At 40.4% G+C, this 144179-nt stretch overlaps 1 protein-coding gene and 1 long non-coding RNA gene across 11 annotated transcripts; one reads left to right on the plus strand and one right to left on the minus strand.

The window, feature by feature from the left end:
* The first annotated feature begins 21401 nt into the window (after positions 1-21401).
* Positions 21402-114298, plus strand: LOC108385847 (uncharacterized). Of its 9 annotated transcripts, XM_073240930.1 has the most exons (10): positions 21424-21700; positions 22378-22518; positions 23159-23244; positions 26050-26099; positions 57246-57346; positions 70512-70557; positions 75514-75673; positions 98353-98470; positions 101857-102008; positions 103493-114298. In XM_073240930.1, exons 3-7 carry the CDS (start codon positions 23221-23223, stop codon positions 75539-75541), a joined length of 249 nt encoding a protein of 82 aa, XP_073097031.1. In that variant the 5' UTR covers positions 21424-21700; positions 22378-22518; positions 23159-23220; the 3' UTR covers positions 75542-75673; positions 98353-98470; positions 101857-102008; positions 103493-114298. The 9 variants fall into 9 exon arrangements, 8 of the variants coding, with proteins under 8 accessions (XP_073097030.1, XP_073097031.1, XP_073097024.1 ...); XM_073240929.1 differs by lacking the exon at positions 23159-23244 and having other exon boundaries at positions 21402-21700; positions 70458-70557; XM_073240923.1 differs by lacking the exons at positions 21424-21700; positions 23159-23244 and having other exon boundaries at positions 21956-22518; positions 70458-70557.
* Positions 92133-100936, minus strand: LOC140850402 (uncharacterized). Of its 2 annotated transcripts, XR_012133198.1 has the most exons (4): positions 99503-100936; positions 99020-99128; positions 98491-98765; positions 92133-96804 (listed from the first exon to the last, which is right to left on the minus strand). It is a non-coding gene; the product is annotated as an uncharacterized lncRNA (long non-coding RNA). The 2 variants fall into 2 exon arrangements; XR_012133197.1 differs by lacking the exon at positions 99020-99128 and having other exon boundaries at positions 92160-96804; positions 99503-100932.
* Positions 114299-144179: the final 29881 nt, after the last annotated feature.

Below are 144179 nucleotides of genomic sequence, written 5' to 3' on the forward strand. Positions count from 1 at the left end.
TTTTGATGTATTTTTGAATTCAGTTTCCTAATATTTTGTTGAGTATTTTTGCATCTATGTTCATCAGGGATATTGGTCTGTAGTTTTCTTTTTTGGTGGGGTCTTTGCCTGGTTTTGGTATTAGGGTGATGTTGACTTCATAGAATGAGTTTGGGAGTATTCCCTCCTCTTCTATTTTTTGGAAAACTTTAAGGAGAATTGGTATTATGCCTTCTCTGTGTGTCTGAATAAAATTCCGAGGTAAATCCGTCCTGCCCGGGTGCTTTGTTCTTGGGTAGTTTTTTGATTACCGTTTCAATTTCTTTCTCGTAATTGGTTTGTTTAACTTTTGTGTTTCTTCCTTGGTCAGCCTTGGAAGGTTGTATTTTTCTATGAAGTTGTCCATTTCTTCTAGGTTTTCCAACTTGTTTGCATATAGGTTTTCATAGTAGTCTTTAATAATTCTTTGTATTTCTGTGGAGTCTGTCATGATTTTTCCATTCTCATTTCTGCTTCTGTTGATTTGTGTTGATTCTCTTTTTCTCTTAATATGTTTGGCTAGAGGCTTATCTATTTTGTTTATTTTCTCAAAGAACCAGCTCTTGGTTTCATTGATTTTTGCTGTTGTTTTATTCTTCTCAATTTTGTTTAATTCTTCTCTGATCTTTATTATATCCCTCCTTCTGCTGACTTTAGGCCTCATTTGTTCTTCTTTTTCCAATTTTGATAATTGTGATGTTAGACTATTCATTTGGGATTGTTCTTCCTTCTTCAAGTGTGCCTGGATCACTATATTCTTTCCTCTTAGGACTGCTTTCACTGCGTCCCACAGAAATTGGGGCTTTGTGTTGTTGTTGTCATTTGTTTCTATATATTCCTTGATCTCTATTTTAATTTGTTCATTGACCCATTGATTATTTAGTAGCATGTTGTTAAGCCTCCATGTGTTTGTGAGTCTTTTTGTTTTCTTTGTAGAATTTATTTCTACTTTCATACCTTTGTGGTCTGAAAAATTTGTTGGTAGAATTTCAATATTTTGGAATTTACTGAGGCTCTTTTTGTGGGCTAGTATGTGGTCTATTCTGGAGAATGTTCCATGTGCACTTGAAAAGAATGTTTATCCTGTTGCTTTTGGATGTAGAGTTCTATAGATGTCTATTAGGTCCATCTGCTCTACTGTGTTGTTCAGTGCTTCTGTGTCTTTACTTATTTTCTGCCCAGTGGATCTATCCTTTGAGGTGAGTGGTGTGTTGAAGTCTCCTGAAATGAATGCATTGCAGTCTATTTCCCTCTTTAGTTCTGTTAGTATTTGTTTCACATATGCTGGTGCTCCTGTGTTGGGTGCATATATATTTAGAATGGTTATATCCTGTTGTTGGTCTGAGCCCTTATCATTATATAGTGTCCTTCTTTATCTCTTGTTACTTTCTTTGTTTTGAAGTCTATTTTGTCTGATATTAGTACTGCAACCCCTGCTTTCTTCTCGCTGTTGTTTGCCTGAAATGTGTTTTTCCATCCCTTGACTTTTAGTCTGTGCATGTCTTTGGGTTTGAGGTGAGTTTCTTGTAAGCAGCATATAGATGGGTCTTGCTTTTTTATCCATTCTATTACTCTGTGTCTTTTGATTGGTGCATTCAGTCCATTTACATTTAGGGTGCCTATTGAAAGATATGTACTTATTGCCATTGCAGGCTTTAAATTCGTGGTTACCAAAGGTTCAAGGTTGGCCTCTTTAGTATCTTACTGCCTAACTTAGCTCACTTATTGAGCTGTTATATACACTGTCTGGAGATTCTTTTCTTCTCTCCCTTCTTATTCCTCCTCCTCCGTTCTTCATATGTTCTATGTTTTGTTCTGTGCTCTTTTTAGGGGTGCTCCCATCTAGAGCAGTCCCTGTAAGATGCCCTGTAGAGGTGGTTTGTGGGAAGCAAATTCCCTCAGCTTTTGCTTGTCTGGGAATTGTTTAATCCCGCCATCATATTTAAATGATAGTCGTGCTGGATACAGTATCCTTGGTTCAAGGCCCTTCTGTTTCATTGCATTAAGTATATCATGCCATTGTCTTCTGGCCTGTAGGGTTTCTGTCGAGAAGTCTGATGTTAGCCTGATGGTTTTTCCTTTATAGGTGATCTTTTTCTCTGTAGCTGCCTTTAAAACTCTTTCCTTGTCCTTGATCTTTATCATTTTAATTATTATGTGTCTTGGTGTTGTCCTCCTTGGATCCTTTCTGTTGGAGGTTCTGTGTATTTCCATGGTCTGTTCGATTATTTCCTTCCCCAGTTTGGGGAAGTTTTCAGCAATTATTTCTTCCAGGATACTTTCCATCCCTTTTCCTCTCTCTTCTTCTTCTGGTACCCCTATAATATGGATATTGTTCCTTTTGGATTGGTCACACAGTTCTCTTAATATTGTTTCATTCCTGGAGATCCCTTTATCTCTCTCTATGTCAGCTTGTATGCATTCCTATTCTCTGGTTTCTATTCCATCAATAGCCTCTTGCATCTTATCCATTCTGCTTATAAATCCTTCCAGAGTTTGTTTCATTTCTGTGTTCTCCTTTCTGACATCTGTGATCTCCCCCAGACTTCATCCCATTTCTCTTGCATATTTCTCTGCATCTCTGTCAGCATGTTTATGATTTTTATTTTGAATTCTTTGTCAGGAAGACTGGTTAGGTCTGTCTCCTTCTCTGGTGTCTCTGTGATCTTGTTTTGCCTGTAATTTTGTCTTTTCATGGTGATAGGAATAGTTTGCAGAGCTGGGACTAGTGACGGCTGGAAGAACTTCCCTTCTTGTTGGTTTGTGGCCTTCCTCTCCTGGGAGAATAGCGACCTCTAGTGGCTTGTGCTGGGTAGCTGCACGCAGTCAGGGCTTCTGCTTCCTGCCCAGCTGCTATGGAGTTTATCTCTGCTGTTGCTGTGGGCATAGCCTGGCTCGGGCTGCTGCTTCTAAGTGGTGGAGTTGCGTTGGAGGGGGAGTGACCAGGAGGCTATTTAGCTCCATAAGGGGCCTCTGTGCTCCCTGCAGCCCAGGGGATTAGAGTGCCCATAGATCCCAGGATTCCCTACCTCTGGACTATGTGTCCCACCCTACCCCTTTAAAACTTCCAAAAAGCACCCGCCAAAACAAAACAGTGACCACACACACAAAAAAAAAATGGCCACTCGATTTTCTTTATTCTCTGGCGCCAGCCTCGGGCACCCGCTCTCCGGACTTGCTGCCCTGTTTCCCTAGTATTGGGGTCCCTATCCCTTTAAGACTCCCAAAAAGCACTCGCCAAAACAAAACAACAACAACAAAAACAAAGAGAAAAAAAGAGAAAAGGTGGCCGCTAGCGTTTCTTTTGTTCTCTGGCGCCGGTCTCTGAAACCTGCTCGTCGGTCTTGCTGCCCTGTTTCCCTAGTATTTGGGTCCCTGTCCCTTTAAGACTTCCAAAAAGCACTCACTGCAACAAAACAACAACAAGAAAAAGAAAAAAATAAGATGGCCGTTCACTTTTCTTTTGTCCTCCGGCGCTGGCCTCTGGTACCTGCTTACCATTCTTGCTGCCCTGTTTCCCTAGTATCCAGGGCCCCGCTCATGCACTGTGTCTGTGCTCTGGTCCAGATGGCTGGGGCTGCGTGTTCAGCAGTCCTGGGCTTCTTCTCCCTCCCGCTCAGACCTCTCTCCTACCGCCGGGAGCTGGGGGGAGGGGTGCTCGGGACCCGCTGGACCGGGGCTTGTATCTTCCCCCCTTTGCGAGGCGCTGGGTTCTCACAGGTGTGGATGTGGTCTGGATGTTGTCCTGTGTCCTCTGGTCTCTATTTTAGGAAGAGTTGTCTTTGTTATATTTTCATAGTTATATGTGGTTTTGGGAGGAGATTTCTGCTGCTCTACTCCCGCAGCCATCCTGGCTCCACCTCGGGACACCTTTTTTTTTTTTTTTTTTGGTATAAATGCTTGTAGTTTTATTCTTAGAAAAAGTACAGCTCGGGTAAGGGCGTTTAATTGTCTATTGGGCCACAGTGGCCAAAGGTAGAAATGCTGCATTAACGATGTGAAAAAGAGTCAAAATATCATACCCAGCATAATAATATTTACTATTTTCATCCTTTAAATAAGAACCTTCAGAAAGCCATGAAAAATCTGCATTGGTTGGAATAATGCTTGATAAATTGCAAATGAGGAGACAAAAAGTGATCCACCAGTGTTACGCAGTCATGGGGTTTCATCTGGATCCAAATGTAGTCCTGTTCTGAAATCAGATGCCCTAAGGATCAAACCTGAATTTAAGCAAATAACAATTTTTCTCTGAAGATTTTATCTTTAAAAAAAATTTTTTTTTAATTTTTTAATTTTTTATTTTTTTAATTTTTAATTTTTAATTTTTAATTTTTATTTTTTGAGAGGGCATCTCTCATATTTATTGATCAAATGGTTGTTAACAACAATAAAATTCTGTACAGGGGAGTCAATGCTCAATGCACCATCATTAATCCATCTCAAGCCTAATTCTCGTCAGTCTCCAATCTTCTGAAGCATAACGAACAAGTTCTTACATGGTGGACGAATTCTTTCATAGTGAATAAGTTCTTACATGGTGAACAGTACAAGGGCATTCATCACAGAAACTTTCGGTTTTGATCATGCATTATGAACTATAAACAATCAGGTCAAATATGAATATTCGTTTGATTTTTATACTTGATTTATATGTGGATCCCACATTTCTCCCTTTATTATTATTATTTTTTTTATTTTTTAATAAAATGCTGAAGTGGTAGGTAGATGCAAGATAAAGGTAGAAAACATAGTTTAGTGTTGTAAGAGAGCAATTATAGATGATCATGTGTGTGCCTGTAGACTATGTGCTAATCCAAGCTAGACAAGGGCCATTAAACATCCACGGATGCAGAAGCTTTCTCTCAACACAGGGGGGGTGAGGTTCTAAGCTTCACCACTGTTGTTCCCCAATTTCTCACCTGATGGCCCCCCTGCGACTGTGCCTGTCTTAGGTTGTTCCTCCCTTGAGGAATCTTACCTGTCTCTAGCTAACCAGTCATCTTCCGGGGCCATACAGGGAAATGTAAAGTTGGTACGTGAGAGAGAAGCCATATTGTTTGAAAAGGTTAGCTTTTTACTTCTTTGCAGATTTATGCCCTGTGGCTTCTATGCCCAGCACTTGTCTCGAGCTTTACCACCTGGAGGAATTATGATACTCGGTAAATTCGATATGAGGCACGAATTCTATTTAAGGGTTGTAATTAGGAAGGATGAAGAAAAGCTGTAGAGGTAGCATATGGAAGAAAACATGGGAGGATTGATTATTTCTTTGACATATCTTCTTGTAGAGTACCTTAAGCATGTATAGGTTTTAAACTACTAACTTGCGCACACATATTAACATAATAGGAATATGGTAACATAAACAAAGCAAATCTATAATTACCAGCCATCTCCAGTGAAGCCAAGAAAACCATTTAGGCACCCTAGGCATTTGTGAAAATTTGTCTATGATATGATGGATATTGTCCAACTGTACTTGAACAGTCTGAGAGAAATCAGACAAATTAAAGCATCCCTTTTCTGGGATCTGTTCACATCCCATATGTTCTTTTAACCGTAGATAGTCTATAGTCGTAAGATTTTGGAGTGCTACAACTTGCACCCCTCCCAACTCCTGGTTGAGTTCCAACAGTACAGATCTGGTCAAATTCATTGTCTCACTGTAATCACATGCCAGCCTAGACATCTCCCTCCTCATTCCTATGGCAAGTCCAGGAAACGGTGGGGTGGACGCAGCCACAACCGCAGCATTGCCCGGATCCCTGTGGAGGCTTTTTGATGATCATCCCCCAGCACGAGTCCTCCAGAGAGTGCTGATGTCGGAAGCTCCTCCTCATATCGTATCTTAGTTCATTTTCTGGGTAGCCAAGCTAAGCCTTGATCTTCTGCATAGAAACAAACAGACCCTTTGCCCACACATTGACATGCCCTTTATACCACTGTGCAGAACTCATTGGAGGTCAGCACACAGGAACTGCTTTTTTTTTATTATTATTATTAAGAGAAAGGCATATTATCAGAAAAGAGTACCTCCATAGCTGATTATCTGACACCTTGGGACTCCTTTTTAAGAGAAAGGTTGACCATGGAACAGCGCTGGTTAATGCTAACACTGCATGTCCAAACTGCTTTATGTTTCCATGGGAACATAGCCAGTAGTATGTGTAGGCACCTTTACCTGTCAGTGCCAGGTACCCAAAGAGAGTTTAAAATCCTATTTCCTGGTCTCCAGCTGGTTTTCTCCCCTAGTGGCAGGAAAAAGGACCCTTCTTTGAAAGAGCAGCAGGAGAGATCAGTAAGAGCCTTTCAATCCAGTCAAGAAAGTAGGGAGTAGAGCAGCTTCATTCTGCAAACCGTAAGTCCCCTCAAGTGGCGTGACTAAAGGGGAAGCCTCCTTAAACAGGGAACTAGAGAACAAATCCACTTCACTCTCTCAGGGCCTTGTTGTTGAGTTCCACTGATTGCTAACATCAATTATGCCATCACTACTTAATGGCACCTTTGAAAATAGGGATCGCTGGCTTTGGAAAAACCTGGTCGGTTTCTTTATCTACTATTGATGGAAAAGATCAATACCAAAATGAAGATTGAAAGACACAGAGTGCTTTCATGATTATATAACTGCTTCCAGGCATGGGAGGTAGATGCTGTGCACAGTTTAGGTAAACTGTGAAATAAGAATGTTGTAGCTGGAGAGATCTTTGAGATTCTGACCCTCTATCCGTATCAACACTAAGGTCTATGTCGTGGAGTGACCCAAACTAATTCACTTATATACAAACTTGGGCTTTTTTTTGCAAACACTATAATTTTTAATGATTTGAAACTGGTGAGGGTTATATGCTCCTGTTTACAACTTCCTACTAGATTATGATGGAAGCAAGTTTCAGGCCAAATCCTGCCACATACTCATATATAACAGCAAGCAGTCCCCAAAATATGATCTTTGAGATCCTCTGACTATAGTTAAAGAAAAAATTATCCATGACACTTATCAAAGCAGTAAGGCAGCTTTATTCAGGACTATTGAGATAGGTATATGGGCTAATGCAATGAGGTTTTGCTATAGGAGAAAGAAATTGGGCTCAACTCCTAAATGTAGCAAGGAAAAGTGGAAATTTATAGCAAGGAGCAGCATGTCTGTGTGTACGGTGCTGGGGAGAAGGATATGTATCAGTGGATGGAAAATTATTAAGAGGAAACATCAAGGGTAAGGGAGGGATTCTGGTTAAATTGACCTGACAGGATTCTTGCTGAAAGCAGGCCAGGATGATTAGACATCACCTGGGGGATGGTGGACGCTGAAGAACCCAATCAGATGTAGAGAGTGAGCCAATGGGGATGATGGGGGTTCTGGCTAAACTGACTTAGCGGGATTCTTGCTAAAATTGGGCTCTTGACATGCCCAAGGATGGTGCTTAGTTGAAAAGGGCTCAGAAGAGACTGACTAGAGTTTGGTCAAGCAAAGTATCTTTGTCACCATTCCTGGTATGAAAGATGCATGAGAGGAAAATGCAACAATAGTCTAGAAGCTAGATTCTGCTAACCTCATATAGTTGGATACTGACATCAGGAAGCCCTTGAATCAGTAGCTCTTCTCTCTGGCATTAAGCCTGGGGAACATTTCAGAGTATAGACTGCTGCACGTGCTAGGTTTGTTTACCCATCTTGTGCAAAAGCAGGAAGAGCCTTTGTAAATCTTTTAGCCAGACCACATGTCTTGAAGAATGTTCACACTAGTGAAAAACCATAGCTCATCACCACTACTTGGTGTTTGGTGTTGATAAAGATAGTTGAGACGGTTGTAGGAGCCACCTCTGAAGTATGGTCTTTTAAACACTAGCTACCCCTTGTGGGGTGGTGTTCCTCTTACAACAATGGACCACTCTAGGAGTGTAGACTGGGACTAGCAGGCAGTCAGTGTGAAAATATTTAATGTAAATTACAGACTACAGGATTGTGCTACTCAGGATTTTTTTTTAAATCTGTGATCTGAACAAAACAGGTATTCTTGGGCTTCTTAATTATGTAGAGCATGGGTTGTATATAGGGATGATCTTAAGGAAGCCCATATCAACGACAAAGGCATAATTTTAAAAAATTTACTCAGCCTAATGATGTGACAAAGAACATTCTTAATGTATAGCAGAACTTAAAATATTTGTCCCAATCATTGCCTCTCTCAAAATATTCCTCATGGACAGAGCTGCTTCCAGAAGTTCTCATTTTCTCTCAACTCTTCTTCCAAACCCATTTTCTCTCCTCTCCTCAGACTCTTAATTACTTTTCCCTTTTCATGTGGATATCTAGGCTTGCTTTCTGATTCCTCACCATTCTCTTCAAAAAAGCCCAGAAGTGAGAGGTGGGTGGGGATTTCGGGGAGGAATGCAGGGCCCACAGCGGAATTGTGGAAGGAGGGAAGAGTGTGAATATTTCTTCTTTTCTCCCTGTGACATAATTTACTCCAGTACTCCAAACCCCAGTTTCATGGATGAGTGTATCTCTAGCAAGAAATTGTTCGTTTCAGATCTCTTCTCTTAATTATTCCCTTCCCATCACTACACATACTACTACTATTAAAAAATATTTTTATGTTTTAGATTTACTCTAGCAATAACGTATGTTCAATGAAATTATTACAAATTTGAACCACTAATGGAATTACTGTTTTTCTTCTGCTTAGAAATGATAGCAATAAAAATTTATTCTCAGCTCTACTACTGTAATGTTTAAACACACCGAAAATGATAAACAGAGCAGCAGGGTGTCTGTAGCTATCTGTATATATATATATAGATGTGTCCTCCTCAGAGAGAGCTGGCTGTGGTCCCTCTCTGGCAGTGGGAGTCTGGTTATTTGACCTGGTACTCAGTGGGACACAATCTTTGAGAATCCTTGGTCTCATTCTACTTTTTCACTACTCTGAGAAAAGAATATCCAGAGAAGGGTGAAGGTTTTCCTAAGGTTAAACCAGCTGGTTAGCAGCAGAATCAGGACCACAACGTGGTGCTCTTTCCTCCCTTTCATGCTGTCTCTCTGCCAGATCTGGGCTGGCAGAAAATGGCTTGTTTTGAATGGGATGTAAGAAAGTAGAAATGGAAATTTATTTCTCTGCCTGCACAGAATTGAGCTTTGGGTAACTGGGAAATTTTGGGTGGATAGAAATAAAGGAAGAACGCATCCTCATGTGACATAATGCACTTTGGCCTCTGTTCTCCAGTTTGTCTGCTCATGAAAAAGAAACTCAAGCACATCTCTTAGGCTGTTGCTGTTAGTTAGGTTGCAAAGTAGCAGCTGGGAAACTTGTTATGACTGAGACTTTTCATGGCCTGCTATGAACAGGTGGGGGAATGCCCAGAGCCTCCAGAGAAGAAAGCCTACTTAAAAGAGAAGGCATTGTCAAAGAAAAACTGCCCTGGATGGAGTTAAACAGGCAAGGAAGACCTTATTCAGAACTATTGCAATAGCGATCCAGACTATGCAGTAGAGGAGTGAGAGAACTCAACTCCCATGAAACAGAAGCCCAGAGGACTTTAAAGATTGAAGTCAGCTAGTGGAAAAGAACCAGAGATGTTAGGAAGGAGGGAGGTCAATGTGATTAGACCATCTGTGTTTGTTAATTGGTGGACCCTACTTATCCACGCAGAGTGTGGGAGACAGGGGACTTACCTTTCTTGATGATTGCATCTCAAAAGGGCTGGCTTCTAGGTCCTAGGTTGTAGAAGACTTACAATCTCAAAAACACAGAGAAAGAATTTACAACTGCAAATTTTCTGAAGTTAGTGCTGTAAGAAGATGATGGTTATTGGGGGATCTATAATCAGAAAGCAGCAGGTCTAAAGCCTAGTTAGGCTGAGGGGCAGGTTAAGACCCTCTTTGTCAGAGGGTTAAGGCCTGCAAGCAGGTAACTTCAGGTGTGTCAGCTGAGGTACCCTGGGTTATACTGGGAAGAGACCCTGTTCAAAAATTTCCCATCACTAATGCTAGAAGCCATACCAAAAGTGGTTTATTCTTCTGATATAGCTTTACTCTCCCAGCTTAGTCCAGTTTTTAAATGAAGCAGTGACTGCACCCAAGGGAAAGTAGAGAAAGAGCCCAAGAGTGGCCATCTCAGCAGAGCTGGAAGTGAAAATGTCTGAGGCAGTCAGAGAAGATGGGTTGTTTTTTTTTTTTTGAGAGGGCATCTCTCATATTTATTGATCAAATGGTTGCTAACAACAATAAAATTCAGTATAGGGGGGTCAATGCTCAATATACAATCATTAATCCATCTCAAGCCTAATTCTCATCAGTCTGCAATCTTCTGAAGCATAACAAACAAGTTCTTACATGGTGAATGAATTCTTACATAGTGAATAAATTCTTACATGGTGAACAGTACAAGGGCATTCATCACAGAAACTTTCGGTTTTGATCACGCATTATGACCTATAAACAATCAGGTCAAATATGAATATTCGTTTGATTTTTGTACTTGATTTACATGTTGATCCCACATTTCTCCCTTTATTATTATTATTATTTTTTTTTTATTTTTATTTTATTATTTTTTTTTTTTGAGAGGGCATCTCTCATTTATTGATCAAATGGTTGTTAACAACAATAAAATTCAGTATAGGGGGAACAACGCTCATTGTACAATCATTAATCCATCTCAAGCCTAATTTTCATCAGTATCCAATCTTCTGAAGCATAACGAACAAGTTCTTACATGGTGAACGAATTTTTACATAGTGAATAAATTCTTACATGGTGAACAGTACAAGGGCATTCATCACAGAAACTTTCGGTTTTGATCATGCATTATGACCTATAAACAATCAGGTCAAATATGAATATTCGTTTGATTTTTGTACTTGATTTATATGTTGATCCCACATTTCTCCTATTATTATTATTATTTTTATTTTTAATAAAATGCTGAAGTGGTAGGTAGATGCAAGATAAAGGTAGAAAACATAGTTTAGTGCTGTAAGAAGGCAAATGTAGATGATCAGATGATCAGGTGTGTGCCTATGGACTAAGTATTAATCCAGGCTAGACAAGGGCAGCAAGACATCCACGGATGCAGAAGGTTTCTCTCAAAGCAGGGGGGGTGAGGTTCTGAGCCTCACCTCTGTTGATCACCAATTCTCACCTGATGGCCCCCCTGCGACTGTGCCTGTCTTAGGTTGTTCCTCCCTTGAGGAATCTTACCCATCTCTGGCTAACCAGTCATCTTCCGGGGCCATACAGGGAAATGTAAAGTTGGTAAGTGAGAGAGAAGCCATATTGTTTGAAAAGGTTAGCTTTTTACTTCTTTGCAGATTTATGCCCTGTGGCTTCTATGCCCAGCACTTGTCTCGAGGTATCTTTACCACCTGGAGGAATTATGATACTCAGTAAATTCGATATGAGGCACAAATTATATTTAAGGGTTGTAATTAGGAAGGAAGAAGAAAAGCTATAGATGTAGCATATGGAAGGAAACATGGGAGGATTGATTATTTCTTTGACATATCTTCTTGTAGAGTACCTTAAGTATGTATAGGTTTTAAACTACTAACTAATTTGCACACACATATTAACATAATAGGAATACGGTGACATAAACAAAGCAAATCTATAATTACCATCCATCTCCAGTGAAGCCAAGAAAACCATTTAGGCACCCTAGGCATTTGTGAAAATTTGTCTATGATATGATGGATATTGTCCAACTGTACTTGAACAGTCTGAGAGAAATCAGACAAATTAAAGCAGCCCATTTCTGGGATCTGTTCACATCCCATATGTTCTTTTAACCGTAGATAGTCTATAGTCATAAGATTTTGGAGTGCTACAACTTGCACCCCTCCCAACTCCTGGTTGAGTTCCAACAGTACAGATTCAGTCAAATTCGTTGTCTCACTGTATGCACATGCCAGCCTAGACATCTCCCTCCTCATTCCTATGGCAAGTCCAGGAGACGGTGGGCTGGATGCAGCCACAACCGCAGCATCATCCGGATCCCTGTGGAGGCTTTTTGATGATCATCCCCCGGCACAAGTCCTCCAGAGAGTGCTGATGCCGGAAGCTCCTCCTCATATCGTATCTTAGTTCATTTTCTGGGTATCCAAGCTAGGTCTTGATCTTCTGCATAGAAACAAACAGACCCTTTGCCCACACTTTGACATGCCCTCTATACCACTGTGCAGAACTCATTGGAGGTCAGCACACAGGAACTGCTTTTTTTTTTTTTTTTTATTAAGAGAAAGGAATATTATCAGAAAAGAGTACCTCCATAGCTGATCATCTGATACCCTTTAAGTGATCAACATTAAGGATATTTAAAGCACGCGTTGATCTTTGATTTACCAATAGTTTTATCCTATCAAGGAGTAATCCCCCTTTTCTTTCTTTCTTTCTTTCTTTCTTTTTTTATTTTTTTTTATTTTTAATCTACACTTACATGAAGAATACTATGCTTACTATGCTCTCCCCTATATCAGGTCCCCCCTAACAACCACATTACGGTTACTGTCCATCAGCTTAGCAAAATGTTGTAGAGTCACTACTTGTCCTCTCTGTGTTGTGCAGCCCACCCTCCCCTTTCTCCCTCCCCCCCATGCATGCTAATCTTAATACCCCCCTTTGAGAAGATGGTTTTTAAGTGTTTTTGAAGTATGATCTTACTGAAAATTTACCCTCAACGTAGTGAAATCCAGAACATTCCAGTTTTGCATACCTGCATGCATATACAGTGTACCTCATCCCAGTCCAGATGTAGCTCCCTGTATTCCACAGGCATAGTGCTCAACACCTGGCAGTGCAGTCAGTGGCCACTGTACTGCTCACCCCAGGGTCCATTACTTGTACTGACATAAGGGGGTGCCATGGACATAGAGTACAACATGAATAGTGCCCCTTGCTGTTGTTCTGGATGAAAGGCTGTAGCTCTTTAACTCTCTTTTCAAAGACTACCTGCTTCGACCTCCTCCTTTTCTTTGGCCATTGGGTGTGTTTGCTGCATGGTCAAGAGGGTGTGGAAGGCAGGCCTGTGCTCTCCCAACTCTCTAGATCTCTGAGGTGGGTGGTCTTTCTGAATCCCAGGGTGACTGTCAAAAGCTGTTTTAGAGGCTAGATTGGGAAGGATTCAAAAGGGTACCCTCTGCTCAAGAAATTTCTAGTGCATCTTGTTCTCCTTCACCTTGCAAACTCTTAGTCATCCTTCATGACCTACCTCAGGTATTATATCCTCTGTGACATTTTCACTTCTTCCCAGGCAGGGTTACAAGGCTGTCAAGGGTGGGTCCCCTTCCTCTGGGCTTCCATAGTGCATGGGGTATGTTCTCTAACAGGAATGACCACATATATTGAACATATCCTTTGTGTTAGGTGTCTTCCTGGGTGTTTTAAACACATTATCTCATTTCATCACCTCTAGAATGCTCTGGAGAATGCTCTGAGGTGATGTTATTTTTCATGTAAGGACTGACCTCAGGAAGGTAAGTTTTGCCTGGGGTCTCCCAGCCAGCAATGAATGGAGCTCAGATTCAAACCCAGGCTAATTTGACTCCAGAGTATGGATATCCTTTTTCTACTAGGCTTCATGGGTCCACTGTGGCTTCTGCGTCACTCTGCACTGCAACTGGCTATTTGCAGTCAGCGCATGACCAGGTAGGTCTGTGGAGTCAGAGACCTGTGCTTTTACGTCCGAACCTTTGAATCTCAGCATGTTGCCTGACCCACACTAGAGACCCTCAGTAAATACCGACATTGTCACTAATTGGTAATTCAGTTGCATTAATAAGCAAATAGCCTGGAGGAGAGGGGAGTCTCAGGGGGCTTGTTAATCTTCATTTAGTGTGGAATGACTGACAAGTTGGTAAATCCAATTGTCAATGCTTGGTCATCATCTTTTTGACCCCTCACATTTGAATCAGGCAAGGGCTTCCTCCTCTGCATGCTTGATGCTATCCTCTTCTAGACTGCCTCCCTCACCGGTCACTTCTTGGTTGGTTTTCTGGCTCCTCTTCTCCCCTGTCCTATTCCTGGAGTGTCCTGGGCTCCCCCCATGGTCCTCAGTCCTCTTCTGTCTTGTTCACTTACTTGGGGATCTCAGTCCACCTCTTGCTTTTAAATGTGGAAAAGTCTTACTTCTCAATTTATATTTCCAACCCTAATCTCTCTGCTGAATCCTGACACATATACCATATACCCATCTGCCTGGCACACATCTCTGCTCAGGAGTCTAGTAGATGCCTCAGACACAAATGTCGAGAGCTGACTTACCCCACTGCGGCCGAGCCTCCATTACCTCTTTCCTGGACTAGGAGGCAGTAGCCTCCTAAGTGCCATCGGTGCTTATCTTCTTAGCCTACCACCCACCTTGCAAAGTTGTCTGAACATAGCAAGAGTGATCTTCCCTCACAGATTTATTAAGATGTAATTGACATATAACATTGTGTAAGTTTAAGGCCTACAAGGTGATGAATTGATACTCATATGTATTATGAAATGATTACTACAATAAGGTAGTTAACCCCTCCTTCACCTCACATAATTACCTTTTTTTTTCTTTGGTAGTAAGAATATTTAAGATATATTTTCTTAGCAACTTTCAAGTATATAATACACTACTGTTAATATAGTCACCATGGTGTACATTAGATTGCTTGGAATTTATTCATCTTATAACTGGAAGTTTGTATCCATTGGCAAGCATCTCTGCATTTCCCTCATGTCTCTGCCCCTGCCAACAACCGTTCTACTCTCTATTTCTATGAATTTGGCTTCTTTAGATTCCACATACATGTGAAGACATATAGTATTTGTTTTTCTCTGTCTGACTTATTTCACTTAGCATAATGCCCTCAAGATCCATCCATGGTGTTGCAAACAGCAGAATGTCATTTTCATGGCTGAATAATATTCCATTATGTATATTCCACATTTTTATTCATCTCATACATGAGTGGAGACTTAGATGCATCCATGTTTTGGCTATTGTGAATAATGCTGAATGAATGTGAGGGTGCAGATATCTCTGTGAGAGAGTGATTTCATTTCCTTTGGATATATGCCCAGAAATGGGATTGCTAGATAATACAGTGGTTTTATTTTTAATTTTGGGGGGGAACCTCCATACTGTCTCCCACAGTGGCTGTACCAATTTACATTCCAATCAACAGTGCACAAAGATTCCTTTTTCTCCCTTTCTTCAACAACATTGTCTCATGTCTTTTTCATAATAGGCATTCTAACAGGTGTGAGATGTTATCTCTTTGGTTTTAATTTGCATTTCCCAGAGGATTAGTGATGTTGAGCATTTTTTCATTACCTGTTGGCTATTTGCATGTCTTCTTTGGAAAAGTATCTACTTAAGTCTTTTGCCCATTTTTAAATCAGACTATTTGTATCCTTTTGCTGTTAAGTTGTACGAGTTCTTTTGCATTTTGGATATTAACCCCTTATTGGGTACATGGTTTGCAAATATTTTCTTCCATACCATAGACTGCCTTTCGATTTGGTTCATTTTGCTGTTTAGAAGCCTTTTAGTTTGGTATAGTACCACTTCTTTAATTTTGCATTTCTTGCTTGTACTTTTGGTGTCGTATCCAGAAAATCATTGCTATGACCAATGTCAAGGGGTTTCTTCCTTGTGTTTTCTTCTAAGAGTTTTGTGGTATCAGGTCTTATATTGACCTGGACTGTTGATGTTTGTCAGAGGGCAAAAAGATATCTGAACCAAAGCCTCTCAGCAACAAAGCATTAGAAATATTTCCTTTGGTTCTATTTCGTTTAGTGGATTACCATGGCATTCAGTTCTACTCGCAAATTATTTTTGTGTGTGTGAAAACTTCACACAGAATTGGATTTGAACTACGACTGCCTGATTCCTTTAGTGTGGGAAACTCAGTGTTCAATGTTTCTTAAAATTCTGGTGCCCAGATATTTTCTAAAATTTTCAGTTCCCTCAGTGCCTTGGTAGGGGCCATGGTTCCAGCTACTAGAATCATAGGTCCTGGTTACAAAGAAATTTTATAGTAATAATCAATGCTGTTTATTATTGACTATAAAAATGATCAATTGTAAAAAAGTGCAGAGAAAATAGCAAGAGTGAAATAATATGTATTAATATTTCCTTGCCAACAGGTAGTTATTATCACCCTCATTTTACACATGATGAAATCAAGGCTTAAGGTTGAAAACCCAGGTCTGTCAGGTTGCAAAACCTACATGCAGAACCCCTCTGCTGGACTGTTTCCGATTCTTAATGTTGTCATGTGAATTCTCACGGGCATTTCCTTCAACACTCTGACTGCTATAAAAGAGGCTACCCCAAGCCTGGTGTGGGAAGGAATATTTTTTACAAGACATAATTTGCAACCTCCTTTCTGGGAAGAAATTCACATTCCCACTAAAGTGCTTAAGTGACATTCTGGTAAAAGTTAATGTAACAAAAAAAAGTTAATGTAACAAAGCCTTGTTCTGGGAAACCAGTCACCTTATCCACCCTGCTGACTGACATTCAACAGTCTAGCGACTTTTAACAAGCATTCTTTTCTTTTTGTATCTCACCATACATTTTCCTATAAAGAATATATTTTTGGTCACCTTACCAGAGACATTTGCCTTTGCAGCAAGATTGTAATAAACCTTGACAGTGTTCATAATTAAACAATCTGAAGAGTTTTCATGAACACCCTTGATTCACATCTCTGCTGTGGAATCTAGCTTTTTTATTATAAATCCAAAGGATGAAGATCTGCTCAACTGCCTGCTGCATACTAACCTCCTCCCTGCTTTTCCATTGTCTCTGCCACCCCGCCAGGGTTTCTGTTCGTAATTGGGCTGCACTGGAGACACTAAATTGGCCTAGTTCCTACCTCTGTTGGAGCCTTGTCTTGGAGCACCTTTTCTCTTGAATGATTATGAACCATACACCAAACACCAAGTGTAGATTTTCAGGAAAGATGTCATGGGAGGGATGCGTCATGAGGATAAGCTTAGCTGTCCAACTTCCAGCCTGGAAAGAGGAGAGGTCCACTGGGAGGTAAACTCGCAGCCAACCTATAAGGTCAGCAGTCTAATCTAGATACTAATAAAGACTCTTCCACCAAATCCTGAACACAAAAGAGAGCATGCTCTAGTGAGGCAAGCTTATGATAGATAAAAGGAAATACTATTTCTTTTGGTGGATAGAAAGCCAACAGAAATACTATGAAATAAAAGATGTTTTCATACATTTATGGATAAAGAGAGGCATGATTAAAGGACCCTGAAATGAACTGCTTGGGAAAGGATGTTCCTGTTAAGATTGTCATCAGGGTACAATACATCCCAAATGTATTGCTGGAGATGTGGGACAACTGATCCAATCCAGAAAAGTCATCATTTATTGTTTTTGTTTTGATTGGAAGGTTTCATTTTTATCATTTTTATAAAAACTATGGAGAAAGGGGAATACTTATTTAAGATTCTGCTAAATTTCTCTGTGATAAAGGGAAGTGAAGCAGGCTGGCCACAAGGGGGTTCAAATAACATTAAACACCATTTCTTTAGGTTTTCATCATCAAGAAGGTTGAATAGTGAGTGGCTCAGAGTTCAGCCTTGGGATTCTGGATCCTACCCATGTCCCAATCACGAGTTTTTCAGTAAGTCACTTAACCTTGCTCAGCCTGTTTCCTCTTACGGAAAATGGAAGCTGTAACAGTACCTTCTCCATAGCGTTTCTGAAGTTACTTGCTCCTGGTTTGGTTTTTCTTTGCATCACTTTCTCCTTCTGGTAATAATTTCCCTTTAGGAATAACATCTTAACTTTGGTCCAAAGAGTTCAAGTAAGACTGATCTCACATACCACCTGAAATGGTTGGAAGATTACTGAGGCCAGATAGAGATAATCCTCACCACAGTGATTGGTTCAGTGGTGGACATGTGACCTGAACAAGGCCAATCAGAATCAATTCTGGGGCTTTTCTGGCAATTTTGGGGATATTAGGGAAGCGCCTCTAAGGGTTGTGTATTGGTCAGCTGGGCTGCCATGACAAAATATCACAAACTAGGGGCTTAAACAACAGAAGTTTATTTCTTACAGTTTTGGAGGCTGAGAAGTCTAAGTTCGAGGTGTCAGTATAGTCAGTTTCTGGTGAGGCCTTCTCCTGGCTTGTAGGTGGCTGCCTTATCGTTGTTTGCTTATATGACAGAGAGCACTCTCTGGTGTCTGTTATTAGAAGGACACCAATCTCATTGGGCTAGGTCTCCACCCTTATGACTGCATTTAATCTTAAATACCTCCAAAGGGCCCTATCTCTAAACGCAGTTGCATGGGGGTTAAAGCTTCAACATATGAATTTAAGAGGGACACAAGTCAGTCTATAACAGTTTGTTATGTTGATAGGATGAATGCATGGTGCTAATTCATGTTGTAATAAAATACAGAGAGCTTGAAAATAAAAATATTTAGAGAGGAGAGCTGAGAGAAAAACTATGTCCTGATGACATTGTTGAAGACTATGGATCCATCCATGTCTTTGGCCAGCTGTATTCCAAGACTTCCAGGTACATGAACTTATTCCTCCTTTATTTTTACTTAAAACTTTTTGAGCTGGATTTTTGCCACTCCCAACTGAAATATCTTGACTCTTAGTGGGTTATGGGGAAGATACAACAACATTACACATATAAAATGCTTACCACTGCACCTAGAGGAGAGTAAGTGCTCAATGAATAGAAGTGGTTATGTTATTATCAGTGATTTCATCAATGACAGAGTCAAATGATTCTAGATTTTCTGAGACATCTAGCAGAAACATGGAACAACTTATCTGAAAATTATTGTGAGGGTTATTTAGAGAACTTCAACTTTTGTGGCAAATCATTTTTGAAGGGCACAGCGTTATTGGACAGATTGCTCTCAGCAAAAAAAGAAACATACACAGTTGCACACACTTTATGACTTTTAGACAGTGTGGTTTGTCTTTCTGTGGGAGAGTTGAAGGAAAGGCCAGTGGAGATATTTTAAAACAGAGCTGAAGTTATAGAAGGTGATTACTTTTCGTCTTTGAATCAATTCAACAAAGTATTATAAGTAGAAGAGGAAGAAAAATAGGAAAATATTTAATAGGATACCAACCATTTAGCTCTTTGAACAAATATAGAACAAACTTAATGATCTGATAATCAGATATTATACTGATTTAAAAAAAACCCTCATGACATCAGTTTTGTCAAATGATTGACTTTTATTAACATAGTGGATTTGTTTTAGTGGCAGAAAATAAAAATTCTTTTGCTTATGGAAATATCTTCTACCCAGGTCTTTTCTAAAGACTCTATATTACATTTAAAATTTCTATTTTGAACATTACATTTTAAGTTTAAACTAATTCCTCTCTCTCTCCATCCCCCACCCTCTTTCTCTTTTTCTCCCTCTCTCTTGGTACAGGTGAAAAAATTTTAAATCTAGAGTTTAGATAACTCTGAAATGCTTAGAGATATTAATAAGACTGCAGTCTTCACAAAGTGAAACAGAATGTGTGTGTGTGTGTGTGTGTGTGTGTGTGTATTTGTGAAGGTGGAAGTAACTATTTTCAAAGCAATGAAAATGTGTAATGGCATGTATAGGAATTTAATTTTTAGAAGTGACTGGGCCCCAACACTGTGTCCAGATATAGGAGGCCCTGGACTTTAGTAGAGTCTCTAGTTTTCAAACCCACAAAAATAAGAAAAAGTTTCAAACTTCTTCCATTTCAAGGGATATGGAAATATAAAACAAAAATGAAATATTTGGACAGTATAGAGATGGTTATTTTGTATCCAGCACACCACACACTGTGCCCGCGCTCTGGTACGGATGGCTAGGGCTGGCTATTTAGCAGTCCTGGGCTCCCTCTCCCTCCCTGCTCCAACTCCTCTCCTCCCTCGGGGAGCTGGGGTGAGGGGCACTCAGGTCCCGCCAGGCCAGGGCTTGTATCTTACCCCCTTCCAGAGGTGCTGGGTTCTTGTGGGTGTGGATGTAGTCTGGCTGTTGTCCTGTGTCTTCTGGTCTCTCTTTTAGGAATAGTTGTATTTGTTGTATTTTCAAAAATATATATGGTTTTGGGAGGAGATTTCCGCTGCTGTATTCATGCTGCCATCTTGGCTCACAGAACATTCCACTGCATGGCTGTGGTATAATTTAAACAGTCCCTAAGTTGTTTCTGGTTTTTTTCTTGTTATGAAAAATGTACAGTGCATTTTCTGACATATATGTCACTACCACATGATTGAATGGAACTGTGGGATAAATTCCTTTAAGTAAAATTGCTGGGTTCAAGGCATATGCATTTAAAATTTTGATTTGTCTATTTCCTTTCATGGAGGTTTTAGCCATTTTTACTCCCACCAGCCATTGATATCAGTGTCTGTTTTCTTATACTCTTGCCAATCCAATGTGTTAACTTTCTTTCTTTTTTTTTATGACATTCGTTTTTTTTATTAAGGTATCATTCTTAACTTTCTAATAATTGCCAAGCCTATTGATTAAAAAATAGTACTTGCATTTGCTTTCAATTTGTTTTTTTCTTATTATGAGTAAGATTGAACACTTCACACATTTAAAAATCAGTTTTATTTCCTTGTCTAAATGTCTTCATTTTGCTATTGGATTTTTAATCTTTTTCTTAATGATCTGAAACAATTGGTTATATAGTAGAGTATCTGTTATGTTTTGCAAATGTTTTCCCCAGTTTGTTTATTCTTTTATTTTTTCCTCACAATAAATTCCTTTCTGGGGACATTACGATTAGCATGTATAATGTGGGGGGGGGGCATGGGGAGGGCTGTGCAACACAGAGAAGACAAGTAGTGATTCTACAGCATCTTACTATGCTGATGGACAGTACTGTGATGGGGTTTGTTGGGGGGGGATTTGGTGAAGGGGGGACCCTAGTAAACATAATATTCTTCATGTAATTGTAGATTAATGACAACAAAATAAATTAATTAATTAGTTTAAAAAAATTTTCAAAAAAAAAATTGATCTGAAGAGTGGGTGTGCACAACTTAGGTAGGGTAGGGGTGGAGGTAGGGGGCGCAAAAAAAAAATTCCTTTCTGTAGATCAGATTTGTTTATTAATAGCTTCTTGTTATTATGCAGGTTAATGTAAGTACCTTGCTGGTATTTTCAAACTTATTTTCCTTTGCAGATACAATTTTACAAAAATACGTTCACACCATGCATACTATTTAGGCAACTGCTTTTATTCCTACTTAATGATGGAAATCTTTCTATGTCATTCAATATATTTTTAAAATAGTTTTCAATGGTTACAATATGATTTTGTCTTTTGGAGGTATAGTAATGTACTAAAACAAGCCCTTTAGTGTTGGGGTTAAGTTATTTCCAATTTAAAAAATCAACATAAGCTACACATCCATGGTAATTTCATTTGGATGATATTCTCGAAAGAAACCTTGTAGGTCATAGCACAGAAGTCTCTTCCAGCGCTTCAGTGCCCCCTCAGCTCCATCAAACTCCGTTGCCGCCGCCCGGGGCTGAGGCTGGAGGTGGCGCCGCGAGGACGTCCGGAGGCGAAGCGGGAGCCACCGCCCCACCCGGGGCCCCGTGCACGCCCACCGCGGCCGTTAGGGATCCTGATACGTTACCAGCCACCATCCAGAAAGCCAGTCACCAGGTATCCTTCCATCAGAAGCCACTCCACTTATTGCAAGTGTAAGATTGGTTCTTATTTTGAGCACCTGCCTTCCAAATTATATACTACTTTTCTCTTTTTCTTTTTTTCCAGTGGCCTATTCTCCTAGTAGTGAATATAAAATGTGTAACTAGTTTCTCTCTCTGGCTGTGAAAAGGGAAGCGTAATTTAGGAAGAAAAGGAATGGACATACTGCAGATAAAGTAGCACTTCACGTTCTCTTGGGGAGAGGGTTTAGGGTGTTCTGGGTTGTCCCAGGAAATAGCTGTATCATGTTAGGTGGAAGCAAGATTTTGCTGTTAGAAGTTAAATATGGTTAAAAGAGGTGCATATGAGTGCAGTTTGACCAGGGGTGGAGTAGTGCTGGTTTTGTATGGCGCCAGCTGGCCTGAGTTGGAACTGCTTTTCCCTCATGGTGTATGTTAGCATTGGCCCCGAGAGATGGCTGCGCAAGATCTGGAAGGGGCAACGGAAGCAGCGGCCCTTGTTCCCTGAACGTAGTGGTCAGGTGCGCTGAGAGGAAGACGCAGAAGCGCTGGCGGGTTCTAGCTCGTCCTTGCTCTCCTCTCCTTTACCACCAGCCAGCTCTTTTTCTTCTCTCAATCTGCCTTGTTGATAAAGAGCCGCCTCAAGCCCACCGTCAGACGCAGGGGCCTTCCACGGCTCCCTCGCTGGTTCCCATCTGCATCCCTTACAGCTGGATGTGCTGTCCCCCGATTTTCCTGCAACTGCTGAGTTTCCCGTCACATGAGTACTTCAGGACGGCTGACCAGTGGCTTTTCTCTGCACCTTCCCTTCTCAGTGCGGACTTTGCTGTGCTGACTCCTCTCAGCTTTGGGTAAGGTTTAATTCTGTAAAGTGAGACAACATGGGAACATAAGTGTAGTGTCTGTTTTGTTCACAGCTATGGCTCCAATGCCTGGCACCTAGAAGACAGTAAGTATTTGCTGAATTAGTGAAGGACTTAAAACATGAGCTTGGCCCCAATAAGCACATAATAAATGATAGTCCTAATTATTATTTATCCAATACCAGATTCTCAAGTAAGAGGGTGTCACCCGAGAAAACATGCGTGCTTGCTTTCAGTCTCTGGCTTAAAAAGCTTATTAGGGAAAACTTTTTTTAAATATTTCGGGCAGCATCTGGGGGTCTTCTTGGCCTCTAAACTCATGCCAGTTCCTGGGAAGTCCCAGACTGTCCGGAGTGGTCGGGAGAGCCATCTGAAGAACACCGGCTAGTACCTCACCGCGCACAGGCACTCTCGTCACGCTCTTCTCTGTTTTTCTGGATTTGCGTTTTCTACAATATGCTATGATCAGCGCAGTTTTCTCTCCCAACTTCCATAAAGTGACATGGACTTCTTTAAACACTCTATTTTACACACATACGAGTTTTTGATTCATGTCTGAGAGAACTATTTTCTTTGATTTTGTTTTGGTAAGAGTATCTTTTCCATTTTCTTTTTAAAAATCACACAGTCCGACCATCCCTGGATGGATATGCAGCTCTGTGGCATGGACATGCTGCTGTTGGACATGTTATGGATCTAAAAGAAATCATAAAGGTACATTGTGAGTTTTTCAAGGGGATAATTTTCTAGGAATAGATTTTCAAATACCTTTTAAGGCTTTTTACATACTAATATCCTAACTAACATATGCCATTTCAGCAGACCATAATGGTCATTAATAAAATATTATGGTATTTATTCTATGGATTAGCTCTTCCCCCAGTGTCTTGTCATGGAGAGCTCATATTTATAACCTATTTTATATTCTTCCATGATGATTATAATGTGTTGACTATTCCTGGCACTTCTGTTTGATTAGATTTAACACTTCACATTCCTCATTTTCAACTATTCTTCTCTTTTTGAAATATTCTGTCCATCTCCATCATGTTAGAATTTCACTTTGGCCCCAGAGTCTACTCAGTCTCATTAATGTCCCATGAGCATATCTTTCATAGTTTCTAAATGTTCTAACTTCCAGCTGAGTCATTTTTGCACTTCTCAAACTTTTACAAACTTAATACATACTTAGGAAAACAGAAAATTCTTCAAGTAAGTCTACTAACACTCAGCGATGCTTAGAGTTTAATTTTAAATTTCATTAACGTAACATATGTTCTCCTTCATAAAGTCCAAAAATCATATAAAAAGGCAAGTCAGCACCTTGTTCCAAAATTCCTCTTCATGGTTCCTCCCAAAGGCAACATCTTTCATCTTTTTAATTTACCTTCACGTTTCTATAACAGTTCTCTAATACCATTTCCTAATTTTTCAATTGTTTTTCTAGTTCCTTTTTACTACAAAAGATGAGAAGTTGGCTGCCTTATAACCAGGCACATATCCCCTTCTCCCATTTCCCTAATGGGAGACTTTTGTTGTTTTCCCTTTACTATGTATTGTCTTAATTTTTCTTTGCTTAATTTTGCCTATGTACTTACCACTAGTCCATTCTGCCAAATTCTGACTGAAGTCTAAATCACCTTTCCATATGTTCAAATAAAGCTATCAAAAAAAATTTTTTTTCTGGAGGTTAGGACTACATTATGACTTTTGTAGGAAGTTTTGCCTTTGTAAGCCCCTTCCTCCATAAAAAATAATAAAAATTGTATTTTACAGCTGCATTGGCATAACAATGAATATAATACAGGCTGGATTATTATATATTCACTGTTATTAAAATTTTCTTATTTTCAGGGAAATTAAAAAGAAAGCATTTTTGTTAGTCCCTGAAAGTATCAAGGGCCCTAGGCACTGCACCTGTTCAGCCTGACGGATAAATCAGCCTAGCTGGAGGCGTCCATTGCTCGGGGAGCCCTCCTTTCTTTTGTTCCACTCTGGACTTATTCTCTGAGCCCTGACATCTTCTTTTACTGAAGATTCAGCCTGAAAATCCACTCATTTCTTTCATATATTGTATCCTCTACTTTATAGATAGATCCTTTATTTTATTTTAAAATAGATCCTCTTTTATTTTTTAGTGTGGCTGGATTTAGAATTATAAGATGGAAATAATTCACCTAAATTTTGAATTTAGGTGAATTATTTCCTAATGTACATTGTACATGCTCATTGTAAAGAATTCAAAACATATAAACAGAAGAGAGTAAAGGTAGCCTGAAAGCTGCACCCTGAATCAACCACTGTATTCGGGGAGCTTGGACAAGAGGGCCAGAAGGTCTGTTTGGGGTGTAGCTTCTCACTCCCCCTGTGTTTCAGCACAGCCTTGCTGGCTACAGGGGTGCCTGAGGTCCCCAAATCCAGAGCTTCTCTGAATCAGTATCTCCCGAGAGGAACCCTTCAGTCCTCTGCCAGTGGGGAATGGATATAGGCTTCTAACTATTCTGTATTCAGACTTGCCGTGACACCCAATTTTTCACCCACCCATACCACTCATACCACCATAGGGTCCCCGATGCCTGCAGTGCAGAGCTCTGTTGAGGAACCTGTAGAAGGAATGAATTTGCTTACACTTCTGCACGCTGGCTTAGGTTTTGACTTTCTCATTCTTCCAAAGTTTTATTTTTGTTGTCTTCTTGCCAGTTCTACTTATCCTTATGGTTTGATCTTTTAATCTAATCCTTTACTAAATTATTTTAGTGGAGTTATAGGAATGTAGATGAATGTCCTTATTCATCTTTTAAAGATTAGTGGGGAGTGTCCACTCATAAAATTCCTACACACATTTTATACATTATTCAAGTTTGCTCTAGTGTTCTAGAACTCTTACAGCAGAACAACTGTTTTGCTCTGTGTGTGTGTGTGTGTGTGTGTGTGTGTGTGTGTGTACTGAAGATAAAAGGGAATCAATCAGTGCTAGACTCAACTGCTTAGTTGAACCTTAATTTTATGCTATTACTATATTTAAATCACAAATGTAATCTTCCTTACTCACTTTTTCCCCACAAATGTTACAAATAGCTTAAGTTTTAAAATCTGTTCTTTCACATACCGACATTAAATATATGTCAAAACAAGTTCCTCTCCAGGAATGAATAGAACATGTCTTTCTTGAACTTAAAAATGATTTTTCAAAATACAGCAGGACCTCTTTCTTCTTTTCCTTAACTATGCTTGTGTTCCACCTACACACATTATGAAAAATGAAACTTTTAAAACAATGGAAAAATTTTATGTATAAAATTTATCATAGCCCTAGATATGAGGGATATAAAAATAAATCTATAATTTTTCAGTTTTTATCATCCACTTACTTATATTCATTTTTTCATGTAAATCAATTTGTGCTGTAAGTTCATTTATGTCATCTCTCATATAAGTCCATTTATTGTAGTTCAAGCTAATAGAATCACCAGATGTTAAGTGCCAATAATATTTAAATACATTTATTTTTTATTCTAGAATCTCTTGGGTACAAGTGACAGAAACTCATCTCAAATTGAAACCCAAAGGTAATATATTTTTTTGAATACCTGAATATTCCAAGAGTTTTACTCTAGTTAAACCTGGATCAAAGTGGGTTTAAGGGATACTGTCAGGATTCTAGTATTCTCTCTCTCTCCATGTATGTATATTTATTTATATAGAGAGATATTTATATATCTGTATGTGTATATAGATATGTCTATGTCATGCAAACATTTAAAAAAAATTTTATGTCGCTAATATTCAAATCATTAGTCAAATGCTAATTACTTCTTTTCAGGAAGCTAAATTACTAAAACAATAATAATTGTTTTAGATTTATAATTTATAATTCTTTTAGATTTTCCTTCTGGTACTGTTGATTACAGGCACAAAAAGATATCAGCCTGGTAATTTTATAATCATAGGACATTAACTGGTCTTGATCTGATACATATTTTCTTATGGACACTTGTGATTTTTTTGGGGGGTCTGCTTAGCATCTGCAGTCCCTGTATGTTTGGTATTTCCCCAACCTTATTAGCCATAGTGGGATGCAGAGGTTGTCTCACCTAATGAGAGATGAAAACACCGCAAACTCTTGCTTTCCTAGATTCCCCTGCAGTGCGGCCTGGTCAGGTGACTCACACTGACTGGGAATGTCAGAGGCTCAGAGACGTAGGGACTGGAAGACCCCACTAGACTGAGCCCTAGGGCAGTAGAGGCAGCAGGGCTGGGGTGAGGTACAGGGTGCCGTGTTAGAGGGGGTGGTGGTGCAAGCTGGTGGTGGTGGGAATGCCCACTCTGATGAGTTGTGCCCTGTAGTAGTAGGCATTGATGTGTGTTTCATAACCTGGCTCTCCATCCACACTGTGGATTTGTGATCTTCCCAATATCATAAATTTCTTTCTGGTCAAAATCAACCTGGATTTATTTCTGCTGCTTGCAACTAAGACCCTTGAACTGGCAGCCTTCTCTTCCTCTGTGCCGTGTCTCCTTTAACTCAGTACTTACTAACTTGCATCTTATATTACTCACTTTGGCCCTGCTGCTTGAATCTTCTGATATTAGCTCACAGAAGGGGTCTGGTAGGAGAGGATGAAAGGCTGTCCTGCTCCTGGGAGGCAGAGAGAGCCATGCTGGGGTCCGTCAGAACGCAGGCCAGCTGATTGCTGCCAGCCGCAGGGACACACTCCTCTTCCCATCTTTGCTTCCATGACCCTGGGCCAGGCCACCATCACCCCTCACCGGGATTATGGCAATTTTTCCTGGAGTCTGCCTACTGCTGCTCTTGTTCCCCGAAACACTTTCTCTCTCACAGGGAGTCAGCTTATGTCAATTCTCTGTGAAACTCCAATGCCTCCCCATTCCTTCAGATTAACAGTCTTCACAGAGACTTGTGGAGAAATGCTCAGCTCTGGGGAAGGAGGGAGGGTAGCGGGCTCAGGGTGGAAGGAGGCCAGACCCCATGCAGACCCAGAGCAGCGCCAGCCTCACCTGCCCAGGTCCTGGGGTCAGTGGTCTGAGGTCGAGGCAGGCCAGGGCTGGTGGTATGCTGAACACACTAGATTCCTGGCAAAAAATATGTCTTAACATTGCCTTTTTGTTTGTACCTCCCCTGCATGTAGTTCTCTTCTTGTGTTCAGCTTGGGTGTGCCATTTTACATAGAAGCTTTACAGAGGTGATGCTCAGTTAGCTCCCTGGCGGCTCTGCACAGCTATGCTTTGGCCATTACTCACAGGGCAGCCCCCTTCCTTGGTAGATATCAGAAAAAAGCTCAGAAATAATTGCATCCAGTTCTTCCTTAGCCAAGACTGCTTTGATTGGTATTGTGCCGAGCATAGCAGCTCAGCTCTGATGGATTCAGTTCTTCTAAGAAACTTATGATTAGAATCAGAAACACTGATAACATTTTATAACCTGTTGAGGGCAATGTTTTTCTATATACAATACTCATAAATATCTTAAACTTTCTGTAAATCTAGCTCTGAACCCAAGATATTTTGACACAAATTACAGAGCATTTTGGGACTTTCTCACATGCTGCTCTCTGAATTTAGTAACTGAGTGAATATGTTATGTATGAAATTCTTGCTTGTTTAAAGAAATAGAGAACTATGTTTTCAAATTTAAGTCATTTTAAGGTTTGCAGCTCTTACATTGGGGGGAAAAAATTCCCCAAAAGCAACCCAGTCATGTTTGGGCTAAGTCTACATAGCAAAAGAATGCCAGGGAATAAAGACAATTGGCTGGCCAAATCATGATGATAATAATTTAGAAGGGGACATAACTACTTAGAGGTTAAGAGATAAGTATTGGAATTAAAGACACGTGAGTTGAAGCCCAGCCCTGCTCTTTTCCCAGTTAGGTGATCTTGAGCACATTTTGTTACCTTGAGTATATCAAGGCTTCTTTTCTATAAAATGGGGATTGAAATGGTACTTACCTCAGAAGATTTTGAGAAGATGAAGTGAGATGGTTTTAACTCCAGGGGTGGAGGGGGTGAGGGATATGTTCCCAGCCTGAGGCAAATTACCTTTGAAGCTGAAATCAGTCAAAGGGAGAAATAAAGTGGGAGAAACCCATTTATTACGTAGAAGCAGTTGTCCACTTCTGCTTGCCCATGTCTCTCACAACCCAGCTACAAAAAGGGATCCCACGCAACCTCTCCAGTCCAGATATGCCCTAACTGGCCCTTGTAATTACTTATTGATATAGAGATAGATAGTTTCTCACTCCAGCTTGGAAACACCTATTGATACGGAGATGCAGTAAAGCTAGGTGAGAGATTTTGGAAATATTGTAATTTTATCCACAGCCCACCCCTCCAGAAATCTCTCCTTACAACCTACTTGTTCCCCATCTTCCACAATTGCCCCTGTGTGAGACAACTGGAGCATTGTAACCAGACTAATGACTTACAATAGCAACAGCAATAAAATCAGGATAGTCCTCAAGGTGGACGATGCAGCTAGGTTCAAAGTCCTAGGCAGATTAACTCCATAGCTTGCCCATTCCACAGGCAGTCAGTAGCTGAATGGGTAGGGAGCTCAGAACAATCATCATGCAGCAGCTGCAGCCAGGGGGTGGGTCCAGGCCATAGGGACTGTAGAAGAAAATAAACATAAGGGCGATAAGGTACATGTTTTAATGACACCAGCATAGGCAAATCTTGTCCATCAGGTAGGATGCATGCAAGAGAGTGGTCCTGTGGTAGGACAGTGGCAGGAATGGGATCTTGTTCTGGTCTAGTATACCAGACCTTCACCCCTCTCCCTGTGGGAGTTATAGATGGGTCAGTATATAGGGCTATGGGAAGAACATGCACTGGCCATAAAGATAAAACAGAACTTCCCTCTAAGGTGCTATTACATCCCAGATGTTTTGGGTACAGTACCGTGATCTTTGGGGGCCACTTTACTGTTACTCAAGGAACACACAGGAAGCCAGCTTCCAGGCCTTGTCCCCAAGGTGCCAGAAGGGCCAGCCATCACTGGTCTATGTGTTGAAATGTCCAGGGCTACATCCATTCAACAGAGTCTCCAGGGTTTAATGCAGTTGGGGCTGGCAGCAGGATGCTGCTTTGCCAGCCATAACCTGGCTTCAATAACTCCTCTTTGGTTTGCACATAGAGTTGTATAGGAGAGGCAGCAATGTGTGTTAGCATGTCCACAGGGCTTGAGGCTCCTTTTTGGGACTTCTCAATCAAACACCATAGCACTGTTCATAAGCGAACTGACCAGCCCTGTACACTATTGGTGTCTGACTTTAGGTCAGATTTCAACAAACCATTGTACCTCTCCAGCATTCCTGCCCCAGTAGGGTTATATGGTGCATGAAACTTCCACTTTATTCCTAATTGCTGCACCCATTCTTGTAACACATGTCCAGTAAAGTGGATGCCTTGATCATTCTCAATCCCCTGTGGCCGGTCATAGGCTGCAAAGAGATGCTCTAAGCCCCTTTTGGTGGTTTGCTGATCTGCATGACAATGCAGGAAAAGCAACCAATAGGCCAGTAGCTGTGTCTAAACAAGTCATGGCATACCAACACCCTTCTGATATGGGCAAAGGCCCAATATAGTCTATCTGACACCTGACAAAGGTTATCAGCCCCCTTACTGTTGTCTCATGTTGCAACAGGACTTGGTCTAAGTCCCTTTTAGAGCACATGAGGCACTCCTTCCAGGCTCTGCTGACTTCTTCAAAGGTCAGTGGCAAGCCCCACTATCTAGGAATGGTTTTTACATTTTTAAGGTGTTAATGATGAAGGAAATTCACCTGAGTCCTGTGCTCCTGAAAGAGCAACTGTTAAAAATACTCTCCATCTTCTGCTTTCTGAGGCTAATTGCAGATGATCACTCTATCCTGGCATATTCTGAGGTAGACTTATCTACATTTGTCTTGCCTGAGGGGGATTGCCTCCCTTTATATCAAGCTTTATTCTCATGGTGGCAGGTCAAATGCCGGAATCATGTCTGCCTCTGGGGCATTTGCAATCTGTCTCCATTTCTGCCTCTGAACAGAACACTGGGCGGAACTCTTTATATAGTAGCACTGCCAATAACGGCTCACTGCCAACGGGTGTGTAAGCATTAGCTTAGTGGTAGACCAATTACATAATCAAGTAGTTTAGGGTCAGGTGAGGATCCTGGCCATAGGAACTTTCATTTTCCCTATGGTATCCTTCCTGAAGAATTTCATCAAACTCATGAATGACTCCCCCAGGTACCTCATGTCTCCTTCCCTTCTCTGAGACATTCCTGATTAACAAATGTTGGCCCTATTCCAATAGCCTGAATAACATATCAATTATCTGGTAAGTTTTATCTTTGCCACAGGGTAATTAAAAACAAAAAAATATATGCAGCAGAGACTGTTGCCCCCAACACTTAAAATATATCTGACTTGACAGGAGAAGATTGCCAACTTCTGTGTCTAGGATGAAAAGGTCCTGGCATAAAGCTCTTCATAAACCATAGGCACTCTTTGTATACTGTTGAAGATGTGAAGTGTATTATAACTCAGACATGCCAGAAGATAAGAGTGGCCCAATCAGAGTGTTGGGTTGGGGGAAGGAAATGAGCAACATAGAAATTATAGCAGATAGAGAATAGTCAAAGTTGTTTGTGCTTTATGTTTCCCAGATATTATCTCATCTAACTCTTTGCAAATGAAGGGTAGCAGAATATACCACCCCAAAATATGCTGGTTTGGTATAAGGATTATTTTGAGAAAGAGCAGATACAGGAGAAGCTTTGAATACAGTGAAGTTATCATTTTATATGGGACATTTATATTTATAAAGGAAATCTCTACTTGTATGGATGTCTCTATCAAGAAAAGAGGGATGACTCTAAATCTCTGGAAACTGATCAGTATGGAGATGGCTTATGAAGTATGGACTGTCTTAAATTTGCATAACAAACTTTACTCTTGCTTACTGTGATTTTCCTGGCCACCTTCCCACAACTGGCCTCCTCTTCCACACTTTTCTTTCTTTAATCTTTTGATGAAGATGGTATTCAAGCTGGAGTTCTAAGCCAAATAGGAGAGTTACTCATTTTTCCCTGGGTATCTCCCATGTATATATGAGGAATATAAATGTCAATAAACTTGTTTTTCTTTTTTTTGAAGTATCATTGATATACAATAATACGCTCAGGTTTCACATGAGCAACATTGTGGTTACTACATTATTATCAAGTCCCCACCACATACCCCATAACAGTCATTGTCCATCAGCATTAAACTTGTTGTTTTTCTCCTATTAATCTTTTATTATAGGGGACTGTCTTGCCAATGGGTTTCAGCCCCATACAAGTTCACTATGGATTCAATGAGACCAAAAGAAATGGCAATGGAACATTCTTGGGGTGAAAGGTTTTATTACCTGGCTTGTTCTCCTGGCAATAGGTTGAGCACTAGAATTATGTCTGCTTCCAACAGTCTGCAGGTCTATAATCCTCCTTGGTCTCTGCCTCCATCCAGAGCACTGGGCAGAGCTCTTTATATAGTGACTCAGTCAATAATAGCTTATTGCCCATGGATGTGGAAGCAGTAGCCTAGCAGCCACTTACATCATCAAGTAGTTTAGGTTCAGGTGAGGATCCTGGCCATAGGAACCTTTACTTTATCCAAAGGGACTTAGCTAATAACTCAGAAGAATAGAGGGAGAATTATTTTTTCTCCCCTACACAGTCTTGCAGAGTAGGTAATTATAATCCCAATTATACAGATTAGATAACTGAATTTCAAATTCAGTCACATGCCCAAGCTAACAGAGCTAATAATTGAAATATGAATCTTGAGCTCTTTGGCTCTAGAACCCACATTCCTTCTCCTAAAATTGTGTTATATTCAAGAATTGGAGGCTCCTTAATGCAGAATAATGTGTAAACCAAGACACTCTACTGGAAGGATGGAACCAGGAAGATTCTGGTTCTATTAAATAGAAGAACATTGAACAATTAGAGCTCTGCAACCAGGGGCCAGGTCTCTGAAGTTTCCCATCTGGCACTTTGTATATCTGAAGACATGATTGCAAGATTTTAAAAATCTGTAATTCTTGCTGCAGATTTTTTTATGTGTGCATTATATTTTGGGGATTTTGATTGGTGATTCCCAGTGGTGATTAGGGTGGGAAAATAGGTCATCTTAAACAGGGTGCTCATCAGAATTGCAGGAAGAACTCTGTCATTCTGAATATTCTAATAGGTTTCAACTATTGGGAGTGTGTCCTTAGGTTTGTGGAATGAAAAAAGTTTTCAACACCACTGTTTAAATATGCATTTCACAAGTCATAACTCAAAAATACCAAACCATAAGAGCATATTGCCTCCTCATCCAGGGAACTGATAGTATTATTTTGTTCCACTTAAATATGTTTAATATTATTTTTTCAAATATCCCCACACCCTGAAGCCATTATTGAAGTGGAGATAATTTTTTTTCTCTACATACTCAACTGTCACAAGCTAATAATTGATTTAAATTGACTACTACTGTTTCCTGCCTCCAGAAACACCCAGTGTAGGTTTCCTTTAAGCATGTACAAATTCATTAAAATACTGACTTTGTTCTTTTTTTTCCCCCTTATTTTGTAGAAATAAAAAAATGATTAAGAAAATCCTAGGAAGAGGTTCTTATACAGAGGTGTTAATTTGGCATAAGTCATCTATATAACTTGTCATGCCTTGATGCCACCTAGGCTGGGCCTGGAGAGTAAACAACCTGCTTTCATTAACCTTTGAAATAGTGATTAGAGGTCTATCTTTGCAGAAATCATGTGACTTTAGAATATTGTTCCTGGAAAACAGAATATCTTTTGTTTTTAAATGTGAAAGTTTATGTTTGAACTACAAAACTAATTTTGCGATATTCTCTGTCGCGTGCCCTGTCCTCGCCGGCAAGAACAGCATGCAACAACAGCAGGATTCTTCTGCAGAAAGCTTTATTCTTCAGCTCTTTGTGAAACAAATGAGTTGGGCAGGACCCAGAGGGGAAGGAGAGGCTTGCTTATATAGTTCTCATGCTCTGACCTGGTTGGTGCGGCTCCATATGCCTTATTAGCATAACCATTTGGTGGGTCTCATTGGTCCTTATGCCAAGGCGCAATTAGCATGTAGTTTAGTGGTGTGGGATGATTTGTCATTAGGAAGTTCGGGGCCTTCTGGCTGCCCTGCATTGGGCGCTATTTTCTGAGCGCGGCTGCCAACATCTCCCCCTTTTTTGTCTAACAGAAGCTCAAGGCGGAACTTGCCAGCAGAGGCGGAGACAGAGGCCTGACCTCCATCATACTTCCTGATGCCCCCTTTTTGGAGAGGGGTTCTGGGCATCTACCCCTATGCAGTCAGGCATGCCTCTCAGAGGGGTCCAAGACCTCTTGCAGTGCTTTGCCTCGCATCCTCTGGCTGGCGTTGGGACCGCTTGGTACAAAGGGTTTGGACCCTTTTTCTCAACCCTCTTGCACCATGAGCTTCTTAAAGAAAGCTGTGATTAAGCATTGAGGTACTCGGGCCTGGTGCAGTGCCACATGGGCTCAGGGTGCAAGAGCTACCTCAAGCTAAAGCCGAGCTTCCTTCTTAAGCATGTTGAGCCACACTTGGGGAGAGGCGCCAACGTCTATCGCCATTAGGGCTTGAGCAAGGATCACCTTGTCCTGCTTATGTTGGTTGCGGAGTCTGCATAACAACCAGAGTAAGAGCATGAGACCTCCAAGCAGGAACACGCCCATCCCAGCCATGCCCGCCCACTCCTTGACGTGGGAGAGAGCTCTGAGGAACCAGGAAGAGAGTCCTTCCGCTACGGAGATATCTAGACGGGTGGAGTTGATGTGGATAATTTCTCGCCGCAGCTCTTCTAGTGTCCCATCGAAGTCTTGGGACCAGTTTCCTGAAAGATACTGGGACAGGTCTCGTGACAGATTAGCTGCCCGTGTAAAATTTTTATATTGAATGCTAGTGATGCAGAGGGCACGATATTTCCGCTCACATCCCAATTGGGCCATTTGCCAGAGCACCTCTATTTGTTCCTCCACGAGATCTATGCGTTGATTGAGGATCATTATTCCTCCTTTCAGTTTGCCATCAAGTGTGGACTGTTGGTCCAGGGCAGAAGCTACTGAGGCTGCAAGGTTATTGAGCTCTGTAGCCGATTTGATGGAGGTGTCTAAAGCTATACCAGCGGAAGTGGCTGCGACCGCGGTCGCAGAGATCAGGAGCACTATGGCGGCTGTAACACTGAAATCGCGCCTTTCTCGAAACAGAGTCATGGTGTTAGGGGCGTCTACGGGAACAGGGACCCAACGGGGGATGCGGACTACCAAAGCATTGGTAAAGTTACGCGCATCCCAACACTGAGACAGAAAGCAGGTTTCATTGGAGCAGGAGTCAAAGCTACTATTGGATAAGATAAACAGAAATGGGGGGTATACGCATACTGGAGAAGGTGGAAAAAGGGAATTAGGTGACTCTGGACCTGATTTTGCTGAACACGTGTAGTTCTCGTTGTTATGGGTCATGATCATGTTCCAGTGTGCGTGCATGTGGTTATTCTCACACCAAAAGGTGATATTTTTTACACCGATTCCCCCACCCTGGAGGGCGGAAAAGGGGGAGAGGTCGGTATATGAGCCATTGACTCCACACAGCATCCATTTATGGAAGGGGTTCATGCTCAGCTGCTGACGAAACTCGCCTTCGAGCACCTTTACTGGCCACCAAGCCTCATTGGCTGGCCGTCCCTCCATATCTGGGGAGATGGTAAACTCCTGCCTCTCAGTTGCCCACGTTACTACAGTTGACTGACAGTCAGTCCAGGGCCACAGCTCTCCCTCATAGTCGCCCACACAATGGGAGGCATATTTGGGTTGACGAGGCCTGTCGGTGGAATTGTTCCTGGGAGAGTGTACAAATGTGCCATTGATCCAGAGAACCATCTGGTGGATAGTCATGTTCTTATAGGGCGGGCTCCCTTCCTTATTAGGCCCTTCAAATTTAGCTGACATAACGGGGAGGCTACTGGCCTCTAGAATTATGTCACTGAACCATCCGTATTTCCTCCGTTTCAGGGAGATACAGCCAGCTAGATTCTGAGTGGTGAAGCATAATGACCCATTAGTTACGAAGGATCGGTTTTCTCCCAGGGGAGCTACTAGGGTGTCTTTAACTAAGTAGGGCAAGTTCATACTAGCATTGGTAGTGAAAAAGCGCGGAAAAACGGCTGCATTGAAACGGACAGGCATAGGCTTAGGAAAGGCAGACAGGATTCCCCATCTCAATACTCCCTGAGTCGGGGTCTCCAGTGTCAGGAGCAGGGTCAGGAGGTATAGCGAAGTCATCTCCTTTGTTTAGGACTTTCCTCGTTAGGCGCTCCGGGATCCAGAAGGGATTTTCTTCACCCTGGGGGAAAACACATACAGCTCCCCTGGATCTGATTATGATTGGATCCGGGCCCTTCCATTGGTTAGATAACACGTCCTTCCATTTTACTAGTTCTTGTGGGTCTTTTGGCCACTGATTATGGCGATCCGCTGCTGTATGGCCTTGAGCATCCAGATTCAAAAAATTTATAGTGAAAAGTGCTAGGGCTATGGCAGTTTTTGGTGGGGGGGGTATATCTTCAATTCCCCCTTTTTGTTTAAGTAAATAGGATTTGAGCATGCGGTTCGCGCGTTCCACAATCCCTTGACTCTGTGGGTTGTAGGGAAGGCCAGTGATATGTTTTATCCCCATGTGATGACAAAATTGAGCAAATTTTGTAGAGGTATAGGCTGGGCCATTGTCTGTTTTCAGAATCTGTGGTAACCCCCATGCGCTCCAAGCCTCAAGGCAGTGCTGGATGACATGGGAAGCTTTCTCTCCTGACAATGGGGAGGCAAAGATGACTCCTGAACAAGTATCCACGGATACGTGTACATATTTCAGTTTCCCAAAAGACGAAATATGCGTCACATCCATTTGCCAAACTTGTAAAGGCCTAATACCTCTGGGGTTGATCCCAACATGAGGTGTGGGAAGGAAGCTGCAGCAATGTTGGCAGCTAAGGACAATGTTCCTAGCTTCGGCCCTGGTTATGCTAAACCGCTTGCGCAGTGTTTCGGCAGTGACATGAAATTGTGTATGGAATTTTGAAGCTGTGGTGATAGGGTCTAGCAGGGGAAAAGCTATATTTCTGGTTGCGAGGTCTGCCAGGTGGTTTCCTTGGGTCATAGGCCCGGGAAGGCCTGAATGTGCTCTGATATGAGTTATATACAAAGGAGATTGCCTATGAAGTAGTGCTGATTGTATCTGTTTGAACAAAGTGGCTACTGGGCTGGACACTTTGATTAGCCCGGCCACTTCTAGAGATTTGACTGCATTAACTACATAACAGGAGTCAGACACAATATTTAAAGGTTCAGGAAAGATTTGTAGGACCTCTAAGACTATGCGACATTCCACTATTTGTGGAGTGTCAGGCGTGTAGCCTTTTGTCACAACTTTGCCATCATGGACATAGGCACCTGTGCCTGTCTTAGACCCGTCCGTGTAAACTGTTTTTCCATGAGGCAGCGGGGTTAGGCTAGTGACCCGAGGGAATACTAGGAGATGATTTTTGGCGAAGTTGATGAGGGGATGTTTAGGGAAATGATTATCAAAGGTTCCTGAGAAACTGTAAGCAAGTATGGCCCAATCATCGTTCATAGCACATAATACTTGTATCTGTTCTACGCTGTAAGGGGTTATAATTTTAGCTGGAGCCTCTCCGAAATGTGTCATGGAGGTTTTTACTCCTCTCAAAGCAAGTTTGGCCACAGCTGCCGGATAGTACTCTATTGTCCTAGCCTGAGAGGCTTGGGGATGGATCCAGATCAGTGGGCCGTGCTGCCATAAAACTGCTGTTGGCAGCTCCGGGGTGGGAAGCACACACAACTCAAAGGGTTCATTCGATTGCACTCTATTTAATTGTGCTGTCATCAAAGCCTGTTCTACTTTGCGAATGGCTTGTAATGCCTCAGGTGTGAGGGAGCGCGGTGACGTTAGTTGTGGGTCTCCTTCTAGGATTTTAAACAGTGGTGTCAACTCAGTGGTGGGTATCTTTAAGTATGGGCGCAACCAATTAATATCCCCTAGGAGTTTTTGGAAGTCATTCAAATTTCGCAATTGATTATGTCTTATCTCAAGCTTTTGGGGGCAAATTACATCTGTGTAAATGGTTGCTCCTAGGAATTTGCTAACACTAGATTTTTGGACCTTCTCGCTTGCTATATTCAGTCTCCAATTTTCTAGGGATCTAGTGAGATCTATATATGCTTCTTCTATTTCCGCTGGTTGTGGGGAGCAAAGAAGGATGTCATCCATGTAATGGATGATCTTTAGCGTGGGATAGGTCTTACGAATTGGGTCTAGCGCTCGCTGAACGTACAGTTGACATATGGTGGGGCTATTTGCCATTCCTTGAGGGAGGACCTTCCACTGAAATCTGGCATCGGGTTGTTCATGGTTAATAGCTGGCAAAGTAAAAGCAAATCTTTCCCTGTCCTTGGAGCTTAGAGGTATAGAAAAGAAACAATCTTTAATATCTATTATGAGCACTTTCCATTCTTTGGGTAAGGCAGAGAGGAGTGGCAGTCCCCGTTGTACGGGTCCAAGCATTCTCATTTGAGCATTTACTGCTCTCAGATCATGAAGCAACCTCCATGATCCTGACTTTTTCCTGATTACAAATATGGGTGTGTTCCATGGGGACACAGAGGGTTCTAGGTGTCCCACTTGGAGCTGCTCTTGCACTAAGCAATGAGCTGCTTCTAATTTTTCAGAGGATAGGGGCCACTGAGGAACCCATACGGCCTCCTCTGTGAGCCAAGGTATGGGCATGGCATCTTCAATGGCCCCTATGAAAAACCCAGGCCGTGACGGTCATTCTTTACTTTGGGCAGGATGGGCTCTATGTGTCCCTGTTGGTGTTTCCCCAGCCCCTTGCCAGGGATGTATCCCATGTCCATCATCATGCCTTGGGCGGGGGTGGAGTATTCATTAATGAGTTTGAGGCCTAAGTCTCTCATGACATCCCTCCCCCATAAATTGACCGGTAGAGGGAGTACATAAGGGGTGACTGTACCCTCTTGTCCTTCAGGGGCTCGCCATTTCAATGGTTTGGCACTAATTGAAGGGCTTGACTCATATCCTAAACCTTGTAATGAATGTGAGGATTGGGTCACAGGCCACTTGGAGGGCCACCAGGTTGCAGAGATAATACTTTTATCTGCTCCAGTGTCTAGGATTCCCTCAAAGCTCTTTCCCTCTATTTGAAGAGTTAATTTTGGTCTGTCTGCTAAATCTAATACTATGAAGGCTGAATCCCAGTCAGAGGAGCCGAAGCCCCTTTCTCCCCTCTCCGTGTTGGTAGCAGGATAATTGGCGTGGAGACTAGGTAAAACTAAGAGCTGGGCTATGCGGTCTCCCGGAGATATAGGGTAGATTCCTCTAGGGGCCGAACACATGATTTTTACCTGTCCTTCATAATCTTGATCTATGACTCCGGGATGGACTGTCAGGCCTTTCAAGGCAGCAGAAGAGCGCCCTAAGAGCAACCCAACGGTATTTGGTGGTAGGGGGCCTTTAAAGTCTGAAGGGATAGGCTGAACTCCCATCTGTGGAGTCAACACTATTCTGGTGGTGGCACGGATGTCCAATCCCGCGGAACCTGAAGTGGCTCTCCTTGGGGGGCCTGGTTGTTCCCGAATGACACTTGCGTGCTGGTTGCCCCATATATTTGCGGGCCCTGGTGACGGGGGCCCCTCTGGGCGTTTTTTGGCAGTTCTAAGGGTTTCCCTTCTATATCTTTAATAGACCGGCACTCATTGGCCCAATGCCTGCCTTTCTTACACTTAGGGCACAACCCAGGGGTCTTTTGGGTTGTTTGTTCTGAAGCTGGGCTCCTACACTCTCTCTTTATATGTCCTAATTTCCCGCATTGAAAGCATTTGATACTTCTGTTAGTGATCCTGGCTTGTTTGTGGCTCTGTAATATGGCCGCGGCTAGGCCCGCATTGGTGAGTGGCCCTCCTATTTCTCTACAGGCTTTCAACCAGGCATGTATCCCTTTTTGTTTCCAGGGTGTTATCGCCTGTCTGCATTCCTTGGTACATTGTTCAAATACTAATTGCTCCACTAGGGGCATTGCTTGTTCCTGATCTCCAAATATTCTGCCTGCGGCCTCCATCATACGAGCGACAAAGTCAGAAAATGGCTCGCTCAGCCCCTGAATAATTTTTGTCAAATTGCCTGATACTTCTCCTTTGTTGGTGAGGGCTTTCCATGCCTTGGCGGCGCACGTGTTTATTTGTGCGTATACCTGTAAGGGGAAGGCGGTCTGGTTGGCTACCCACTGTCCTTGGTCCGTCAGCATATCATATGACCACGCAGGCTGTCCTTCGGCCGCGTTTGCGCGTGCCTGGGTCATGCTGATATCATGCCACAATGCCTTCCATTCTATGTATTGCCCCATACTAGAAAGGCATGCCTTAGTTACATATTGCCAGTCTGCGGGTGTCATGGCTGTCTCTGTTAATCTCTCAACTTGTGCTATGGTATAGTTAGCACTGACTCCATAAGCCCGAACGGATTCTGCTAACTCCTTAACTTGTTTATGGCTCAGGGGCTGGTGAGAGCGTACGCCATTATCCTCAAATACAGGAAACATTTGTCTAATTGCCTGAAGAGTATCTGGGTGGCAAAAGGAGAGTGCGCCACTCACGTAAGGTGGCGGGGCAACGGGCGTCGGGGGACACCCTGCTTTCATTTTTTCCTTGGTCCGCTTTTCAACTTTGCTGGTTCCCTTACTTCTACACTCTGTGGTTTTATTTTCTTCCCCTTCCTCTGCGGATGTTAATTCTTCCTCAGATTCCCTATTGGAGAGTTGGAGGTCCCTCAACTCTTTCCAGGGGTATTTACTATTTTCTCCGAGGCGATCGTCATTCGCTTCTCGGGGCTCTTTCGCTTTTGCCCTAGGCGGGCTTTCTCCCTCACTCTGAGGTTTCTTTACCTTCGTTTTTGTGGCCTTTTTTCGGCCGCGCGCGCTCTGTTTCCCGTTCCGTTTCTGACATGCTCTCTTGGATATCTGTCAATGCTCTCTGACCTTCTTTTATTACCTTTTCACATCTCTCATCTTGCAGACAAGCTCTAATCAGTTTCCAGAGGGGCCTGGTGCCTCCCCTCAGGCTACCCTCCTCCTCCTCTCTATCAAGATCTTTCCCCAGTTTGTCCCAGCTCGGGATTGAGAGGGACCCTGAACAAATGAACCAGGGGGCCACACGGTCTATCTCCTTCACAAAAGATCCTAAGACTTTGCTGGAGACCTTCAAGTTTCGCTCTTTGAGAGCTGTCTGCAGTGCCGTGACTAATGACGGTGCATTCCCCATGGTGCCTCCTTATTTACAGAGAACCATCAACCATCATCCTAAAAAGCAGGGGCCTCTCGGAACTTACCCCTCCAGGCTTTCTTCTGACCTGCAGTTCTGAATCCTCTCCAGATGTCTGAAGGGTCCTCCCTGTGCCGGTGATGTTCTGGTTCCCGGGATTCGGCACCACTTGTCGCATGCCCTGTCCTCGCCGGCAAGAACAGCATGCAACAACAGCAGGATTCTTCTGCAGAAAGCTTTATTCTTCAGCTCTTTGTGAAACAAATGAGTTGGGCAGGACCCAGAGGGGAAGGAGAGGCTTGCTTATATAGTTCTCATGCTCTGACCTGGTTGGTGCGGCTCCATATGCCTTATTAGCATAACCATTTGGTGGGTCTCATTGGTCCTTATGCCAAGGCGCAATTAGCATGTAGTTTAGTGGTGTGGGATGATTTGTCATTAGGAAGTTCGGGGCCTTCCGGCTGCCCTGCATTGGGCGCTATTTTCTGAGCGCGGCTGCCAACAATTCTCAAAATTTTTCAAGTGCATGAAGGAATTATTGAGGGTTTAAAATCATTCTTCTTCAACATGTCAGAGGAGGGTTTGTTAATTTTATGTAGCTGGTGCCCTAGGCAGCGAAATCTCTTTGACATTCAAAATCTGTTTAAAAACATTGGTTTGTCTTCTATGGATGTAACCTGATTGGATATTCAAAGAAGTTTCAATTTACATAAAAATGATTTAAGATTAACATTGAAGAATGCCTGAAGGTTATAATTGGGCCCATGTTTGTCATCAGTTTGAACTTCTTAAACAAGTTTTGCTTTTAACTTAGTAAACCTGGGAGGAAAATATGAATTTTAAATACAGAAAACCTTTAGAAGTGAAACACACACACACACACACACACACACTCACTGGAATAGATCTGTTAAAACTCTTCAAAGCTTTAAAATAAAAATCAGTATAAGTAGCTTCCATTTACTTAAGTAGTTTTTTGTATCTACTATGTGGTAGGCTTTTAACTAAGTATATTCATAGATATTATCTCCTTGCATTCTCTTAGTAATTATTTCAGGTAGTTACTATTCCTCCTATTTTAGAAAAAAGAAAGTTGAAACTGTGAGTTTAAGAAAATGGTCTAACGTCACAAAACTGTTTCTCTAGTAGAAGCAGAGGGCATTTAACAACAGTTCTGACTTCAGTGCTAGAGGTCTTCTGTCTCTTAGTTAACTGTCACTAGTTAGGGCCAACTAATAGGATGTCATCAATATAGTGGGTCAGCATGATGCTCTCTAGAAAGTAACGATGCTCAAGGACCTGTGGACTCTCTTTTGACTGAGAGCAGAGGTGACTCACCTGGGGCAAGACTGAACATACAATACTGTCCTCAGAAAAAAGCTAACTGCTTTTGTTTTCTTTATCAGTGGGGATTGTGAAGAACACATATACCAGAACAATCACTTCATGCTAAAGTCCAGAGTCAATGTTGCTCTGTGCCAGTTAGGGCAATTCATCCAGCATGGGCTGCAATTGTCTATGATAAAAACAGTCATTTTTTTTTTAATGTACTTGCTTTACTGGTAAATTGAATGGACTACCAGTCTGTTTACAAAATAATCCTCACAACAATCTTGAATGGTAGGTGTTATCCTCATTCAACAATAGAGGAAATGGGAGTTTAGTAATGCTAAATGACTTGCTCAAGGATCCACAGTGGATAGTGGGAAAGAATGGACCAGACCGTGGTCTGTCTCTCCTGAAGTCTATGCACTGCCACCTACTTAGCTTTTCTCTATGGCTCCTATTGCATCATTCTATAAAGGAAGCACTTTATATTGGAGAAATACTTTAGTGACTTGTCACTGCAGTGAAAAGAACCTGTGAAGTTGAATGCTTGAATTGGCTAGTTTATTTTATCAACAACTTTGTGATTGATTCAGTTAAAGATTTTATGAAAACCTGGGCAGACTGTGAAATAATCATACAGTGTTTGTTATTCTTTTGGGTCTCATTAGTCTATTTGAATACTTGAGCATGTATATTACAGAATATAAAGTATGGATGGTTAGGTTTGGAATCAGCTTGTACTCAGCTTGTTTGCTGAAACTTCAAATACTATAAACAATACCTTGAGAAATCAGTTATATTATTTTGAGCCATTAACTCTGTGAAGCAACTATTTCATATGACACAATGATTTAATTATTTCCTACTCACTCCTGATTTATTTGTTTGAGGTGGGTAAAGCAGAATTACCTGGAGTTTAAGACTAAGTCAGACAGACTAAATTTTTGTTCTGTAATCTGTTGACTTTTTTGTTTTTGTTTTTTTTTGTCTTGATCTGACACTAAAAAAGACTTTTATTATCACCCCAGTCCATCCAAATTATATACTATAATGGATTATGTGTGATAAATCAAGGAACCTAGATTTTTAATCATCAATATACTTTACAATAGCAGTATTTATGTAAATGGATATCCTACTTATTAAACAAAATGCAGTTGAAAAACAAAATATGCTCATCCAAATAACGACTCATGTTACAAATAATCAGTTTGGAGGCAGCTACTAGATTTTTCTGTCATAATGGCAAATAACCTCATCAAAAAATTGTTAAACTGATGGAAAAATTTCAATCCTGTGTGTTTTGTTTTAATGATATAGGAATAAGGACAAAAATATATCTTCTTTCTTTTATTCACATTTGAGTGAACAGAAGAATAATTTCACAGACAAAATTTCTGGTGTATTACTGGAAAAATGAAGTGATAGATAGTAGTTAGGAATGCCATTAGTAGCTTTAAAGCAACACAGTTTATTTATTTATTTACAGCTGGCACTCCAGGGTAGGTGGCTACTGATGTGGGCTTACCCTCTCAACTATGCCATCAGGGACCCAGGAACTTTCTATCTTTCTGTGCTGACATTCTTAGCAAATTGGTTGTCGTGCTCCTATTTGTTGCCTCATGGTTGCAAGATGGCTGCAGAAGGTCCATCCATCATGAAAATGAGGGAAGGATTAGATATCTATGCTCCTCTATCAGTCCACTTTCACGTATATCTCCTACAGCAGAATTATGTCACATGTCCATGTCTAATTGCAAGGAGGCGGGGCAAGTGAGAAACAGGATTACTGTTGTTGATACAGCCAACTACAACTAATCCTCAGGGGCTAGGCAATTGGTGCCTCCAAACAAAATTGGAGTGCTATTCAGAAAAAAGACAGGGCTGGATATTGGTTCCCTTTCAGAGATTTATGTATGTTTGGTCAGCAATCTGCTTTTCTTTTCTGTTTTCTCACAAGTATTCTGGTCAAAGTTGTCACCTTACCAATAGCTATTCCCAAAGAACTTGTCTGCTTAAGTGTGGATTGCAGGGATTCAGATGTGGAAGAGATCAGTGAGGACAAGAGTGGTCCTGGAATATCTCATGAAGAATAGAATTGAAGGTGAGTAGGATTAAAGTAGGTGGGAGGGAAAGGAAACAGCATCCCACTATGAGGGATTGCACAGTAAAGGCAGAGAGACTGGCTAAGCACTTGATGTGAGGAGAGAGAAGGGAATCACCTTCTGAGGAGAAGGGTTGAGATTATCTGTGTTAAGTGTGTCTTTTTATTCCGATGCTTTGATATCTGGCTCCTTGCTGACCTGGAGAGACTGTCCTTTCCAGGGCTAGCCAGTTCCTAGAGAGAGTAAATGTCTTGTCTGCAAGCAATATAAACCAATCAAAGCAGAGACCATACCCCCAACTACTCTTTTATGAGAGCTTTTATACTTTGAGCCACTATCCACCTGCCCTGATCACACCAGGGCCAGGTATGAGACAAGTCCATAGGCTTGTAGTCCATTTCTACAGTCCAGAGGCTGCTGAAATTACTCCAGCTAGCCAGTCCTAAATCTGCTTATCCTGTATTACATTACGTATGTTTTCTTCCTGTTTCCTCTGCTTCCCTACAGACCCTGGTGCTTCCCGGTGTGGCCCCCACTCTGTGCTATGCCATGGCTCCTGTTTCTAAGGATCTGTGAGTGTAAACTTCTCCATGGAAATCATTTCCATGTCTGTATGTCTTACCATATCTGATGAAAACAAATGCTGGTACTTACTACACCACTATCCTTATTTTAAGGAGCAGCAGCTAGGCTGGGGATAATGACAAATAAGGTCTGTTTTTCAGCAGTCTGAGATTTCTGGTTTTGGTTTGGTGGGGAATAAGAAGCTCCTTGAGAAAGAGAGAGGCTTGGAAGTGTTGATAATCTGGCCACTAGGATCACAAGACTCTAGTGTTTGGTGGTGTGCAGGTTTTTCTTTTAATGACCCTTGTGGGGAAAATGGAAGTTCCTATGGCCAGATCCTCCTTATCTGAACCTAAACTACTTGATGATGTAATTGGCCTGCTGCTAGGCTACTGCTTCCACATCCGTGGGCAATAAGCTACTATTTACTGAGTCACTATATAAAGAGCTCTGCCCAGTGCTCCAGGCTGAGGCAGAGATGGAGGTGGATTACGGACCTGCAGATGGCTGGATGCAGACGTGATTCTAGTGCCTGACCTACCACCGGGACACTAAAGCCAGGTATAACACTTTTATCCCAAGAAGTCCCATTGTCATTTCTCGGAATGGTCTCACTGAATCCGCAGTGAACTTGCCCAGGGCTGAAACCCTCAGGCAAGACACTTCTCAAAATATGACCACATTACTATGCAAAAGTCAATTATCTTTCAAAGTGATCTTCAGTTTGCTACTAGTGTCTGAGAAAGAACAGTGAGATTATGAAAAAGATTGAGGCTAATAACCTTCCATGAGAACCAGTGAGCTCAAGCTCGGAAAAAGAAACATACAGGTTTTCTTGCTACCCCAAAGTAGAGTGTTCCTATGAAACCTTTTGTAAGCTGAAAAAATGTAACAAAGGCAAGAAGCAATTACCATTTTGTAAAAGTGAAAGTCCTCTTTGGATTTCTTTCATTAGCAAAAGCAGGTACTACTGTAGGTTTTTTCATTAAGAGCAAAGTGGTAGAAATTGAACTTTCAGTGAGTGGGGGAAACCTGTATTGGGGAGACAAGAAAAAAACATTTTTTTCCTGTTCAAGCCAAATCACTTCTTTTATTTTACCACAGAATAGTTCTCTTGACCCTGTTAATATTCTTTTGTTAAAATTCTGGTAACCCTTCTTTAGAAGTTTAGAGTTAGTGAACCCAAATGATTGTTAATATTTTATTGTTTACATAGCAGGGAAAACCACAACTATTAAAAACTTGTGATGATCACCACATTTACTAGCATAACTTTTCTACATAAATAGTCTGCAATTAAAATGAGAAGAGAGGAAGTTGTAGAGTCACCTGACTCTAACAGGTTAGCAGTATTACCACCTGGTGCTGAATTTCCAGGGATTTCCAGAAATTTCCGCTAATTGTTCTGCTTAGAGGCATGAATGCGCCAATTTAGAGAAGAGGCTTAGAGACCCTGCTGAGAGCAGCTGGTGAATTGTGATAACTGTTAACTCTTCAATTTAAGCAAATCAGATTCAATTAAAGCCAGTTCACACACCTTTGGTAAATCTGAAGTTTCAGAATTCTTGCTGTTAAAATTCAACTTGCCAAGTTACCCTGAATCATTTTCTACTCCAAATTGTGTATAGTGGAATATGTGAAAAACAGAAAAAGGCACAATGAATATGGTAACCAGGAAAGACTCCCTCTCCCCATTTTCTGTAAGATAAAAGCCCAATAGAGTAAGATACTGAGAAAACCTGTGTAGCCGTCTGAAACAAGAAAACAGCTATTTTAATTCATAAAAACTTCATTGTAATAGCCTTCATTATTAGGCACTCATTCTAAAGTCATTTAAAAGGAAAAAGAACATGTTGTTCAGATGTAGTAAAAAAAAAAAAAAGGGAAGACAAAATCCCTTTAGGTTAGATTTGGACTTTTTTTATTACACCCATTTGGTAAATGGCTTTTCCACCTGATTTAAACCAACCATTTTGTTCTTCAAAAGTCTGGATTGTTGTTTTGCATTTTAAAATACACTCATTCCCCAGGGCACTGTCTGTGTGATTAGAGGGAGACTTTTAAATCCCTTCTGCAGATCAGTGTGTAGAGGAAAGAACACCAAACTGGAGAAGCCGCTGGGCTCTGCCCCTCAGCAGCTTGGGTCAGTCTGGCCCCCCTCTAGGCTTCCCTCTTCTCCTCTCTAACATGGGAGACCGGACTACACGGTCTGTGCAGTCCCCACAGGGTTCTGTGATCCCCAGGCTCATGCCACGGGACTGTATAGTCCAGGCAGGTCACGAATGGGAGAAGCAGGCCTGGCACACATGGAGATACAAAGTGAGGGGCATGTATGTACCTAGGCTGAGGACACAGCTGCTGCTCGGTGGTTGTCATGGTTACAGGGTTCCTGTTTCAAACTGATTCTTTTCAAGAGGCCATCCAACAGCCTAGCCTTTTTGCCCTCCGATCTGTTCCTCCACTCCCCTGCCCTTCTCTGCTCTGAATCGTGGACACAACTTGTACAGGCTGTGGTTCTGACTCTCATGTGCCTGTGCTTGCCTAGGTCCTGCCAGTGGGAGGCATCGGCGGGAGATGGAGATGGAGGTGGGGGAAAAGGGAGAAGTTGGGGCATCTGCCTCTGCCTTGCGTAGTGCCTGCCTCCTGCATCAGAAATGTCCGGCAAGGAGTCCAGCTTTTGCAAGCAAGCCCGCTGTGGTTCCAGCTTTCCCTGGGTGATTCTTGGTCCCTCCTCATCTCCTCCTTGCTGCCCATCCCCCTATCCCTGGCCCCTCCTCTCCCTCTAGCCTGGATGTGAGACTGTCCCCAATATAACCCCTCACGGAAGTTCTAGAGCACAAATTCTGGTACAGAATTAGTCCCATCTTGAGGCCAGGGGTTGACCAAATACACCCCTATGTGTTAGTCATTGGACAACTATCCAAGCTTCAGAAAACCTATTCTCTTTCATGTTTAATCAGATATGATTGCTTTAATCATGTCACCTGGGGAAAGAATGGTGAGGTTAGAGGGAGGAACTGGCAAGAGTTTTACAGTTTTGTTATACTCACAGTTCCGTGGGGAGCACACAGGATACCATGTGGGGCCATGAAGGGAAGTCCTGGGGTTTGTCATGAGCAGGGGAGGGGAACCACAGATAAGTACCTTTATTATGGCTTCTGTGGGAAAGAATGGACAAGGCAGGGTAACACTGGCTAATCTGAGTAAGTTCAATGGGCTCTCCTGGCATATGGGCTGCCCCTAGTTGTGTGGTACCTGGTCCTGGAGTGATGCGGGTGGTTGTAGAGTGGCCTGGAGTATAAGAGCCCCATATGGGAGGTGTTTGGAGGTGTGAACGCAACTATACAAGGAGGGGAACTGGCTGGCCTCTAGCAGGGCCTCAAAAGTGCGCCAAGATGACACACACAAAGCTATATTACAGTGAAATTTAAACTTCTCCAGGGAGACCTTCCTGAGTTACAGGAAGGTGTTGCCTTTCCTGAGAGACAGAACCATATGGTTCTCCATCTTTGCAAAACTGCTGAGTGATGGTGGCAACACTTCTTACTCAGCCAAGGGAGAGGCTGGCGGCAGCCAATATTTATCCCAGGCTAAGGGCAGGGCCAGCAGCTCTTCCCTGGCTATCCCATGCCTGTTTCTATCACTTCTCCCAGGCTCACAGAGGTGAGCAGTGCTCTGGACTTGACTGACGGTTTTCCCTGGCCTCCTCAACATGACTCAAAGGAACATTTTGCCTAGTGATCATTCTTAGAACAGTTCCTCAAGAGAGACTTTCTGTACTTCAACACACTCGAGTTGGAAATGTTATAGCATAGGACCACATACTTTTCTTCTTTACCTAGATTTATTCAAAGAGCAGCAAACCATGGACTATGAGCCCTGAAAGGAACTTCATCTTATTCCTTTTTGGAAACAGGCTCAGAGAAATTAAGCGACTTGCTAAAGTCATGCAGCTAGTTTAGCTAGAGTCAGAACTAGAGTCCAGATCTCTTTATTGTCTTGTTAGTGGCTGAATGCTCCAATAAACCAATTGCCCCATATTATATACACACACAAAAATTAAACTCAGTACATATGTAGAATTGCAAATACCAAGACTGTTAAAGCTGAACTTTATTAAAAAGTATGAGAAGGACCTTTCCCTGCACAGTTTCTCAAAAAGGGCAGTGAAAATGGCTTGAACTTGAATTGAGCAGTGAGTGTGTGCAGATCACTCTGAACGTCTGCTCATGTGCATGCTGTCTCCTTAAAGAGGGTACTGTGTTTGGCCCTGCCTATGTAGCTGGTAAACAAACCCAGCTCAGCACAGTGGCAGTTTTAAATGACTGCTCCCTGATGGACTGTTTCATGTGGATACCACTTCATTTAATCATCACATCACCGCCTTGAGAAAGGTATTCAGCTTGAAGGGCCCCTGCAAGAAAACATTATCAGAGAGGCACTTTTCCTCATAGAGGGGTCACATGGTACCTCTGTGAACAATAATGGAATGAAAGCACATTTGCATGAAGATGGCCCACAATCTGTGAACAGGCTAGCCCAGCTCAGCACCCTGGGGAAACTGAATTTGGCAGAGTGGAGAATCCTGTTCAGAAAGGCAGCAGATGGGTCTTGTTTTTTTATCCAATCAGTGACTCTATGTCTTTTTTATTTATTTATTTAATTTATTTTGGTATCATTAATCTACAATTACATGACGAACATTATGTTTACTAGGGTCCCCCCTTCACCAAGTCCCCCCCACCTACCCCTTCACAGTCACTGTTCATCTGGGTAGTAAGATGCTGTAAAATCACTACTTGTCTTCTCTGTGTTGCACAGCTGTCCCCGTGGCCCTCATGCACTATACATGGTAATCGTAATGCCCTCTTTCTTTTCCCCCACCCTTATCCCTCCCTTCCCACCCATCCTCCCCTGTTCCTTTCCCTTTGGTAAATATTAGTCCATTCTTGGGTTCTGTGATTCTGCTGCTGTTTTGTTCCTTCAGTTTTCCTTTGTTCCTTTTTTTTTTTTGTAGATAATTATTTTTTATTGAAGGGTAGTTGACACACAGTATTACATTAGTTTCAGGTGTACAACACAGTGATTCAACATTTATATACATGATAATTCTAGGTACCAGCTATCACCATACCAAGTTGTTACAATATTTTGACTATATTCCTTATGCTATATATTACATCCTGGTTACTTATTTATTTTACCACTGGAAGTGTGTACTTTTTGTTTGTTTGTTTTTTGTTTGTTTTGTGAGGGCATCTCTCCTATTTATTGATCAAATGGTTGTTAACAACAATAAAATTCTGTATAGGGGAGTCAATGCTCAATGCACAATCATTAATCCACCCCAAGCCTAATTTTTGTCAGTCTCCAATCTTCTGAAGCATAACGAACAAGTTCTTATGTGGAGAACAAATTCTTACATAGTGAATAAGTTACATGGTGAACAGTACAAGGGCAGTCATCACAGAAACTTTTGGTTTTGATCATGCATTATGAACTATAAACAATCAGTCCAAATATGAATATTTGTTTGATTTTTATACTTGATTTATATGTGGATACCACATTTCACTCTTTATTATTATTATTTTTAATAAAATGCTGGAGTGGTAGGTAGATGCAAGATAAAGGTAGAAAACATAGTTTAGTGTTGTAAGAGAGCAAATGTAGATGATCAGGTGTGTGCCTGTAGACTGTGTGTTAATCCAAGCTAGACAGGGGCAATAAAACCTCCACGGATGCAGAAGATTTCTCTCAGAACAGATGGGGAGAGGTTCTAAGCCTCACCTCTGTTGATCCCCAAATTTCTCACCTGATGGTCCCCCTGCGACTGTGGCTGTCTTAGGTTGTTCCTCCCTTGAGGAATCTTACCCATCTCTGGCTAACCAGTCATCTTCCGGGGCCATACAAGGAAATGTAAAGTTGGTAAGTGAGAGAGAAGCCATATTGTTTGAAAAGGTTAGTTTTTTACTTCTTTGCATATTTATGCCCTGTGGCTTCTATGCCCAGCATTTGTCTTGAGGTATCTTTATCACTTGGAAGAATTATGATACACAGTAAATTCTATATGAGGCACGAATTCTACTTAAGGGTTGTAATTAGGAAGGAAGAAGAAAAGCTACAGAAGTAGCAGGCGGAAGAAAACCTGGGAAGATTGATTATTTCTTTGACATATCTTCTTGTAGAGTAATTTCAGCATGTATAGGTTTTAAACTACTAATTAAATTGCGCACACACATTAACATAATAGGAGTACAGTTATATAACCAAAGCATACCTATAATTACCAGCCATCTCCCGTGAAACCAAGAAAACCAGTTAGGCACCTTAGGCATTTGTGAAAACTTATCTATGATATGGTGCATATTGTCCAACTGAACTTGAACAGTCTGAGAGAAATCAGACAAATTAAAACAGCCCATTCCTGGGGACTGTTCACATCCCATATGTTCTTTTAACAGTAAATAGTCTGTAGTTGTAAGATTTTGGAGTGCTACAATTTGCACTTCTCCTAATTCTTGGTTGAGTTCCAACAGTATAGATCCAGTCAAATTTGTTGTTTTACTGTATGCACAGGCCAGCTTAGATATCTCCTTCTTCATTCCCATGGCAAGTCCAGGAACCGGTGGGATGAGTGCATCTACACCTGTAGCAGCGCCTGGATCTTTGTTGGGGTTTTTTGATGATCATCTTCTGGCATGAGTCTTCCCGAGAGTGCTGATGTTGGAAGTTCTTTTTCATATCGTATCTTAGTTCATTTTCTGGGTAGCCAACTTAGGCTTTGATCCTCTGTATAACCAGGTCGCCCCTTTAAACCCCTTTACAGTCACTGTCCATCAGCATAGCAAAATGTTGTAGAATCACTACTTGTCTTCTCTGTGTTAGTTTTCCTTTGTTCTTATACTCCACATATGAGTGAAATCATTTGGTACTTGTCTTTCTCTGCCTGGCTTATTTCACTGAGCATAATACCCTCTAGCTCAATCCATGTTGCTGGGAATGGTAGGATCTGCTTTTTTCTTATGGCTGCGTAATATTCCATTGTCTATATGTACCACATCTTCTTTATCCATTCATCTACTGATGGACATTTAGGTTGCTTCCATATCTTGGCTATTGTAAATAGTGCAGCGATAAACATAGGGGTGCATCTGTCTTTTTCAAACTGGGCTGCTGCATTCTTAGGGTAAATTCCTCAAAGTGGAATTCCTGGGTCAAATGGTATTTCTATTTTGAGCATTCTGAGGAACCTCCATACTGCTTTCCACAATGGTTGAACAGTGTAGGAGGGTTCCCCTTTCTCCACAACCTCACCAACGTTTCTTGTTGTTTGTCTCTTAGATGATGGCGATCCTTACTGGTGTGAGGTGATACCTCATTGTGGCTTTAATTTGCATTTCTCTGATGACTAGTGATGTGGAGCATCTTTTCATGTGTCTGTTGGCCATCTGAATTTCTTCTTTAGAGAACTGTCTATTCAGATCCTCTGCCCATTTTTTAAATTGGATTATTTGCTTTTTGTTTGTTGAGGCGTGTGAGCTCTTTATATATTTTGGATGGCAATCCTTTATCGGATCTGTCATTTATGAGTACATTCTCCCACACTGCAGGATACCTTTTTGTTCTATTGATGGTGTCCTTTGCTGTACAGAAGCTTTTTAGCTTGATATAGTCCCACTTGTTCATTTTTGCCTTTCTTGCCCTTGCCCGGGGAGATATGTTCATGAAGAAGTCACTCATGTTTATGACCATGAGATTTTTGCCTATGTTTTTTTCTAAGAGTTTTATGGTTTCATGACTTATATTCAGGTCTTTGATCCATTTGTAGTTTAGTTTTGTTTATGGGGTTAGACAGTGATCCAGTTTCATTCTCTTACATGTAGCTGTCCAGTTTTGCCTGCACCATCTGATGAAGAGACTGTCATTTCCCCATTGTATGTCCATGGCTCCTTTATCATATATTAATTGGCCATATATATTTGGGTTAATTTCTGGAGTCTCCAGTCTGTTCCACTGGTCTGTGGCTCTGTTCTTGTGCCAGTACCAAATTGCCTTGATTACTGTGGCTTTGTAGTAGAGCTTGAAGTTGGGGAGCGAGACCCCCCCCCATGTTATTCTTCCTTCTCGGTATTGCTTTGGCTATTCAGGGTCTTTGGTGGTCCCATATGAATTTTTGAACTATTTGTTCCAGTTCATTGAAGAACGCTGTTGGTAATTTGATAGGGATTGCATCGTATCTGTATATTGCTTTGGGCAGGATGGCCATGTTGACAATATTAATTCTTCCTAGCCAGGAGCATGGGATGAGTTTCCATTTGTTAGGGACCTCTTTAATTTCTCTTAAGGGTATCTTGTAGTTTTCAGGGTATAGGCCTTTCACTTCCTTGGTTAGGTTTATTCCTAAGTATTTTATTCTTTTTGATGCTATTGTGAATGGAATTGTTTTCCTGATTTCTCTTTCTATTCATTCATTTTTAGTGTATAGGAAAGCTACATATTTCTGTGTGTTAATTTTGTATCCTGAAACTTTGCTGAATTCCGATATTAGTTCTAGTAGTTTTGTAGTGGAGTCTTTAGGGTTTCTTATGTACAATATCATGTCACCTGCAAATAGTGACAGTTTGACGACTTCTTTACCCATCTGGATTCCTTGTATTTCTTTGTTTTGTCTGATTGTGGTGGCTAGGACCTCCAGTACTATGTTGAATAACAGTGGGGAGAGTGGGCATCCCTGTCTTGTTCTCGATCTCAGAGGAAAAGCTTTCAGCCTCTTGCTGTTCAGTTAGCTGTGGGTTTATCATATATGGCCTTTATTATGTTGAGGTACTTGCCCTCTATGCCCATTTTGTTGAGTTTTTATCATAAAGGGATGTTGAATTTCGTCGAATGCTTTTGCAGCATCTATGGAGATGACCATGTGGTTTTTGTCCTTCTTTTTGTTGATGTGGTGGATGATGTTGATGGATTTTCAAATGTTGTACCATCTTTGCATCCCTGGGATGAATCCCACTTGGTCATGGTGTACGATCCTTTTGATGTATTTTTTTTTTGAATTCGGTTTGCTAATATTTTGTTAAGTATTTTTGCATCTACATTCATCGGGGATATTGGTCTGTAGTTTTCTTTTTTGGTGGGGTCTTTGGTATTAGGGTGATGTTGGCTTCATAGAATGAGTTTGGGAGTATTCCCTCCTCTTCTATTTTCTGGAAAACTTTAAGGAGGATAGGTGTTATGTCTTCTCTGTATGTCTGATAAAATTCCAAGGAAAATCCATCTGGCCCGGGGGTTTTGTTCTTGGGTAGCTTTTTGATTACCGATTCAATTTCGTTGCTGGTAATTGGTCTGTTTAGATTTTCTGTTTCTTTCTGGGTCAGTCTTGGAAGGTTGTATTTTTCTAGGAAGTTTTCCATTTCTCCTAGGTTTTCCAGCTTGTTAGCATATAGGTTTTCAAAGTATTCTCTAATAATTCTTTGTATTTCTGTGGGGTCCATTGTGATTTTTCCTTTCTCGTTTCTGATTCTGTTGATGTGTGTTGACTCTCTTTTTCTCTTAATAAGTCTGGCTAGAGGCTTATCTATTTTGTTTATTTTCTCAAAGAACCAGCTCTTGGGTTCATTGATTTTTTTCTATTGTTTTATTCTTCTCAATTTTATTTATTTCTTCTCTGATCTTTATTATGTCCTGCCTTCTGCTGACCTTAGGCCTCATTTTTTCTTCTTTTTCCAATTTCAATAATTGTGACATTACATTATTCATTTGGGATTGTTCTTCCTTCTTTAAATATGCCTGGATTGCTATATACTTTCCTCTTAAGACTGCTTTTGCTGTGTCCCACAGAAGTTGGGGCTTTGTGTTGTTGTTGTCATTTGTTTCCATATATTGCTGGATCTCCATTTTAATTTGGTCATTGATCCATTGATTATTTAGGAGCATGTTGTTAAGCTTCCATGTGTTTGTGAGCCTTTTTGCTTTCTTTGTACAGTTTATTTCTAGTTTTATACCTTTGTGTTCTGAAAAGTTGGTTGGTAGGATTTCAGTCTTTTGGAATTTACTGAGGTTCTTTTTGTGGGCTAGTATGTGGTCTATTCTGGAGAATGTTCCATGTGCACTTGAGAAGAATGTGTATCCTGTTGCTTTTGGGTGTAGAGTTCTATAGATGTCCATTAGGTCCATCTGTTCTAGTGTGTTGTTCAGTGCCTCTGCATCCTTACTTATTTTCTGTCTGGTGGATCTGTCCTTTGCAGTGAGTGGTGTGTTAAAGTCTCCCAGAATGAATGCATTGCATTCTATTTCCTCCTTTAATTCTGTTAGTATTTGTTTCACATATATTGGTGCTCCTATAGTGGGTGCATATATGTTTATAATGGTTACATCCTCTTGTAGGACTGAGCCCTTTATCATTATGTAATGTCCTTCTTTATCTCTTGTTACTTTCTTTATTTTGAAGTCTATTTTGTCTGATACTAGTATTGCAACACCTGCTTTTTTCTCTCTGTTTTTTGCATGAAATATCTTTCTCCATCCCTTGACTTTTAATCTGTGCATGTGTTTGGGTTTGAGGTGAGTCTCTTGTAAGCAGCATATCGATGGGTTTTGCTTTTTTATCCTTCTATTACTCTGTGTCTTTTGATTGGTGCATTCAGGCCATTTACATTTAGGGTGATTATTGAAAGATATGTACTTATCACCCCTGCAGGCTTTAGATTCGTGGTTACCCAGTGTTCAAGAGTAATTCCCTACCTATCTAACAGTCTAATTTAACTCACTGTGTGTGCTATTACAAACATAACCTAGCGGGTTTTTTTCCTTCTTTTTCTTTCTCCTCCATTCTTTGTATGTTATGAATCATATTCTGTACTCTATGTCTATCCCTTAGGTGGCATCTATTTAGCCTTAGGAATACTTAGATCTATAGGAGTCCTTCCAAAATGCACCGTAGAAGTGGTTTATATTAGGAAAATTCTTTCAACTTTTTCTTATCTGAAAATTGTTCAATCCCTCCGTCAGATTTAAATGATAACCTTGCTGAGTAGAATATTCTTGGTTCGAGGCCCTTCTCTGCTTCATTGCATTAAAGATATCATGCCTTTAAGGTTTCTGGCCTTTAAGGTTTCTGTTGAGAAGTCTGATTATAGCCTGATGGGTTTTCCTTTGTATGAGATCTTTTTTCTCTAACTGCTTTTAACAGTCTGTCTTTATCCTTGATTTTGGCCATTTTAATTATTATATGTCTTGATGTTGTCTTCCTTGGGTCCCTTGTGTTGGGAGATCTGTGCACCTCAATGGCTTGAGACACTATCTCCTTCCTCAGATTGGGGAAGTTTTCAGCAATTGCCTCCTCAATGACACTATCTATGATGCGAATATTGTTCCATTTGGACTGGTCACATAGTTCTCTCAATATTCTTTCATTCTTAGAGATTCTTTTTTTCTCTCTGTGCCTCAGCTTCTTTGTGTTCCTTTTCTCTACTTTCTGTTCCATTTACTGTCTCTTCTACTGCATCTAATCTGCTTTTAAATCCCTCCATTGTATGTTTCATTTCAAATACAGAATTTCTTAATGATTGAATCTCCGACTTAAATTCGTTCCTGAGTTCTTGAATATTTTTCTGCACCTCCATGAGCTTGTTTATGATTTTTCTTTTGAACTCTCTTTCAGGTAGATTGGTGAGTTCAGGTTCATTTGGTCCTTTTTTTGGGTTTTCTGAGATTTTGGTCTGAACCATGTTCTTGTGACATTTCATATTTGCGTGCGGTGCCCACTAATGCCCAGAAGCTCCAAGCTCGGGAGTTGCTCAGGCCATAGAGTGAGGTTGGGGGACGCAGGGGAGCAGAGCTGGTGCCTGGGGGGAGGAAAGATCTGTTTCCTGATTCCCGTCTGCGGGTGCCTGTCTCCAGTGTCAGGGCCAGTGGGACAAGCACACAGGTGTAAGCCTCTGTGCTTTGCGGCTCTAGCTGTTGTAGGCGGGGCCTTCCTCTGGCTGGCCTGATGGCAGCGCAGTGACAGCCGGTTTGTGAACCATTTGTGAACCGGTGCTGGCAGGGCAGGAGGAAGGCTCCGCAGGCTGCATGTCACAGTGGGGGCCTCGGGGCTGAGCAGCCAGCCAAGGGGATGGGAGCGCCTGAAGAGCCTCAAAGTTCCCAATCTGCTGGGCAGAGCTCGCCCAGCCAGCCTTGTCCAGCTCTCCCCTCCCCCGTGCACGAAGCTCCGTGTAAGCCCCGCCCCTTCAGCAGCCCTCTCGCTGCTGCTCGGAAGCCTCTCAGACCATCTGCCTTTCCTCCTACAGAGCGGCTGGACGTGGATCCTGTCCTCCACAAATGGCCGGAATGTCAGTCTCTCAAGCAATCCGTGTGTCCGAGCTCCCCATCCTCCAGAGCACCACACAAGGTAGGTTTCTGCTCGCAAAGCAGGTCTCCAGGACTGGGAGTTCCGCAGTCCCAGGCCTCCACCCGCTTCCCTGCTCCGTTTCCCTTCCTCAGGCGGGGGAGCTGGGGTGGGGGAAGGGCTCGGGTCCCGCCGGATCAAGGCTTTTGTATGTGACCCTGTTTCTTGAGGTCCACTCTGTTCATGGGGTCTGTAGGCAGTCTGGTTCAGCCTTGTTTCTTTTTGCTGTTTTAGGGTTAGTAGTATTAATTAACTATATTTTTATACTATTTGTGGTTTTGGGATGACTTCTCTGTCTCACCTCTCACGGGGCCAACTTGAATTCGCCGATTACGTATAATTTTAGCAATACCTCATATCACTTTGAGCTTTCTTAGGCCCACTTGGAGAAATCCAGCATAAATTAAAATAGTTAGCTACAAGGGAACATGAAAGAGAATTATTTAAATATGTGAGTTATCCTTTTATTGTTTTTCATGATCATGGTTAGGGAGAGAGGGTAGTAGAGACTAGTAAGAAAGGTAAACAAGAAATTTTACGTGACTTGAGGTGATATGACTTATCAATTCATTTATAGCAACCAACCCTATACGTGTATGTATATGTGAGAATTTTTGAAATATTCAATTCTAATCATTGGCAATATTTGTTATATAATGTGGCTATTGGCCAAAGAGAACTGATTTAATTTTGAGTTTGTTCTTTAGTTTGACTCAGGAAAATAAGTTAAAAATAGTGTTGTTGCTACTACTGGTAATGATTTGTGATCATTGTATAAAAGCTGAGAATTTAAAACATGCTTATTTGTACATTACGTTATTGACATTTCAGAAACAGTCTGTTCTATTGTAAATAATTGGCAACTATGATTTATTTTTCTGTTCATTAGTGTGTTTTAAAAATTCTCCAGACGTACAGGGAGTGAAAGTTGGGTTAATAATGAAGCAATTGATTTAACTGCAAAATAAATGCCTAAGGTATTGCTTTGAAAATTCATGACCAGGGGAAAAATGAACTGCAAAGGAAGAAATGTAGGGGAGGACTTGTTTACTATGGGGATAGGATTTGTAGATGACTGTAAAAGGAATTAATTTGCTTGGATGTTTCTTTTCTGCATTTTCACTCTCAGTCCGTAAATGGTCAAATGTTGTATGTTTGACCAAAAAAAAAAAAAGATCAAATCGTTATTCCACTTTTTATAAGAGTGTTCATGATAAATCGTATAGAAAATTATACAGATGACTTGATCTATACCCAAAATAATCCAGCCAATATAAATTGTGTGTGTGTGTGTTACATTATTTTTGATTTGTTCAATGTGCAGACTTAAGTTTCCTATAGTGATGGGCTACTTTTTCATCCTAGGTCCCTCCCCTCCACTGCATTGCATGCATATTACATACTCACACCATGAGAAAAATTGCTGGAGAAATTATTTTATGAAAATATAATTAAAATCATCAAAAAGTTGATGAGATAACAAAAAATTACCTGGTTAAACTGGAAGGAACACTGAAAACCCACAAAGATGTACTTAACCAAAGCTGTTTTTGCCTGGAGGGAATTTGCCAACTTGAATTTTGGTGTAGACATTACCAAAGGGTAGAAGTAACAGAAATCAAATTCTAGAACCCAGATATGGAGTCTAATAGAAGACTCACCCTGCATTAAACTAGTCCCAATTAGCTATATAAACAGAATAAGAGTGACTTTGAAGTAAGCCAAGCTTCCACCTAAGTCTTAAGTCCTAAGGCTCACCTTGTAACTGAGCAGAGCATGTGGGACATTTTCTGAAAACTAGTGGCCTCAGACCTGCCTTTGCATATATTTTCAGGCCAGTTTCATATTGCCTGATTAGTTCTGAAATCCTCAAGGTGAAAACAAAGTTATTGCTAGCTGTGAATTAAGTTACTTAAGACTGATAAGTATTTATTGTTGCAGACACAACTGCAAACTTCTGGAGAAAGAGAACTTCATTCTAGGCTTCAAATTATGACAAGTATGTTTTCAAGAACATTGAGCATTGCTAGTCAAAGATAGAGCACACCCTGAATATATAAGTCACCATGAGTGAACACCTAGAAATAAAAATATACAGATCTTCAAAATTTAAATATAAAATTAGTAGACACTATAAAACACTTATGTTCTTATGCTTCCATAAATGGCAGGAAGGCTTGAAAGTACCTTCAGCAAAAAGGAAATTTTTTTTTTGCAACATAAAGAGTGACCTAACTGATGTCAAACAACCAATGAGAAATTCTGTAAATTAAAATGGCGCTGAACAAAATGAAAACTCAAAGAGTAGATATAGAAGTAAATTAGACAAAAAATCTAAGAAATGATTAGTAAACTGGAAGATAGCTGAGGAGAAATTACTAGGAATGCCAACACATAGGGACAAAAAGATGGAGAATATGGAGAAGAGATTAAGAGGCATGGAAGAAAGAATGGGAAGTTCTAACATGTATTTGGAGTTCCAAAAGGTGCTGAAAGAGAGAATACGGCGTTCAGATTTTATTTTTGCATTTATATTTATGGTATGTTTATTTACAATTTCTCTGCCATTGTGAAAACATTTGAACCGTGTAATTTGTGCACATATGCTTTAAGAACATTACAATTTGATTTCTTTTTAAAATTTACAGTATAACACATCACTACTATATGACAGTATTACACATTTAAACAAAGGCTAAAACTGGTTTTTGAATATTAATTATATCAGCAAATGAACATCATTTAACAAAATAACTACAAACTTTAATATTTAAGACATTTAATTATGTTTATTGTCTTACTAAAATGAAGACACTCAAAAGAAGCACCAGAGCTGTTTTACATGACTCCTTTTCCAAATTAACACATTCTTTTTATTAAAAAGAGAAAACAAATACAAGGTTAATTGTACTTGAATATATAAGTGCCCTTTCCAGTTTATTGATCCGCTACATTAACAAGCATCACAATTGTTTTTTTCCATTTTATTAGGGTAGTAATATGTAAAAAACGACGACAAAAAGAAATAAGTGTGAATGTCTAAGCAGCTAACCCATTGTCTTTGCTTTAAAAAAAGACTGGGAATGTCACTCACGGTAGTATAACTAGGAGGCACAAGGGAATCATAAAGTAGCTGGTCTTTTAAAAAATGACCATTCATGGGAGTCTCTATTTACTATACAGAAGTGTGTCATCTGAAATAGTAAAAGCCATAGATGCCAAATCACAGAGGTGAAAGGAAGAGAGATGTCAATCAGTTCAGTCTTCAGAAAGTAGGTGTTTCCAAAATGCCTGAAATACGTTCATGCATACTTTGTAAAATTTAAAGTTTCCAGGGATGAGTAACGTAGGGTGACCAAGTAATTCCATCATTTGTCCGTCCCAATCCCTTTATCTTTGATAACTGTTTTTAAAAAGATCTTTGAGGTATAATAAACATAATATGTTAAAATGTACAATTGATATATTTTGACACATATGCATACCCATAAAGACATCATTACAATCAAGATGTTAGATATTGCTATCACCCCAAGGAGCATCCTCACACCACTTTGTAATCCATCCCTTCCTCCCCCTCCATTTCCAGGCAACCACTAATCTGATTTCTGTTTCTATTGATTAACTTACATTTTCTAGAATTATGTAGAAATTCAATCATATAGTATTTATACTTTTTTTCATTTGGCTTATTACATTCTACATAATAGTTTTGAGATTTATCCACATTGTTATGTGTATAAGTATTTTTTTTCTTATATTACTGAGTTATATTCTACTGTATAAGCATGCCATATTTTGTTCATTCATTACCTATTGTGGGCATTTGGATTGATTTGTTTTGGGCTGTTCTAAATAAAGCTGCTCAAATATTCACACAAGATTATATGGATATACACGTCCATTTATTCTGGGTACATATCAAGAAGTGAAATACCTGTATCATTTTTAATTTGAAACAAACTGCCAAGCTGTTTTCCAAAGTGTTTTCTGCTGTTGCCAAAAAGTAAGATTTTACATTCACACCAGCTGTGTGTGAGAGTTCTAGTTGCTCTGTATTCTTACCAACACTTTATATGGCTAGTCTTTTTAATTTTAGCCATTTTGGTGAATGAGTAGCGGTATTTGTTTGACATTTTAATTTTGATTTCCCTAATGACTAATGATGATCTTTTCATGTACATACTGACAATTCATACACCTTCACTGGAAGGGGTTATTCAAATTATTTGTCATTTTCTTATTGGGTTATTTTTGTTGTCATGCAGTTTTAAGAGTTCTTCATATATTCTAGATTCATTTACTTTTTCTGATGATGGAACACATACCAGGGTGTTCTGAATATTTTCAGAGGAAATTTTCAAGAAGATGTTTGCTTGGAAATGACTCAAACACACTAATCGACAAATTCAAGAAGTGAGATGTATAGTAAATAGACTAAACAGAAACCCTTACTCAGTAACATTATAAAGAAACTATAGAGTAATGGATAGAGACTTCTTAAAATCATGCAGAGAAGAAAGACAGTTGACTTCAAACTAAGAGCAATCTCTTAACAGTAATAATAGAAGGCAGAGGGCAGGGAAGTGAGAAAAACTTGCATAATTACCACTCTACATTCTTTATTCCATTTATCTGAGACACTTCCTACTACTGGACATGCATATTTTATGTATCTTTTACATGAGGGGATAAATAGTTCTTTTGTTTGCCTGAAAATGCATTTTATCATCAATCTTGAAATGTGTTTTTCTGAGTTTAGAATTCTAGGTTAACCATATCCTTTCAACCACTTTTAGATATTGTTGCATTGTCTTATAAATTCTGTTGCTACTGTTAAGAACTTTGCTCACAGTTTAACTATTACCTCTTTGAAAGCTATCTCTTCTTTTCTCCAGCTTTTTAACATCTTAGGATTGTTCCCAGGCTTCTGCAGTTTTACCGTAATGTGGATTTCCTTTCGTCTGTCTTCCCCTGGATTTCTCGGACTTGAATCTGTAGGTTGGGTCTTTCATTCGTTTTGGAAAATTCTCAGCAGTTTCTTCAAATATTGCTTTGTCCCCCATACTCTTTGCTTACCTTCTACAGCTGTGATTAAATATATATTAGACATCCTAACTCAGTTCTCCATGTTTTTTGAACTTGCTTTCATATCTTTTCAATTTTATGTCCTTCTGAGCATCATTCTTTCTCATTCTCATAAGGAATTCTCCTTTTTAGCAATTCTCTTGCAAGCTCTGTCTAATCTGCTGTCAAGCACCATCACCGAATCTTCCTTTATGGTTATTATGTTCAAAATTTCTAGACATTCTGTTTGGTTCTTTTTCAAATATATTAGGTTACTTTCTATATTTTCCCATAATTTACATATTTTCAAGTTTGTCTTTATTATTTCAACATTTAAAGTACAGTTGATTTATAGTCTCATTTAATATCAATACCAGAAGTCTTTGTGGATTTGTTTCTGTTGTCTTTTGATGTTTGCTTGATGTGCAAAGTTTCTGTGTATCCTCAACTTTAATTTACTCTTTGTTATTGAAGATATTTATTAATAATGAATCTCTGAGGCTTAGTATGGAGAATGACCTCCAGACGATCCATTTTTCACTTCCACCAGGTCCTTGAGGACAGTTCTACTCTGGGATCTTTTTTCTCTGAAATGGAACCTCTTATTCTGTATTTTTATTACAGTTCTACCAAATTTCCTCTTTGCTGCCTGAATGGTCTTATTTAAATTCATTTATTCTATGTAATTCTGTTTTGGAATCTTAAATGAAAAGTACAAAGTCCGTTTTTAATATATGAAACTTCATTTAAGAAAAATTTTTTTCTTTCTGATTATATCTGACAAATTTGTCTACTCTTCCTACTTAAAACTCCATAACAAAGTACATATGGTTAAGACATAAATCCACATATTTTCTTTAGTGGAATTATAATTAAGTCATTAGTTTTCCTTCATTTTTAGTGTATCAATCTTTAATCAGTGGATGGCAATAGAACTGTTTATCTGCTTATAGTACAAATTTGGCCCTTAAACAACACAGGTTTGAACTGTGTGGGTCCATTTAATATGCAGATTTTTTTCAATAAAGGTATTACAAAAATTTGGAGGGTTTGTAACAGTTTGAAAATGTTTCTTTAATGTATTTTAAGAATATAGTATACAAGAGATAACTACAAAATATGTGTAAATTGACTGTTTATGTTGTAAGGCTTCTGGTCAAGAGTAGGATGTTAGTAGTTAAGTTTTGGGGGAGTCAAAGTTATACAAGGATTTTTTACTGCATCTAGGGTCAGTGCCCTTATTCCCTGTGGTGTTTCAGGGTCAACTGAAGTTTGTGGTGAGTAAAGAAGAAATCTGATTTTTTTTTTTCATTAAGAGAAAATGAACCTATTAAGGGCAAACCAATCACAGTTAGATCAAGGAATCAGGATCTCATTGCATACGTATTAGCAGACTTCCATGTAAGTTTTAAGTTTGAATGAGGTCTTGGCCATCTGAAGCCATTCCAGAGGAACATTTTTGAATGACAAAAGTGCATAGTTCTAGGATCTAGACTTTCGGTCCAGCTCCATCGCTAGTTCTCTCATTCAGAAAGGAAAGGGGGTTGGCCAGTGCGGGACCAGCAGGATCTGCTAAATATCATTTAGCTGTATCCTAAATTTCATGAGTTGGAATCCCTGAGGGTGAGTCCTGGAGGACTTTGTAGGTCCAAGGGCTACCTCACTTATTCCTTAATTTAACCCTCACTACAAACCAGAAGGTGGATGTCAATGTCGCTGTTTCCCTGTTGAGGAAATTGAATCTCAGAGAAGTTAAACGACTGACACAAGGTCACAGAGCTAGAACAAGAAAGGATAGGGATTCAGAACCAAGTTTTCTGTCTCTAGGTTTAGCCATGTCCCACTAAACCACAGCTGTATACTATGTATTGAGTTGTTGGTATATCCAGAAAGACCAGAGCAAAGAAGGAAAGTATATTGCAGAAGAACTATTTTAAACACATTGTGGTAGAATAATGTGCTTCCTTAAAATAAATATTATCATTCATATATTTTACTTAGCAGTTACAAAACAACTTAGCTTCCAGAAATCATAATACTATTAAAACTGTCTTTTAGAAACACATATATGTTCATGATATTACATTGCTTTAATTCTGCACCTACTGGTTACTGAATGCCATTCAAACTTCTAATCTTAACAATAGGTGTCAGTCTTGACTTGATGCTGACTGTCAGCCTCATTTCCACTCACAAAAATCAGGATAGCATACCAAGTATCTCCTATTTCCTTCAAACTCCTGTGCTGTCTGCTGCCTCCGTTCTTTCTGCTTGGAATGTCCTGCCCTAGGCATTCCTCCTCACTCCTTCCTCCACTGCCCCTCCTTTTCCTGTCCAATGAATTTCTGTTCTTAATGTATAACTGCTCATTTGTTGCCTGAGCTATGAGACTCTCCCCGACCATGGAGACACAGTATTCCAAATCTCAGTCCCCTGACGGTACCACATTTAAATATTAAGCAACCATTAGTTCACTGCATTGAAATTATTTCCCTATATGTTTGTGCCCCCGACTGGACAATGAGTGCTTTGAGAATAGAGTGACATTCCTATCAAAACACCAAGTGCGTGGCACTGCAGAAATGCTTTAAAAAATGACAAATATGAAACATACAGCTATGGGGCAGTTCTTTGACATGATTGCAGATTTAAAAGTTTGAATCTCTTTCATCTATACCCTTCTTCCCTCCCACATTTTCATATCTAGGACCACAGAAAGGACATAGATTACCTTCTACATGCTCAGCATAGGTGGAGAAAGTCTCCAGGGATTTCCTCTGAGGGCAAGTTACAGAGTTTGCTGTTGTGGAAAGTGAGCTACATCAGATTTAAGAAAGAGTATACATCTATTAAGGAGACGGGGACATTCTGTATTGAGGAAAACATTGTGTGCCTAGGTTCCTTCTACAGAGGCAGCGTGGTTATAAGTGAGAGGATAAGTTGTTTTGGGGAGGCACAAAGTGTCCACATACAATACTAAACGAGTAGAAGGGTTTGGCCAATGAGTGTCCAGTGCTGCTAATGGCGAAGACTCTGTGTGTCCTCACTGAGATCAGCTTCCAGAGCAGAGATTGAAGAGCATCTTCACAGATCATCTCTTTCTCTTTGCCTTGACTCAACATTTCCAAGAAACTCTCTAAACCTTATTCGTTTTCCTAAATAGGTGTCCTTCTGGGGACGTCCTGTCACCATTGGCAGGAGGACTAAATGAGATGATGGATGAGAAGTCCTCAAGCTCAATGTCTGACATGTAGCTTGCTTGAAATAAATGTAGCTGAATCTGAATCACTGTCAATTAGCAAATGGATTTTCTGGTGTACAAATGAGCCTTGGGTGAGGCTGAGTGGTGTGAGTGACTGTCCTGCAGCTTTAATGAGTCAACCTACAAGGTCCTGGGATATTGGAAGGTATAAAATCTTAGTTTACAGAGACGAAACTGCAGCTCAGCCTAGCACGGCTGGCCCTACCATGCAATGCATGGCATCTTGACTAGGACCAGAATCGGGCGTGCACACTGCCCCGCACAGCTCATAGCAAGACCTGTGCCCGAAACTGCTGGGGTCCTGAGAAAACCAGTTATATTCCTGTCTTCTGCTTTCGTCCAGTCATAATCCTTTTCTCCGCGTCAAAGTGAGACTGGAAGCATATGCTCGAATAAGGGAACGGGAATTTAGAGACAGTGGAAGTGGGAGGTCCAAGAAGAAACACTAAAATCATGGAGGCTCAAAAGAGGTAGGAAGGACAATTGTCCGTGCAGTCATCAAAACTCCCTCACTGTCAATGAAATACACAAGACTAGTGCTAGTAGATGCATACTGCCTGGTTGGATTATTAGATTATTCCAGGCATTTAAGTCCTTGGAATGTTTCTGTTTATCTATCCTTCTATCTGTCTATCATCTGTCATCGATCATCTATCATCATCTATCTATCATCTATCATCTATCAGCTATCATCATCCAACAAGTTATTAACTGGGGCTTTTCCCTCTACTCAGGAGTTCTTGGCAGGATCCCAAAGACTGAGTACAGTATCTACCAGACCATCTGTACAGAGAATGCAAGATTATAGGTACCCAGAGAAGGGTATGGCAGACGGTTATGTAACTCTGACCTCATGTCTCCTGAACAGTGTTTTAGGAAATCATCTAGAGAGTCTGACCAGCAATTACTAATAGTTAAGAACTTGATTTATATCTGAAAATTATAAAGGAAAGAGTTTAAAGGGAGCAGTGTGTGGCAGCACACCAAAAACACAGGGCTGCAATCAAAATGGTCTGCTCTTGTAGGTGTGGACCAGACGTACGTTGATACAGGAGCTGAACCTGGGCCATCTGGAAAGATCCTGCCCCAGAGGATCTCCTGGAGGGTATGGTGGCCCCGTGAGTGAGAATATGTGTGGATAGACTGCTGGATACTAGGGCTCATGGGAGAGTCGTGAGCAACCTGTTGGAGATGGCAGAGGTGCTGTCTCCCCAGGGAACAGTCAGGTGAGAAATGCAGGGGAGTAGGCATTTCTGAAGACCACACTGAAGTGCCCCATGAAAGACTGTGAGAGGGCAGGGGTCTTTCAGTGGCCACCACTGTCAGGGGCAACCATACCAGTCAAGTAAAATTGTTTCTGCCATGTCTCTCTCCTCTCTGCCTCATCTTGAGCCCTGAAAGACCAGAGACCACCCAGTAAAAAGCAAAGCGCAGGAACAAAGTCCAGAAGTGGATCAAGCTCCCCTCCCCTAATGCAGCTCTCAAGGCTAAGTCCGCCCAAGGAGCAAGATGACACGGAAATAGCTTTGACTTATACAAAAGACTAAAGCATTGATATTAGAGCCACTGAACTGGGCATTTTTTATTAAAAGAGACTATTCACTTAAATGTGTGAATGATGGGAAAGCTTTTTTACTTTTTTGAGATTTCATCCAGAGGCAAGAATATGATTGACAAAACTTGTTCGAAGTCAGTGGCACAGAACAACAGAAAAAGTAATTTATAATTTCACCAATACTGAGTAAAATTCATTCACTTGGATTCTAGCATCATATGTCCCCCTCCCCGTGTGAATTAATTGAATTCTGCCGCTCCCCTCACACAGGAGTTGCCCCTGGTGTCTTTCTCTGACTACATCGTTTTTGTTCTCCCTGCTGCACATCTACTAAAGACTGCATATGTGAACATGGGCTGTTGATCTCCTGGGATCATTTCTTGACATTCATTCAGGTCATAAGGTCCACTTCAGACTTCTGGCCACAGAGCTGTAAGATAGTGACGTTGTGTTCCTTTAAACCACTAGGTTGGTGGTGATTTATCACAGCCGTAACAGGAAATGAATACAGTGTCTGAGAGTTAAAAACAGTTCCCTTAACACCCACTTCTACCAGCATCTTCTCCATTCACTTGGTTTTATTGACCACACCAATGCAGTTTTAGTGGGATGAGAACTGGTTCAGAGGGAAGAGACTCAATGGGTAGGAGTCTGTTTTGTTTGTAGAAGTACGACACGTGGCAGTAGTTGTTTCTTCCATCTGTTGAACAAGCAGTGGCTCATAAAGTTCGATAATGTAATGACTCGATGGGCTTTAGACTCTTGCCTTTAGCATCTTTCATCTCGTTGGCAGCCAGAAGTGGACCAAGACTGACCTTTCCTTCTTTCATCTACGACTTCTGACCCTCATTCCCGAGTCGTTTTCCCACATACTCACTGTATAGGCATCGACGATAACTTCATCCTCTATTTTCTCTCTCTGTGCTGCCTACTTGTTACTTCTTGCTCATCCTTCTTTCTGTGTCATGGCTTCAAGCACACTGTGTTCTTTTCATACTTGAACCTCACTCCTGCTTATGAAGACAATGTACATTTTAGCAACGGGGCTGTGGTCTCAGAAGTATCCATTAGGGCTCATTTTAAAACTCCACTTTCCATGTTGGCAACGGAAACAATCAGACTAAATAGAGGAGGTAGTTAGGTAGGTTTCATAATTTGCCTCCCAGTAGTGCCAAGGAAGATGTCTTTGAATTGACCATTTCTCTGTTTCTTTCAACGACCAACTGTGACGTGTGGTTTGATTCACCATGTGGTGGCAAAGCCATGAGACAACAGAGCCAAGTACGGTTCGGGTTTTCGCTGACACTTGCAGGTCAACAACTGTGGGCCTGCATTTCGTGGGAGATGGTGACAACAGATGCCATCCCTGGAGGATCTCCAAGTTCACCAGGTGTAATGGCTAAAAAAGAGAAGTAAAATAGGAGTGTATGCTGAAGCACCTGTTGGTATGACTCCCTGTTGTTACTGGCTGTGAAAGAATTTAATTTGAAATAGGCAACAGAGGGAGATAAAAACTGGGTCATTTCCATGGTCAGGTATTTAAAACAAGTAGGGAGCAGACTGGGTGAATTTGGGAGGAAACGTACCATTTTATTTCATTATGAGAAAACTATTTTGAATTAGCTAGGGTTCTTAAGTAGCATAGACTCAGGCAGTCACCACCTTGCTTCTTTGCTTCACAGAGACCTGGTTTAACCAAGCAATGCAATGCTATGGGGCAGGGATCTGAAGCCGGTGGCGCCAAACCAAGTCAGATCTGGGATGTATCCGTTTGTTTAGTCTAATATTTAAAAGCATACACCATTCCTTCCTCTCTTACACACAGCTGTTTTGTGCATTAAATATATTACCTAGCTATGACACATAGAATAATGGTCCTTCAAAGATGTCCGTATTGAAATCCCTAGACCCTGTGAATATACCACCTTACATGGAAAAAGGCCTTTGCATGTGTGATTCAGGTAAGGCTCTTGAGATAGGGAGATTATCCTGAATGATCTGAGTGAGTCCGCTGTAATCACAAGGGTCCTTTTAAGTGAGAGAAGTAAAAGATAGAGGGTAGAGAGTCAGAATTAGAGGTTGGATAAAGCTACACTGCCGGCTTTGAAGGTGGAGGAAGGGGAGAGTCAAGCCTACGAATATGGGGATCCTCTGAAAGCTGGAAAAGTCAAAGGAAAGGGGCTCCCCTATAAGCTCCAGAAAGATATGAGCCCTGCTGACACCTTGATCTTAGCCCAGGGAATCCCATTTTGGACATTTGGTCCTGATAACTTTAAGATAATAAATTTCTATTTTTTTTAAGATATGAAATTTATGGTCACCTGCTGTAGCAACCATAGGAAATTAATACAGTGCCTAGCCATGAAGGTTTGAGTTTGATAAAACTTAAAAAGAGTTACTGTAACAATAGGTAATACTTTGAGTGCTTACTATGTGCTAGGCTCTACCTATGTATTACCCACTTATTCTTCAAAACAATACTATAAGGCATATACCAGTATGAACCCTGCTTTTCAGATACCCAGAAAGGGTCAATGAATTGCTCAAAGTCATATAACAGCAGCAGGGTTTGAATTGAGGCAGTTGGGCTCTAAAACATGTCCAAGTATAATGTCCCCATTTGAATGGGCATTGTAAGAGCTGGGCAGGTCCTAGACATCTGCCATGAACTTGATGAATCACTTAGCCTTTCTGTGCCTCAGATGTCTCATCTCTAAATCAAGGGAGTTAGACTAGATCGGGTTATTTTAAGCTCTTAAATAGACTTCTTCTGTTTCTTGGCTAGTCCCTGAGGCGTCACATCAGAACCCAGGGTTGCAGGGATCACGATAGGAGAATCATCCAAGCAGATGGTGTCTCATGCCTTTTGTAACTCTAACAGCATCTGGTTCTATGTGTGACATCGAAGGAAAAAGTTTAGGAGGTTGAATGACTATATTAACAAAATGGTAGCTTGTGTAATAGAGACTTTCTAGTCTGGCGAAACAAAGAGTATGGGTCACTTTGCCGTTGACTTTATTTCATGTCATATTCCCATTTTGCTCTTGCTTATGTGAGTTTGGAAGCCTGCATTGTGCATATGCCCTTCCCAGGCCTTTGGCACTGTCCTGTCTTCCAGCACTGAACAAGTTCCTGCAGTGGGCTCGTTTCCGGTATGAGGTCAGAAAGAAGGGCATGCCGGTTTTGTGAAGCTGAAGCATTGCTAACACGGTTTGTTTTTTCTTTCACAGAAGGAAGCAGATTTGCTTAATTTCATTTTCCTTACTCAGTTCTTGCTCTCTTAGCATTTATGACATCTGGTCAACTGGTCTCCCTGATAAAGGACCTCAGGTAAGTCCTTAATAATAGCACACATTTGCCTTGGTCCTGGGCAGAGACGCACATAGGACAGAACCGAAAGGGGCTTTGGAGCTGATCTAGGCAAACCCATCTTTGCATCCCCAGTCTGTTCTTCCCATTGTGCCCCTGCCACTCTATAAGAAATGTGGTAAAATGGCTTCAAGGAATTCAACTGAGTGGTAGGATTCAGATGTCCTATTTATAAATCAGCTTCGGCTTTTGGATTAATAGGTGGTAGCATTGGAAAGCTAATGAAGCAAAAGTAATTCCTTATTTTTTCAGTTTAACCCTGTGCATATTTTCATACATTCGTTTGTTCACTGAATTTCTTTTTTTTAGTAGTTGGCGTGGTATTAGTTTCGGGTGTATAGCATAGTGATTCAACATTTATGTACATTACAAAATGCTTACCATGGAATAAATGTAGTTACTATCTGTCACCACACCAAGGTATTACAATAGTACTGACTATATTCGTTAGGCTGTACCTTTCATTTCTGTGGCTTATTTATTCCATAAACTCAAAATGTATCAAAGACCTAAACATTGGACCTGAAACCATAAAACTTCTCAAAGAAAACACAGACAGTAAACTCTGGGACATCAACCTTAGCAATTCTTTTTTGGATACATCTCCCCAGGCAGAAGATACCAAAGTAAAAATAAACAAGTGGGACTCCATCAAATTGAAAAGTCCTGCACAGTGAGGGAAACCATCAAGAAAACAAAAAGGCAACCTACTGAATGGGGGAAGATGTTCACAAATGATAGATCCAATAAGGGGCTAATATCCAAGATATATAACGAATTCATACAATTGAACACCAGAAAAACAATCTGAATAAAAAATGGGTAGAGGATATAAATCAAGTATAAAAATCAAACGAATAATCATATCTGACTTGATTGTTTATACTTCATGATGCATGATCAAAACTGAAAGTTTCTGTGATATGACTTCCCTGGCACTGTTCACCATGTAAGGAATTATTCACTGTGTAAGAACTTGTTCATTATGCTTCAGAAGATTGGAGACTGTTGAGAATTAGGCTTGGGGTTGATTAATGATTGTGCATTGAGTCCCCTATACAGAATTTTATTGTTGTTAACAACCATTTGATTAATAAATATGAGAGATGTCCTCTCAAAAAAAAAAATGGGTAGAGGGTCTGAATAGACATTTTTCGAAACAAAACATACAGATGGCCAACAGACACATGAAAAGATGCTCAACATCATGGAAACGCATCTAAGTCAATTTCTTAAAAATACTGCATCTGACTGTGTCAGGCAGTCTCCTAAGTGATAGAAGGACAAAGACTTTTTAGACAAAGAAGTTTGAAGAATGTATAAGCTAGTAGGAGACAGGCATATGAGAAAAAATTTCATTAGGAGAGACAATCATTATATTTTAAATATATTCACTGTGTAGAGGGACAAGAGATTCTAAAATCTCAGGAGTCTTATAAGGAAAGCTTATATATCAGATATTACTGACTTTAGACTTGAATTACAAATTAGATTTTGATGGATGGACAACGGGTCACCATTCCATATGCAGAGCAACCCAAGTGGGCACAGGCCTGGATATATGACTGCGTGAAGGGATTTTGCTGAGAAATGGAAAATAAATGTTTAGGGACATAAAAAGAAAGTGTTTGGAAAGAGGTTAAGACTGGCGGGAGAAGAGGCAGGGTCCTGGATCACAGAGCGCTTTGTAAGCCATGCAAAGGAGTTTAGGTAATGTGGAGTGATAGGTAACCATTAAAGAAGTTGAAAATGGTAGTGATGTGATCAGATTTATGAATCAGAAAGATAAATCCCATGACACATGTTCCCATAGTAGTATGACTATCTGATGGGGAACGGAGGACATGGCCAGAGGAAAAGCAACTAGTAATGAAGCTGTTATAAATTTGCAGTTGGGATTTGATGAAGGCCTGAAGTAGGGCAGCAGGGTTGGTGGTGTGGAGGTAGGAGTGACTGTAAACATGTTCAGGGAGAAGAACTCAAAGAACTTAGTGATGGACTGAATATGACAGGGAAGGAAAAAGAATGACTCCAGGATAACTTCTTGGCTTCTGGTCTGAGATACCAGGTGTTCACTCAGAGAAGCAGAGGATATCAATGGAAGAATGGTTCTATTGAAGGTGACAAGTTGTGTTTTAGGCATGTTGATTTTGAGTCACCTGCAAGGTAACTAGGAAATAAAATTGAGTAGTGTCTTTGATTAGAGAGATCAGAAGTGAAATTTTGTCAAAAGCTGTAGGTTTTGAAGTCATACACTTGTATTAGTTTAAGCCATGGACATGGATGAGATGCTCCAGTTTCCAAGAGGCCTTAAATATTAGGCTCCAAATGTGGAGCATTTCTTTTCTATATACAGGACTCAGTGAAAATATCTTTTTGGGGGAATAATAGAGTAGGGTGGTAGTGTAATGGGCTAGGCTGTTTAAATAGACTGGTATTGTCTATAGCATATTTAATAAATTTTGGAAGTCCCCCAATGCAGATTATTTTTCTTAACGAAAATTTTGTAAAATCTAAGAGGTGCCTCAGGATTAGTCCATGACTCACCCTGGGAGCCCAAGAGGTGTTTTCCTTTGTACCTCAAAGATTCTCAATCAGGATTCATATCAGGGCTTTCATTGAGAAAAGCATAACATTTAACAGCCGTAAGTCATTCTGCACAACACAGGTCTCAGAGGTACTAGTCTGCAAACTACCTAACACGTGCTTAATCAACACAGGGGAAGAACATAATAGGGAATGTTCACTTCACAGAATCTGCTCAATTCTTCCTTTACCTTGTATCAGAGAACTGTCATCATAAATCAGTCTGAGAGTTGAGCTATTCATACTTTTCATTACTGTATTTCATATTTGCAACAAAAAAACTGTCAGAGAAGGATGTGGTTTGGTTCAGAATGGATTCTTTTCAGTGAAGGGAGAGGCCATATACTTAAGGATTCCAAAAAGTTAGAAACCGTTTTGTTGTCTTTTGCTTTCATAATGACTCATTCAGATCGCTGCACGATATCAGTGGCTATACATGTCCACCTAGGTGGGGCGGAGGAGCCATGCAAAACCAAGTCTGGTCTCTAACTTGATGAAGAGTACGTATGATTAAAGATGATTCATTGTTGAGTTTGGATATCGTTTACGTTTTATAAAAATTTGAACTACTCATGAAAGAATAAAGAATAAAATAAAAACCACCTAAGATTTAGAGAGATCATTATTACTAAGAGAACAAATAAGGTGAAAAATCAAGAAGATCGTCATTGGTTTGGAATATTGTTTTTCTCCTTTAATGCGTACTCCAAGCTGAATAGTACTTACTCAGCCATAGTAACTTAGGTTAAATAGCTCTTTGCTCTCCTTCCCAACCTTGGCTGCTCTTGCTGACGGTAGTGTGTTCCAAGAGAGCTCGTATGCTCAACACACAGGATGGAAGAGAGGTGGACGGCTACCGCAGGCAAGCCACGTTATGTTGAAATGTCTAAAAAACTACAGGCAGAAAGTTGAAATACGTGGTTGGATACATTAGTTGGTAGCTCAGTGGTAAGGACAGGCCTGGAGATCAAAACTAGTGATCTGGATAGAATCGCCAAATGTGAGAAAGTAGACATAGGAGAGGATGCAGGGCTGAGCAACATCAAGATGTTGAATAGAGGCTAAGCCTGCATAGAGGACTGAAAAGGGTGCCTGGTGATATCATGAGGTCCAAGCAGGAAGATGTGCCAATTCTGTTGAGTATGCAGAGAGGTCGAGAGATGGGAACTGAGAAGGAATTCCTCATCTGGGACTCTCTTTTCTCCTCCTTTGCATGGTAGCTCTGAGTAATCCCTTGGAGTCACATGAATGCCCCTCCTCTTGGCAAGTCGTCTTTTCTCAGCCAATCTCCTTGACTAGGCAAGTTTCTCCACACACACTACTTTCTGTAAAATAGCACCTGTAGTTTTGCTGTTGCTAAGCTAAACGTCTGCCTCCTTTATTGGCTCATATGCTCCTGGAGTGCCAGAGGCTCACCTTTCTTCTTTATCATGTTTACGAGACTCAGCACTGGAAATTGTGCACAGTAGGTGCTGAGAAACATTTGCTGAATGAATGGATACGTGAATGGACTAGACAATATTTATTTTGTTCCCAAGTCAAGAGAGGATCTAAGACTCTTCCACAGTTAATTCCTGTTGTTTTGAAAGGACTGCTGCCGGGCATTCCCACTGCCTGCGTAGGTACCAAAGGCAGACCATCCACCCCAAGATGTGGCACTTGGGCGTGCAGATTATTCTGAGCTGAAAACTATCAAGGCCCAGGAGACTCAGGAAGATACTTGTATATCCCCACAACAACTGCTTAAAAAGTGTTGAGATGGAGGTACTGCTCTGGGAGGAGGGCCGTCACCACAGATGGCTATATCATATTGTGAACGAGGGGTGGTAGACAGGAAGGAGTGTGACAAAGCCTGTTGTGGCCCATCAAGTATTCTCTTTACAAACATTTACTCTTTTCATATTCCTGTGAATTACTTCCCGCTTCCTTTGCAATCTCAGACCCATAGAACCCCCTTCTCCTTGGTTCAGGATGACATGACATATATGCCTCATGGTCCCTGGTTGTCTTTGGGATCCATGTCTCTGGCTTCCCTGAACATATGTAAATAAACTCTGTGTGGTCTTATTTTTGTCCTGTTAATCTGTGTCATGTCAATTTGATTCTTAGACCGGCTAGAAGAACCTCGAGGGGTAGAGCAAATTTCTTCCTTCCAGTACATAGTATGATGTGCGTCTCCCGTCCTTCACTTCCTTTCTCTTCACCTCTTTCAGGCAGCATCCGTTGACTACGTCTGTGCATTTTTAAAGAAAGCCCTGCTTATAGTTCAACATTCAGGTATTATCTATATTGTTTTTAGTGTTCTCATGTTACTTTTCTCTCTTTATGTAGCTTCAAGGTGGAAAAAAACTTAGCATAAAATGAAGCATCCCAGCCTCAAGTTTCAGCTGTGCCACTAACCAACGTAATAATACAGTTGAGTCAGGACTCTGGCCCTGCGAGTTTCCTCATCTCTGAAAACCTGCTAAAAAACTTCGTACTCTATTAAAAGGTCTGTATCACTTTATTTTTTTCATTCATGTCTTAGAATATGTTCAGTGTTCTCTACTGTACTCTGCCTACAAAGAACATTTTAAAAATCCTTCAGTTAATATGTTCAAGAAGTAGTATGTCCAGTTCTTGGCTTTATAATCTCATAAAGCTGGAAATTATCTTCACATTTGGTGATTCTAAACCCTCATGCAAATGCGTACATTTCCCTATGATCCTTTTCATGTGCTGCTCAGTTGAGTTTGCCAGTGTTTTCTTGAGGACTTTTGCGTTTATGTTCGCCTGGGATAAGGCTTGTAGTTTTCCTTGCTTACAGTGTCTCTGTCTGGCCTTGGTATCCAGGTAATGCAAACCTTATAAAATGAGTTTGTAATTGTTCCCTCTTCAATTGTTTGAAAGAGTTTGAGATGGATTAGCATGAATTTCTCTTTAAACGTTTGGTACAATTTGGTAATGAAACCACCTGGTCCTGGATATTTCTTTGCTGGGAGATTTTGGATTCTTGATTCAGTGTCTCTGTTCATTATTGGTCCGTTAAGGTTTGTAGTTCTTCATTATTCAGTATTGATAGGTTGTATGTTTCTTTTCCTCTAGGTTAACCAGTTTGTTGGCATATAATTATTCATAATAATGTCTTACAATCTGTGGGCAAAATTACAACATCTCCAGAATCTCTTGCCTAGCCTTAGTGCATCTCCATATCAATAGGATTCCAAGGGGCAGAGAGAAGTTGTTCATCTCCGTATCAATAGGTAATTAGAAGGGCAAGTGTGGGTTTATCTGGACTGGAGTGGTTGGGTGGAGCTCTTTCTTTTTCTGTAGCTGGGTCATGAGAGACATGGCAGAGCAGAAGTGGATGACTGCTTGAAAGAAATAAATGGGTTTCTCCCACTTTATTTCTGCCTTTGACTGATTTCGATTTCAAAGGTATTGTACGCTGGAATTTTCCCTCTGGAGTTACAAAATTCTTTTTATTTGTGTGGCATCAGTTGTAATGTGTTCTCTTTCATTTCTGATTTTATTTGAGTCTTAGTTTAGCCAAGAGTTTGTCAATTTTGTTTGTCTTTTCAAAAGATAAGTTCCGTTTTGTCTTTTTTTCTATTCTCTATTTTGTTTATTTCTGCTCTCATAACTGTTATTTCCTTGCTTCTGCTGACTTTGGGCTTAGTTTATACAGATTTTCTTAATATTATTTTTAACATTAATCAGCTGTTTATTGAGTTTTGGCAGTGCTAGGAAGCACTATTCCAGATTTTTCTTGTCTTCCAGAAAAATTCCCAAAATTGTAATTATCATGAATTTTATGAAATACATATGAAAAATTCAAATACATTTATAATTAATGTATTTTATCAGCTCTTCTATTTTTAAGCATGTAACCACCGCTAATGTATGTAAAGCAATTTATAGTTAATGACAGCTCTTTGGATTTTCTAACAAATTATATATTAATTTTCAATACATTTTAACCCCTTTTTTGAAATAATAGTTTATGTTAACTGGAATATCTTTTAAATAATCATGCCGAATTAATAAAATACATACTTCAATGAAACTTTAAGAAATTCAGAAGCACCGAAGCACTGCATTTTAAAGGAATCGAGTACTTTCCAGTTAAACTATGCAACCTGTTAAAAAGAAAACCATGGGCCCAAAATGGAGTCGCTTATGTTAAAGCCTCCCTCTGCACAATACGTAACTACAGTTTCAACCCCCTCCGGGACTGTAACCATTAAGCAGTCGATATGGAATTTCCCAGTCAATCCTAGGAGGGTGAACTTGCTGAAAACAACAAATTCTTTGCTAATAATTTCCTTTATCCACTCCTTCTCTGCCTTTGCAAACCTTTGCTGTTCTGCAACTCAAAGGAGCTCCCTCTGCTTGCTAGATGGGATGCTCCCTGAGTCATGAATCATTTTAAAAAGCCAATACAATCTTCAGATTTACTTGGTTAAATTTCATTTTTTAAGAAACCTGACGTGGGAGCTCAACAAAATATAAAATGCCAAAAATAAATTTGCTGCACCATTAAAGTTCTTTCAACTAGGTTTCCTTTCAGCATCGACTTTTTCTCCAGTAAAGCAGACATATTCATATTCATTGACCAGTGATCCATGCCCATGATCTATGTGATAAATATAACCTTTCATAAAGAGTTTGTAATGATGAAGTGGTTTTGAGGTTTCATAACCTGAGAAAGCACATTTCATGAGAATTATCAAAGCAATTGGGGATAGATTTAAACACTTCAGACCTTGGAAGAGATAGTGCTCACCTTTTCCTAATTATAATAAAAGGAGGTGTGGGGTAAAATTGTAAATTTCCAGAATCTCTCACCAGGTCTTAGTCATTTACATATCAATAGTTGTTTCTTCCCTCAGCTTCTGGGACAACGGATGGAGAGAGACTGTTCTCTCCTCCCCTCTGTAACATAATTGTTGTGGCACCTGTCATTCCCTGGGGATCTGCCCCTGGAGTTTCTCCCAGAAGGGGCGGGTAGAGAGGCGAACTTGTGCACGGACTGCATGGAGATGGGGAGTGAAAGCGGCCACCAGAGGGGAGAACAGAGCCAGTATTCTTCATGTGCATAAATGGGTTTCTCCCGACCTAGCCTTTCCTTAGACTCATTTCAGTCTCACCAGTTAATCACCCTGGGCTGGGAACACTGCCTCACCCCCTTAACTCTCCCCACAGGAGACCAGTGAGATGAATAAATTTGCCAAAACAACACAGCCATTAGTGTCATGGACAGAACTGGAAGCCAGCTCTTCTAAGTTAAATTTTGTTCTGCTTTCCTATCCACATGAGATAAAGGATGTAAACATAAAAATAACGTTTGTATAGGCCTTCCTAGGAAGGGTTAGCAAACTGTAGCGTGTAGGTCAAATTTGGTCTGTGTGTTTTTGTAAGGAAAGTTTAATTGCAGCAAACCATTCTTTTCCATGTTATCTGTGGCTGCTTTGTGCTACATTGACAACACTCAGTAGAGACCACAGCGGCCCACAAAGCCTAAACTGCTTACTGTGGCCTTTTACAGAGAAGTTCACCAAACCCTGCTTTATAGTTCCTAAAGATTTCACATTTGTTATTTTGTCTCCACAAAATAACTTTTAAGATAGATATGGCAAACATTTTTACTCTCTCTATTTTATGCATGAGTCAACGGAGACTTGGGACTGTTAAAGGACTTTTTGAGAGTCCTATAGCTGTTTGGTGGTGTGAATGGAACAAGAATATTGATTTCCCAGATCCCTAGGCCACAGCTTTCGTACATCCTCTAGACAGAAAAGCTTCTACTTCTTGCCATGTAGCTGTGATAGTGTGATTTATAATAAGAAATCTATGTTTGGTCTTAAAACTCTTGGAATTTCCTAAGTGATGAAAGAATAAAGGTGTGTTTTGCTGTGTTAATGAAGCAGGTTTTGGATAGTCCCTGGGTAGCCAAAGGATGGGGACCGGTTGCAAGAGGAACCAACTGTGCAATTTGAGAGTTGGAACTTTCAGTCCCTCCCCAGACTACCAGAGAGGGGAGAGGGGCTGGAGGTTGAATCAACTGCCAATGACCAGTGAGTTCATTCATCGTGCTTATATAATGAAGCCTCCATAAAAACCCAAAACGACTAGGTTCAGAGAACCTCCAGTTGGTGAATGCACATAGCTTCAGGGAGAGTGGTGTGCCTGAAGAGGGCATGGAAGCTCTGTGCCCTTTCTGCATATGTTGCCTTATGCGTCTCTTCTGTGGCTTTTCCCGAGTTTTAAACTTTCATAAAAAAATCTAGTAATCTAGCTAGGAAAATGTTTCTATGATTTCCATGAGCCACACTGTCACATTAATTGAACCTGAGGAGGAAATCTTGGGGTCTTCCCACGACCTCTGATTTATATGCAGTTGGTCAAAAGTACAGGCGGCCTTCTAGACTTTGGAGTGGCATCTGAAGTCCAAGGAGGTGGGATGTTGAATCATCCAGTCTATGGCTGGTTGGTCAGAAGCACAGGCAATAACCTGGGATTGTGGCTGTCTTCTGAAATGAAGAGAGCAGACTCAGAGGACTGAAACCTAACCCGTGGAGTCTGATAATATCTCAGATAGATTGTTTCAGAATTTAATTGAGTTTTAGGATCCCTAGCTGGTGTCTGAGTATTGCTTTTTGGTGCAGGGATTCCCCCAACACAAAGACACACACACACACACACTCAGAAATTGGTGATCAGAACACTAAAAAGTAGGCTCTTGGCAGTTCTACCCAATGGTTGTATCTTATATTATTGCAGTACAATATTAAATCCAGGAATTTGACCTTGGTACTATATGTATATAGTTCTGTGTCATTTTATTCCATGTATAGATTCATGCAAGCCCTACTACGTCAAGATACATATTAATATCTAGCATATGTAAGGAAGTCACATAATATAACTCAACAAAAAAAAACCCCAAATAATCTAGTTAATGAATGGGCAAAGGAACTAAATAGATATTTTTCTGAAGAAGATATTCTAATAGCCAACAGGTACATGAAAAGGGTCTCAGCAACACTAACCATCAGGGAAATGCAAATCAAAACCACAATGAGATATGACCTCACACCAACTAGGATTGTTGTTATGAAAATGACAAGAGTTATCAATTGCTGGGAAGGATGTGGAGAAAAGGGAACCCCTATCCACTGTGGGAATATAAATTGATACAGCCACTATGGAAAACAGTATGGAGATTCCTCCAAAACTTAAAAATACCACATGATCCAGCAATTCTACTTCCAGGTATATATCTGAAGGAAATGAAATTACTCTCTCATGGACATATCTTCACTCCCATTTCATTCAGCATTATTTACAAAAGCTAAGACATGGAAACAACCTATGTGTCTATCAACAGATGAATAAGAAAATGCTGTATGTATATGTATACTATGTCTATTTGCATGTGTGTGTGTGTATGTGTATGTATGTATAATGGAATATTCAAACATAAAAAAGGAGGAAATCGTGTTGTTTGTGGAAACATTGATGGACCTTGAAGGTTTTAGGCCAAGTGAAATAAGTCAGACAAAGATTTATGTATGATCTCACTTATATATGGAATCTAAGAAAACCTGAACTTAGAACAGATTGGTGGTTATCAAAAATGGGATAAGGGGTGTGCAAAATGCGTGAAGGTAGTAGAAAGGTACAAACTTCCAGTTATAAGTTAAACATATTCTTAGGATGTAACGTACAGCATGGTGACTACAGCTAAGAATTATGTCATGTGTTTGAAAATTGCTAGGAGAGTAAACCTTAAAGTTCTCATCACAAGGAAAAATAATTGAAACTATGTGAGATGATGGATATTAACTAAACTCATTGTGGTAATCATTTTACAATACATACATATATCAAATCATTATGTTGTATACCTTAAACTCATGCAGTGTTACAGGTTGTATCACAATAAAACTGGGGGAATAAAAATACAGAACTATTCCTTCACCACAAAGATGTCCCTCATGCTTCTTTATAGTTAAACCCACCTTTCCCTTCCAACATGCCTAGTCTCTAGAAATCACTAATCTGTTTTTCATCTCTATAATTTTATTTTAAGATTGGGGAAGTTTTCAGCAATTAGTTCCTCAAAGAGACTTTCTAACTCTTTTTCTCTCCTTCCTCTGGTACCCCTGTAATACAAATACTGCTCTGTTTGGATTTGTCACACAGTTCTCTTGTGATTATTCCAGCCCTAGAGATCCTTTTTTCTCTCTGTGCCTCAGCTCCTTTTTTTCTTGCTATGTGATTTCTATTTCATTGACCCTTTCCTCTACCTCATGTAATCTAGTTTTAAACCCCTCCCCTGTTTGTTTCATTTCAGATGCTTTTTTTTTCAAATTTTCTGTCTCTTTCTTGAAGTCCTCCCTGAGATCTTGATTATTTTCTGTAGCTCCATAATCATGTTTATGATTTTTATTTTGAAATCTTTATCAAGAAGATTGGTGATTTCAGTTTCACTTAGCCCAGTTTCTGGCATCTGAATTTTTGTTTCTACAAAATTTGTTTGCTGTTTCATTTTCTGGTGATTCCTGTGGAATAATAACTTTGTGTAGGCGGCATCCTCTGGTGCCCAGAAGCTCTACTCTCTTGAGCTGCTGAGCACCTGGAGCAATGGTGGGGGTTACAGGCATATGGCACCAGTGCCCGCTGTGAGGAACGATCTGTTTCCAACTTCCCAGCTGCAGTGCCTGCCTGCACTGACAGATCCAGTGGGCTGAATGCACAGAGACAAGCCTCTGCACTATGCCCCTGTAGCTGCCATAGGCAGGGCCACCCTCCGGCTGGCTTGGATGATGGCGGGTCCAGCAGGTGTGTGGACTAATGCCTGCTTTGAGGAAGGAGTGGCAGGCGTTGTTTCACAGTGGGGGTCCTTTGGGCTTTGTTGCCAGCCAGAGGAATGAAGCATCTGAAGCTCCTGAAAGTTTCCAGCCAATTGGGCTGAGTGTGCCAGGATGATTTTGTCTACCTGCCCTTTCTCATGAGCAGCAAGCCCTCCTAAATCTTTGCCTCTTTTGCACCCCTCTCACTGTAGTGAAGTCTTTCAAAGTGCCCACCTTTCTTTTGTCCCAGACCTGCTGGTTGTGCATACCTGTTTTCCACAAGCAGCTGGAATCTCAGTCTCTCCAAGTATTGTGTCTGTCTTTGATTTCCAGCCCCACTAGTCTCCGTAGCACCATGTACTGTGGATTTGTGCTCCCACAGCAGATCTCCAGGCTGGGTTTTCAGCAGTCCTGGGCTTCTATTCCCTGCCTGCTCCATTTCTCTTCCTCCCACCAGTGAGCGGGGGTTGGGGTAGGCTTGGGTCCCACCAGATAGCAGCTTTGCTACTTTACTATTTTCTATGAGTTCTTCTCTATTCCCCAAATGTAGGCTCTGTTCTGCAGCCTTCAGGTCGCTCTTTCAGGATTAGTTGTATTTGCTGTATATTTGTGTTACATGTGGTTTTGGAATGAGGTTTCTGCCTCACTTCTCATGCTGCCATCTTTTTCCCCAGGAATGATACTTTTAAGGCCCTCTCTGCATGCCAGACACTCTACTTAGTGTATTTCATTTAATTCTCCCAGTTCTGTGAAGGAGGCATTTAAGAAATGGAGAAATTGATGCTCAGTGAGGTGTTTTAACCATGGACATCCGGTGGTTGATATAAGCAAGATGACATCCATGTTATAATGGCATAGCTATGATTCAAAACCAAGGAACTATAGTAAAATATTAAATAAAATGATTTTTTAATTATAAAAGAAACACATGGTCATGGCGGAAATTTGGCAATAATACTACAAAGGACAGAAAATAAATAAATTAACAATCCAGAGAAAACTGCGAACATCTGGATGTATTTCCTTTAGACCTAAACATATAAATACATGTTTGTCATTTCTTTTTAATAAAATCGTCTCTAATCTTTTTCTGATACAGTTGTACTTCCTGAATTTTTTTTTTCTCTTCATACTAGAGAGAGTAAACCAAAAGGGAAACAGTGGAGAAAACAAAGGTGGAAAACTGGATAAAACATAGATGGCATCTGTCAGCATGAAAACAAAGGATAAACAAAAAGGAGAAAAGGGACAAATAACTTGATTATTTGTCAACAAATTACTGTGAGACACTCAATCTCCTATGTATCAGTATCCCCGAATTATTAAGAAAAGGCTAGACCAAATGGTGCATCTACAGAACTCTACACCTACAAGTAGCAGGATACACATTCTTCTCAAGTACACATGGAACATTTTACAGAATAGACCACATACTAGGCCACAAAAGGAGCCTTAGTAAATTCAAAAAGATTGAAACTCTACCACCCAGCATCTCAGATCATAACCATATAAAACTAGAAATAAATTGTACAAAGAAAACAAAAAGCCTCACAAACACATGGAGCTTAACAACATGCTCCTAAATAATCAATGGGTTAACGACCAAAGTAAAACAGACATCAAGCAATATATGGAGACAAATGAAAACAACAGCACAATGCCCCACCTTCTGTGGGATGCAGCAAAGGCAGTTCTAAGAGTAAAGTATATAGCAATCCAGGCCTGTTTAAAGAAGGAAGAACAATCCCAAATGAAAAGTCTTAATTCACAATACTTGAAACTGGAAAAAGAAGAACAAATGATGCCCAGAGTCAGTAGAAGGAGGGACATAATAAAGATCAGAGAAGAAATAAATAAAATTGAGAATAAAACAGTAGAACAAATCAATGAAACCCAGAGCTGGTTCTTTCAGAAAATAAAGAAAATAGATAAACCCCTAGTTTTAACTATTTTTAAGAGGAACAGAGAATCTATTCATATAAACAGAATCAGAAATGAGAAAGGAAAAATCACTACAGACACCACAGAAATACAAGAAATTATTAGAGAATACTATGAAAATCTGTATGGTAACAAATGGGATAACCTAGAAGAAATGGATAACTTTCTACGAAAATACAAGTGACCAAGGAAGAAACAGAATATCTAAACAGAATCAGAAATGAGAAAGGAAAAATCACTACAGACACCACAGAAATACAAGCAATTATTAGAGAATACTATGAAAATCTATATGGTAACAAATGGTATAACCTAGAAGAAATGGATAACTTTCTACGAAAATACAAGTGACCAAGGAAGAAACAGAATATCTAAACAGACCAAATAGCAACAACAAAATTGAATTGGTAATCAAAAAACTACCCAAGAACAAAAATTCTGGGCCTGATGGATTCACCACTGAATTTCATCATCAGACATATTGAGAAGACATGATACCCATTCTCCTTAAAGTTTTCCAAAAAATAGAAGAGGAGGGCATACTTCCAAACTCATTTTATGAAGCCAGCATCACTCTAATACGAAAAGCAGGGAAAGACCCCACCAGAAAGAAAATTACAGACCAATATCCCTGAAGAACATAGATGTAAAATTACTCAACAAAATATTAGCAAACCAAATTCAAAAATACATCAAGAGGATCATACACCATGATCAAGTGGGACTCATTTCAGTGGATGCAAGGATGGTACAACATTCGATAATCCATCAACATTATCCACCACATGATCAAAAAGAACGAAAACCACATGATCATGTCCATAGATGCTGAAAAAGCATTCGACGAAATTCAACATCATTCATGATAAAAACTCAACAAAATGGGTATAGAGGGCAAGTACCTCAACATAATAAAGGCCATATATGACAAACCCACAACCAACATCATGCTAACTGCGAGAAGTCAAGAGCTTTTCACCTAAGATTGGGAACAAGACAGGGATGCCCACTCTCCCCACTGTTATTCAACATAGTACTGGATGTCCTAGCCATGACAACCAGACAAAACAAAGAAATACAAGGCATCCAGATTGGTGAAGAAGAAGTCAAACTGTCACTGTTTGCAGATGACATGATACTGTACATAAAATACCCTAAAGACTCCACACCCAAATCACCAGAACTAATATCTGAATTCAGCAAAGTTGCAGGATACAAAATTAATACACAGACATCTGTTGCTTTCCTATACACTAACGATGAACTAGCAGAAAGGGAAATCAGGAAATCAATTCCTTTCACAATTACATCAAAAAGGATAAAATACCTAGGAATAAACCGAACCAAGGAAGTGAAAGATCTCTACCTAGAAAACTCCAAGACACTGCTAAGAGAAATAAAAGAGGACACTAACAAATGGAAACTCATCCCATGCTCTTGGCTAGGAAGAATTAATATTGTCAAAATGGCCATCCTGCCTAAAGCAATCTACAGATTCAGTGCAATCCCTATCAGAACACCAAGAGCATTCTTCAACAAACTGGAACAAATAGTTGTAAAATTCATATGGAACGGCAAAGCACCCCGAATAGCCAAAGCAATCCCAAGAAGAATAAAGCAGGGTTATCTCGATTCCCAACTTCAGGCTCTACTACAAAGCCACAGTAATCAAGACAATTTGGTACTGGCACAAGAACAGACCCACAAACCAGTGGAACAGAACAGTGAGTCCAGATATTAACCCAAACACATATGGTCAATTAAGATACGATAAAGGATCCATGGATATACAATGGGGAAATGACAGCCTCTTCAACAGCTGGTGTTGGCAAAACTGCACAGCTGCATGTAACAGAGTGAAACTGGATCATTGTCCAACGCCATACACAAAAGTAAATTCAAAATGGATCGAAGATCTGAATGTAAGTTGTGAAACCATAAAACTCTTAGAAAAAAACACAGGCAAAAATCTCTTGAACATAAACATGAGCAACTTCTTCATGAACATATCTCTCCAGGCAAGGCAAACAAAAGGAAAATTGAACAAGTGGGACTGTATCAAACTGAAAAGGTTCTGTACAGGAAAGAAACACCATCAATAGAACAAAAAGGCATCCTATGGTAAGGGAGAATATATTCATAAATGACATATCCAATAAAGGGTTGATATCCAAAATATATAAAGAGCTCACGCACCTCAACAAATAAAAAGCAAATAATCCAATTAGAAAATGGACAGAGTCGCTGAACAGACACTTCTCCAAAGAAGAAATTAAGATGGCCAACAGGCACATGAAAAGATGATCCACATCCCTAATCATCAGAGAAATCCAATTTAAAACCACAATGAGATATCACCTCACACCAGTAAGGATTGCCGCCACCCAAAAGACAAACAACAACACATGTTTGCGAGATTGTGGAGAAAGGGGAACCCTCCTACACTGCTGGTGGGAATGTAATTAGTTCAGCCATTGTGGAAAGCAGTATGGAGGTTCCTCAAAATGCTCAAAATAGACATACCATTTGACCCAGGAATTCCACTTCTAGGAATTTACCCTGAGAATGCAGCAGCCCTGTTTGAAAAAGACAGATGCATCCCTATGTTTATCATGGCACTATTTACAATAGCCAAGAAATGGAAGCAACCTAAATGTCCATCAGTAGATGAATGGATAAAGAAAAGGTGGTACATATACACAATGGAATATTATTCAGCCATAAGAAAAAAACAAATCCTACCATTTACAACAATATGGATGGAGGTAGAGAGTATTATACTCAGTGAAATAAGCCAGGCAGAGAAAGACAAGTATCAAATGATTTCACTCATATGTGGAGTATAAGAATGAAGAAAAACTGAAGGAACAAAACAGCAGCAGAGACACAGAACTGAAGAATGGACTAACAGTTACCAAAGGGAAACAGTCTAGGGAGGATGGATGGGAAGGGAGGGATAAGTACAGGGAAAAAGAAAGGGGGTTTTATGATTAACATGTATAATTAGCATGTAGGGGGGCATGGGGAGGGCTGTGCAACACAGGGAAGACAAGTAGTGATTCTACAGCATCTTACTACGCTGATGGACAGTTACTGTAATGGGGTATGTGGCGGGGACTTGGTGAAGGGGGGAGCCTAGTAAATATAATGTTCTTCATGTAATTGTAGATTAATGATAACAAAATATAAAATAATAATAATAAAGTAGATACATTTGTTCCTCTTAGGAATGCAAGGCTTCTAAATCAGGATTGCACATCTAAGCCACTATTGCACCAACTTGCGTAGCTCTAGCTACGTCAACACCTTAACTACCACTGGGGAACCGTTAATAGCTCCTGGGCTCCTATGTGAACTGCTGCCAGGTCTCCTCCTTCCACTGCTGCCCAGATGACAGACCATGTTTCCTGTCCTTTTGTCCCTCCAAGAGGAGCCAAGAACAGGTATGGCCTTTAAAAGTCATGTGAGTCAACAAGTAGACTTGAACTAAGATTCCACATCATGCACTTTGCACCCAGCTATCATTTGTAAATATTTACACATCGCTCGACATTCTGGTATTGGGCAGCCAAAGCCAAAGAAGATACCAACAAAGTAAATTAAATATGAGAAGCTGACAAAAGATTATAGTTATCATTAATAACTTTGGATTTCAAAAACTTTTTAGTTTGTCAGAACATTATGTCTCTAGTTGTATAAAGTTATATATTTGAACTTCTCAAAAATATGAAAAAATTATTTTCTAATAAAATTGCCCTTTAACTTCTTGTATGTATTGGTGTTTCATGTGGGATTTTGATTAAAACAAAATTGTTTCTAATTCTGCTAGGCCTTGTTAAAGTAATGTAACACTAGATGAAGGTGGCTGTCATGTTTTGGCAGCCTATGTAAGCCAACTGAAACCTAAGCCAGAGTCAATGTACTGAAATCTGGGAAAATGAAACTTAAGAGCAACCAATCTCACAAACAGCCTAGGAGGTGTTCCCAAACCAGAAAAGCACTTGCACTGTAGTCAAATAATTTCTCTGCTTAGTTTCTGCATCTTCTCTGTAAAAGTCTTTCCCCTCCCTAGCTTCTGTTGGTGAAGCGCTCTAACCACTCCCTATTACATGTTGCTCCAATTTAAACTGACGTTTGCTTAAATAAACTCATACAACTTTTAATGTGCCTCAGTTTATCTTTTAGCAGTTCAGACATCCACTGCTCTATGGTAGTCACAGATCAGATGCTCCAATCCCTGCTTACTTACTGACAATGTCAGAGTGCTCTCCACCCTGAGGGCAGAATACTCTGATGCTCTTATCATCAGTACCCGAGGGCCACCTCTGGGGTGTACTGAAAATTGTGTCCTGACTCTGCTGCTCCTCCAGTACTGGAGTATCTAAAATATTCCTTCTGATGTGTTGGTTCAGAAGTAGGAAGGAAAATTTAATAATATTATGCAAGAAGTTTCAACTTGCAAGGGGGATGGGGGACGGGGTGTGCTTATGTGCCCACACATTTGTATTTATTTTCGGCCCCTACCCCCGAGCGACCTCTTTGTTGATGAGTATGATGTGTATGTTCTGCTGTTTTTCTAATGGTCACTCCCCAACGAGCCCTCTAATGGAGACCACAGCGTGGACAGTAGTAGAGAGGCCAGCTAATCAGCTGGACACTGCTCATAGGACTTTGCAATGGAAAGAGAAAGTTGAGATTGGGAGATTTAAAATATGGATGAAGGATTGTAGGGGGAAAGTGAGGTCATAAGTAAAGCCTGGGATCTCAGCAGCCAGTGTGTTACCTTTTCACATTAGAGCATCTCAAAAGCCATTCATTGAGAGAAAGGGTGCCATTTGAAAGTGAGTTTCCCTACAATTATAGGAACTCTGATAAAAATAACCACCGGAAATTTTCCCCAAATGTGTTTAAACTCACAGAATGTGGCCCCAAGCAGTGACACTGAGTGGGTGTCACTATAGTGAAGATGCGTTTGAGAGCTTTTCTCTTCTCCGTTTTCCGTATCCATGTTTCAGCCTCCAGCTGCTGCTTCCATGTGGAGTTTTCTCACATTCAGGGATGTGGCCTGTGACCTGCTCTTGTGCCATTGAAGCCTCTCAAAGCGTGGAAGGGTACAGCATAAGGGGCCTGAGAGGCCATGAGCCTCACTTGCAGGGGCCGGAGGAGCCACATCTACTTCAAGGACAGGTGGCCTCCATTAAACTGCTGAAGAAGGGGCCAGGCTACACTGGTGATGGTCTTCTGGCTTGGCCTGAGTGGACACAGAAAATGAAGTGGGGTCATCAGGAAGAATTAAAGTATTCTGTCTGTAATTACTCCAGAGGGACAGGGATTTCATATTTATACAATTTGCCTTGTGAACTCAATTCTCTGAAGAATCTAAGAAGAATCATTCATTTCCAGTTTGGGCTTTTTACTGTTGTGAAGAAAGGAGTATGACTTCTAAGCCCTTTACATGTTGAAGTGAAAACCAGAAGTCTGAATGTATTATTTTTTATATAATATAAATGCTACCTTTCCTGTAAATATAGTAAAGAAAGAGGCAATGGCAGAGAGAAGATAGTTACTAGAGAACCTCTCAAATTTATTTTTTGTAAAATTTTTATAAAGATTGAATTAGAGAATGAACTGAATAATGGGGCTTCTATTTCTGGATAGAATAGAGTAGGTTACAAGATACCAATGCTTCCACTGTAATAATTAGCAAAAGCCAGAAAAACAATTCAAAGTCATATTTTAATAATATCAGAATACTGTAAAGTACCAAAAACTAGGTGAACGAATTCTAGATTATGAACAGTGCTTCCAAGTTGAGCTGTTGTTTTTTTTTTTTTGCTATTTGTTTCTTTGGATGCATTGACAGTTCTGGATGAGGCTAAGGTTGTCTTCAATCCAGAAGAGGGATTATACAGGGTTTTGGGGCAGTGGGGATAGGGGTGGGGTCATGGAGAAAATGGCAAGATGCTTGCAGTCATGTAGAGGAAGTGTGATGACTAGAAAACTTGAAAGGAACTTCTTTGCACTGAAAGAATATGATCCTGAATGGAAACATTAAACTGCCAGAGGGAATAAGGAGCTCTAGAAAGTGTAAAATCCACAGCACTGTTTATACAGCCACGGCAATAATAATTTATTGTGGAGCTTATGCATATATAGCAACAACAGTAAATAAAGCAGGAGGACAAATGGAATGAAATTGTGGTGAGGTTTGTGAATTGCTTGGGAAGTATTCAAGTATTAATTTAGGTTCACTGTAATAGGATAATGATGGATACTGTAACGTATATGATAACCCCTAAAATAATAATGTAAACATGTCTGAGTAAATAAAATGGTAATGAAAATGATGAATAAAAAATAAAGCAGAAAAGAAGGAATGAGGAGAAAAAGAACAGGTGGAATGAACAGATAAAATTTGAATTAAATTATATTAGAAATTAAGTTAAAATTGATGGACTAAACTGTTCAGTAAAAGTCTAGCTCAAACATCACATAACTATGAAATTATAGTGCTGTAATCCAGTTTAGAGTATCAGATTGGATTTTCAGAATGAGCCAATTATATGCTAATTAATAGAGATGTACTCTGAATATAAGACAAAAATAGGTAAATGTAAAATGGTGGGAAAATACATAGCATGCAGACACTAAACAAAAGAAAACTGATGAGGTGAATTAGCACCAGGCAAGGAACACTTTTATGGAAGAAAATGGCAAATAAAGATGAATATTTCACTTAAAAATGTAAAAACAGAAATTATAATAATCCTAAACTTATACACAATTATTAATATAACTTTAATATAGAAAGCAAAAATAGAAAGAACTAAAGCTAGAAATAGACAAAAATGCAATTACAGTTGGATATTTTAATATGTAGTTTTCAGTAACTGACTTAAAAATGGAAAATATTGGTAAGAATATAGAAGATATAAAGTAGATTATACACTCATCAGTTGAAGAAAACACATTATATATCATATGCACAAGATACACATAACATTTTTAACCATAAGGTGCCCCATAAAAGTAAGTCTTAACAAATTTCAAAGTATTAAATATATTCAAAGTATGTTTGTAGCCATGGTGGAATTAAACTACAGAATTTATAGGAAGATAACTTTTTTCATATGCCAAATACTTGGGATATAGAAAACACTTATAAGTAAACTATACATAAAGCATGAGTCAAAGAAGAAATCGCAGTGAAAATTATACAATATTTTGAATTGAATGATGGTGACAAAAGCTACATATCAAAACCTGTGGAATGCAGCTGAAATAGCCCTTAGATGGAAATTTATAACCTTAAATGAATATATTAGAAAAGAAGATAATCAATTCTCTAAATGTTAATTAAGGAAGTCAGAAAAAGAATAGCAAAATAAATCCAAAGAAGAGGTATCATAAGGAAAAGATAAAGATATAAACAGATATAAATTGAATTGATCATAGAGGTTAATAGAGAAAAAAACACCAATAAAAATCAGTTTTGAAAAAGATTAATGAAATTGACAGATTCTCTAGCAAGACTTATTAAGAAAGAAAGAAAGAAAAAATACAAATAATCAGGAAATATGCAATGGAGATAATGCAGACCTTACTTAAAGAAATAGGAAGATACTGGTAACAACTTCATGTCAATACGTTTAACAGTACGGATGAAATGGAAAAATTCATTAAAAAGCTAAACTAGCCAAAACTGTACAAAAGACATTGAAATATGAATTGATATAGATCTGAAGGAAATTAAATCTGAAATCTAAAAGCTTTCAAGAAAGAAAACACAGTTCCAACACAGCCTCATTGGTGAATTTATCTAACATAAAGGCATTATTTTAAACAAATTATTTCAGAGAATGGAAACCTGAGAACATGTCATTTTATGAGGCTAGCATAGCCCTCACACCAAAACCTAGCAAGTCATTAGAGGGAAAAAAGAGTGGCCAATATCTCTCATGATCATAGATGCAAATTTTTTAAACAAATTATTAGCAAATCAACTTCTGTGATACATACAAAGGATATAATGTGACCAACTGGAGTTTATTCCTTGAAAGCAAGATTAATTTAGTTTTCAAAAATCACAGAATGTTATTTACCACATAACCATAGGATCTTATTTTAAAATATATATATATATATATAGCAACATGACTGAGTGCATTAAATAAAATGCAGTATCCTAGCACTTATCTAAACACTTTAATGTTATTAACTGATTGTCTTAACAAATCTCATTTAATAGGAATCATTCTTTTCTCCCAGGTACAGATGAATGAGACAAAAAAGTCAAAACACTGGCCCAATGTCTCACAACCATTAGATGATTGAGCTGTGAGTCCAGTTTAGATAGTCCTAATTAGAGAATGTACACTATGGAAGATTTCATTGTATTGTCTTTCAGTTGTCTATGCCTGCTCTGGTTGTCTCTGAAAGTTTAACATAATAGCAGAAGTTTTCTTGGCAGTCCTTCAGTATTGGACCTGGGAATGCAGTGACTGAAATTTTACAACATCTTTTATTTCTACGAGTGATTTAACTCCTAACTTAGAAAGTAATTTGGCTTTTTTTTAACAAGCCCACTAGGCCAAATGCCTCCAAAGAATTTCTGTTGCCTTTAAAGTCCTCGGCTGAGGATATTCTATCCTGCCAGAATATAAATCATTGAACAGATCTCCAGGAATCATTTTCAGGCATGTTTGGATTTTCTCAATGTTGTCAAATGTTAATCCTTTGAATGTAAGATTATTTTTGGACATGGCTATATGTCACTGAGGAATATACAGAGCAGCTGTCAGGTATGGATATTTCCACAGAAGACAGCCATATAATGGGGGGATTGGGATCGATCTCATTTTTAGCAAGTTGCTTGAGACTCCATCCATTCACAGGGGATTTATGGAGAACAAGTGAGGGTAGTGGCGGTGAAAGAACAGGCAGTCATCACAACTAGTCATTTTAAGGATCATCATTCCACCTCTCAGTCAAACATCTGAAGACTGTTCAAGAAAGCAGGAATGAGATGATATAAAATAAGACTCCACCCATTCCCCAAACCCCCTGTAGCATAGGAGCATAGATAGGAGGAGAAAAGAGGTGAGTTAAACATGAGTTTGAAGATTTAGAAAAAAATAAAGATTAAGTCTTAATAGCAGAAGTTAAATGAACCAGGCCAGGATTTTCACTATTTTTATTCAATACTGTATTTAGGTTGCTAAGTGCAGAAAAACAAGAAAATAATAAAAGACACAACAATTGGGAAGGAAAGAGTAACTGCCACATTTTCAGATTCCATGACTATGTATATAGAAAATTCAGAAGAATCTACAAAGTATTAAAATTAAGCAATGGATATATCAAGGTGACTGGATTTTATAAAACCATATACAAAATTAATTTTATCTCTATATATAACATGCAGTAGATAATGAAAGTTATTAGAAATATATTATTCTTAAAACAACCAAAACAAGATATTCAGTATGTCTAAATGTAGGACTTCAAAACATTATAAGTAAAATTAAAGAAGTTCTATTTGACTGGAGAGATATACTATGATTTTTTATTAAAGGCTTGGAATTAAGTTGTCAATTCTGCCTAAATTGATGGAGAGGGTCTAGGCAGTCCCAATGGAAACCTTACCAGGTTTCTGTAGAAATTGAAACACTCATTCTAAAATTTGTGTGGAAATGCAAATAACCAAGAAAAGCCAAGGCAATCTTGAAGAAGAACAAAGCTGGAAGGCATACCCTGTTAGATATCCTTTCCTATCCTAAATGTACACAAATTAAGATAGTATAGTATTTGACATAAGCATCAACAAATAAACCAGTAAAAGAGTATAGAAAGCCCAGAAACAGATCCATGCATAGGCAGTTACTTAATTTACAAAAAAGCACTTCTCTAATTCAATGGAGAAAACTGGTCTTTCAAACTAATAGTAATGAATCAAGTTGGTATCTACTAGGGATAAGTAGGTTTAGCAATATACTAGAAAAACTATATGAGAATATCGTTTTGATTTTGGAATAGGAAAAGATTTTTTAAACAGGACATTAGAAGTACTAAATATGAAGGAACATACTGATAGATTGGTCTTTGTTAAAATTAGGAACTTCTGTTCATCAAAAGTCAACACTGGAAACAGTTCACCAACTAGAAAAATGTATGTGTAGCTATAAGCAAAAGGATTTATATCCAGATTATAAAATAACTCTTACAAAACAGTAAGAAAGATACTGGCCACTTAATTTAAACAAAATGCAAAAGACTTGAATGGGTGCTTCACAATGGGAGATATCCAGGTAACCAATAAGCATATAAAAATATGTCTAGTGTTGTTATATGTCAGAGAAATACAGATTTAAGCCATGGTGAGATAATCACATAACAACCACAGGAATGGCCAAAATTATAAGGACTGAAAATATTGACTCTTTACAAGTTTATAGAACAAGTCAACACACATAGCTGGTGGGAGAGTAAATTCACATGATCACTTTGGAAAACTGTCAGTGTCTACTAAAGCTAAACATGTTTATCCCATAACCCACCAGTTCTACTCCTGGGTAGATAGCCAAGATAAATTAGCATACATGCCTACCAAAATACCAGTACAGAAATGTTCATGAGTTTTTCTTAATGATCAAAAAATTGGAGGCAGTCCAAGTGTATAAAACAATCAAATGGATAAACTGAGGTACATTCATATGGGGAAACCCTATATGTCAATAAAAATGAAAAATCAAACTACTACGTATAACACCATGAATTAATCTCACAGATTTAAATTTTAATGAAAAAAAGCAAGACATAAAACAGTGTATTTAATACGACTGTCTATATGAAGTTCATAAACAGACAAAATTAAGGTATGGTAATAGAAGTCAGAATAGTATTTACCTTTGGGAAAATCAACTAGAAGGGGTTAGGAAGGGGTTTCTAGGATACCGGAAATGTCCTGTATCTGATCTAGAAGGTGGTTACATGGGTGTATACACATGTGAGATTTTATTAATTCTATTTGCTTGAGATTTATGTTCTTTACATAGTTTAGTACCCTATTAAAAAGAAAATAGAGTGCAGAGAGAAAAAAACAACAAAATAGATCCTCTTAATACCTGAGACTGGTAGAAAAGCTATGGAATTAGGTTGGGAATGTCGTTAGAGGAGCCATCTGCCCAAAGAGAAAGGAAAGCTCTGGTGTTCATAGTTGCATGAAAAAATAAATCCACCTAATTTTAATACCTTAGCAAGTTGAGCCTATTTAAATCCACCTTATTTTTATACCTTAGAGCCTATTTAATTTAGGTAATGAATGTAGTATGCATAACGTAGGGTCGACTCATTGCATACATTAAAAGATAATAACAGTAGTGTTTTACTGCTATTATTTTGTTACTGTTGTGGTGGTTAGTGACTCTTAGTGATTTTGTCTGAACCAGAAACTTGTGGCAGCGTGGTCTGCCTCTTCCCTCGTCTCACTTTCACATCTCACCATTCAGTCCATTCTTCTCATTTTCTCATTCCCCACAGAGTGGCAACTCAATACTGGGTGTGGGAAATTGATACAGATTTATCTTTCAGAGCCAACTGTGGGTCTGTGAGAAGGGTGAGGGACGGGCTCCATCAGCCAGCAAACTTGAACTCACAGACGGCCAAGAAGGAGGAGCAGGAGATGTCATCCCACATGCCATCCTCTAGGAGCATCACACAGTCCTCCCCTCTGGCACCATCGTTGGGCTCACCAGCTTTCCAGTTTTTGTAGGTCAAACCCCTTCCTGACAGGTCCACAGAATGGCCTTCAGTCTCCTCATCTGTGATGCCCAGGAAGACATGTCTACTACTGGCTATCCTCTGGATGGCCTTGTTTTCCTCAGCATTCATGGGGGTGGCCACGGGGGCCTGGAACCGGGTACACAGAGCCTTTACCCTGTCAAAGCTCATCGTTTCACCATTGGTCACGAAGAACTTCTTCCCAACATTTTTGCCCATAGAGAAGGTCAGCCCTAAAGTAAAAATCTCTGGATGATGCTGGCTTGTCTTTAAGCCTAACCCAAGGTAGTTTTCTGGGTAGAGGTGTCTAGAACAGAGTTGCCACATAGAATATAGTGTGACCAGTTAAATTTGAATTTCAGGTAAACAACTCAATTTTTTTAGTATAGGTATCTCCCATGCAATTTTGGAGACATATGTGTACTAAAAAAAAAAAAAGTTGATTACCTAAAATTCAAATTTGACTCGGCAGCCTGTCTTTTTCCTAGTAAAAACTGGCAACCCTAATCTGAAGAGACAGACTCTATCAGAGGACTTTATCTTTTTGAATCAGTTTTAGAGCACATACAATTAGGAAACTGAATTCTACCTCAGTATTATCTTAAGAATAAACAAAAGTGAGAGTATTTGCCCCAAGGTAAGAGAGCACAGAAGGAACAGCTCAAACTCATTGACAGGTCTCAACGCCAGCAATAAAAAGGGGCATACGTCCCATTTTCAGTGACCAGAGAGTAAAAAGTAAAGGATCAGGGACTCCAGAGTCAGACTGACTTCAGTTTATAAAATACTTCTACCACTTAACTCTGTGTGTTTGAGTAAGTTACATAACTCCTTTCTGCCTCTATTTCTAGCAAAAGGGTGTTGTGAGGATTTCATGTGATCAGAATATGCAAAACACCTATCCAGGTCCTAAAATACTATATGTATTTAATAAATACTTGTTACCTTCCATGTTTCCAAACTTCAAGCTACCTGAAGAGTAAGAAAGGAGGCTCACACTTTTTGATACAGTCCAATTCTTCTTGCAAAGCTCTTCTTTCTGAACTATCCAGGTGGCTCTCACAAACTAGAAAATTAAGATAAAGTGAAAGCATTGTTGAAAAGGGGGTCTCAGTAAGGGGTATCTTTTTTAAACCAAAAAAATTACATTTTGATATTGGAGGAAAATGAAGCAAAAGGAAGGAAAATTCTATCTGTTTCCATCCAGTCTTTGTCTGTTGAATATACCTGCAGTCACTTTATGTATACATACTTACTCACACTCACAAGCACACACATATGCTCCCTGCTGACCTGGCATGATAGCACTCCATATGCCAAGCTCTTCACTAATTGTTTTTTTTTCCCAAAAATAAATAGCTCTATCACATATAAAGAGAAATCTTTGGGGGAATTATTATGAGCTAGTGAATGTTGACTAGAAAGATTACAGAGTTTTGTCTTTGAGGAAGTTTTGTTTCTGTTGTTTTTTTAATTTTGGTTTTGTTTTTCCCCGTGTTTGTTCTGTTTTTAATCCACGATTTTTTGTGAGCTGCTCATTATTCAAGGGGGCAGGGAATGAGGCAAGCCATGTATTATAGATGGCAAATGTGGCCTTAATATGGCACAGACTTTCTCATTAAGAAATGAGTCTCTTTCCCTACTCCTTGAATCAGGACTGGCCTTGTCACTTGTTTTGACCATTAGAATGTAGTAGAAATAATAATGTACATGTTCTAAGCCTTCAGGAGGCCTTAATGCTTCTGCTCTTCCTACTCTTGGGAATCCTGTAATCACCTCTGTGAACAAGGCCAGGCAGCCTGTTTGGTGATGAGAGCCCTGTGTCTCATTTACTTTCATCACTCAGCTGACAGACAAATGATATCCAGTCATGTCCATGGCACGCTGGGCCATCAGCTGACCACAGATCTATGAGTGAGACCAGCAGAGAGATCACCGGCTGATTCCCAGAACTGTGGGCTTAAAGCCGTGGCTGTGTTTTTTTGATTGTTTGTGTCTTATGAAGTTAAAGATAATTGACATGCCTTGGCTACTGCTGTTGTGAAAATAGGCTGACATAAGAGGCCCAATACTTCAATGGCCTGGTTTCCCCCTTTTGAACCAGAGCCTGACATTGGACTGAAGGAGGCCCAGGGCCTAGCTCCTCCAGAGAGAGCCTAGTGAGGGAGTGGTCCTGAAGGGCTTGTAAGTCTGCACGAGGGTGCTGGTAGGAATTCCCTGAGGCTCTAAGAAGCCTAGGGAGGGCTGTGGGGTTCTGGGTCAGGAAGCAGAGTTGGACATCTTCCCATGAGGCATCAGGGGAAGAGGCACCTCCCACCTGGAAGTCAAAGTCCCAGTACCCTGGGTGCCCTTCAGCCCAGACCTTGCTGAGGTAAGCTCCTTACCTGGACAATCTCCAGGATCCCCTTTGTGGCCCACTGCTCCTGGTAACCCAGGGGACCCTTGGATTCCTTAAGGGCCCAACCTCCCAGGAGCACCCTGTAAGCCTCTGACCCCTTGGCCCGTAGGACAAGGGAACAGGACTCGGTATATCTGTTCTTGCTCTGTTTCTATGAGAGTTTGATTCCAGAAGAAAGAAACATTGACCAGAGCTGACTTTCATCACTGCTTCCAGTCCCAAGAAGAAAACCTTCCCAATGGGATGCCTGCAGAGGACCACCCCCAACTCCTGTGTGGAAGCTGGGCTGCCAGAGAATCAGAGCTACATCTCTGTTTTGAGTTATAATATGCAGGTGAGAGAAATACAACCTACCTAAATAGAATAGTACCCTCCTCACATCTCCAGACAGTTTCCTCCAGAAGGTAAGAGTCAGAGCTGGAACGGCCCAAGGTAGCTGGCTCTCCCTTTTCCCCCTTGGTGCCGTTGCACCCGTCTTTGCCTGGGAAACCATCAGCTCCTGGACAACTGCAGGCCGTCCCAGGGCAGGTCTTCCACACATCCTCACAGGTTTCTGTTTCTGAGAAGGATGCTGCCACCATACTCAAGAGAAGGACAGGGAGCAGTGGAAACAGGGACATGGTCCTTACCTTGGTGTGAGGAAAGTCAAGGAAGCTTATTTCATTGAGAGCTCTCTCCCCCAACCTCTATGCCTGGGCCCCCTGCAGCCTGCACCTCATCCTCTTGGCTGGGCAGCCCGTTCTCCCCCAGCGCCAGCGAAGCAGTGTTCATGCGGCAGCAGGCTCTGAGCTGCAGGCCGGTGCTCCAGAGAGGGGGGTCACCACTAGTCACCAACCCAGCCCCATATTAATTTGAGTTTACTTCCTCTTGATGTTTTATTTACCACTGCCATAGAGACTTGCTAGAAGGAACATGTTCTCTGGAGATTTCTCACTACCTTGGCCTCGAAGGTAGTTTTCTCTCTCTAGGTTGCAGCAGGAATTCTCAGTGTTCTGTGAGTCAAAACCACTAGCAGGTAGACCACCTTCCTTGAATCCCCTTCCCATTTCTCTATCTTAGCATTTCATCTGTCTTTCAATTTCTCTTTGAAATCTGTCCTGCCCCCAAGAAGAAACCTCAGCTTCCCAGTCTCATGGGTCTAATCCTTCATGGCTCTCTTTGAAAATGAAGGTACAGTCTTATTTGCACATGGTAGGTGAGCCCAGGAAAGTCACAGATGCCCCAGCATAAGCCAAGAAAGATAAATCCCCAGCATAGCTTCTGTCTGCCATCCCCCCACCCCCTCTACAGGCCCAGAAAGCCTCCTCTAGGGCTCCAAGGTCAAGTCCCCTCCAAGGTCCTGACCCAGGACCCCAGATCCACTCACCACAGGGTTACTGAGGCTTCTGCAGAGACAGGGAAACTGGCCCTCCAGCCTGGGATTCTGGCAGCTGCCTCGGTGAGGGAGGAAGCCAGACTCTGCAACACATGGCCCTGCCAGCCTTATGAAGAGTGACAGCATAGGCCTGGCCTCCAACCCCAGATTAATAAACAGCTTCTCTTAGGACTGCACTAAACTCTTCTTGGGAGCATTTCCTGGGGCCTCTGACACAGTGTGCAGCAGCTGTCTGCTTTTATATTGCACATTCTGTCTTTCATTTGCCATCATTTTGGTAGTTATCATTCCTGAGCCCCCATATGTAGGCTCTTACAGTTGGTCAGGTCAAGATTCTTGTTTCCAACCAAGAAATGTAAAGATACCCACAAATGCTGTGCACATCAGCCATACACACAAACGTGCACATGTGCACATATACTCATCCATGAAGGCACAGCAGGCTCCCTGCAGCCCTTAACACACCAAGACCACTCCTGCCTCAGGTTCTACACTTCATACTCTCCCAGCCTGGACTTCTCCAGTGTCTGCCAACTGGATCTTTCTCTTTCACTCAAATATCCCTATATTAGAGAAACCTGTCTTGGTCTCTTTTTAGAAGTCCCACCCAGCCACTCTCTATCCTTTTGGCTTGGTTTATTTTATTTTATATTACTTAACACTACATAATAATATATTCTAGCAATTTACTTTACTTTTCCTTTTTTTCTTGTGCTAAAATATACATAATACAACCATTTTGACCATTATTGTTTATAATTCGGGAGCATTAAAAGCATTCACATTGTAGAACAGCCACCACTATCCATCTCTAGAACTTTTTCACCATCCCAAATTGAAACTATACCCATTAAATAATAAGTCCCCATTTCCTGCCCCACCCCAGCCCCAGCCCCTGGTAACCCTATTCTACTTTTTTTCTCTATGAATCTGACTACTCTACATACTTTATATAAAGGGCACCATACAGGATTTGGTTTTTGGTGACTGGCTTGTTTCACCCAGCATAATGTCTTCAAGATTCATGTTGTGGCATATATCAGAATTTCCTCCTTTTAAGACTAAATAATATTACATTATATGTATATACCAAATTTTGGAAGCTTCATTTTTATAGCCAAATGTTCTTCTACAAGTGAATGGGTAAATAACCTGTGGTACATCCATACAAAGGAAAACTCCCAGAAGACAAAGGAACTGATGATTTTTTTTTACTTTATTTTCTTTTTATTAAGATATTATTGATATACACTCTTATGAAGGTTTCACATGAAAAAACGATGTGGCTACTACATTCACCCATGTCATCGTGTCCCCCCCATGCCCCATTGAGTCACTGCCCAACAGTATAGTAAGATGCCACAGAGTCACTACTTGTCTTCTGTATGCTACACTGTCTTCCCCATGATCTCCCTCAACACCATGTGTGCCAATCATTATACCCCTCGGTCCCCTTCTCCCTCCCTCCCCACCCGCTCTCCCCCACCCCCTGCCCTTGACAATTGCTGGTCCACAAAGGAATTGACTATTGATTTACATAATAACTTGGGTGAATCTCAAGGGCACTAGGTTAAGTAAAAGAAATATAATGTCAAAACTTTATAAACTGTATGATTCTTTTTATATATTCTTGAAATGACAAAATTACAATGGGAGAACAGTGGTTGGCAGGGATCAGGGCTGGAGAGAGGGTGATTATAAAGGTGTAGCATGGGGAAATTCCATTGGGGGTGATGGAAAGTTCTATACTTTTATTGTGGTAGTTACATAAATGTATGATTGTGGTAAGATTTCATAGAACTATACACCAGGATAAAAATATGCAGATAAATGATTAAATCCAAAGGAAGAGCTGTATCTTATTGTCGTATTGTTCCAGCGTCAGCTTGCTGGTTTTGATATTTGTGCTTTGGTCTGTTACATCCGATCATTGGTGAATGATGGATGAAGGGTACAGGAGACCTTTCTTTATTATTTTTTTGATTTATACATGAGACTAAAATTATTTCAGATGAAAATGTTTCCAAAGAAGTCTTAAGGTTGTGGGTGTTACAAAGGCTCAGCCCCTGCTTCCTTCAGGGCTTGGTCCAAGTATCCAAATGTGACTAGTCTGCTCAATGGCTTGGAAATGAGAAAGCAGACTAGGTTCCCAGGGATAAAACTATTCAGTGTGACTGGGTTTACAGTGTGAGATCCAATCGGTGAGAACCGAGGCATGAGCCAGTGGACAGCAGGATTTGAAATTGTACTAAAGACTTGGGACCTCCTCCTAAGGTTCATTAGAGCAATTCCAATAGAGGAGACATGATCAGAACTGAATTTTTCAAAGCTTTGTTTGACTACAGCCTAGAAAAGGACTGGAGCGGCGCAGGACTGGAAAAGAATCAGACCTGAGAGGAAATACATACCATCACGCAGGCAGCAGATGATTCCTGCCAGGCTTCGGATAATGGCAGCTGGATTAAGAAGTTGGATACATTTGAGAAACATCTATCAGGTGTAATTGATAGAGCCTGGGAATTGGTTGAATGTGAAATAGTTAGCAAGAAAGAGGAATTTTAATGGGCACCCAAGTTTCTGACTTGAATATCTGGGTACCATTCAACTGGATAGGAAACAAAAGAAACTTTGGTGGGGGGGTTTAGATAATGGGTATCTTGTGGGTAAATGGCTTGGACCATGTGCAGTGGTCAAGAGGGACAATCTAGATGGGATGGAACAATAACTTAAACACAATTTATTAATTTCTGAACAACATCTCTAATAGAGCTGTCATAAAATGTCACGTTAACTTGGGGGGTGGGGAAGCTCATCACAGGAGGTGGCAGTGATGTGTGGCAGAAGTGTTGTAGGGGCCTCCAAACACCAGGAGGAATGTGGGTAAGATTCCCTTCAGGTCCCTTCCTATTAGACTGTACTTGGCTGTGAAGGTCCTGGTTTCCTTTCTTCCCACTGACCCCTGTCCCTGAAAACATTCAGGATAGTATAAAGTCACATGCTGAAAACAAATTATGTAGACAAGGAGATCCAGGGTCTGGAAAATTACTTCAGGCACATAGTTACTCTCTCCTACTCTTCAGCAGCCGGACCTTCCCCTTGTGCCTGCCACAAGGGGCAGGGGCAGATGAGGTAGCTGACTTCAGGTCATGCTGGAAGTGTTGACTTTGGTCACAGTGCTTGTTTTATTAACACTAAGTTCAGAGGTCAGTCAGCTACCCTCTAGACTCTGACATTACCTGGAACTGTAGTAAGACGTAGGCATCTAGGTGGGCAGCCAGTCTAACAACTAAGCCACTGCTCTGGGTGCTGCCCAACTGTGAGCCCTTTCCTGCTCTCCACAGCCTCCAGCAGGCCACTCCCATCGTGATATACCCCTCCACATGCATCAGCCCCTGATTACCGTCTCTGCCTCATAAATGAAGCCACTGTGCCCATTTGCTCTGGACCCCAGGCCCTTCCTAGCACTGCCTCCATTCTGGGACTTCCATCAGACACACACGTCACCCAAGAGGCTGCGGACACTCTGCCCTCTGACCTGCAGGAGGACTGCCTGCCCCCCTGCGCCCTCTTTCCTCTTGCCTGGGATGGAACCCCAGCTCCGCCACTTCCCAGCTGTGTGACTCGGCCAAGTTCTATCTCTTTCAGTTCATTTCCCCCGTCTGTGAGCCTGGCCTTCCTGTGCCGTGGTATGCCCTCTTCTGGCCCACGCTCAGAGCACACGGCGTGCAGCTCACTGCCCCAGTCTGCTTAAGACAGAGCCTTCATTGCCTCCAGGAGGACTGAACAGTATTCCTCTTACTTTGTGGAGCAGTTCCACTTTGTGGAACAGTGGCCCTGTGTGGGAAGCATAGCCTGAGATGTGCAATGAGAAGGCTTGGTTTGGGCTCATGACTCTGAACTTAAACAGTCCACATATTCTGGCTCAGCTGCAAATCTCACAGCTATCAAATTTGATTTTGAACTCCATCCTCTTTCCTGCAGGGATGCTGCAGGTGGGACAGAGGCAGCGAATGGCAAGCATCAGTGCCCTCCAGCCAGAGACTACAAGGAATATCCCTACAGTTGGTCCAGTTGATGATTTTTCTTTTCTTTTATATGTGTGTGTTGGGGGTACTTATTAAAAACAGGGATGTTGCATACAATGGTGAGCCATAGGGCTTCTCAGTCACAGGCTGTCAGGAGGGATTTTTATGGGATTTGGCCTTGTGCTGGGTGATCTGGGGGAACGTTGAAGGAACGGGTGTCTATGCCTTGTAGGATGCTGTCAAGAAACTCAGGCAACTTTTTAGTAGAGTTAGCTTAATAAATTTTTTTCCAGGAGGAGAGAGGGACAGAGCCAGGCAGAGGCATCTGTAAGGAGCTACAGACGCTCTTGTTGGCCGGGAGAGGGGAGTGTTTCCATTTTTGTGGTTCCCAGAGCAATCTTCACGGCTGTGTCCAGATATGATTTCAGAATGATCTTCATATGTCAGAGTTGTGTTCTGTTCTGTGAGCCTGTTTATGGCCAGCAGAGAATTCCACGGTCTGGCTGGGAGAGACGACTGCCAGCTGTCAGCCTGCTTTCTCCTGGTCAGCGGTGTCTTTGCAACTAATGTCTGACCTTCTCAAAGTTCCATCCTTTGCTTCCACTCATACTAGTTGTTTCCTTGCTCGTTTTTGCTCCTGAATCCTTTGAGAATCTGAAAATATCATGGGCCGCCTTTTCAAAAAGACAAATGCATACACGCACAGCATCTAGCAAGGTATACCCGGGAGCTCCCAGACCACTACTGCGGGCGCATGTCACATCTGCACACATGACAGAGTCCGTGCTGATCCATGGAATGGTCCTGAACACAGGAGATCTGCACTTAAAGGAAGGTTGGACTTCCCTTCAGGTAGGACAGCAAGGACCTTTTCCTTTGCCACAGGAAGTGGAAAAGACCAGTCCCCTGCCCAAGCCCACTCCAGTTGTAAGTGACCCACTATTAGGGACTGAACTGTGGTCCCCACCCCCAAATCATAAGTTGAAGCCTTAACGCCTAATGTGACTATCGAGATAGGGCCTTCAAGGAGGTAATTAAAAATAAATGAGGTTATCAGGATGGGGCCCCAATCTGATAGGAAATGTGTCCTTGTAAGAGAAAGAGACACCAGAGACCTCTCTTTTCTTGCACACATGCAGATGAAATGCCGTATGAGGGCAGAGGCAGAAGGCAGTGGGCTACCTGCAGCCAGGGAGAGAGGCCTCATCAAAAACTAACCCTGCTGGCACCTTGATCTGGGATTTTCAGTATCCAAAACTATGAGGAAATAAATGTCTGTTGCTGAAGTATCTTGTAATGGCAGCCAGAGCTACTAATACACCCACTTGGGTCAGGGGCCCCAGTCAATCCACACCACATCCCTGGAGTAGGAACGTGAGGATCAAGGGAGCCCTGCCCTGGACAGGAACATGTAGACCCTGAGGGAGGGTGGCTGGCAGTGGAATGGAAGGGGGAGGGGCTTGAGGAAGACGTCCTCTGCCAGAGGGCCGAGGAGACACTAGTTCCAGCCAGGGCTGCCTGAGCTAGATGCCAGCCGTCCCTCTTTCACATTCCCTCCAGTGCCCAGCCCCCCAGGGTAGGAGGGAGGGCAAGGAAGGGAGCATACACACATCTGATTCCAGTCCATTCTGAGCTGAGTGTTGTGAACTAGGCAGAGTCTCACCCTCGGGTCTCAGTCCTCCGGCTGTTCAGTGCACATACAGAAAGCACTCAAAAACCGGAAATACGTTGGAGGGCTAATTGAAATGGTGTATTATATAGGATCCCTAGCTCATGAGAAAAGACAGAGAATGAGAGCTTCCTGACAGGTGGTCAACAGCCACATGGGAGACCTCAGTAGTCAGGACTGTCCCAGGAACACCTGACCCCCAGTGGACTCCCCTGTTTAAAGAGCGATGTGATGGGAGAAGGTCCTGTCCTTTCAGGCGGCTCTGTGTGGCTTTCAAGGAGCCAGGATGAGAGAGAGGGGCTCCCGTGCCCTAAATATCATCATCCTTAAAATTTGGTCCCAGAGAGAAATTACAGGTCAGCCCTGCCATCTAGCGACCAAATTTAGAATTGCATCGGGCCCCGGGTGGCACTGAGACACCACGCAATCCCATCCCTCCTTCACATATTCTTCAAATTACCTGGAAGCTGCTGTGTGTCAGGTCTTGGGATAGGACCTGAGAGACAAAGGAGAGCATAACTGCCATTGTGAGCTCACAGTCTGATGGGGAAAGCCGACACAAATTTATAGTAAGACAATTTCTGCTAAGAAGGAAGCAGACAAGGGGCTGAAAGCGACGATAATGGAGGGAACTATCTGAAGATGGTGCAATCCCAGAAGGCCTCCGTGGGGAGGAGAAGGAATCCTTAAATATGGAAGTGCAAGGAAGCATATTCCAGGCCCAAGGAAAAGCACTGCAAATGACAGACACGGTATCGTGGCGTTTGAAGGTCTGTATTGGCTCCCGCCTGAGTTGGGTGAATAAGAAGCTATCTCATTTGTCTGAGCCTCAGTCTCCTCACCTGTAACATGAGAATTGCAGTAGCCCCTGCAGAGAAGGAATTCCTGTCCTCTCGGGATGCCGATACCCTCAGCATAGTCTTGAATGCGAGGGCTCATCCCAGTGCAGGGCCTGGCCTGGATTAGGTGCTCAGAGCCACATGCATGTTTGTGCAAAGGCTCAGTGAAAGAGCATTTGAAGGACAGAAGGAAGGACAAAGCCATCTTTGGTCTTCCCTGAAGAGTCACACCTAATTCTCTGCTGCCCTGGCAGAATCTCAATGGCAGTCAGTCCATTAAGGTAGTTTAAAAATTCTGTTGTGTAGATTAGCAGAGTAATGTAATGACAGGCTGAACAAAGGTTTAACACCAGGTGTCTGTGGCACATTTACCATAATTCACCATTTGGGATTACAAAGAGATGCTCGAATGTTTTTGAAAGATAAAATGCTTTCATATTGAGGTATTTCCTGTAATTTCAGAAAAAGTAGAAACAGGAAACAGAATGTAGAGTAAAAATTACAGCTGGTTGGAAAATTCAGAGCTCTGCTATATAGCCTTTGAATCTACAGAGCCACCAAGAACAAAACTGCAAAAAATTTAGAAAATTACTAATAATGAAAACATTAACTATGATAATCATTAGAATAGAGCTAAAGTTACATGAGAAGGAAAATTCATACCATTTAACCCTTAAAAATCTTTTTTGAAATGTAAGAATGATTGAAATATAATGTGTCTAAAAACATTAAAAAATTTAAAGGTAACAGTAACAAAGTTATTAAATCAAATGGATAAAATGTGAAAGCATTTTGAATGCTAGATAAAATTTTATGTTAATACGTATATTGTTACTTAATTTTAAAATAATAGTAATTATAACTTTGCTTTCTTTTATGACTGCAGGAAATAGAAGTTTAGATACTGGTTAAGGAGAGGTCTATTTGGGTTCATGAGCTAGTGACTGAGATACCAAGACATTTCAAGATCTCACACGTCAGTCCTTTACTCTCAATTCAAGCTTTCCTTTTATCCTTGACCAGAATGTTTGAGAAATTCCATAGGGCCTTAGCTATTTACTCCAAGAACTGGAGTAAGGATACAGGCTAATACGTTGGTTAATATCCAGCAAGGGCTATAATGACCAGAATAACTAATCATTTCTATGTATAATCCATGGAATCAGAAAATACTCACTATTGATATATATCCATTCAATGAATCCTTTACTGTGTAATGATTTGGGCAATAATGGATGAACTCATTCGAGCTGCAACTTACTAGTCTGTACTTCTTTCATTATTCACAAACATCCTCCTATAGGGGAAGACTTGAGATCCAGAATCTATCACTTTACTCTTTTACCATTACATTTATCAATTATTTTTAATACTAAACAATACAAGTAAAGTTCAAGTATAGGCACCATGACCTTTGTATGGAAAACCCGTGTGCAGAACCACTCCAGCCTGGGTTCCTTGCCCTGCACAACCTCAGGGCCTGACCTTTCATCTGCTTGATTTCTTAATAACATTACACCATAGGAAGGGTGAGAATTACTGCTTTGTAGCAATGGTCCCAGTCTGAACCTAACCTATTTGTACTAAAATTTGAGTATATCGAACAAGTCTGGTATACAAGCATGGCAAGCCAACTAGGAGTCTACCCATACGAGGAGCCACAGCCAGAAATGCTACCATGGAAGAAAACAGTTCGTACTTTTGATTCAAAGACAAATGGTTGGAATTGGAGACCAGTATATATGAGTATAGCATGACAGTTTTCTCACAGATCTCCCTTAAATCCAGGACGTGTGGAAATGTGTCCAAGTTCTAGGGGACAGAACCACATTTAAAGGACCATTTTACATGTATGATCTCATGCAGATTTTCAGACACTGAAAGCATGAGGTACCAGGATCACTGGCCGAGGGAGCGCCAGCCTCTTCACTGTGGACGTGCACCCCTCGGCCTTGCTCCCAAGCAGGCTGACTGATGTCAGTACCTAACCTCACTCACAGACTGTGCTCTGCTGGATATTCTTTCAATTTAGGTTGTCAACTCATCTCTGCAGACACTTTTGCGTGTGTTTCCAGACACTGTGCAATATTTTTAACTAGGAGGCTCAGTTTTTATACACCTCCTTCTGACAGCCAAAGACCTCATCTCTTGTCTGTCCCTCATGTCTTTTATTACACTATTAAACTTCACAAATAGTATGCAGAGGGTACATTTACTGTGAAGTATCAATAAATAAACCCCACTGTCATCTGATCTCCAGAGCTTGATTTCAGAGCCCTTTTCATTGGAAGTACCTGAATATTTCCCTTTATCTCCAAATTCAGTTATTTTAAAAACACATTTTAAAAAACATACTCATTGCATGTCTATTTTATGAAATGTTTTAGGGAGCCAGTAGTGAACAGACCAGACAAGAATTCTTTCTAATGAGATTTATATCCTTTTGAGAAAATGAACTTGTAAAAGTTTTCAAATATGTACAGTGGAAAATCAACCATGATTATTATTGAAACTGAGTCCTCAAAACAAGACAGTGATCTCCACATGTCTGTCCTAAAAGATTTACAGACTCTCTCATAATACATCAAATTGTTTTACCAAGCAGAATATTCCATTGTTTGAAGTGTAAGCAGGGGAGAAAGAATTGTAATTAGAATGGATTATGTTTTATTGAGTCTGAATATGTGACTCTGTCACTTATGCATAGGTAGAAACCCTAGTGTCAGACAGAATGTAGATTGGAAGATGATGGTGTAACAGACCAGAGTTAGTAGGCATAATGTGAAGGTAGCTTCCTAGCTAAGTATTGAGCTTGCTGAGAGCACTAGACAGTTTGTTTTAGTCAGCAAGTTGGTATGAATTGAGAGTGCTTATTACTCAAGAAATCAGTCAAGTGGAGGTCATTTTACAAAGCATTTCCTGTACATCCGAATTCCATTTCACTCTTTGAGACATGACCAAGGAAGTATACAGAGAACTGAACATCGCACTGTGCCTCGATCACAAAATCTGAGTAACAGTCAGAATTAATCCATGGATCTTGAGACGTCTCTGCATCTCATTTTCCTTAACTTTACAATGTTTGAAAATTATTTTGTAGTCCCAGTTTGCTAATCCTCTTTACATCTATGAACTCATGCAAATTCCTGTCTTCTGGCAAGGAGTGTAACAGGGCTCCACAGCAGCTGGCAAACCCTCAGTAGTTTGTTATCTCTACTTCTCTCTGTTTGCACTACACTGACCTTTTTTTTTTTCTTCTCATTCTGGATTTCCTCATCAGCAAGGTGACTGAGGTAAATATATCCTCTGCATAGTATTTGTGAAGTTTAAATAGAAAGAAATTAGTGTAATTATTAGCATATTTTAAACACTCAACAAATATAGGCTCTTATGATTATTTTACAGAAGCAAATTAAGTGGAAAAGGTGCGTGTGAAAATACCTTAAAATCTAAAGTCAAAATAAATGCAACAGGCATTATTTTGGAACACATATAAATGCAGTATTTAAAAGGCTTCTAAACTAGTATTCTTCATATCGAGAACTAACTCCAACTTTCTAGCTTTTAGGTTCATCAGTTTTCACTTGACAGTCCTTTAGTATATATCAGAGTACTATTTGAAGTATTTATCTCTTTAGATTTGCAGATGATATAAGAGCTAGCCAAGGAAACTTGCTGATAAAGTGGTATTTCAGTGTGCTGCAAATAAATCTTACGTGATTCATCACCTTCTACTGCAAATGAATCTTACCAAAAAAATCTCAAATGCTTCTGTGCTTTCAGTTTCCCAGCCGCAATTGCTTTTATTTCAGACACTGACATAGGATATTCTAGAAGATTAATTTTGATGAAACTTTCTAATAATCCTTAATAAGAAACATGGGCCAGAGGTGGGGTGGGAAAGGGATGTACAACACTTAAATGCTGGTCAAGTCCTATGTTGTTGGAGTTAAGAAACTCTAGAAAGTTTTTTTTTTTTAATGTTCTGATTGCTGACAAGATGTTACACTGCTGCCTACAGAACATAACTAATTTTCAGAGAATATTATCAATAATCAGAAGTCATCTGTGACTGTGGTCAAACAAAATACAAATAAGACCATTTTGTAATCATGTCTAAATATCCTGTGAACCACAAAAATAACCAAATATTCTCAGCTTCTGGCTGTTTTGAATGGCTACAGCTTCTTTACCAATGACAATTCTAGTTTCTACCCCAGTTGTATGGACTTACTTTCTCTCTCTCTCTCTCTCTCTCTCTCTCTCTCTCTCTCTCTCAACTAATTTGAGTTTTGTTGAGAAATACAACTTTCCTATGGTGTTCGTACAAGCAAATGTATCCCAACAGACAACATGCTTTTCCTAAGGAACACTTATAGAAGAACTTTACCCACCATATAGTTACTCAGAGATACACTTGTTTAACCACTTACCTAAACATTTCAGATCAGATTGGTTATTATCTAAAGTTTTCACTGTAAGAGTAGATTTTAATTATAAAGCTAAAGTTATCTGCAAGGCTATTTTTATGTTAAGTGAATGACTACAATGGCCTCTTGATATTAATACACATATAATCCCCACTTGATAATTTTTAAAGGTAAGAAAAATACAGAGTAATATCAACAACATAATTTTTCTGGCTTTCTTCAATGGAAACAGTAACCTAAACTGTCCAGTTTTTCTTGTGAAGTGTTATATAGCTCACACATCTTTCATATATAGATATGCATATATAGTGTATATTTATATAAAGATGAACTATATTCACACATATATGCATGTATATATGATCATCAGTATTATAAAATATATTAATTTTGTGACATAGTTTAACTTATAGGATGTTACAACCTTACTAACAAATGCTGAGGATGATGTGGAGAAAAAAGAAATCCTGGTACACTCTTGGTGAGAATGTAACTGGTATAACCAGGATGGAAATCGTCATGGAAGTTCCTCAAGAAATTTAAATTAGAATTATCACAGGATCCAGCAATCCCATTTCTAAGTACATATCCAAAGGAAACACAATCCTTATCTCAAAGAGGTATCTGTTCTCCCCTGTTCTGGCAGCACTGTTCACAATGGCCAAGGCATGGAAACAACCTAAGTGCCCATCAGTGGATGAATGGATCAAGAAAAAGAAAGAAATATATATATATATGAATATTATTACATACATATAATATTATATATAATGGAATATTATTCAACCTTAAAAAAAGCAAGAAATCCTGTCATTTGTGACAATATGGATGAACCCAGAGGGCATTATGCCAAGTGAAATAAGCCAGAGAAAGACAAATAACGCATGGTTTCAGAGTTATATGTGGAATCTAAAAAAAAAACAACAAAACAACCAACAAAAAATTGAATTCATAGAAACAGAGTAGAAAAGTGATTGCCAGGAGCTAGAGACTGGGACCTGGGGAAAACAGAAAGGCTGGTAATAGGATACACACTTTCAGTTAAAAGGTGAAGTCTGCTGATTTAATGTATAATATTGGCTATAGATAATACTGTTTTATATAATTGAATTTTGCTGAGTAGAACTTAAATGTTTTCACAAAAAAAATAGTAAATATGTGATATAATGGATGTATTAACTTGATGTGAGAAATCTCTAAACAATGTACATATACAAAAATCATCACAGTGTACACTTTTAAGTATCTTACAATTTTATCTATCAGTCTGCAATAAAGCTGAGAGGGGAAAAACATTTAGGTATGTAAGCATATGCAACATACTTTCAGTGTGCATTTAGATCTGAATACAATGCACATCAATTTTCAATTTTCTTTGCTTTATTTGCAAATATACCTCTATGCTTTTTGAAGCTGCATTAGCTGATGTTTATACATTACAGTTGAAACAAATAGTTATGTCTATGCATACTTAGGATATATTATGTTAATTCAAACTAATGTTTAGCTATAGATTTCCCATTACATTTATTTAAATTTATTGCCTTCACCTAATATATAAAACATACAAAATTTTGAAGATAGTTAAATGTATGCAATTATTGCCATTAGGAAGTTGTAGTAAACAACAACACAGTTTTGAATTATACAGTAAATTCACCAGAACTATCTTTTAAAAATAAATATAGATCAGCAAAAGCAACATTCACATGTGGAATGTGTCACATGTACATTTTTTTTAATGAGGTAGAGATATTTTACTGAAATGTGAAATAAATTGCTGCAAATTGCTAAATACACACATCCTCCCAAAGTTTGAAAATTTTAGGAAGCTCTTATGACTAAGACACAAGCAGGTACGTCCTTGTTACTACTGTTGCATAAAAAATCAGTTTGTGTTGGCCTAAAACATTTTAGTATTCTCAAGTATTCTGTAACAGGAATACAGGAAGAGCGTGGAGTGGTGGGCCTGTTCTGGCAGTGAGCACTGCGGGTCTGACTGCTGGAGGCTGCCATACCTGGGACGCCAGGTACAGAGTGTCCTGCTCTGTCCAGGGGGATCCCCGCCTTCCCCGCGCGGGCTCACCCTCTCCCTAGAGTAGATGTCCCTGACCTGGGGTGGGGGGGGGGGGGACATTTATTTCCCGGCGCCAGGGCGATGGTCTGCGCCCGCCCGCCGGCCGCGTGCGCGTCTCCCCCAGGAGGCAAGGGCCGCTGCGGGCACCGGGAAGGCTGGGGGTGTGGGCGCCGGGGCTGCCCTTCCCCAGCAGCTGCCAGCCCGCCGCGTCCGCAGCTCGCCGGAGGCGTAAACCTCGGAGGGCCAGACCCCTTCTGCGTGGTTCTTAGAGCCCCCTGGGGAAAAACTTGAGACTAGAAAGCCTGCCTCCGAAAGCTGATGCCGCTTACGTCCTGGCGTCTGAAAGTACCGGGGTGGAGTAGGATCAGCTCTGGGGATCAGCCCCTCCCCGCCCACTTCGGAGAGGGCGCTGCGCTGATGTGCTCCCCACAGTTTGGGAGCGGCCTGCCTCCCTGATGCTCAGGTGACCGCGTCAACACTAGCCCCTGCCCGGCGCCCTCGTCCCCCAGGCTCCTAGCACCCCGCGCCCATCCCACCCCGGACTGACGGGAGACAGAATATCTTCCCCGTCGCTCACTTCCACGGCGGCTGCCCACTCGCCCAGATCCCAGCATCCAGACTAAGGGAGTGGGGTCCAGGGGCCGCGGGCCTCTGAGGGCCGTGCCCCGCAGCCATCGCCTCCACCGCCCCAGTGGATGGGGTGGGAGGCCGGGAAGCCGCCCACGAGGCAACTGGTGGCTGCGCCTGGCTTGGAAAGGCGAGTGGAAACAAGCAGGACGGCGGACTGTAGGCAGACAGCAAAGACAAAACCAGACAACAAACGACTAACCATGACCTGCTTTATTATGAAGCTTCGGAAGGAACTATTTAAGAAAATTAAATGTGAGTTATGTTGTTCAGTTGACAGCTTTTCAGAAAGTTTTCAGTGGCCTTCAATTCCTTCTCTACAAAGTTTGATGAAAATCTCAAATTTCAGAGCAAAAGATGGAGGAAAAATAAAATCTGGATCTGGACTTCCAATACCATCTGTGTGAAAGAGACTTTTATTTTTCCATTTCCAGACCGACGTTTTTGTAAAACAAAAAATAATGCATTATTGACAAAATTTTAAAAATCGAATAAATAAAAAGACAACCCCAGTTATACTCTTTTATTCGACTGCCTTAAGTTGCATTTCAATAGATAAATCAGCTTAACAGGGAGAAAGTAAAGAATCACACAAACTGGACACATTTTTCATTGAAATAATTGTATAAGCAATTTAGAGAATTTTTGGTAAACTCAAATTTTTGTCATTCTGCAATGGTCATTTTAAAAATTAAGCGTGAAATGGCAATTTCCTATATTAAGATACCTGTAAACAAATGCTGTGTTTATCAATAGAAGTTTTCAGTGGATTAAAAGGTTGCTCATTGACTTTTCTGATCTGGATTGAATTAAAGACATTGGCAAGGCTCATGAAATCTGTTTCTATTATTTGTTTTAGTATCACTCACAGTAAAGAAAATAGCCTCTCAAAGAAATGTTAACTGGAAAGAAGAGATTTTGAATTGATTTTCTCAAGCTCTGAATATTTACTTTTCAACTTGTTTTCAAAAGTAAAACAAGTTTTCTTGTATTCTCAAAATTATACTCAATCTTTCGTCAGTACCAGTTCAATATTTTATCCTTTTAAATTATATTACATTAAAATGAATTTCAAGGGAAGAATTGATTGTGCATTCAATACACTCTGAGATTACAGCTGCAGAACCAACCTTAAAATACACCACACTGTAACGTGGTCCTACTGAGCACTGCTAGTGCAGGGGCCAAGCCCAGGGGACCCTCAGCACCCAAAACGGATCTCTACCCTGCTCAATCAGAGGGGCCCACTGCTCACACTTGAATAGCCTGGCAATGTCAAATTCCTCTGTAAGTGTCCTCTTGACTCCGAACTGTGGTATTATTTCATTACCAAAGGTAACAAGCAATACTAGATTATGAAGAGCTCAACACAGAGACCTCCAGGAAATGTCTTTCTGATATTCGCTGCAGTTCAAACATCCTCCTAAGTCACTTTCACTGTTAGTGGAAATCCACCGAGATATCTTTTATAAGAAAGAACTCAGAGTGAATTTAAAATTAGGCCACATTATTCACCCCCACGTGCCTACTTCCTAAATCAGATCCATATATGCAATGCACTGCGTGCTCAAATGCTCCTTGTCTTTTTCTCAATTTTCGTATTTATGTTACCTATAAAGCTTAAGAGTTATTGTACAATGAAGTAATGTTTATGAGGGTGCTTACACTAAGCTTCTTTTTGCTGCAGCGCGATCAGACCGCTCTCCACCTAGCTCTGGCTCTGACCAACTGGAGGAGAAACCCCGCAGAAATGCCACCGTAGGCAGTGATGGATTCCAGGGAGTGACTCCCCACAGCACCCCAGGGTCAGTTTTGTCTCCCGACTAAGTCTCGCCCCTGGGCGCCCACCCCACGCGCAGAGAATGCTGGCTTGAGTTTAGGTCCTTCAGTCAATCTGTCCTAATGCCTAAGGGGGAGGACCTTGTAAGCAGTCCCTTGTCCGTAGATGGGAAAGTCTGCTCTTGCAGGCGAAGCTTGGTGTGACATGCTTTGCCCGGCGCTGGGTTCGCCTCTTTCCATCTTGAGTCGGGTCCTAACCAGCCTCTCCGGTGGGAAGCCCGTTTGGTGCTTGCATTTCATGAATGAGGCCACAGCGCGCCCCGTGCTCTGTGATTTATCCCGGAGCACTCGGAAACCAGAGAGGTGAATTCCAAACTCACTCCCAGATTTTGGTGGTAGTGGTGGCGGCATGCGCGTTTCTCACTGCTGGTAAAAGTGCCCTCCCATCCCCTGCTCCCTGCGCTAGTCACGTTTTCCTGACCGAAGTAGGTGCGCTCTTTGAACACCGAAGTTTTCTTTTCTCCCGGGAAAAATACTTCTCTTCCGGACAAAACATGTTTCATTGCACCTCCCAGCCGTACTTGTACCCCGCGCTGTCCTGGCCTTCCGTCCTGGCTGCTCCTCGAGTGGGTAACCCGGCGCAGAGGGTGGCGGGGGCGGCGGATACGGGCCGGGAGGGAACCGGGTCCACGGGCTCCCCGGTGACTCTTGGCCTGGGCGGACAGCCCTGCTGGCGCGCGCAACAGAAGCCAGAGCCTCCATGAGCCCGCGGCTACCAGCGGGGACAAATCCCTTGACACAGAATAACCTTCCCCCCCACCCCCCCAGGATTTGTGAAGAGGCTCATTTATACTCAATGTTGAAGAAGTGAAATGGAGCATACTTTGGTTCACTGAGGACTTGAAGAAATAATGTTCTCAAGATGCCCAGTGTAGAAATTTTCTCTTCGCAGTGTTTACATAAGGAAATAATGATATATTTGAAAGAGCTACTGGATTCTATTTGCTAATATTTTAAATTATTTTTGGCAAGTGATTTCTCAGGAGTCTGTATTTCTAACCCCTAAGGATACGCTTCCCTCATAAAGCAATCAGGGAAATGTTCCCCTTTTTTCTCACAAAGAGAGTGAGTGAAGTTAGTATTCTTCCTTAAATGTTATAATTCACCAATGAAGCCTTGTGAGCCAGATTTCTTTACACATTGCTTTTAATGATGAATTCAATTTAATAGCTAATTGAATTATATATATTTTCTATTCGTGTTTCCAAATTGTGATTTTCCAAAATACTGCAAATTTGTCCATTTCACCTCTTATCAAATTTATTGGCATAAAATTGTTCATAATCTTCCTTTACCTCTGGGTAGCTATAGTATTTATGTTGTTACCCTTTTCAGTTTTTGTATTCTATCTTTCATTCCTTTGGATCATCCTGTCTTGCTAGGGTGTTATCAATTATACTAATCATTTCAAAAAACAAGTTTCATCTTTGTTGATACTCACTATTCATCAGTTTTCTATTTTATTGATCTGGGGTCTTACCTATATTATTTCCTTCTACATAATTTGGGTTTAATTTTCTCTTAAGTTTTTTTATATTTCAAAGAGGGAAGGTTGATAATTCTAATCTTTTTCCTCCTATATATGCATTTGAAAGTAAAAATTTTTCTGTAACCATTTCTTTAGCTACATTGGGTTTTCATTATGATATAGTTGAAAATATTTTTCTTGTTAACACCATGAAATCATCTTTGATCCATGAGTTATTTAAAAATATATTGTTTTATTTTCCAAATATTTCATGATTTTTTAATCATTTAATTTTGTTATGTGCTAGAGGCACTATTTTGTTCAAATTCAAGATTATCACTCCAAACACTGAGGCTTTCCTTTTTACCAGTTTGCCTCTCTGCAATTAATTTTAGTTTATTTTAAAGTCAGAGTGTAACCACTGGATACAAAACCTTACTTTCTCCTGGATAATGCTAGGTTTATTGGGGAAGCAAAAAGTTAGCAGGATACATGTGGTTCCCCGGCCTTTGCTTGGGTACAACTGGTTGCCCCTTGGGAAATGCTCCAGGAGAGGGGGGCATCTCTCCCCGCACACCTTTACTATTGGGGGAGGGAGCAGAAATAGTCCAGTTGACCATATGACAAAAGGAGATTTCTGGTCACGAGAAGTGTTGGAAAAAGCCAGGGACTGGAGCTCCGATGTCATTTACTTAGAGCATTTGCAAATCACACCCAGGACCTGGCAGGTTGCTGCCCTCTAGTGGAGCCACCTTAGTCCTGTTGAACCACCTCAAGAGTGGAAGGAGAGTTACTACCAGGGCCATCTGATTTATGAAAGGTTTGTTTCTCTTCAGTACATGGGTAGCTTTCTGAGGTGACTACAGAATTCAAATGTGGGTTTTTTTGCCTTATTCATTTATTTCATCATCTTACCTCCTATTTCATACCCCATCCCTGACAGCATATTTCTGGTTTGCTGGTCTGGGACTCTGACTACGTTGGACTACATCCAGCTTCCCTGAGGGTACAGGGCTCAATATTTCAGCACATATGTGACCCCATATGCCTCTTCCACAGATTGGGAAGCTCTGATTTACATGTGGCAGGAGTGGCGGACCTCCTGTGGGCATACATTTTTCTAGCCCAGACCCCACCTAGAAGCAGAATTCAGTTTTATGTAGCCTCCAAATAGATCTGAATTGTTCCCAGATTAAGGAGAATGAGTAACTGAGGAGTTGTGGACAAAGATTCAGAAGTCACAATTCAGCTAACATTCACAAACTTTACTATTGGGACTCTGTTTTGCTTTCTCAGCCACATTATTTTTCATTTTCATTGTATCAATTCACCTCAGTGACTATCAGAATGCCCTCCATGGCTCTGACCAATTCCTTTTCCACTCACCTTGTGAATACTCCACTCAGGAAAAGTGAAAGCCCTTGAATTGTGCCCACTTTGTTCTCAAAGCCCACACCACATAGAGATTTAGCTAATCCCTCTCAATCGGCAAAGGAAGTTCTTTGCTGTTTTTAGTCCATGATGCCATGTTTCTTAGCTCATTGGGGAGTGTCCCCCTCCCTGTGACACGGTTCCTCTCATTTTTGCACATAGCAAATACTCAATAACTGTCAGATGGGTACCGTCCTGTGCTCCGGGCCAGCTCAATGAGCCAAGAGATGGCTGATGTGGAAAGGGTATTGGGGCTGACAGTCAGGACCCAGGGACTTGCAGTCATGACTTTATTGTTTCTGTGATCCTTCCACAGACATGTTTCCTGACCTGTAAAATTGGGGATGTGGAGGTGAATTAAAAAGATAATTTCCAATGGCCACTTAAGGTTTTAACAAACATTAACATACTTCACAATTTAAGATAGCACATGCTTCACAATTCATGTTGCATTGTTTTTGAAAAGATACCTTATTGAAATTATAACAATATCATCTAGTAAGAGATGAGAATAATTATTTGTTTCAACACATCAACTTTCTAGAGTGCTCTCTGAACACAACACTACTAGGAGAGCACAGTTTTGTTTCATAAGATGAGAGAAAATATTCAACCTTTCTTTTTCTTTTTTTTTTTTTCCTGCCTTTCTACAGAGAAAAGTATAAATTGAGGACACATTTGCCTTGTCATCTTCAGTCTGGCTTTCTTTCTAAGAAGATATTTAATAAAGATCAAAATTAATATATAAAATTCTCTTTGTCAAGACTTTCATAAGAAAACAAGGAGTTAGTCCAATTTCCTACCCTCCTAATGTAACTAAATGTTCCACATTCAATTAAAAGGATATTAAAGGGAAGCAAAATATGCCACCCCCAAAACATGCCACTTTCACATATTGATTATTTTAAATTAAAGTTCCTTAAGAAACAGTCCATACAAGGCCACACTGACCTTCCCTTGCCTCCCTCCCGGAAAGCAGGAAGTAAGTCTCCCATGTGAAAGGTGCCCTTCCTGTCCAGGAGGATGGCGGGCACCCTTGTCACCAGAGACAGGGAATTTAGAGCCAAGGAGGGTTATACAACAAAACATGTCACTTCTTCACTAATTTACTGCCCCAAGCTCAGACTTCTTGCCTTCTCAATTCTTCACAAATGTATTGTCTCTTTTTCTAAAAGGTATAAAAGTTGCCCCCTTTGGTCATTTCTCTGAGTATCATATTTTTATGAGCCCCCATACATATGAACTTAATTTTTCTTCTATTAATCTATCTTAATGCAACTTAATATTTGACCAGCCAAAGAACCTAGAAGAGAAAAAGGGAAGTTTTCCTCCCTTATTTAATTTTACAATATTAGAAGTAAATGTATGTAGTCTTAAAATCCTGAAGTCTTATGAAGCCATTTAGTAATAAATAAACTGTGCTAAAATAGGAAACTCACATAAAAGAATGAATTTTTTATGTGAGGAAGAATAATTTTGAAACTTGCATAAAGAATATGACTTTTAAACATTTGAAATTATAGTACAAAATAAACCCTAAAGGGCCAAACATGATGTTTTTGAAGATAGCTAGAGCAGCCACCTTCCATCTGTATGATAGAATCAATATTCTTTTTGGTGACAATGCATTTTCTTTTCCAATTAATATACATTCCTCAATCACACATATGTAAAACTGAGTGATTCCTGAATGCTTGATTAAATTTTTCCTTGCTTGGCACATCATCATGCCAGAAAAGTCAGAAATATCAATATCTTTGTTGTGAGACATTGTTTTGCCAGTGGGTTTCAGCTCCAGGCAAGTTCACTATGGATTCAATGAGACCGAAAAATAACAATGGAACGTACTTGGGGTGAAAAGGTTTACACCAACGTTATTCCCATGTGGCAGGTCAGTCACTAGAATCCTGTCCCCTCAGAGAGTGTCTGCATGTGCCTTCATTTTCTCCACAGGCATATGAAACATAGCAGAAAAAAATCCTGTGATCCTGAAATAAATATTAATTGTATGTGTCTGTGTGTATGTTGCAGAGAAAGTGAGGCTTCCTATGGCCAGGATTCTCACCTGGCCCTGGTCAGCTTGCCCACTACACACATGTGGACAATACGTGGTCATTGACTCTATATAAAAAGCCCTGTCCAGTGCTCTAGGCTGCACAGCTGCAGGAGAGCAGAGACAAGACTGGAGTGGTGGTAGCGCCAAGGACAGAGACTGAGACGGCTGTGCAGGCAGACAGGCCCAGAGGCAGAGACCAGCTTGCTGCATGCAGACTTGCTCTGAGTGAATGGGATTCTGGTGATTGACCTGCCACCATGGGAATAAAGTTGGGTATAAACACTTCCACCCCAAAAATGTTCCATTGTCATTCCTCAGTCTCATTGAATCCAAAGTGAACTTGCCCGGAGCTGAAACCCATTGGCAAGACAGTTGGCAACTTTGGTAAGATTCGTTGTTGACCCAGGCACAGAACAGGCTGCTCTCAGGTGAGGAGTGTTTCTGTGGGCTGTGCCTGTGGATGGGGAGGCCTTGGTATGTCCCCCAGTGGAGGTGTGGTCCGATGCGGCTTGCCTCCTAGAGGACTGGGTCCCACTCCAAGACTGGGAAGGGGTGGAGGTGAACAACTGAGGCAGTGAAGTTGTCCCTCAGCCAAATAGGGAATTGCTTAGAGAAACAGAGTGCCCGTGAGGCTGTGGGAATGGTGGGGAGTTTTTTCTCACAGTACTGAGAAAAGCCGTAAGGGAGAAAAATGCCTTCCTGCAGGAAGCATGAGAAGAGGCAGCACGAGAATGTGAGCTGCAAGGTGCCATTGAGGAGGTAAAAAATTTGTTGATGACTGAAATGGTGTCACTACAAGGTGCTGTGGAAATGGTAAAGGATGTCATGGTAGCCTGAGAGGAAGCAGCACGAGAAGCAGTGGCACAAGCAGCAGCACGAGAGCGCAGGCTGCCAAGTGCCGTGGGGCAGGTGAAGGAGGTAATGGAGTTGTCAGCCCCGGAAATGGAGGAGCCGAGGTTTGGCGAACAGGTGGGGGTGGAGGCACCAGCGCCGGAGGCATCAGCCCCTCCTAGGTTGAAACCCCACCTGGTTAAAAGTTGGTTGAAAATCTGAAAGAAAATAAAGACTTGGCAACTGCGGGTTCCTCCAGGAGAGGTGCAGCCCCCTCCCCAGGCCATGGAGCACTTTATACTCTGCTTGTATCCTCAGGCTCAAGCAATAAAAGCACAAAAGGAAATATGATCTGCTACTCAAAGGAAGAATTTAAATGGCCTCATGAAGGTCACAAGGACCCAGATGTGGGTTGATTTGATAAAGGCAGGAGCAGACAGAAAGAAATTGGGTGGAAAGTCAAATAGACACTTACTGGAGCTGTGGTAACAACTGAGACCAGACCAGCAGTTCCAGCCGCTGAGAACAAAGCAGAAGCCAGAGAGAAAGCAACAAGATCGGCCTGTGTGTCTGCAAGACTTTCTGCTGGGGAGGTTGGAGAAGGTGGGTATTGTAAGGCCCTCCCATGGTTCTTTTGGTTAACTCATTTGAGTAAAACTGGTTTGATTACAGCCAGGGTGACCACTTGGTGGCAATGGATCCCCTCAGGCTTGAGGGTTATTATAATTTGTCTTAATTTTTGTTATTTGTATATTGTTATAGATGTTATGGAACTTGGTTACAATGTTCCATCTTTCTCGCACAGGGACCGTTGTAGAGGATTGAGGGCACATGGATTGAGAGGCGAGAATCTTGGAATGTGCACAAAGTGAAGGTTCCAGGATTCTCACCTGGCTCTGGTCAGCTAGCTCACTACACACGTGTGGGCAATACATTGCTATTGACTCTATATCAAAAGCTCCACCCAGTGCTCTGGGTGACATGGTGGCACAGCTGCTGGAGAGGAGAGATGAGGCTGGAGTGGTGGCAGTGCCAAGGACAGAGACTGAGACGGCTGTGGGGGTGGGGTGATGATCCCACTCTGACTTCTTTTTCCTTCTACCTTCTCATCTTGAACACTCCTCTTTGCAAACTAGGCTTGGGGTTTTATAGAGTAGCTGCTGGGACTATGTCTCGAGGTCATTGTAGTGGAAGGTCAAAAAGTAAAAAGTTCTATCAATCAGCCAAATCTATGTGAACGCAATCTGTTTGATGATACTTTTCCCTGTGAGTTGATCTGTTTGAGTGTGATGTAGATACAGTTTAAATTGCCACTCGACTTGAGTAAATTGTGTCTAACAAGTCACTTTAGTGAAAAAATCAATTGAACTTACAATTTGATAACAAGAAATATTCAAAACTCCTCTGCTTCACTTAGCTTTTACTATATAAGCACATGTGTTGGCAAGGTAACCCTAGCTATCCTCAGTTATTGAAAAATACCCACAGAAGCAACATTTTCTCTGTGGAGGCAAACATTTTATCTATTAACTCCGGATCATCCAACCACTCTGTTTTTTTTATTAAATTTTACCAGCAATTTTCTCTCTTGACATCTTTAGTAACACATCTGTTGTTACAACCTCAAGGAAAGTAAACACTGAATTCAAGAAATATAATAAACATCTACGCCAGTGACATTTTGTATTCTCTGTTTAATCAGTGTCATAACTGCATGCCTCAGGAAAGAGTCTTTCACAGCCTTCCAGTATTGATGGTGATCTTGATCCAGTTCAGGCACAGTGCCTTGGTGTTAGAAACAATAAGAATCATAAGATCAGCAGGAAAACTCCCTCACCACGTAAAGTATTGGTGTTTTTACAGCAGCCTGAATCTTTACATTTTGCAGATTATCACCGTGCAGAGTTTGTGATTGGAGGGACCAAACCTCCTCATTCGCTGACTCCCTTGATTCTAACTTTTGCTGAACTGCAAGGAAACATATATTTCCCAAACTTTATTTTCTTATTGCAGTGTTTATAGAGATGGCAATTATTTCTCAGGGGGAAACTGTCATAAATATTCCATTGGAAGTCAAACATTCACAGCTTTTCACTTGGAGATGGAGTTGCTGGCAACATGTGCACATATTTGCCATTAGTGGTGAAGAATGCTCTCCCTCACCGCCCCAGGAAACATTGTTCTGTGTCTGCGCTTCTTATGCTCATTGAATGAGAACATTACCAAAAGGCTTATTAAATTGTATAGAAGCGACAATGTGTAGTCTTTTGAAAACTGGCTTTTAAGTTTATCAGGAGGAACTGCTTTTATCTGCGGTATAGTTATTGAAAGTTTTAAGTCATCAGAGTAGGCTGCCATAGGTAAAAATGAAGTGGCTCATGGACGACCCTTATCTATTAAATATTTAGTTAATGATTTGCTTGTACATCTGTCCTAAACACTTCATTGAAGATTTATTTATTTATTTATTTATTTATTTATTTTTTTTTTTGAGAGGGCATCTCTCATATTTATTGATGAAATGGTTGTTAACAACAATAAAATTCAGTATAGGGGGGTCAACGCTCAATGTACAATCATTAATCCATCTCAAGCCTAATTCTCATCAGTCTCCAATCTTCTGAAGCATAACGAACAAGTTCTTATATGGTGAACGAATTCTTACATAGTGAATAAATTCTTACATGGTGAACAGTACAAGGGCAGTCATCACAGAAACTTTCGGTTTTGATCATGCAATATGACCTATAAACAATCAGGTCAAATATGAATATTCGTTTGATTTTTGTACTTGATTTATATGTTGATCCCACATTTCTCCTATTATTATTATTATTTTTATTTTTAATAAAATGCTGAAGTGGTAGGTAGATGCAAGATAAAGGTAGAAAACATAGTTTAGTGCTGTAAGAAGGCAAATGTAGATGATCAGATGATAAGGTGTGTGCCTATGGACTAAGTATTAATCCAGGCTAGACAAGGGCATCAAGACATCCACGGATGCAGAAGATTTCTCTCAAAGCAGGGGGGGTGAGGTTCTGAGCCTCACCTCTGTTGATCCCCAAATTCTCACCTGATGGCCCCCCTGCGACTGTGCCTGTCTTAGGTTTTTCCTCCCTTGAGGAATCTTACCCGTCTCTGGCTAACCAGTCATCTTCCGGGGCCATACAGGGAAATGTAAAGTTGGTAAGTGAGAGAGAAGCCATATTGTTTGCAAAGGTTAGCTTTTTACTTCTTTGCAGATTTATGCCCTGTGGCTTCTATGCCCAGCACTTGTCTCGAGGTATCTTTACCACCTGGAGGAATTATGATACTCGGTAAATTCGATACGAGGCACGAATTCTATTTAAGGGTTGTAATTAGGAAGGAAGAAGAAAAGCTATAGATGTAGCATATGAAGGAAACTTGGGAGGATTGATTATTTCTTTGACATATCTTCTTGTATAGTACCTTAAGTATGTATAGGTTTTAAACTACTAACTAATTTGCACACATATATTAACATAATAGGAATACGGTGACATAAACAAAGCAAGTCTATAATTACCATCCATCTCCAGTGAAGCCAAGAAAACCATTTAGGCACCCTAGGCATTTGTGAAAATTTATCTATGATATGATGGATATTGTCCAACTGTACTTGAACCATCAGACAAATTAAAGCAGCCCATTTCTGGGATCTGTTCACATCCCATATGTTCTTTTAACCATAGATAGTCTATAGTCATGAGATTTTGGAGTGCTACAACTTGCACCCCTCCCAACTCCTGGTTGAGTTCCAACAGTACAGATCCGGTCAAATTCGTTGTCTCTCTGTATGCACATGCCAGCCTAGACATCTCCCTCCTCCTTCTTATGGCAAGTCCAGGAGACGGTGGGCTGGATGCAGCCACAACCGCAGCATCGTCCGGATCCCTGTGGAGGCTTTTTGATGATCATCCCCTGGCACAAGTCCTCCAGAGAGTGCTGATGCCGGAAGCTCCTCCTCATATCGTATCTTAGTTCATTTTCTGGGTATCCAAGCTAGGCCTTGATCTCCTGCATAGAAACAAACAGACCCTTTGCCCACACTTTGACATGCCCTCTATACCACTGTGCAGAACTCATTGGAGGTCAGCACACAGTAACTGCTTTTTTTTTTTTTTTTTTTTTTTAAATTAAGAGAAAGGAATATTATCAGAAAAGAGTACCTCCATAGCTGATCATCGGACACCCTTTAAGTGATCAACATTAAGGATATTTAAAGCATGCGTTGATCTTTGATTTACCAATAGTTTTATCCTGTTAAGGAGTAATCCCCCTTTTCCTTCTTTCTTTCTTTCTTTTTTTTTTTTTTTTTTAATTTTTAATCTACACTTACATGAAGAATACTATGTTTACTATGCTCTCCCCTATATCAGGTCCCCCCTAACAACCACATTACGGTTACTGTCCATCAGCTTAGCAAAATGTTGTAGAGTCACTACTTGTCCTCTCTGTGTTGTGCAGCCCACCCTCCCCTTGCTCCCTCCCCCCCATGCATGCTAATCTTAATACCCCCCTTCTTCTTCCCCCCCCTTATCCCTCCCTGCCCACCCATCCTCCCCAGTTCCTTTCCCTTTGGTACCTGTTAGTCCATTTTTGGGTTCTGTAATTCCACTGCTGTTTTGTTCCTTCAGTTTTTCCTTTGTTCCTATACTCCTCAGATGAGTGACATCATTTGGTATTTCTCTTTCTCCGCTTGGCTTATTTCACTGAGCATAATACTCTCCAGCTCCATCCATGTTGCTGCAAATGGTTGGATTTTTCCACTTCTTATGGCTGAGTAGTATTCCATTGTGTATATGTACCACATCTTCTTTATCCATTCATCTACAGATGGACATTTAGGTTGCTTCCAATTCTTGGCTATTGTAAATAGTGCTGCGATAAACATAGGAGTGCATCTGTCTTTCTCAAACTTGATTGCTGCGTTCTTAGGGTAAATTCCTAGGAGTGGAATTCCTGGGTCAAATGGTAGGTCTGTTTTGAGCATTTTGATGCACCTCCATACTGCTTTCCACAATGGTTGAACTAATTTACATTCCCACCAGCAGTGTAGGAGGGTTCCCCTTTCTCCACAGCCTCGCCAACATTTGTTTTTGTTTGTCTTTTGGATGGCAGCTATCCTTACTGGTGTGAGGTGATACCTCATTGTAGTTTTAATTTGCATTTCTCTGATAATTAGCAATGTGGAGCATCTTTTCATGTGTCCCTTGGCCATCTGTATTTCTTTTTTGGAGAACTGTCTGTTCAGTTCCTCTGCCCATTTTTTAATTGGGTTATTTGTTTTTTGTTTGTTGAGGCGTGTGAGCTCTTTATATATTCTGGACGTCAAGCCTTTATCGGATCTGTCATTTTCAAATATATTCTCCCTTTTTGTTCTATTGATGGTGTCTTTCGCTGTACAGAAGCTTTTCAGCTTAATGTAGTCCCACTTGCTCATTTTTGCTGTTGTTTTCCTTGCCCAGGGAGATATGTTCAAGAAGAGATCACTCATGTTTATGTCTAAGAGGTTTTTGCCTATGTTTTTTTCTAAGAGTTTAATGGTTTCATGCCTTACATTCAGGTCTTTGATCCATTTTGAGTTTACCTTTGTATATGGGGTTAGACAATGGTCCAGTTTCATTCTCCTACATGTAGCTGTCCAGTTTTGCCAGCACCATCTGTTGAAGAGACTGTCATTTTGCCATTGTATGTCCATGGCTCCTTTATCAAATATTAATTGACCATATATGTTTGGGTTAATTTCTGGGGTCTCTAATCTGTTCCACTGGTCTGTGGCTCTGTTCTTGTGCCAGTACCAAATTGTCTTGATTACTATGGCTTTGTAGTAGAGCTTGAAGTTGGGGAGTGAGATCCCCCCTACTTTATTCTTCTTTTTCAGGATTGCTTTGGCTATTCGGGGTCTTTGGTGTTTCCATATGAATTTTTGAATTATTTGTTCCAATTCATTGAAGAATGTTGCTGGTAATTCGAGAGGGATTGCATCAAATCTGTATATTGCTTTGGGCAGGATGGCCATTTTGATGATATTAATTCTTCCTAGCCATGAGCATGGGATGAGTTTCCATTTATTAGTGTCCCCTTTAATTTCTCTTAAGAGTGACTTGTAGTTTTCAGAGTATAAGTCTTTCACTTCTTTGGTTAGGTTTATTCCTAGGTATTTTATTCTTTTTGATGCAATGGTGAATGGAATTGCTTTCCTGATTTCTCTTTCTATTGATTCGTTGTTAGTGTATAGGAAAGCTACAGATTTCTGTGTGTTAATTTTGTATCCTGCAACTTTGCTGTATTCCGATATCAGTTCTAGTAGTTTTGGAGTGGAGTCTTTAGGGTTTTTTATGTACAGTATCATATCATCTGCAAATAGTGACAGTTTAACTTCTTCTTTACCAATCTGGATTCCTTGTATTTCTTTGTTTTGTCTGATTGCCGTGGCTAGGACCTCCAGTACTATGTTAAATAACAGTGGGGAGAGTGGGCATCCCTGTCTGGTTCCCGATCTCAGTGGAAATGCTTTCAGCTTCTCGCTGTTCAGTATAATGCTGGCTGTGGGTTTATCATATATGGCCTTTATTATGTTGAGGTACTTGCCCTCTATTCCCATTTTGCTGAGAGTTTTTATCATGAATGGATGTTGAATTTTGTCAAATGCTTTTTCAGCATCTATGGAGATGATCATGTGGTTTTTGTCTTTCTTTTTGTTGATGTGGTGGATGATGTTGATGGATTTTCGAATGTTGTACCATCCTTGCATCCCTGGGATGAACCCCACTTGGTCATGGTGTATGATCCTTTTGATATACTGTTGAATTCTGTTTGCTAATATTTTATTGAGTATTTTTGCATCTACATTCATCAGGGATATTGGTCTGTAATTTTCTTTTTTGGTGGGGTCTTTTCCTGGTTTTGGTATTAGGGTGATGTTGGCTTCATAGAATGAGTTTGGGAGTATTCCCTCTTCTTCTATTTTGTGGAACACTTTAAGGAGAATGGGTATTATGTCTTCTCTGTGTGTCTGATAAAATTCCGAGGTAAATCCATCTGGCCCCGGGGTTTTGTTCTTGGGTAGTTTTTTGATTACTGTTTCAATTTCTTTGCTTGTAATTGGTTTGTTTAACTTTTGTGTTTCTTCCTTGGTCAGTCTTGGGAGGTTGTATTTTTCTAGGAAGTTGTCCATTTCTTCTAGGTTTTCCAGCTTGTTGGCATATAGGTTTTCATAGTAGTCTTTAATAATTCTTTGTATTTCTGTGGAGTCTGTCGTGATTTTTCCATTCTCATTTCTGATTATGTTGATTTGTGTTGACTCTCTTTTTCTCTTAATAAGTTGGGCTAGAGCTTAGAGGCTTATCTATTTTGTTTATTTTCTCAAAGAACCAGCTCTTGGTTTCGTTGATTTTTGCTATTGTTTTATTCTTCTCAATTTTGTTTATTTCTTCTCTGATCTTTATTATGTCCCTCCTTCTGCTGACTTTAGGCCTCATTTGTTCTTCTTTTTCTAGTTTTAATAATTGTGATGTTAGACTATTCATTTGGGATTGTTCTTCCTTCTTCAAGTGTGCCTGGATTGCTATATACTTTCCTCTTAAGACTGCTTTCGCTGCATCCCACAGAAGTTGGGGCTTAGTGTTGTTGTTGTCATTTGTTTCTATATATTCCTTGATCTCTATTTTGATTTGTTCATTGATCCATTGATTATTTAGTAGCATGTTGTTAAGCCTCCATGTGTTTGTGAGCCTTTTTGTTTTCTTTGTAGAATTTATTTCTACTTTCATACCTTTGTGGTCTGAAAAATTGGTTGGTAGAATTTCAATATTGTGGAATTTACTGAGGCTCTTTTTGTGAGCTAGTATGTGGTCTATTCTGGAGAATGTTCCATGTGCACTTGAGAAGAATGTATATCCTGTTGCTTTTGGATGTAGAGTTCTATAGATGTCTATTAGGTCCATCTGTTCTAGTGTGTTGTTCAGTGCCTCTGTGTCTTTACTTATTTTCTGCCCGGTGGATCTATCCTTTGGGGTGAGTGGTGTGTTGAAGTCTCCTACAATGAATGCATTGCAGTCTATTTCCCTCTTTAGTTCTGTTAGTATTTGCTTCACATATGCTGGTGCTCCTGTATTGGGTGCATATATATTTAGAATGGTTATATCCTCTTGTTGGACTGAGCCCTTTATCATTATGTAGTGGCCTTCTTTATCTCTTGTTACTTTCTTTGTTTTGAAGTCTATTTTGTCTGATATTAGTACTGCAACCCCTGCTTTCTTCTCACTGTTGTTTGCCTGAAATATGTTTTTCCATCCCTTGACTTTTAGTCTATGCTTATCTTTGGGTTTAAGGTGAGTTTCTTGTAAGCAGCATATAGATGGGTCTTGCTTTTTTATCCATTCTATTACTCTATGTCTTTTGATTGGTGCATTAAGTCCATTTACATTTAGGGTGACTATTGAGAGATATGTACTTATTGCCATTTCAGGCTTTAGATTCGTGGTTACCAAAGGTTCAAGGTTAGCTTCTTTAGTATGTTACTGCCTAACTTAGCTCGCTTATTGAGCTATTATATACACTGTCTGGAGATTCTTTTCTTCTCTCCCTTCTTATTCCTCCTCCTCCATTCTTCATATGTTGTGTGTTTTGTTCTGTGCTCTTTTTAGGGGTGCTCCCATCTAGAGCAGTCCCTGTAAGATGCCCTATAGAGGTGGTTTGTGGGAAGCAAATTCCCTCAGCTTTTGCATGTCTGGGAATTGTTTAATCCCGCCATCATATTTAAATGATAGTCATGCTGGATACAGTATCCTTGGTTCAAGGCCCTTCTGTTTCATTGCATTAAGTATATCATGCCATTCTCTTCTGGCCTGTAGGGTTTCTGTTGAGAAGTCTGATGTTAGCCTGATTGGTTTTCCTTTATAGGTGACCTTTTTCTCTCTAGCTGCCTTTAAAACTCTTTCCTTGTCCTTGATCCTTGCCATTTTAATTATTATGTGTCTTGGTGTTGTCCTCCTTGGATCCTTTCTGTTGGGGGTTCTGTGTAATTCCATGGTCTGTTCAATGATTTCCTCCCCCAGTTTGGGGAAGTTTTCAGCAATTATTTCTTCAAAGACACTTTCTATCCCTTTTCCTCTTTCTTCCTCTTCTGGTATCCCTATAATACGAATGTTTTTCCTTTTGTATTAGTCACATATTTCTCTTAGTGTTGTTTCATTCCTGGAGATCCTTTTATCTCTCTCTATGTCAGCTTCTATACGTTCCTGTTCTCTGGCTTCTATTCCTTCAATGGCCTCTTGCATCTTATCCATTCTGCTTATAAATCCTTCCAGGGATTGTTTCACTTCTGTGATCTCTTTCCTGACATCTGTGATCTCCTTCCGGACTTCATCCCACTGCTCTTGCATTTTTCTCTGCATCTCATCCCACTGCTCTTGCATTTTTCTCTGCATCTCATCCCATTGCTCTTGCATTTTTTTCTGCATCTCTGTCAGCATGTTCATGATTTTTATTTTGAATTCTTTTTCAGGAGGACTAGTTAGTTCTGTCTCCTTCTCAGGTGTTGTCTCTGTGATCTTTGTCTGCCTGTAGTTTTGCCTTTTCATGGTGATAGAGATAGTTTGCAGAGCTGGTACAAGTGACCGCTGGAAGAGCTTCCCTTCTTGTTGGTTTGTAGCCTTTTCCTGGGAGAATAGCGACCTCTAGTTGCTTGTGCTGGGCAGCTGTGCGCAGACAGGGCTTCTGCTTCCTGCCCAGTTGCTTTGGGGTTTATCTCCGCTGTTGCTGTGGGCTTGGCCCTGCTGGGGCTGTTCCTCCAAAATGGTGGAGCCCCGTTGGAGGGGGAGCGGCCAGGAGGCTGTTTATCTCCGTAAAGGGCCTCTGTGCTCCCTGCTGCCCAGGGGGTTAGAGTGCCCAGAGATCCCCAGATTCCCTGCCTCTGGTCTAAGTGACCTGTCCTGCCCCTTTAAGACTTCCAAAAAGCACTCTCCAAACCAAAACAACAACAGCAACAATGAGAGAGGGAACAGAAAGAAAGAAAAAAAAAAAAAAAAAGGAAAAAACAAGCGATTTTTTTTTTTTTTTTTGTCCTCAGGTGCCCGTCCCAGGCACCCGCTCACTGGTCCTGCTGCCCTGTCTCCCTAGCACCAGGGTCCCTGTCCTTTCAAGGCTTCCAAAAAGCACCCACCCACCAGTCCCGCAGGGAAGGAACGCTCGATATTCTTTGTCCTCAGGCACTGGTCCCAGGCACCCGCTCACCAGTCCTGCCGCCCTGCCTCCCTAGCACCGGGGTCCCTGTCCCTTCAAGGCTTCCAAAAAGCACTCGCCAAAAAGAGAGAAAAAAAGGGGAAAAACGCGCGATTTCTTCCGTCCTCAGGTGCCGGTCTCAGGCACCCACCCACCGGTCCCACAGGGAAAAACGCGGGATATTCTTTGTCCTCAGGTGCCGGTCCCAGGCACCCGCTCACCAGTTCCGCCGCCCTGCCTCCCTAGCACCGGGGTCCCTGTCCCTTTTAGGCTTCCAAAAAGCACTCGCAGAAAAGAGAAAAAAAAAGGGGAAAAACGCGCGATTTCCTCTGTCCTCAAGTGCTGGTCTCAGGCACCTGCCCACCGGTCCCGCAGGGAAAAACGTGGGATATTCTTTGTCCTCAGGCACTGGTCCCAGGCACCCGCTCACCAGTCCCGCCACCCTGCCTCCCTAGCACTGGGGTTCCCGTCCCTTCAAGGCTTCCAAAAAGCGCTCGCCAAAAAGAGAAAAAAAAAAAAAAAAGGGGAAAAACGCGCGACCTCCTCCGTCCTCAGGCACCGGTCTCAGGCACCCGCCCGCCGGTCCCGCAGGGAGAATCGCGGGATATTCTTTGTCCTCTGGCGCCGTTCCCAGGCACCTGCTCACCGGTCCCGCCACCCTGCCTCCCCAGCAACGGGGGCCCGTCCCTCTAAGGCTTCCAAAAAGCGCTCGCCAAAAAAAAAAAAAAAAAAAAACTGCTCCGGTTTCTCTCCACCCGCCGGGAGCCGGGGGGAGGGGCGCTCGGGTCCTGCCGGGCCGGGGCTTGTATCTTACCCCCTTCGCAAGGCGCTGGTTCCTTGCAGGTGTGGATGTGGTCTGGATGTTGTCCTGTGTCCTGTGGTCTCTATTTTAGGAAGATTTTTCTTTGTTATATTTTCATAGCTCTATGTGTTTTTGGGAGGAGATTTCCACTGCTCTACTCACACTGCCATCCTGGCTCCAGATTTATTTTATTCAAGTAAAATTTATTCAAAATTTGACCTTGTTCCTTGTCATTAAGTTAATCAGTTATAAATAAGATAATGTGAATATTTCTAGATAAGAAATATTCAATGATAAGAGAGTTCTTTGCTTTAGCCTTGCACAAAAAATGCATTTCTTAATGAAAAGCACTTATAAAGATTCACTACCTTAAATAGTACATGATAAACTTGCATAACTCTGTTTTTGCCTGGTAAGTGGTAATGCCTTCACCTGGTGTGTTAATTCACCAAATTTGTAATGAATCTGTCGATGTAGTAGATAAAATCTTTGTGAATGTCCACTCTTGATGCAGTATCAGGTAATTGAATCACTACTTTGCCTGATTTGAGCTGTAACAGTCAGGGCCATCAGGCACTTTGGAACAACAGGAAATCACTAACATTGGACTTCGAAGTCAGAAGGATGATCCCGTGCAGTGAAGAGCTCTCTCACTCCTGATCAGTGTTAAATAATGCAGTTTTCTATGTCCTTAGCACCAACTGGTGTTTAGTTTTTGAAGTTAAACAAGATGGTAAGTCCCATGCCCTTTGATATCTTATGAATTTCAGGTGGTAGTGGCAAACTGATGTCTCAAAATTGACCTTGAGATGGGTTTTGCTTAACCTGCATGTTTCTGGTCTACAAAGTTATGATTTTTGTAATTCTTGGTAATTTTCAAACTTTAAATTCTGATATTTCTACTAAAACTCTTAATAATGCAGATCTGGCAACACTGGCCCTCTATTTGTACAGACGGTTGTTTGAAATTCAGTAGCAGTGGCCACATTTAGGTGAAGAAAGTGTTCTCTAGTCTGTCACATTCTACTCCCTTTCCTAATTTTAATTCTAATCAGGTTAGGTGTTTGTTCCTATTTATAATCATGTCTGCAGTTGTTTTTGTTATAATAGGGCTAAAAAGAAAATAAAACATTGCTTATTAGACTGTGCATCAAAAGTGGGAAAAGAAAAGTCAAAGTGAGTGAGGCCTATATTCTCAAAAACAGTCTTGGAATTGTCTTGTGAAATGCGTTTTTCTGGATTTCTTCCATCTATTCATCCATGGGGCAGAAATGTCCACATTCAAAAGCAGCTCCTGGCCACTGTGTTGCATGACTCAAAGCTTCTTCCTCTTCCCATGCACAGCTTTGGGGCACTGGCATCTCACGGGCTGTCAGCAACACAGTTGCTCTTCCTGACTATAGGAAGTACTAATGACAGGATGACAACAGTCACACCTTACCCAGGATGAGTATTAGATGCTTAGATTTTCCTTCTTTTTTTTTTTTTTTATTTTCTTTCATTTAATTTTCTATTGTGGTAAAGACCATCTGTTATTTTTCACCTTGTTGCAGAACAATTAGTACCATGACTTTGTTTCACAAATTACAGAGCTAACAGAAATTTTGGCAATTCTTTTTTTCCACCTCTGCATTGTCTCATAATTCTTTGCCTATCATTCCTGGTATCTGCAGGAACCATTTTATGAGGCTATATTACCTGGTATATGGAACCAATCAAACTTTGTTTTCTAGTTCAAATGTTGCTGAAGACTTGAGTTCAGGGGAGGGAGATGGGTACAATTGTAATCGGAGTGAAATGCTGTTTCTATTATTTGTGAGAATGAGAATAGTGCAAGAGGATGAGATTATGGTGCCATCTGAGAAAAATAATCCAGTTAAGGGACTCTGAGTTTCCAAAGGGAATATATATTGCCAGAGTAAAATGATGGACAAGAGATCATATTTCATGCTGTGGCGCTGGCCCCAGAGCGCAATCTAGAACTTGACTGCATACAGAGAAACTGCCTGCCTACACCCACGGCAGGCTTGGGGGCTCTTACCAGTGCAGCATTTGCAGTCTCATCTACTTCCTTCCCCTCAAATGCACCCGAGTCTCACATCTTCCTGCTTTACTGGCAGGGCTCAGAGGTAGCGAGAAGCTGCAGCTGCAGTAGCTAGCAGGCCCACGTTTTCCCACCATCTAAGTGGAATACAGAAGGTCTAGAAAGGGGAACGGTGGTCCAGTAAAACAGCGGCGGCCAGGTTCTTATTTAGCCTGTGTCTTCCTTCATGGAACAAGAGAAACAAAAGACAGAACAGATATGTATGTATATAATCTTTAATTCTTTTGGAAGATGCATCTCCAGGGACAGTAGTCCGATCCACAGACAAACTACTCCCCCTTGAGGAGGGAAAGAAGCAGACTCTGCAAAACAACAGCGTGTATATATGTAAGCTCATTACCAATTTTACTAATTTAAGTATGTATAGATCCCAATTTATAAATGATGATGAAATATATGGTGCTCTTTATTGTAAATTCCATATCACCAATTGATTTTTCCAGAAACTTTCACTGGCTTTTACCAAACTCCTGTATCCATAGCCAAACTATGGTTGTAGTTGATGAATAAGTGTTGTTCTGACATGAATGTTGAGTGATATTTTCATTTACATTACTGAGTAAGACAAAAATGAAACAACAAGGACGTATGCCACAATTTCACTCATTTGTCAGTGAAGCCAGTGACTTTGCTAAAAAAAATCAAATAGAATTTTTGAATATTGTAAGACTACATCCCCAATTTTTTTTTGTTCCATTCACAATGTAACAGCTACAGACACATATATTTTTAACTTTAACCTGAATTATTAACATCTTTTCTATCACTTTCTTAGTTATACCCAATGAACAAAATGATAAATCAAGCTTTGGGTTATTTAATCTGATGATTTCCATGCTGTAAATATTACCATCAAGACTAATATCAAGCCAACAAGATAACATCACTGAGCATGCAGTTAAGAAGAGGTACCCAGTGGCACTCCTTTTCATAGTGTTCTACCATACAGATACAATAGGAAGAATTAATCACCTGAGTATAGGTAATAGTAAGATGTAGTAATCCAATCATAAAGTGATCAGTTTTGAATATTTATTACCTTAGTTTTTAATAAAATCAAGTTATAAGTTTATATGATTGTGTTTTTAATAATGGCTATATTTAACAACTGGCTCATAAAATTCCTGAAAATTAAGTGACCAGGTCTTGTGTGTCACTGTGAGCTGTTCCCTGCTCACCACTGGGTGAGAAAAGCCCATGAGAGCATCACAGAATCTTGACCCCACTTTCATGGGCCATTGGTTCAGTTCTTGTCCATGTACCTGTTCTAGGTGAGATGGGCTGGTCAGTTCCTAAAAGCTTTCATGAATACTTCTAATCTTGTTGTGGAAGCTTTTTAAAGATTAACCCCCATGTCATGTTGGACACTAAGAAGTCAATCATTTTCTGGCTTGTTTCTTGGAAGGTTTTCAGTTATGCCTTATGTGAGGCAAAATAGAAGTGTTGTTGTTCAGAGTCACCAGTTCCTAGTTATATTGAACTTTGGGAAGTTTTTTGATTTCTTTGAACCATAGTTTCCTTATCCATATACTTTTAGTTTCTACAATAGGATTCTAGTGAACAATACATGACATGATATATTGACATGACATATAATACATGACAGTCTGGGTGCTAGTGCTCAGCACAGAGCCTACTACACACTTGTAGTTGGTCAATGGCAGATATTCCCCCTCCTCTTGTCCCAGTCCCTCAAACTCAGCTTACCAGACAGTATCACAATACATGCACCAAAAAATAGCAGAGCCAACATCTAACAGTAGTGATTAGCTAATATTTACTAAGCACACATTATGGATGAGGTACTGTTGACATGTCATTTCACTTAACCCTTACAGTAACATTATCAAGTAGGTACTAGTCATCATGCCAGGTTTACAGGTGGGGAAACGTAGGGCAGAGGAGTTAAATGACTTGCTGAAATCCACAAGGCTAAAAGAAAGGAAGAAGAACTCTTCTCTGATTTTATAGTCCAAAGTCTTAAAAACTGTTTTATAAAGATATGACATAAAATACCCTAAATTGAACAATTTATGAAATGTGAAGATGAATTCCCTTTTTATGTCAAGTTTGTATTACAAAACTGAAATTGAAGTTATAATAAAACAGATTCTCTATCCCTTTGTTGACAGAAAAATTGAAGTCCTGGAATATGTATAAGAGACACTCCATGTCCCATGTCTCCTTAGTGGGCTCAGTCTCAAGCATGAGGGGCTTGTCTAGAGTCCGGATTCCTGTTTCAGCAGCCTCACCAGAGGCTATCTTCCACTGGAACTGACATTGCTCTTCAGCACCTTTAAATATCTCTGAAATTCAGAAAAATGCAGCGCAAACTCTTATACATTTCATTTTTCCAAAATCTCAGAGGACATACACACATAAGAATTTTGGCAGCAGACATTTGTACTGCAGTAACTCTCAACCTAAGAAACAGTTTCCATATACAGTAGTATGTCCTCCATAAAAGTAATAATCTCAGAACCCAGCAAATACTTTATTCTAGATCTGCATTTTTGCTATAGACCATGCCAGAATTTTATCTTGGAGAAAAATGATGTATAGAGGAATCAGAAGATAATTCATATATTTTTTCATCTTTGCCAATAAAATAATTTTTCTGCCTCTAGGACCTGTGGATGGAAACTCAATTGGGAGAATGCCTGTGTTAAGCACTTAATGATAGCACAATAGTTATTTTAATATTTACAAATCTGATGTAGTGAAACTGCCAGTCTTCAGAACTTTCCTGATATTCTTCCTTCCTTTTGGTGTTAATTTTATAAATGTGAAACTTCTGTGTTTTCCATTTGTTCTTTGCCTCCCTGCATTTCTGGCATTCCAGTGCTGTATTAAAAGAAGTTCTATCTAGGAATGAAGCTTTAATTCTGCATTTTTATCAGGTACCCCTAACAAAAGAGTTTTCTCAGTGCTAACTCCTGCTATAGAATTACATAGACTTTGGGTTATTTTTCCTAGAATAGAAGCCCCCCTCACTACATATCTGTGAACTCATCCAAATTATTTTCCTGTTTCCACCACTCAGAGCTCTGTCTTGGTTCCTTCTTGGGTATCAAATGATCTACAGACATGTTCATCAGGCCAAACCCAGAGCATTTGGACACTGTTTTTCACAATCATGAGCAGACCTCATTTATAAGAACAAGCGGACCTTTCAGGAGAGAGAAGCCTTCAAGATGGTTCTTAACTCTTAAACTTCTAGAAAGTGCATCTGAAGAGAGAAAGCACTTGTCTTAGCTTGGGTTGCTATAACAAAAGTGCCATAAAGTGGATGGCTTAAAACAACAGAAATTTATTCTCATAGCTCTGAAGACTGGGAAGTCCAAGGTCAAGGTGCCAGTTGGTTTGGTTCCGGTGAGGCGTCTGTTCCTGATTTGCCTTCTGGCTCTAGTGTCACATGACATAGAGATTATTCTGTCTCTTCTTATACAGACACTGATCCCATTTGTGAAGGCTCTACCCTCATGAGCTAAGCATCTCCGAAAGACCCCATTTCCAAATGCCATTATATTGGGGATTAGGGCTTTAACATATGAATTTTGAGGGGACATAAACATTCAACCCATAGCAGTGCCCATTTGCACTTGAACTTTAAGCCCTACCAAAGCACCTCCTGGCCTGTCATTCCATAATCTGCCCAATCCGTAGCAACATCCTGCATTATTTGAGGTAAATGAAAAATGAAGGGAGAGAGGGAGAATGGATCAATGGGCTTTCCTTGATTTCTCCACTAGACAGCACAGTTCCTGAAACCATGCATCAATCAGGCACCTGCACTTGTGTGCAATAAATGATGTCTCCAACATCTTATTTCCTGAGTATCTCTTTTCCCATCTCCATCCCTAGAGAAAAATACCTTCTCTCTAAAAGTAGGAGGAAGTAGTTCCTACCATATCTTTGCCACATATCTTTGCAGTCTTGGGAAGCAATGTAGTATAGTGATGAAGGGCATAGATTTTTTTGTTTAAAATATGCCCCCTGCCACTAAATATCCATGGGAACTTGGTCAGGCCTCCATTTCCTTATTGGGAGATTGGGGATAATGATAATACTAGCATCCAACTCTGAATGCATGAGAATGAAATGTGATGGACGTGAAACTCCTAGCAGAGTATCTGGCCCAGAGTGAGAACTGTATGAACTTAATGCATCTCCTCTCTTTCTTCCTCCTCTTCCTCCTATTCATGATCTTCATCTTCATCATCATGTTTAGACTACTCACTTCATCATCTTCATCTTTAGCAGCATCATTAACTCCAAGTGATGCAAGTCTGTGGAAGTGGAAGAGCTCAAAGGAGTGTATTATAGGGAAAAAGGAAGGATACATGGGAAGTGTAGGATAATTTATTGATGATGGTAATAATAAATAATAGTTACCATTTTGAGGATATATATAAGGTGACATCTACAAGTGAGTACCTTCTTCGTACTATCAATATTTAATTCTCACAACAAATCATTGTGATCAGTAATAGCACCTTAAATTGGCAAAGGGGGAAACAAGTTCAGAGGAGCTAAGCAAGGAAAGACTGTGAAATGTTGAGTGATAAATGACACCTAGTCTTACTGCTTCAGTATTTATCCTTTTCTTACATTTATACTTCAACTGTAAAGAGAATAGAAGAACAAATGGAGAAGAAGCAAAAAAAAGGGCAAAGGACAGGGACAAAACAGAAGGGATAATAGGGAAAGAAAGCAAACAGTGCTGGGACTCGGATATCTCATGTAAGACATTTGAACATCCCAATTAGAGACAGACCATGTCTCATCCCAAAGGTAGCTTCTGAATAGGATTTTCAAGCTTCAGGGGAAGTATTTACAGGCCTTGAGGTAGAAGATATGATGTACATGAGTGGGAGGTGTTAAGTGTGTGGAGAACTAGGGGGTGTTGGAGACTTCTTCAAATTACACCTGCAGGTGTTACTCACGGAAAATATTAGTGGGAAAAATGGTGCTAGCTGCTGACTTCTATTCTATCCTCTTTGTAGGAGCTAATTGAAGAGTCTACAGAAAAGAAGAGAGAAGCAATTGGTAGGTAAGAAGTCAAAACTGCTTTTTTGAAAGCAACCTTTATGGCCATCTCAGTTAATACAGGTAGCTGAGCCTTGCTGTGAATAAGATAATTTTCTTTGTTTGCCTGAATAAGTTTAAATGTGTGTCTTCCCATAAAAATAGACTCTGTTTATGAAACCCTAGCCATAGGAGAAGATTTCCAGGATATTCCAAATTCCTTATCACTTGATGCTTCATTCTACTTATTTTCTCTTTCTGCTCTTGTGTGTGTAAAATGTATCATCAATGAAATATAACCCTATTGGGCTCAGGACTGACCTTGCAGAAACCATTAAGTGAGGACACCATAACTAAAGGCACTCGATAGTGATCAACATGTTTCCCATAGAGTGCTGGCCTTGCTTGCTCTTGCATTGCTGTTACTGTGTGTGTGTGTGTGTGTGTGTGTGTGTTGGCCTTGCTTGCTCTTGCATTGCTGTTACTGTGCGTGTGTGTGTGTGTGTGTGTGTGTGTGTGTGCGCGCGCGTGTGTGTCTTCAAATTGACTGAGCTGCCAGAGCATAGGAATATCTCATTTGTTCATTCATTTGTTCTTTTTTAATTTTGTGTGAGTTTTTACTGATTAATCAAAGCATCATGAAACTCAGTTGCAGAATTTATATTGCTCAACCATCCATTTTGTTTTATTCTTATTTTTTTAAGCTAATTATATTTCAGGCTTTCTTTCTTTATTCTGCAGCAGAGCTATCGTTCCTTCTTTGAGAAGGATTTTCTAATATGCTGCACTTTAAATGTAGAGCTAAGAAGCCAAACCTGTCCCATTTCCCCTGAGAGCATTGAGGGTTATGTAATCCTCTGTGTAAAAAGCCAAGCTGGTGTTTTGGAAACTGTTAGAAGAGTTAGAATCTAAAGTAATGGGAATGAAAATATATTAAAGGGAATTACAATGGAATTGCAGTGACCATAATGTTCATATACCATGAAAGTAATGTCATCGTCTCCATGCAGTTTTCCTGATGTTATCCTTTTATTAGGATGGTATGTATTTTTACATCAACTCACCCAATACTACAAATTTCTTTAAATCTAAAGCAAATCTCATATTAATGGAGATGATGCAGCAGGGTATTTTATTGCCTTCCTATCACTGAATGTGACTCTTGGTATTTTCTAATGCAGCTAGGAACAATGGTATAAACTATATCTCATTGTAATTTCTACCTTAAATTCCATGATTTCTACCTTCTTATCCTCTTGGATGATTTAATTTTGTGCTTATGATAAAATTAATTGGTTCATGTATTCTGTTTTACTCTAGGGAAAACTTTGTGCTTCCATGAATACTGTGCATTTTTAAAGCACAACCTCACCAGTTACCTGACTGATTCTGATTATATGGAGGCTCTGTGCCTTTCATTGCTTTTCACCTATTTCATAACTCTTCAAATTTTAGAGAGCATTGTAAATAATTTCTGTCTATAGAAAAGCAAAGAATTTGGTCCAGTAGAGGGATAAATCCAGCCCCTATGTGGAAAAGCCAGTTTTGTTTCCATTTGTAAATTCATGTCAATGTAAATCTTTTTATAATTCTTTGGATTTTCCATTGGACTGGTTTTAAAATATGCCTGGCCTTCTCATTTAGTAATGAGTTAAATAAAATCATTGCCATGTGTTCATTTTCTGTCTGTGCAAAAGAGATGATTTTACTGTTAAAAAAATCCTCCTTTAACAATCTCACTGTCTCACCCAGGGAGCTGGAGGAGTGGTCTCTTCCCTTTCACTGTATTCCATTTCATTCACCAACATTTAAAATCAAGTAATGACTCTGTTTGCTTTTGTCCTGAGGGTTTTGGCACTACAATATATTTGAAGTGCATAGTACCAGTGGCTTTCTAGCTAGAATCTAAAAATCAGTTGTAGCACAGTTAATAAATAATAGTAGCAAAAAATATGGCCAAGTAGAGATGTGGCTCTTGGTAGAGTTTAAAGCGTAGGTGGTAAAGCAAACATTTCAGGTATTAAACAAATGCATAAGTGATGAGGATGTCATTAATTAGGAAGTTAATCTCTATATTCTACTTTATAATTTTATGAGCCTCAGGGTAAAATCAGCTATTTTATATACTATAAGACTCCTTATTGCTGCTGAATACAAAAGATCAATTATTAATAGGATTAATTCCTCTTATTAATTAATTCCTCTGTGGTGGAGCTCTATCCATTTATCTCAAAGAGGGTTAAATGCAAGTATAAATCCTTCCTGTGAATGTCATTCATTTAATGCCAGTTAAGACTACCTTTACAGTGGGAAAAGATCAGGGTCTTTTAAAATGGTCAAATACGCGTTATTCAATGGGAAATATAGGTGAGTTTTTAACTATCTTTTTACTGTTTCCAGGAGAGAAGCTGGTCTCAAGGGATTTAAAGCTGCTTTTGGGGATCTCCTAAAAAAATTGTTTCTCTCTGTGTTTATATGTGGCTTGACAATCTTTGCTCATAGGAAACAAGAAAAGGAAAGTCAGAGAGCTCATTTATAACCAGAATGTCAATAATGTTCAGGACCATGCTTAAAGACATTTTGTTGTCATTCTTCTGGTAGAACTTCTTGGGAAAAGTTTTCTAAGTGTATTTTAGAGAAAACATGTTTATTTTCCACTGAACAATTCTATCTCTATGACAATTATTTGGTTCCGTATACCACCTTGAGGTAGGAAAACTACTTGAATGACAGAGGCTGCTGAAAATTAGTTGGTAATGTTTAAAAACACAATGTTTTCTAGTAGAATAAAGAATAAGCTTGACAGCAAAATTCAGTTTTGACAGTCTCTAAAGGTTGAGAAGACCTTTGCATTTGGTGTACAGATTTCATAATGACTAACTTCCTTTTCCTGAAGGAAACAGTCACAGCACCACATAGTGAGGGAGGCACTGATTAGCCATGGAGGCACCGAGAGAATGTAGGCAATAACTAGTGAAGTAGGTGCCTACTCGCAATTTATTTCCTCTTAGACTCAAGTTTTCTCATTCATAAAATGAGGTGGTTGGTTAAGATAAGTCTTACAATCCTTTTAAACTCAATTCTTTTATATTTTTGAATTTGACAACCTCATCTTTATCTCCAAAATTTTTGAATCTCATTAACAAATTACGAAGGACTAGACAAAAAAATGTAGCTAGAGATTAAGAGCATTCAAGGACTACATAATCTCCTGAAGAGTAGAGAGAAAAATCAGTGAGTAAGTATATGAGAAGGAAGAAATGATCTTCTTTACTGCCTTTTCAACAAAGGTTTATCACAAAACTGCTGGTGAGGAAAAGGAATAAATGAAAATAAGATGCTATCTATGCCAGAGACAGCTGTCATTATTGTAACTAACAAATCTGTATTTTGAAAAAAGCTTTTGTCATTCACCTATTGCCCAAACAAAACAAAATTAAGCAAAGTGACAACAAAATTGAAACCTGAAATTTCCAAATTGTTTCTCCTTCAAGAGAGTGGCGTCACCTGAAAGAGTCAGCTTACTCAATTCTGGAGGAAAGTATTATTGGAAGTTAACTCTTCCTTGCTACTTAGAACACCAGCTGATTAGTCAGTAACTATACCAGAGGTATTTCTGCTTGATCTCAATTTGGCTTATGTTTATCTTTAATAAAAACAAGAGGGAACAAAACACCTGCCAATTATAATGCCAGTCATCTGTGTGACTATTTAGAAATAGAGATAACCAAGAACAGGAAAATAAAAATCACTCATTATTCTACCATCCAAATATCAATAATGTTATATGGTGCTGCTTAATTAATAAATTATTTATAAAAAAAGGATTTTATTGCATTTAAATAGATACAGTTTATAATTTCTTTTATTCAACTCCTTACAGCATTAATCAATTTAAGTCATTAAATAATTATACCACTACATCTTTTTTTTTTGGTTGTATGATGGTCCATTGTACGGCCTACCTAAATTTATTGAAATAATTTCACTTTTTGGACATCAGGTTTTTCTGGGTTTTTTTGCATGCATATTTCCTTGAATTCTTTCAGCCAACAAAGCATTATTGAGCATTTACTATATCCAAGACACTTTGGTTAATAACAGGAGATATGGAGAACAGGATAAACAGAGTCCCTGCCCACATGGAACTATAGTCTAGTGTGAGAAACAAACTCATCATGTCTAAAAACTGACCTCATTATCCCATCTCCTCAAATATACTCTGAATTCCCATGAATCACTTTTATAATCAAGATGAATTTGCTTTCCCTTGCTCCTCATAAGTAAAAATTCACAGTGTGTCAATTGTCAATTCTATCTTCTAAAAAGCATTTGAAGACCTTCCTTTTCTATATTCCCACTATTTCCCTAGTACAAGTGTTCATGGTCTCTTATAGGACTATTGCTATCCTGTGTTACCTCTAAAATCTTAATATATACCCTCTTTTATGACCATGATTTCCTATCCTAGTTTTATTACTCTAGTTTTGCAGTTAAATCTCTTCCACAAGTTCCATGAAATGTTCTTTTCTTCAGCCCCTCTATTTTGTCCTATTTTATAAATCTTTGCTGGCTTTCCCTCCTTTCCTATTCAGTCTAGACATAATATTTTATATAAGCACGCAAGTCTCAACTTTCTCACAAACAATTCACAATGTATTTGAAAGACATTCTATTTTCTACTTAGGAATGACATTGTTGAATAATCAGCTCTCACCTTCACTACTTTGTCAGCTTTTAGCTGGTGAAGTGCCTCTCCCTGAAATATTTTAAGTGTCAGTTTAGTGGTAACTATACCTCTTGTTTGAGAAAGGATAGACAGGCTGAGGTTCACCGGCTCCGTGCTGTAAGCCATGTACTGCAGATGACGCCCCCAGTGTCCTGTGGGCCCATCTCTCACGAGAAGTCAGTGTAATTGAAGATGATGGCATCAAGTGAAAATATTTCCTTTCTCGTTTGGGCATGGGCCCAGAGACTCTCTTATTAACTATTAAAAACATTCCAATGTGGCAAACTGGTAAAATCCACATGATGTCAGATAGAATTGGATATAAAGGCTGAAGTAACTGATACGTTTTTGTTCCCTTCCCTCATTATACCTTACATAAATGGTTTATGGGGAATGAATAGCCTAAACTTTGTGGCACCATGGTGTCCTACTGAAATTAGGTTAGGTTCATGAGTTCCTCAATGA

Source organism: Manis javanica, chromosome 7, assembly GCF_040802235.1.
Source record: "Manis javanica isolate MJ-LG chromosome 7, MJ_LKY, whole genome shotgun sequence".
Taxonomy (NCBI): Eukaryota; Metazoa; Chordata; class Mammalia; order Pholidota; family Manidae; genus Manis; species Manis javanica.

Excerpts from the sequence above, each read along its gene's own strand:
- LOC108385847 (XM_073240923.1), top strand. The coding sequence starts at position 22,100 with ATGTTAGCATTGGCCCCGAGAGATGGCTGCGCAAGATCTGGAAGGGGC. Across the intron at positions 22,519-26,049 it reads CTGACTCCTCTCAGCTTTGG|AATCTCTTGGGTACAAGTGA; the intron begins GTAAGGTTTAAT and ends TTTTTATTCTAG. Across the intron at positions 26,100-57,245 it reads TCTCAAATTGAAACCCAAAG|AGCGGCTGGACGTGGATCCT; the intron begins GTAATATATTTT and ends TTCCTCCTACAG.